This window comes from Leuciscus leuciscus (genome assembly GCF_965113295.1).
Source record: "Leuciscus leuciscus genome assembly, chromosome: 16".
Lineage (NCBI taxonomy): Eukaryota > Metazoa > Chordata > Actinopteri > Cypriniformes > Leuciscidae > Leuciscus > Leuciscus leuciscus.
Window position 1 is genome coordinate 23,637,517 of NC_138740.1, and position 144,179 is coordinate 23,781,695.

Consider the following 144,179-nt stretch of genomic DNA (forward strand, 5'->3'; position numbering starts at 1 on the left):
GAGGTGTGCGGCCACAGCTTCATCGAGGAGGGGCAGCTTCTCATAGGCTTTTTCTTCTGCGCCGTCAACACTGCTGAGAGCGGAAGAAGAGGAAGTTCGCAGACGGGCCGAGTAGGGGGCGCGCCATGACTTTGTGAGCTCGTCGTGGACTCGTCGCTGCTCACTGATGAGGGGCCTGATGGCGCCCCATTTGCATCAATGTCGCAATTTGCTCTTTTAGAAAAAAAAATAAGGCTCTTTTAGACTCGTCGGATGGCGGCAGGGGATCGCTGAATCAGCTGCATGCAGGCGCAGAGCGGCTCGCGAGCAGTTGGCGGGATCGGCGAAGAGCTGATGCCGGCACGCTGATTCAGCTGGATCCACTGCTTTGCTGCAATAGCGAGAAGGCTTGAATCCTCGGAGTATCAGTGAAGAGAAGTGTCGTCGCTGAAGGTGAATTGATCTGAGAATCCTATGCCAGATCGCCTGCTTTTATAGCCAGATGCCACGCTCATATTGCCAATGTCACGCACATATGCCACGCACATATGGCTTCTCTGCCATAGGCTCGTGCAGCTCCGCTGCCTCGCCATTGGTTCGTTTTATTACTCTGCACGAACCAACGGCCGTGCAGTTTCACTGCATGATTAAAAAGGCTTCAGAAGTATTCAGAAAAGGATTCAAAAGGAGTTTTCCCCATAACAGCGTCTAGCAACGCAGTACGAGTAAAGTATCGAATGGGAACTTTCTATGTAGGCCTAATTTAATGTCTCTGGATTCAGGGCTCACATTTGATTAATCTAAGCATGACTGAAAGGTTATTTAACTTTCATCTTCTAATAAATCTCACTTTCAAATACTTTATCCAGAACATAACTGTGAGATTACAAAGAGATTAATTTAAATCGTTTAATCAAAAATAGCTAAAACTGCAGTCTCGGTCATGCAATATTGAGTAGAGGCAAATTCATCTAAAAATACGAAATGCATTTGTTTGAGTAGCTCTACTGAAGCCGACTTCAGTATGACGTAGGAGATTTATTATGCCCGTAAAAATGCTTTGTAAAACAACTGTATAAAGAACTAAATTAAACAAAAATGAAGTTGCAAGGTCTGAGCATACCGAGCCTTCATTCATTCCCAGCATGATTGGAACAACAGCAAACAGATGTTGCAGTTTGATGAGCAGACACACAGCTCTTGTGGAGGGGGTCCGAGCCCTGTGTTTGTGTAATCAGCAATGAACAAGCGGCTGACTGCTGGAATGATGCTCTCCCAGGCTCACATCTCAGGAAAAAAACCTGAGCTTGGAACAGATGGACGCTTCAGAGAGGCAACTCAGATAGGAAAGTAACGAAGATGCAAGATACTGTAGTCTACATTCTTTTCATCTGAAATTTCATCTTTTGCACTAAATGAAGAGAGTGACACCAGTTATCAAAGTGTCATGTTGCTTTCAAACATCACAATGCCTGTGGAGAAAATGTGACATTGACAGCAACGATCTTTTATGAATGACAGTGTAACAAAACTGACAGCATTTTATGACGGTGCAGCAAAAGACCTTGGAAAAACAGCGAAGGCAAAATCGATCTGTTTCCTGCGGGTTCTTTCACTGTGCTCTAGTCAGGGATGGTTGATATTACCTAAAACACAGAGCCACATTGTACTCACAAGTATACAATACATATATATATATATATACAGACACACACACTCACACACACAAAAAATTAAGAGACCACTGCAAAATTAGCAGTTTCTCTGGATTTACTATTTATATCTATGTGTTTGAGTAAAATGAACATTTTTGTTTTATTCTATAAACTACTGACAACATTTCTTATAAAATATTGTCAATATGAACATATATTAGCAGAAAATGACAACTAGTCAAACTAACAAAACAAAAAAAGCCATGTTTTTAGACCTTGAATAACGCAAAGAAAGAAAATTATTTTATATTAATTTAACGATACAATACTAATGTTTTAACTTCAGAAGTGTTCAGAAATCAATATTTGGTGGTGCTCTCTATATCCATCAATCAATCAATCAATCAACATTTATTTGTTAAGCACATTTAAAAACAACACAAGTTGGCCAAAGTGCTGTACATGTCTAAAAATTACTCAATAAACACTCAACAAAAAAGTCGGTCACATTAATGTTGGGTGACTTTATGCCACTCCTGGTGCAAAAAATTCAAGCAGCTGAGCTTTGTTTGACGGCTTGTGACCTTCCATCTTCCTCTTGATCAAATTCCAGAGATTTTCAATGGGGTTCAGGTCTGGAGATTGGGCTGGCCATGATAGGGTCTTGATCTGGTGGTCCTCTATCCACACCTTGATTGGCCTGGCTGTGTGGCATGGAGCATTGTCCTGTGAAAAAAACATTGTCAGAGCAGAAGGAAGCAAGTTTTCTTCTAGGATAACCTTGCATGTGGCTTGAGTCACGTGTCCTTCACAGGCGGATCTGCACTATTATGATCTTTTTTTATGAGTCCAGCTTTCAGCTTTGCCCAACACATGGTCCTCTTAGACAGAGACCTGGAGAGACCTACAATACACAAGGTCTCGCTGTGAAATTTGGTGGAGGATTAGTGATGATCTGGGGGTTCTTCAGCAAGGCTGGAATCAAGCCGAATCATTTTCTGCAAATAACGTTCTAAATGACAATATTTTATTTGAAATTTGGAAGAAATGTTGTCAGTAGTTTTAGTTTATAGAATGAATACAAAAATTTTCATTTTACCCAAACACATACATAGTAAATTGTAAATCCAGAGAAACTGCAAATTTTGCAGTGGTCTCTTTTTCCAGAGCTATGTACTGTAAGTAGTCTACTTGTAATTTGATTATACATTTTAAAATACTGGTAATCAGACTACAGTTACTTTTTTTGATTACATGATTACAAGTTATGCTCACGTTGATAGTAAATTATTCATAGGTCATTGATTCTCCCTACTACTTTTTTATCTTTTAAATTAAATTTTCCTTTCTAAAAATGCCTATATACGCTCAGAAGTGTTCACTGTGGATGGATGGATGGATGGATATTTTCCATATCTATACGATTAAGACCAAAGATTCAAGTGCATAGAAATAAACATACAGTATAGAAAATATGAACAACAATTTTTAGCAAAGTTGCTCTCTATGTTAATGCATGGGTGAAGAAAAAAGTGAATATTTTCTTAATAGTTTTAGAATTTTCCTTTCTAAAAATGCCTATATACGCTCAGAAGTGTTCACTGTATTTTTAATCAAACAAATGCAGCCTTTCTGAGCATAAGAGCATGGATGGATGGATGGATGGATATTTTCCATATCTATACGATTAAGACCAAAGATTCAAGTGCATGGAAATAAACATACAGTATAGATTTAAAGTGGTTATATATATTTTCTACAATCTCTAAATATAGGTAACTTTCAAAAACAGTGTGATTACAGTCCTAAACTGTCCCAAAACGTTCCCATTACTGTCAGTCAAATAGGCCCAGCTGAGTGTGGGGAAAAACGAACTCTTAGTCTCCTGCCAGGTGAGGCAATACCTCAAACACACTGAGCAGATGGACCGATTACATGCCGACAGTGCTCACAAAGGGGGAACCGACAGATCAGGTGAGCCATCACAACTTACAGCCCAGAATTAAATCTCTACAGGGAGGTGCGAACTGTCCCGCCGAAAGATCCGGAATACTTAAAAATGTCTATCTCTCTCTGGAGGAGGCACCAGACTCACCGTGTAAGTCAGACCTTGATTACTCTGAGCTTAGTTGCACTTGCTGCTCTGCTCATGTTGTTGAGATAAAACAGCTGTGCCTCGGTGTCTCCCGAGACAACAAAACTGTTGGAAAGGTTTATACTGCCTCAAGGGGATGTACACTTCTGAGAAAACGACAATCCCAACCTCGTTAAAACCGTGGCAGTATGGGTAATGATTGAGTAACTGTAGCCTGGAGAAATCATCACTTCCACGGTCTGCAGATGCACGTAGGTTGAGCTGAACTCTCTGCACAGCTGTGGAGTTCATTAGAAAATATGAACAACAATTTTTAGCAAAGTTGCTCTCTATGTTAATGCATGGGTGAAGAAAAAAGTGAATATTTTCTTAATAGTCCTCTGTAGTGCTTCAATGATGGTCCAAGCTAAATAAATCTTGGGATTTAAAAGCAATATATTTAGAATGTAAGATCAGGATGAAAACCACAGCTGTGAGTTAGACCACAAAGCGTTTTGCCTTTATTTCTGAAGACATAGTTTCTTGATAGACACGTTTTTATCTGCAAGTTCCATAATCAATAATGTATATGCTATTCTAATACTTTACCTATACTGTAAAACCGGCAAATCAATTATTTATTGAAACGAAGCCTGTGCCTGAACCTGAATACCTTATTCAAAAAGACATGAATAATCACATCAAGACGGATAATGAATATCAAAAAATAAATGTCTTACAAAGAATAGGAGCGATTTCTTTCTAAAACAATTTGAAGTCACCCCTCAAAGAAAAAACATATACTATTATGCCATGAAGAAGCTTTCTTTGTCAGATTTTGTTTTCCAGATTTTTTTTATACAAGTCAAATTTGATGCAAATTATAAATGGAACAGAGATACATAAATAGGCTCTTCATTCTGTTTCAACACATGCTTTCTGAATACAGAAACAAATCATTTTGTTATTGCAACCAACACAAAAACAGATAGAGATAATGGACACTCCTTATTGAAACCATTCTTTTTCATAACAAAAGACAATCTATTTCAGACCGGAGACTAGTGGAGTTTTCAAAAATCTGCACTCACAATACATTAATCATAGAGTCAAATAACATGTATACCAATATATTTTAGAGATGAATTTCATGATTAAATGCAAGAAAATTAATTTGGCACATTTCATATCTCTATCGCTGGCTTGTTTTCTACAATGCTGGTTGTGATGGCGGTGGGGTTTGCTGTTGGCACCTCTGACTCAGCTAAAATGGATTGATTCAGGGTCTAACAGCCAGATGTTATAATGCCAAGTCAGATCCCTCAATAAGCCAGTGGCTGGAAGGATTAACTCATAATAAGAGAGCATGCAAATTATTTAGAGGGAGCATATTGTGTGATTTGTTTAAATCAGTTTCATCCATTTCAATGCACATTACCTCCTGGATTTAGTCAACCCACCTGGAAGGTTCCATTGTCACCTAATAATGTAGTGGGAATTGTTCCTTTTATAAGTGTGACCAAAGCATCCAATAATTTACTCTGAGTCATACGACCAGTGAGATTCATGAGAAATGTGCTATGTAACCTTTTGAAATGTTTTAAATTGTGAAATTGCAGTGGCATTTCATTCTAGCCAGCAACACTGATTACTCACTGATTCGCTTGAAATTATTATCAGCTTTTTCGTGACCTTATCAGTTTCTTGCACCAGGTTCCAGCTGCTGTGGAACACTATGGCTGGCAGGGCACACTTACTCTGGCTGGATTAATGCTGGTTTTCTAAGCTTGTTCACCACCGCAACTGAACTGATTTCATGGTAGCACACATTTTAAATTAAACATGGCTACTTCTAATTTGCTGTAGGCTTGCTTCTTTATCTGTTCCTTTTCTACCCAGTCTCTAGTACATTCATGGATTCACTTAAACATTCATCATGCCTAAACTGAGGGGATTCTGGCTGTCACTTAATTTGCGTGAGATAAGATCCATTATTCAGGAGCTGATTTAAGAATCATCTAAAGGTAAAGAGGGGAACCGGAATTCGAGGAAAACAATCCTCCTTTGTAGCCAGGTAATCATGGCAGGTTATAAACTGTATTCCTAAAACAGTGGTTTCTAACCCTGGCCATGAGTACCCTCTAGTACACATTTTTACTTTTAATATTGAAGTACACTAAAAATCTTTTTTTTTTTACTAAAAGTACTTTTGTACTTTTACTAAAATTGAATAGTAGTAGGCCCTACTTAATACTTTTATTGGAGTATTATTTTATTAGGGTATGATCTGTACTTTTACTCAAGTACTCAATTTGTGTCCACCGATGCAGATGGAAATATGCTTCCTGAACTACTCTGAGTCAGCGGCACGGCACATTTTTGGCACCTTCTACATGACACTACAGTGCGTACATTAAGCTGGGACCGAGATGGGTCTTGTGCATATTGCCCACTTAGGTCCCACCTAGTACCAAGTGCAATCCTACATGAAATCCATCTGGGCAATTAACATGGGGCCATTATGGAACCCGCGGACAATCCCATACAGAGCCCATTTTTCAGCCCATTTCAAACCCACATGGGCCCCACATATAAATGTCGACTGGGTTAAAGCTGGGACAGAGATGGGTCTTGTGCATTTTGCCCGCTTGGGTCCCGCCTAGTACCAAGTGCAATCCTACATGAAATCCATCTGGGCAGTTAACATGGGGCCATTATGGAACCCGCGGACAATCCTACATGGGGCCCATTTTTCAGCCCATTTCATACCCATATGGGTCCCACATACAAATGTTGGCTGGGGATTCACCTGCGCCCTTCCTCGCCTGAAATGTAGTCGAGAGTAGGCGGCTGCAGTGAGAGGAGGAGTGAAAAAAGTGCAGGCAAGTCGGACAGATCTCTCTTCTCGCAGTGGATCAGACACCTGTGAGATCAGGCAGATATCGCGAGATTCACGCTATCCACGCTCGTGCACAGTGTGGCTAATAAACTGGATGTAATTTAAGTTCTGTTGCTTTTATATGAAAATAAATATAATGAACAAGACACCCAAAGTAGGCTACTTGTTATTTAATTCCATTCCAAATACGCGTTTATCAATAATTTTTACTTTAATACAGACATTATGTTTACATACAGACATATGTTTACATATATATATATATTGGATTATATATATATAGCCTATATATATGTATGTATATATATATATGTGTGTGTGTGTGTGTGTGTGTGTGTGTATACTGTGACTGTGACTGTGAGAGAACTTTTCTCTCTTCTACCGAACGTTTACGAATATGAAGAATACAAAGTACATAAATGCATTTACACAACAACAAGAAAATATCTTGCTACACAACAACAAGAAAAACAACAAGAAAATATCTTGCTACATCAGTGCAAGTGAAAGTTGTGAAGTTAGTTTATATAGTTGGTAATATAGGTAGGATATACAATTTTAAATGTTATTTACAGTGCCCTCCACAATTATTGGCACCCCTGTTTAAGATGTGGTCGAGGACTTCTAAAAATTCTCCTTTTTTTTTTAAACAACATAGAACCCAAATGCAAAAAAAAGAGAAAAATCCAACCTTTTATTTAAGTACATTACTTTGGTGGTAAAAAAAAAAAAAAAAAAAAAAAAAAAAAAAACATTTAGAAAAAAATAAACATTTAGAAAAAAAAAAACTTGAAATCATGTGTCCCACAATTATTGGCACCCCTGACGTTAATACTTTGTACAACCCCCTTTTGCCAACAAGACAGCACTTAATCTCCTCCTATAACATTTTACAAGATTGGAGAACACAGAGAGAGGGATCTTTGACCATTCTTCTTTGCACAATCTTTCTAGATCATCCAGTGTCCTGGGTCCTCTCTTATGCACTCTCCTCTTTAGCTCGCCCCACAGGTAGTGGTGGGCAGATCGAGGCTTCGTGAAGCAATGAAACAGTTGAACCAAATGGGCCATATTGTTTCGAGGCTTCGAATCAATCCGACACCCGTCTCAACGGTGACACCTAGTGGTCACTTGCAGGTGTTGATCTGAAACAACCTTGACGAGCCATTAAAAAAATGTGTTGTTTTTTTATTATTGTATTTTTCTAATATGTGAAGCTTGTAACCTATAGGCTCCTCACTGTGCATAATGTTATTTTGGTCCTGCAAAATGAATATTAATAAAAGAAATCAAGCTACAATGTCTCACTTTTTTTGAGATTTTTATTAAAAAATATTAATTTCTCTGCTGTGGAAGGACTTAGCCTACTTCTTTTTTTACAGATAATTTCTCCAGCCTTTGAAAAAATCCTCTCACAAGGGACACTTGTTGCTGGCATGCAAATATATATTTTTAGCTAGGACATAGCCTACAAATGAGGAAAGATTACTGCTCTCTCTTTCCAGTAAGTTAGTGGATCATGAGTTCTGGGCAAATACGCAAATTTCAAATTCTCCTCAAATGGCGCATCATGGATGATGTATTGTTGCAGTAGGCTAGCTGCCGATCACAATACACACATCTCACTTTATTTGGGATTTCTAAACGGAAATGCTCCCACACCACAGATGTACGGCATCTCTTCTGGGGAGCCTCCATTTTATCTATCTATCCAAATCTATCTATCTATGTATCTATCTATATGAATCTATCTAGCCTATGTATTATGTATATACATATATATATATATATAATCTATCTACGTATTTATGTATCTATAATATATATATATACTGTATACATATATATATATTAATCTAGCTGTCTATATATATTTATGATCTATGTGTCACTATAATATGTATACTCTGTCTGTCTCTAGCCTATCAGTCAATGTGTTGTGTAAATTTAAATGTAAGCCTAAATAGCCTATAACTAATCAAATCGCACTATGTCACTATATCACCAAAAATCCGCTATCTCAAAATCAAACTCCTCTCACAAAAACCCACGAGGTCAATATGCGTTGATTTCACTTTTACACAGATGTGCGATTGTGTGGTCTGTTCCCGACCCTGTCAATCAAACGCTGATTCGGCGGACCACACCTGATGAAACACTAGTGAAACACTTCGAGGCTTCGTTTGGCCATAGTCACGTGACATGGGTGTTTTGAATCACGCTTTGGATCAGTGTTTCGAAACATCTGCGCTTCGGGATCTCGCAAAGCTTCGGAACGACTGTTTCGCCTCAGCCATCCCTACCCACAGGTTTTCAATTGGGTTGAGGTCTGGGGACTGAGATGGCCATGGGAGGACCTTGAGTTTGTGACTGCTGAACCATTTTTGTGTAGATTTTGCCACATGTTTTGGATCATTATCCTGCTGAAAGACCCAATGACGACCCATCTTCAGCTTTCTGGCAGAGGCCATCAGGTTTTTATTTAAAATGTCCTGGTAGTTCAAAGCGTTCATAATGCCATGCACCCTAACAAGGTTCCCAGGGCCTTTGGAAAAGAAACAGGCCCACAGCATCACAGATCCTCCACCATACTTCACGGTGGGCATGAGGTGCTTTTCGGCATACTCATCTTTTGTTTTACGCCAGACCCACTTAGAGTGTTTGTTGCCAAAAAGCTCAATCTTAGTCTCATCTGACCAAAGCACACGATCCCAGTTGAAGTCCCAGTGCCGCTTAGCAAACTCCAGACGTTTACGTTTGTGAGTGTTAGTGAGAAAAGGCTTTTTCCTTGCATGCCTCCCAAACAGTCTGATGGTTGTTTTGGAAACTATTGGCGCTTTTCCACTACACAGTACCAGCTCGGCTCGGCTCGGCTCGGCTCGACTCGACTCGGCTCTGTTTGGTTTTCCACTGTGTAAAAGTTGTACCTGTACCTGCTTCCATGTACTTTTTTTCGTACCACCTCCGGCGCGGTTCTGAGCGAGCTGAGGCGAGCTGAGGCGATACTAAAATGTGACGTGAAAACACAGCAGACTGCTGATTGGTCAGAGAGAATCGTCACTATTCACTGCGTCATCATTGCACGCGCCAGACGGAGTATCCTGAATAAAAAACAGCAAAAACAAAAACAAAAACATCCAAAAACAGCATACACTCGATTTCCTCCATTGTCCTGTGTGTGTGGGTAGCGGGTGTGTCTCGCGCGTCTCGCGTAAAAGATTAAGTCACGGCAGTTTCCTGCGGCGTCGCTATGACGACCAGGTACTATTGTGGAGGTACTATCTGCAATGGAAAACGGAGCGAAAAGCGAGCCGAGCCGAGCCGAGCTGAGTCGAGTCGAGTCGAGTTGAGCTGGTACTGGTAATGGAAAAGCGCCATTTGTGACCCCAAGATGCCACTCTTTGATGCAATTCTGTGACAGTGAGCTTAGGACTTTTATTTACTTCTCTTACCATCCTCCTCACTGTGCGTTGTGGCAAGATAACCTTGGGACCTCTTCCAGCCTTGTTTGTCACTGTTCCAGTTGTTTTAAACTTCTTAATGATTCCTCTGACTGTAGATACGGGCAAGTTAAGGCGAGTGGCTATTTTCTTGTAGCCATTGCCTGACTTATGAAGGTCGACACACATCTGCCTTACTTGAATGGTGTGTTCTCTTGTCTTTGCCATGTTGACAAATGGGTAAGAGAATTAGGCCTCTGTGTCACGTCATATTTATACCCCAGGGAAACAGGAAGTCATGAATTACTAATTAAAGGAGAACTCGGTAACTCTAGCGAACTCTCGTCACTTCTTCGCTGATTTTCCCTTTTGTTGTCGCATGTTTTCCCCACGAGCTCCCCCTACAGCTGTGGGGGGGTGTATATTTCACAACACAGTCGTAAAAAACTCATTTGCGGCGGCCTCCTCCCCCTCTCTACCGCTGCTCATGTGCGTTTGTTTTGATCGGAGCAAGCCAACTGTATCGTGTGGAGCTATGTCTACCGAGGTGGGTAATCTGGTAATACATCATACATGCGTGTGTGTTTATGTCGAATTGCCGTAAAGCAATTTGTGTTTCGCGCTCGTTCTCGTTCTAGTTCTCGCTTATCACGAGACTTCCAATTTCTAACTTGCCGGGACGGTAGTGTTGCAAGTTGCAAGGTTGGTTTTCCGCCTGGGAACGCTGGGGGGAGCGGGGAAAGTTACCAATATCACCAGAACAGGTTGTTTAACCATCCAAATGATTTCTAGACAGTTTTATTAAGTTAAAAAAGTTACCAAGTTCTCCTTTAAAAGTTCCTAGATACCCTGACCAACTTTAGCAACTACAGAAAAATATATTTAAAAAAAAAAAGTTTTATTGGCAATAATTTTTTTTCTTCTAAATGTGTGATTTTTATTTATTTTTTCACCAAAGTAATGTACTTAAATGAAAGGTTGGATTTTTCTCTTTTTTTGCATTTGGGTTCTATGTTGTTTTTAAAAAAAGGAGAATTTTTAGAAGTCCACGACCACATCTTAAACAGGGGTGCCAATAATTGTGGAGGGCACTGTATATTACATATTACCAGTATATATTTATGTTAATTTAAACTAAATGTTTAATAATAATTGTTAAACTAAAATTGCTCATGTTGATTAGGGGTATAATAATTATATAAATCCTATAAACTAATTATAATAAATAATCATTGCTAAAAGCCAGACAAAATCTTTAAAAATCTTTTACTAGTGACCTTTGTATTTGGAGCAAGAGAGACGGGGGGGAACTTTATTTCATCAGAGATGTGTCACTTTGCTCACAGCTGATTGGTCCAATTTCAGACAGAAACCTCTCAGCTTTCATAAAATATATCTAAATTTGTGTTTTGAAGATTAACCAAAGCCTTATGGGTTTGGGATGACGAGTTATGATGATGACAGATTGTTCATTTTCGGGTGAAATACCCCTTTATAAATTATTTTTGTTGCTGACTCGTTATATGACATGTGTAGCCTGTTAAAATACACGAGTTTTGTTAGAAGTATTTTATAAAAATAAATAAAAATAAATAATTACATTTTCTATTAAATATTTCCTTCTCAAATCAGATCATTACAATTATATTACAGCTCAAACCTGGCTGCAAGACTGTAAAATTGTCTTTGAGGGCAAACACGATGCCCTCTCATGCCTTTCAGTGCTACCCTCCTTTCTCTGCTTTGTTTCTGTGCTCTCCTCTCATAATGATCTCCCATGAGGCAGAGTATAAAAAAGAATCAGAACTTGAAGGAAAGAAGAATCAGTATGCAAAAGAGCCTGGTATTCTTGTCTGTTTGTGATTCAGCGAGAGCTTGTCAACAAAAGCCTGTTTGCTCCAGTAGAGGGAAATCAGAAGACAGTGAGGAGGTGCAAATGCGTGCCCAAACAGGTTAAACATGACCGACATTTCTGTTCCTGTTCAACCTGAACCCCTTAAAGAAAATATTTCATTAGTCGAGGATAATAAATTACACATTAGGCTCTTGGCAGTGCACATCAATTGAGACATTAACTCATTATTTTTCTTGCATCCTGATACTTGCGGCTTTTATTAGCCCCTTCAGACCTGAATTATGTTTTAAGTTTCTGAAAAATATAAAAGTACATTTTCCCAGCTCATGAGGCTTCTATAAATGAGACCAAAAAAAAAAAAAAAAAAAATGTTTGGCTTTAATTGTAATTTTTTTTGTCCATTTCAATGGACGTCAGGTCAAAACAGGTGTACTTCACAAAAATGTACCAACATAAAATTAAATAATAAACATAAAAATTGTTAGTATATACTTAAAGCTTTTTCTCAAGGTCAAAAACTTTTCAACAGTATATAATTTCAACTTTAATTTTGAGGCTTTTGTTTTACAGATTGCACATTGTTTGTAACAAACTAAATATCTTAGAATCAATCAATATGGTCATGTTAGAGTCATTTTCTTTGCGCATCTTTCTTTTTTTAGATCAAAAACTTGAACATTACAACATTTCAACTTTAATTGTAAGGTTTTTGCTTTATAGATCGCACATTTGTTTATTCATAACAAAATAAACCTAGGAATCAATCAACGCATTCACGTTAGAGTAATTTACTGTGTGCATCTTTGAAACAATTTCTCTGTTAACGATTTTCTTGTATTTCTACAGTACATTACTGGCAGCACGGTTGCCATGCATGATGCATGTATTTCGATTTCCAGTAACTGTACTGTAATTCACTTTACAGTACAAGATCAGTACTGTAAACTACCAAATAGTACTTTACTGTATTTGTACTGTATTTCGTCATTTGATCTGCTTTTGCTGTAATTAATTATACGGTATTGTACTGTAATATCTATATTGATACATTACTGATAAATATTATTATAATTTTCAAAATAATTACTAATAATTATAATATTATATCATAATAAATATAATATGTAGTTATTAGGAAATATAGGCTATAGTAGGAACAAATATGGAAATCAATGGCTATACTGTCAACTGTCTAGTTACCGACATTCTTCAAAATATCTTCTTTTGTGTTCAGCCGAATAAAGAAACTCATACAGATTTGGAACAACATAAGGATGAGTAAGTGATGACAAATATAATTTTGGGGTGTACTATACCTATAAAGGGATAGTTTTTGGATAGATAATTAAAAAAAAAATTTAATTGGCCCATGATTTACTCACCCTCAAGCCATCCTAGGTGTGTATGACATCGTTCTTCTTTCAGACGAATACAATCGGAGTTATATTAAAAAAATGTCCTGGCTTCCAAGCTTTATAATGGCAGTGAATGGTTGTTTCTGTTTTGAAAGTCCATAAAAGTGCATCCATCCATGATAAAAGTGCTCCATGCGGCTCTTGGGGGTAAATAAAGGCCTTCTGAAGCGAATCGATGCGTTTGTGTAAGAAAAATAATTCATTGTCAAGTTACGCTTTAGATTTATGTCAAATCTGTATGTTTCGTTTGGCCGGAAGCTAGTCATTTTACTTTATAAAGTTTATACGGATATTTTTCTTACATCTCCATCTTCCTCATCATCACTCCACATAAAGTCAACATCTGAGATACTTCCATCAGCTATATGTTCAAGCACTTCAAGAACTATATATTCTGCATATGAAAAAGTTTAAATCGGTACTGTGATATAGATTTTTTATATAAGAAATTTCAATCAGCATTACTGGACTTCAATTACTGGAATGTGATTTCAGTAACAGGCTTTTGAACCCACTGTCCATTCTAATGGACAGACACATTTGAAAAAATCCTGATTTAAAATTTGAAATTCTACAATCGATTTTTAACTTTAATTAATAAGTTCAATCTTTCTATTTTACATACAAACTATGAAATACTGACAAACATATAAAATTTTTTTTATAAAACCATAGAAAATGTTGCTTGCTTCTGTGTTTGGAGTGAAGTGCTGACATGCTTCTCTTCAAATTAGTGTTTTTTTTTATAATTACTACATGCAGAGCTTTACTGCCATTTGATTGGATGACAAGCGTCCAATCTAATGGACTGCAGGCTTTAAACTAGGTGAAATGCTCCAGAAGTAAAAAAAAGGGGGGTTGACATGTGATGTCCATTGTAATGGACGCAGGGTCTGAATCATAGACTGCGTCCCAATGTGCATACTATCCATCCTAAATAGTATGTGACATTAGTAATTGTCAATACTATTTAGGGCAGATAGGGTGGATAGTATGCACATTGGGACGCAGGGATAGTCTGAATGGGTTAGGGATGTCCCGATCCGATCACGTGATCGGAAATCGGGCCCGATCACGTGGTTTCAGACTCGATCGGAATCGGACGTTACCTCCCGATCAGGACTCGGATATATATTTATATATATTCTCATTTAACAAATTTTTTAACACATCTATAGTTATGCGGTGGCACAGAGTTACGCCGGTTTCACACTGCACGCGTTAGCAGAGCGTAAGCAGCGCAGGAGCAGTGCCTATGGTGAGCAGGAGCAGGACACGCGCGTTTTGCTTTCACACTGGCAGCGTTCGTCACGCGCGGCTGAACCGCGGGTTGTGTAGGCCTACAGACAGAGTAGCCTACTCTATAATGGATAAGTTGGCATTGCTTTATTTCGTTTTCAAATACATTTAAGAGAAAATACTTGTCAAGAAGCTTATTTTATTAATAATTTCATAAATATAACTTTTGGTTCATCTTTGTTTTTATTGTTCTGGCAACAAGTTTGTTTTTGGACATTTGTTTTCTTTTTAAATTGATGTTGGTCATTTGATCGACTGTTTAAAACAAAATAGATATCATCAATGCACTTTTTGGATAAAACTGCGGTGTATTTTGGCCATGATCAATGCATAGTCACTTTAATTCAGCATAAGCGGCGCAGCAAAAATAGACTCTGCGCCGAAACGATCGCGGCACTGCTGCTCTGCTCTACTACGCACTGCCGCGCCGCCTCTGCGTGCGGTGTGAATGCTCTAATCTGTTAAGGCCAATTTATACTTCTGCGTCGGGTGCGCGTAGAAGGTACGGCGTAGCATACGCATTGACGTGTACCATACGTCGTACCCTTCGCCGTACCCTGACGCGCACCTCCTCAAAAATGTAACTACGCGTCGCGGCGACGCGGACCGCAAGATCTGTGATTGGTCGGCTGGATAGCATCGCGTTTCCTCCTACGCATTTCCGGAATGATCTTCTGCACTCTGCACCCCCCGCCCGCCATTTTTAAATTCTGAAGATCAGTGAAGAGCCATGGAAATAGACCAAGTGACCGAGAGATTGCTTGAAGAAGTGCGGAAATACAGCCATCTGTATGACTCCTTCAGTCGCCATTGCTCGTAGAAACCTAAACTCAAAACAGCCGCGAGGAATGTAAACACAGTGGAACTGGAACATTAAAACCCACCCGCGCCAACTAGCGTTTCGGCGGTGTAACTGCAGAGCAACACAGACATTCGCAGGAGTATAAATGCTCACGACGGCGTCGCCAACATGCGTAGCCTACGACGTACACTACGGCGTACACTCGACGCAGAAGTATAAATTGGCCTTTAACATGGGCGGCGAAAATAATACGCGCTGCACGCTCTGCTAACGCGTGCAGTGTGAAACCGACGAGTGCAGTTCCTAAAAGCACATTACTGGCTTTGCAAACACTGTGGCACTTTATTTTTTTATTTGTTTACATGCCTGTTGGGTATTTTAAGTTGAGGTGCTATTTGTTTATATATTAGACTTTTTTTCTCTTTTTTCTCATTGAGCCAATGTTAACAGACTATTGCAACAAGAATTGCACTTGAGCCAATTTAAAAATTTAGATGTGACCAGTCACTAGAAAATTTTGACTTGGAGAGGTTAGACATTTTTTACAGTGTAGAACTGGTTACACTGTAGTCGCTTGCGAAAACCAAATGGCGACTCCATGGGTGGAAACGTGCAGATTAAGGGGTAGTAATATTATAATAAGATCCCCTTCCTACATCAGAGGGGAGCGAAATCTGAACGGCTTATTTTTGGACATGCTTGCAGAGAAAGGCATACCAAAACAAAGTTAATGGGCTGTCACTTTTCTGGGTTGGTAGATGCACCAGGGACCAGATCATAGCACTTAAACACTGAAAAATTCAGATTTTCACGATATGTCCCCTTTAACATGAACATACATTTTTTTAATGATGCTAGACTCATAAATTTGTTATGAATAATATTAATATTCTACATAAAATAACTTTATACACACATAATAATACTCATACCGTGCATGGTGTAAGATTTGGTTATACACCCACCCCTATATGGAGCTGAAATTTGATTTATCATTATGACCATGTCACCACATAAAAGCTCTATAGCCTATAGGTAACCTCACAGGGTTCATGTCATTCATTTAAATCATCCCCACTTTCCTAAAGGAGGTGTGGTGAAAAGATAGCCCATTGATATTCAAATGAGGGACAAAGAGGCTTCTGTTAGATTTGATGGGCCATCAAACAGCATCAGTGTCTTACAGAAATGTCATGTAAGGCTTTGAAGGAGCAGGCCTGAGCGACAGTTTCACAGCATGGCCGGTGGAAATGCACTGTGTGCCCTTTTGAAGACGCTGACACAGTCCCTGAGCAGTCCAGAGCTGTTTCCACCAACCTGTCATGCTTCTTCTGGATGTTCTCCTGATTAAAGGAGGGGAGTAAGTATAAAAGACATGGTGACTGCACATACAGTCATAAGCTGTTTTCTACAGCAGCCTAGATGGATCCCATAAGTCTCACATTCAGCTCCTTATTAATTTAATCACTGTACAATGTTTAGGCCCGTTTCACACCACATGTATATAGCCTGTAAGCGGCACTATAGTGTAACTGCAACATGTTTTCTCTCTAAGCGTTTCACCTTTTTCTGTGTTTTAAAGGAGTCATGACCGATTTTGAAAATTATTTCAACTCTTTCCCCGCCATTGACGAAAATTTCCGGCTTTCCATGTTTTCACTGTTCTACAGTAGGGAGCGCTATTACACATCTTCTGAAAGAGTATTGAATCTCCTGATCAAAACACATGCGAAGAAGAAGCAGAAACAAGAAATAGCATATGTAATTATGCATATGTAAAATGACGCGATCATAAACAGCATAAAATGAAAACTGCTTAATGTTACCGAATGAAATGTCGACCCAGGACGAGCTATAGGACTGTGTAAGCATTACAGTAGTTGTGTTGATGGACTCGATCGACTCCATCTATGTTTTGATCATCGTACTGAATCCGATCCAGATGTAGTCTTTTACAAAGACGTGATTTTCTCAGCTTTTTGCTCAAAATGTAACTTTTTTTATGATAACTTACCCACATTCAAGGACTTGCACTTTGCACTAGTGCATTGTGATTGGCCCGAATACCTTAAGCGTGTGAGGGAAATGTTACACCCCTTACCATATTTGGAACATTAGCTCCCAAAGCAATAATGACAGTTGATAAAGTCGGTACTACCTTATCAATTCGAGCCCGAATCTGATCCAGAAAATCCAGATGACCAAGCTGATCGATCAACTTTGCCAGCACGACTAGACCAGAACGTATCAGATTGTAAAGGTTTTATTTCATTGGGGACATAATTACTGATTATAATGACTTTGGAGTGGACTTTGAGCTTTGTAACCTTGCAGATCTTTTTTATGCTCAAACAGCAACAAAGTGAAAAAGCATAATTGACCCCTATAACTAAATCTGCTTGCAATCACATCATACTCTATAGGAGACAGCTGATTGGTTCCTGCCGTATCACATCAGTAGCCAATGAAATTGCAGCTCAACTTTCAAATACTTGGTCAACATCTGCTGGAGAATTTTGCAGCACTGAAACCCTCCATCTTCCCCAGCTCCACCTGTAAAGATCTGCTATGGGTAATTCATGTATCCTTAGTCTAGCAGCAGGATGTCGTGTGTGTATTGGCAGTAGCAAGTCCCGTACTTGCTCTGCAGCAGCAATAATCAACATCAGCAGCAGGGTAGCAGATCTATTCCACCAAGACCAAACATTGTCATATCCATGCCAAACACTCTGAGAGTTGTCATGACAGAAATGCTATGTCAATAAAACTGCATCACCTTTAAGCCCTCGAATATTAATCATTTTGCGAATCAATTGCTTCAGTTAATTCATATGACTTGCAAGAAAAATATGAAAAATATGCAAATTAACAGGTAACAACGAGTGAATATGCATGTGCGTGCTTGCAAATAAATAAACGCTATGTCAATAAAACTGCAGCACCTTTTAACCACAATCTGCCGCCTTTATTTTGCTGAGACTTCCAGGGGACACATGAGGATTTAGCACCTTACCGCAAGACTCGGATCCTGCTGAGAGCTCACCATTAGAGCACATCAGTAAAAACTCATGTGCAACTGAACCGCTCTGATTACTGAATGGGGATTGCCCAGTGTGACTGGCAGCTCACATGGTGGTTTGTTAAATAGGCGAGAATTATTTGAATAAAAAAGCATAGTGGGGGGTGAGGGGGATGTGTGGTTGTAAGAGTCAAAAGTAACACACGTGTGAGAGATAGAGAGAGAGGAGAGGGAAGGAGTAAGGACAGTAATAACCATGCAGGAAGCATGCAGGGCCCAAAGGATACAATTAGCAATCAGGACATAGTGCTGGAGGCCTGATTACAAATGCAAACCATGTCTTCCTACAAATCCGGGGGTTATCAAACACCAGGCAGCCTTTGGTGAAGCCAAAGATGAGCTGTGCCCTCTGCATTGGACACGCTACTAACCGTATTCCATTTTACAAACACAGCTCTTTATAGGGCTGGGTAGACAATAAACATTTTCATTGGTTTGTTGTTTGGAGCGGATTCACTTCAAAAGAACAGTCAAAGATGCATTTTGTCAAATGGAGTGATGCTCGAATTTTTATTTATGAAGGTTAAGTAATAAGCAAGCATATGGGACTAGTGTAAACATAATGCTTTATATACTGCGGATGTTATATGTCGAAATAAATGCTGTCAATTTATTGTGTTATTTTTGTGATTAATTAAATGTAATAATTAATAATAAAAAGGATAAAATGTAATTTATCATGCCCCCTGACATAATCTTTAAATGAAATGGAAATGTATTTACTAAATGCATCTTAATGATCTTATTGTGAACAAGACATCCTTGCATTTGTTTCATAAAAAAAAATAAATAAAAAAAAATAGACCTCATCATTTTTGATCAAAATACCTTAACCGGATCTTCCAGGCTTTTCCAATCACAAAATTCCAATTCCAAAAGTCTGTTTCACTTGGACGTGTCACAATATGGAAGAAATTATCTGTTGCTACTTCAATTACATGTCACCTTTAAAATGTAATATTATTAATTATTATGTTTGAAATTTCACCTTTTGAAACTTTATATTATACATTTATATAATATTTTTTAGACCAAGAACATTTAATTTCCCAGAATGCATTACATATGTGCAATTTTGTTGTATTTAAAGAATGACTTAGTTCTGTATTATTAATTGGACAAACCATAATTCGTCTTTTACAGTAAAATCAAATCCTTAAATGTATAGTATAGTATAGTCCTTTATTTTCATTGTAACCTGTACAACGAAATTTAAAAAGTGCCAGACAGTTAGTGCATCAATAAATCAATAAAAAAAACATTAATAATCAACATAGTGATCCCAGTATACTCTGTTCTGACTTGCAATCTTTTTTTTCAATTTTTTTTGCCTAATGGCAGATTCCCATAAATACCTCTGAGCATATCTCTATTGGCCGAGTTTCTGAAGCCAAGCACAGCTTAATTCCTTCAGTATCTCCCTGCCGAAGAGCCAGTATTTTGACTAATGTCCCTTGACACCTTGAACTCCATATTGTGTGTTCCAAACTCCCTCTTTAATTTGTGAGAGAGGAAAAAGAACGACAGCTCACTAAGAAACATCAAAGCTCTCTTCTGCCCTCTGAGAACCCGAAACTAATTTCTCCATACTTAAATTGCTTAAAGCGTAAAATGGACTGAACGTTTATTTCAAATTAGCCATAAGTTTGTTGAACATTCCCGAGACTCACCAGCACTGACCTAGGCAGAGTACTAGAAACTACGTGTGAAAAAAAGGCCTGAGTTTTCATGTTATTAGATTTTTAACAAAAATTTAATTTGTACCAAGGGGGCGTTATTGCCCCACAGATGGGGTAAAATGCCCCCTTTCTGAAAAAACAACATCAATTTGCTTTATACTTTTACAGCAAATTCATAATGCAAGCAGTTTTAGCTTAAAATTAAAAAGACAAGGCAAAATAACAGTATAGATAAATATTCATATTTATTAAAGGGGTCATCAGATGCAAAATTCACTTTTATATGTTATTTGCATTATATAAATGTGTCTTTGCAGTGTGTGAACACAACAACCATACAATAAAACAAATCCATTCACTCCTTTTTTTTAATCCTCAAAAAGTCTAAACTCAATAATCAGGCCGTTTGGATTTTCTGAGCACTATGATGTCATTATGCTCATGCTCCACCCACGACCACTGACGGACTGTCCCGTATTAGCATATTTCTGCCCTTAGCCATTCGACACCCCCCATGGAAGAGAGGGATGGGGTGAGCAGTTGCTCATTATCATTTAAAGAGACATGCACAAACAGGTCACTGAGAAAAAAGCTGTTTTTGAAGAGGTAAAAAGGGTGTTGTTTTACACAACCATTGAGGAATTTTAACCAAAGTATATTACAAACTTTACATGAACACCCTAAAGAATCATACCAACTTGTGGAAAATGGACATCCATGACCCTTTTAATGAACCATGCTGAAAATCAGCCTATTTGAAAAATATTGTTAGTTGCTAACTGGTTAGCCAACTTGAGGAAATTTTTTAATTTACAGTCCAAATATTTTTATTCAACAACCTAGTTAGATTACATTTGATGGAAAAACAAAGGATGTGATGTTCAGACCATACAGTAATTTTGATAGTGGGAAGCGATGCCCCCTGGGGCGTTTTACCCAACAGACTAGGTTTGGATTATTATTTTTTTTATGTCATTCTAAAAATATAATTATATTTTCCTTAAATAACATGTACTTCCTAACTACAGGCCTTATTCTAATATAACTGTGATGTTCTACAAAACAACACGCTTTAAAACACTTTTTTTCTGCTCAAAATTAGATCACTTACTGTGAAATCTGTTTCTCTCAGGTACGTCGCCAGTGTAAGCTTCACAGTCAATACTTCTACATCACTCTTGTCAACTTAGTCATAGCAACAAAGTATCTTGTCTTTATCTATTGGTTATTTTGGGAAAAACAGTAAGAGGTTACCCCTAGAAGGCGTTTTCCCCAACTCTACCTTATATTGCTAATACAGTTTTTTTCAGTCGCTTGACCAGTACATTTCTCAAAACAGCACCAAACAATAGATTACCTGCAAAGCCTGTAACTTGCTCAAAATCTCTCAACGGTAAGTATTTATGTCAAAGAACATATCAGTGCCATCAGAATGAAAAGTCCTTTTGTCATTGTTCACAAACAAGATAGTCAAAATGATTAGTCATGTTGTCAATATAACAGTGTACTCTGTCAGTATTTTCAGATGTAAACTATGGCTACTATTTTGATGACAATGATCGAAAATGCACAAGACTGCAATCTATCTATCTATCTATCTATCTATCTATCTATCTATCTATCTATCTATCTATCTATCTATCTATCATCCATCCATCCATCCATCCATCCATCCATCCATCCATCCATCCATCCATCCATCCATCCATCCATCCATCCATCTATAAATGTACACATTACTCTATGTTCAAGTTTCAAGTTTCACTTTATTTATCCTTAGAAAGGAAATTTAGTGTGCAGCAGGATATCTAAAACAAAAACAGAATAAGAGCACTACCAGATGCCAACAACATTATAAACACAACACAGGACACACATCAACACAACAATAGAGACACTCCTTCCCCAGAATCAATGACAGAAACCAATACAATACACGGTCAGTATATCATAATGAACAATGACAGAAATATAAAAATATACTATAAAAAATTTCATAAGATATTATCTAAGTGAATTCAGATGCCTAATAGCCACAGGAATAAAAGAATCCCTGGCACGTCTGGTTCTTAACATGGGTAGCCTAAAACGGCGACCTGAGGGGAGCAAATTAAACTCCCCAAAAAGTGGGTGATCAGAACAATTTAAAATGTGGTTAGCCTTACCCCGGACCCGTTTATCATATATATGTTGCAGCTGTGGTAGCTGTACCCCAACCACCTTAGAGGCAACATTTACCAGCCTAGCTAGCTTATGCTTGTTGATCATTGTAAGGCCACTGTACCACACCACAATACAAAATGTCAGGACTGATTGAATAAAACACTGATAAAACAAAGACATCAGAGTCCTACACACGCTAAATGATTTCATGTGGGAATGTGGGATATTGATTGCAAGAGACTGGACAGGATTCACAGTTACACTTTTACTGTTGGTCTGTTGACAGATGACAGTAAAATGTCATTGCGATATAAAGAAAAAGACAAGACTATATATATATATATACACACACACACTCTCTCTCATACACACTGTATATATACGTGTGTGTTTGTGTGTTACATTGATTTTGTCTCTATAAAGTATATTTACTGTATAATGTAAAATGCAAGAAATATAGCATTACAGTAAGAAGCCTACAGTATCACAGTATAGTGAACATTGTCTGACTACATACAGTACCTGTTCGGTCTATGCTTGAATGATTGAGTGATTGTTCTCCCAACATTCGACTGCACCTTTCGACCCGATATCTAGCCCTTTACATTTCCCTTCATTAGTGAAATTCAAAATTCACTTCTGCAATTCATCAATTCAGGACACATTACCAAAAAAAAGTCTCATAGAAATGTGTAGAAAATATGCTTGACAGTTTATGACAACTAGATCAACCATTTTGCATTTAATGACTTATGGACTAGATGTTTTGAGGTGTAAGACTATTGCACAGAGAACTATTTAATATATTTTGAGCAACACGGCATTAGCAACTGATAACGTAGGAAACCGCAGACAATTGTACATAATCAATTGCATGAATGTACCAACGCAATCGCAATTTGTTCAAAAGAATGAGAATTTGCTTGCTTTACAAAAACTGTATAGATTGCAAGAGACTGGACAGGATTCACAGTTACACTTTTACACTTTGGTCTGTCGACAAATTACAGTAAAATGTCATTGCGATATAAAGAAAAAGACAAGACTATATATATATATATACTGTACATATATATACATATATACACACACACTCTCTCACACACACACTGTATATGTGTGTGTTACATTGATTTTGTCTCTATAAAGTATATTTATAGAGAATGGGTCTCATTCACTAATAATTGCGTGGATTATATCGTATTTGTACGTACAGGAGAACTTCTCACGAAAAATCTCTGCCTAAATTCACAACACGTTTGTACACATTAATTTGTTCTTAAAATCATTAGTATGCACAAATTTGTGCATATTCACACGTGCTTAGTGAATGAGACCCAGTGTCTAAATGCAATGATAGATAGATAGATAGATAGATAGATAGATAGATAGATAGATAGATAGATTGATAGATTGATAGATTGATAATGTGATCCTTGAATGCAATATGAAAGTGTCAAATGCAAATATTTAGTAGGAGATTTAGAAACGAAAAAAATGATAACAGTAGTGATGATGATGATGATGATGCTATCTTGGTAAGAAATTAGAACACTTTCCTGTTAATAGACATCTCTATGATGGGATGCAGTTGTCAGATTATGTAAATCATGCACAAAAGCTCTTGGCTCCCTTGAACACTTCAAAGTAGCAGGGTTAGAGAGGGAATTAGTTTGCTGGCTAATCTCAGCTGAAGGAATGGAAGTTTCACTTTGTTAATATACCCGCATTTAATGGGAGAGAGAGAGAGAGAGAGAGAGAGAGAGAGAGAGAGAGAGAGAGAGAGAGAGAGAGAGACATCAAAGTGGAGCAATATTAATTCTTTTTCAGAGACCTTCCCTTTGATTTGTGAATGAGTTTGCACACGGGCAACACTTCTTATTCTATAACATTTATGCTGTTACTGTTAAATCTAGAAAAATATTATTTTATATACCGCATTTAATGAAGGATTTTAGTCACAGCTAATCTAATTGTTAATCTTACAAATTACTTGTGAAAAGGTCTGGAACGAGAGCCAAACTGATTTTTCCACTGTGTTCTAAATATTCATGCTACAAATGTAACCGTTTCCCAAAGTATGTGTGTCCTAGAGGGCCATTTCATTTTCTTCTGTGCAATATATAAAGAGCCCCTAACTGAAATTATATGAAGACCCTAACTGAAATTTAGTGAATCATAATTGCTGGAAGAATACAAACATACAGACCTTTTAGAAGTCGTTTCAATGTTCGTGAGCGTCGTTTTAAAGGGATAGTTCACTTTGAAATTAAATTTTGGTATGTTTTAGCTTACCTCAAGGGCATCCAAGATGTAGGTGTCTTTTTTTTCGCAGTAGTTTCAATTTTGATATTTTTAGGTCAAACCGTTCTTGTCTGTCAGTCATATAATGCAGGTCGATGGTCACCACCTCAAACAGCATGCACAGAGTCCAAATTAAAACAATTCCCCATCGTCCAAATGAAACAATTCCCCATCGTAAGTACACATTGATGGCCCAAGACACGAAACGAGCGGTTTGTGTGAGAAAACGAACAGTATTTATCGTTTTTACCTCTTGTACACAGCCACGTCCAAGTGATCTGAGGGCGCGGGTGGGTATAGATATACTAGATGTCGCCTTGGCTACGGTTTCGTTCCAATGAACTGCCGTAGCCAAGAAACTTCTATTGTATATGTCTATACCCACCCGCGCCCTCAGATCACTCGGACATGTCTGCGTATAAGAGGTAAAAACGATATAAATACTGTTCGTTTTCTCACACAAACCGCTCGTTTCGTGTCTTAGGCCATCAATGTGTACTTACGATGGGGAATTGTTTAATTTGGACGATGGGGAATTGTTTTAATTTGGACTCTGTGCTTGCTCTTTGAGACAGTGACCATCGACCTGCATTATATGACTGACAGACAAGAACGGTTTGACCTAAAAATATAAAAATTGAAACTACTGCGGAAAAAAAGACACCTACATCTTGGATGCCCTTGAGGTAAGCTAAAACATACCAAAATTTAATTTCAAAGTGAACTATCCCTTTAAGTCTCCAGCAGTGTGATTGACACTTGACATTATATTCTATGAAGAACATTTTCTGTACAGGTTTGAGGCAGTCCATTAGATAATCATGTGACCAGTTTTAATAAGTTTGACCCTTGAATTCTTGTTCTCTAAATTAGTTCTATGGCAAGGACAGCATATGGCACCTCAATGTGTCATTTCAGTATAATGAAAGTCCAATCTGACTGTGAAGAAATTACATTTTTAAACTACATAACATAAGGATGGATGCAACCCCATGCAAAATCCAAATGTAGAAATTTCAGCATTAGGCTACACGTTAGATGACCCAATTGAAGGAATAAGTGCTGTCCTGTTGATAGAGTTCTTACACAATTAAAGGGAACATATACTATTTTTTAATCATGTTATTTTTCCCCTTAGGTCAACATGCTTGTCAAGGGTTGTTTTCTGCATCAAAAATATATGCAATTTAGCTTTACATGACAACTTTAAGACCTCTTTTCCCTGTAGAATTGAAATGAAGACACTACAGGCAACACCATTGTTTTTTGTTTTTCATGCACTGGCAAATTGAGATTTTGGGCTTTGCTTCCATAACATGTTTTTCTTTCAGACTAGTGGAAAAACATCCAAAATACAAATTTAAGCCTTCATTTTATTGCACTTTATCTATTTGCATCTGTAGATTTCAGCTTCAATGCATATCTAACCAAAAAGGTTAGTTTGCCCAAAAAAAAATAAAAAAATGGGAAAAAAAATGCACTGATATATGTATAATTTTAAAAGTAATGCATTACTTTACTAGTAGCTAGTTAAAAAGTAATCTGATTACGTAACTGAAGTTACTTGTAATGAGTTACCCCATTGAGCGGTTTAGTCCAAATTTTCTGAAGAGACACAATCACTTTTTATTATGATAAACAGATTTAATTTAGGCTTTTATTCAAACATAAGCATTGATCAGCAAACATAAAAAGAAGCTTTGCAGTATTTATTATAAATGATTTATCCGGCACAAAAAAAGAATGTGCCTCGTAAATCTTTAAAATTAACTGATGACGTGTTTACTGGTGCAGGACAACCTGTCACTCACATGACATAACAGCAATAGCAAACCTGGGGTAAACATTGTTAGCCAACTGGACGCAAGTTCCATTGAAGTGTATTGGTAACAACAGAACTTGCGACAGTAGATAGCTTCGGGAAGCGCACCCCACAACAATCCAATCAATTCCTGGTGGACAAAACCAAGTCTGACCCTACATTTTTTTCTTGTTCGAGAAGCCGTTTCACTTGGATATGTCACAATAGGGAAGAAAAGACTTCCGTTTCATGCGGACTTTAACAACAGAAAGAAAAGAATGACTCATATGATCTAGTCTGAAAAGATCAATGAATATTTGATTATTTATGACATGAACCCAAATATGAAGAGACGTGGGAAGACTGAAAATGAGCAATAGAGACAGTCATCATGAGAGGACATGTCAGAACAACTTTGTTATTGTGTGTTGCATAAAAGTAAGTTTTCGGAGAACTTTGAACTGTAACCCAATCATCATTGTTTTGACATTTAACAAGTGCTGCAGGAAAAAAGCTCTGGAGTCAAAACTACAATATATGACAAACCATTCTGCTACATCATTTCATTGTCATAATTACAGCATGACTGACAGGAGGGATGTCTCTTTTCATTTGTGGCTGTGTGTGTGTGTGTGTGTGTGTGTGTGTGTGTGTGTGTGTGTGTGTGTGTGTGTGTGTGTGTGTGTGTGTGTGTGTGTGTGTGTGTGTGTGTGTGTGTGTGTGTGTGTGTGTGTGTGTGTGTGTGTGTGTGTGTGTGTGTGTGTGTGTGTGTGTGTGTGTGTGTGAACAAAAAGTCTCCCCATGAGTTCATCATCCAACATCATGTCAAAGCACATAGTGGCAATGACGCATTTCAAATCCATCCTGGTGTTTAAAAAAATCACATTTGTGACATTTGCATAAAATCTTTGTGTCTTTATTTTGGTTTTTATGAATTGTCATTTAAATGTCCTCATTTGCATCAGACTGTCCTTAGCATCAGATTTGAAGGGGACTTCCGAGTTTGAAAGCAAGGTCAGTTGTGCTCTCATTGTCATGACTCGAGGCACTTCAACCTTCACCACGGTATATCAGAAAGCCGTTGGCTCCATTTTTTTTCCTTCTTTTATGTCGGGCTCGGGCAGTATGTGGGAGATCCAGTCGCCATGGTTTCCCCCATCTGAAATAAAGGTAGACTAAAAACACAGGGAAATGTGACCATTAGCAGACACAGAAAGCTTAAAAGCCTGTCACATTGCATACTTGTCTATTATGTATAATTTTCCTCAGCAGTAAGGCAAAGTCAGAAACAAAGTGTCTGTAACCACATGCTTGTGCACTTTAGAGAAGTTTTAAACCAGTATATTTTCCCCAAAATGAATCTGTTTCAGTCCTTGGACCCAAAAACAACAGTGAGATTCATTTCAAATCTCTGTAATGTTCCCTTCTGTCTCCAGGGGGAATGTTTTTGTATTTGGTCCCTCCATAATGGCCTTGTGATGCATTAGATGACGCACATTAGAAAAAGGCTAATAATGCCGTGACCCATTTTCACTCTTTTTAGAAACTTAACTTGCTTTAACTCATACAATACAATTCCCCATAAGCTGCGCTCTGTCTTCTAAAGGATGTGGTTTTACCCTCATTTCACTGAACAATGTGAGAACCATGAATAATCTGCTTTAATAACAGATAAGACTGTTTGATTGCTATCATGAACACATCAAGGAAGCTAGCTAAAATTCCTGCAGAAAAAAGAAATGGGAGGTGTGCTAAGATTTGATTTAAATAAAACAATACAGCTTTATTAAAGAACATATTTAGTACTCATATAATTTGTATTCCCATAAATGAACGGTTTTATGAAACATACTGAGACAAAAAGTGAATTTAGAGAAGTTTATTTTTTATTTTTTAGCCATAATCAATTTAGTGACATTCATATTTGCTCCTTGACTTTTAAAGTTGCAGTGACATCTGCTGGATCATTCATAAAACACATTTTTCAGGCTAAACAGAGATCATCCAATAAAGGTTGGCTGATATTAATTCAGTAACTTATTTATCCTTAAAATCAAACAATACATTCAATGAATGATACATTATAAGTCTGTGTGTTTAGGTAGGATATGGGGACTTAAGTTTACTGGCAGCATGAATATGGTCTCTAAATATTTTACACCATATAATTTAGAAATTAAAGATAAAAATCTTTCTGACAATCCTGTACTTTGAATAACACTGCTTTTTTAGATGCTATAGACCTCAGTTGCAGACTAAAATTACTCTGGTAAATCTTCAGGCCAGCAGTTTTCCTGTACAAAATCTATTCTCCTAATTTTAAGACACCTTTTCTGGAAAGTGTAAAGCTCTAAAGCTCCTCCCCTTTGCCTCAATGTTGTATAAATGAAACATTGGCCCTGCCATCAACACAGCTGAAGAGGCTGAGACTGTAAAACTATGAAGAAACTTGCCATTATTCTGTTTGTTACATTGCTTGCACTCTTTGCAGGGAATGGTAGGATTTTTTTTTTTTTTTTTTTTGCTGTGTCTAGGATGTTTGCATGTGAATCTTTGTGGATTAAAGTGAAGGATGAGAAATTTGAATTTAGAATACAGAGAAGATTGATTTTATACATTTATTATAGTAATATTTCTTAATGAGTTTGTAAAAGTGTTGCTTATTAGACACACATTTTTTTTTTTTCTGGATAACTTCTGATTGGATTTTTAGTCATAACATTTGTTTGTTTTAACCAATAGCATTAAAATGTGTGTGCACAGATGATACTAACATTTTATACATGCACAACAATACATTTTGGATATGATTTTGTCTCAGTGCATAATGCTGAAGTGCAGATTCAGAATTGGACTTGTGGCTATGGAGGACTCTGCCGTCGGTTCTGTTTTGACCAAGAATACATTGTTGGTCACCATGGTTGTCCACGCAGATACAGGTATGTTGATATAAGATTACAATAAATTACTGAAAATATATTTAATATTTACATGAAATAGTATATAAATATGTAAAATGTATCTGTTTATAAATGGTCACCAAGGCTGCATTTAGTACATCAGAAACTCAGTAAAAACAGCAATATTGTAAAATATTACAATTTAAAATAAGTGTTTTCTATGTTAATGTAATTTAATTATATGATGACAAAGCTGAATTTCTGAAAAATAATAATTGGCATGCTCAAGAAACATTTCTCATTATCATTTTTTTTTGTGGAACCGTGATATATATTTTATTCTTTGATGAATAGAAAGTTCAAAAGTACAGCATTTATTTGAAATAGAAAGCTTTTGCAACATTACTGTCACTTTTGATCAGTTTAATGCATCATTGCTAAATTGAAGTATTAATTTCTTAATGTCTTTTTTTTTAACCCAAACAGTATTGTACATAATACTTTAGGATTCATTAAACAAATGTAAAGGTCATAATTCCTAACAATGATTTATCCATTTTTTTCAGATGCTGTGCTGTGCGGTTTTAGCAAAAATAACATAATCTTAGACCTCAACTGATGATTGATTTAAAAGCTACATCCTCAGAAGAAGAATATCATCACCAAAGAAATCTTTATTTATGTTTAAGTGCTGATATGTGGTGAAAGAAACTATTTCTTTATCATTCAAAGTAGTGAGTCTTTTGACATTTAACAAGGATTTTAAAGATATTAAAATAATGTTCCTGTAAAAAAAATTCTTGTTTGAAAAACAAAGAAATCATCTGAAAATTGTAAGACACAAAATAAAAAGCAGATGAAAGTAATGAGGTGTGGAACAGTGCAGTTTTAAACATCAAGTGAGTAAAGCTGATGGGAGAGCTAAAGCATGCCACCACTGTAAATCCTGGATTACAATTAATACATGGTTCTTTTTCAAGAGAGGCATGCCAAACATTTCCAACATTTAACTCTATTCAGACTGTGACTTATGAAAGTCAAAGGATGGTCTGGTTTAAGTGGCGCTGGCTTTGCTTTGCATTGTACAGCCACCATAGAGACAATAACACGTCCAATGAAGGGTCTAACCCAATAGCACTTGTGGAATGCTGCTTTTCTAAATGAAATGCCAACAGTTTTTACTCTTGTTTACTATCCCAAGCTTTTCTGTTTTATTTATCTACTTTGTTTCTTTATACGACACAATAAACCAGAATATATGGTTTACAACAATTGCCATTCCCTGTGTGCTCAAATCTGCTTTTATTGTTCAATAAACTATGCCTATATTTTCTTGGCCAATAGTAGGCTAGTGAACATATATAACAGCTTGTTATTGCCAAGATAGAGGTAGGTGCATTTTGTTTGACTTGTTGGAGATATTCAAGTTATATATATATATATATATATATATAAAAACTCTATTAAACAAATATAAATAAATGATTCTAGATATCAGCCATCTCTATCAAAACATAATTATGTTGATTTCCTGACAGGCTGAAGAGGCCCAAACCTATCAACTTATATCAGCCAATGAATGCCTATGAAATTACACCACAAAAGTTATTTTAAGCGAAAACAAAAGTAGAATGAATGATGATTATTTTGAACTTTATGTTGCTTAAAAATCATCTTTGTAGTGGACGTAAGGTCCTAAACGGAATGCGCGATATTAACCTCGTGCCGCCAGATGGCGACAAGGCAACACGGACTTTAAAAAACACATCAGGAGTACAGAAGAACATGTCCCGGAAATATTAACCTGTTTTTAAATATCTCCCGATGAATAAACTTAAGGAGGACTGAGAGATTTTTTCTATTATAATTATTATTACTTTGTTTCGGAAGTGAACACTCACTGAGCATGGACATATCCTCTGATGAAGCTGAGGACTGGTTTATGGAGTCTCTAAACACGTGAGTCTAACTTAACTGTTAGTCTAGACTTGCATTTAATTGCCTGTATAGTGGTTGTGTCTCAATATTCACTGTGTTCCCTGCCTAGACGGCATGTTTGGGCATCAGGGGCATCCGCTAACTCTGCGTCTTCTTGGTTTCAGATACAAAGACCTGCATGTGTTTCAACTGGAGCATCCGACAAAAGTAATAGAGTGGACGGGTGACAAAAGTAAAACATCTCTTAATCCCTGAAACATTGTTGACCGTTAAAATATCAAATCCGTTAAAGGCAGTTTTCTTTTTTATATTCCAGGTATTTGTGTTGCAGGATACACTGGAGCAAAAAGTGAAATCTTGGAGTTACTTCTGCCTCTTAAGTTATATGCAGGTGACAACCAGGTGAATGAAGACATCAGAAATGCAATTCTTGTATGTATTTTGAATGTGCAATTTATTTAACTGCCTATTGGTCACAACTTTAGGGTCTTTGTGCAGAAAGAGACTTCAAAGTACAGCGTGGTGGCTTTTCAGAGGAACCTGTTGAGTGTTTGATACATATCCCTGGAACGAGGTAAGAATTAGATATGCCCAGAACAGAAGTGGACATTAATGTCATCTGCTAAGGGATGGTTGATAATACTATCAAATAATTTATCAAATCTTATTTATTGTAACTATCTAGTTCAAACTATTTATTGAGGCAAAATACTGCTAATTGATTTGACTGTCTACAACAGCATGATATTGAGAAATGTTCAATTCTTCACAGGTTTCGAAATGTATAGGCCTATTTACTTTGCTATGTATGTGCACGATAATATGATTAGTTACATTTTTCTATTTGCATTTAGTATTGCCCCCCCACACCCCACTTCTCTTTTTCTTTCGTAATATTTATTTTATTTTATTTATTTATATCAGCTGTTCTTTACAGGTGTGTGGTGACTAGTGGAAGTTCAAGCTCAACCTTGCAGATTTGGGATATTGGAGGCGATGATAGTGGTAGGATATACCAGGATTACCAATAGGAAAATAATGATGTATATTTTGAGTCCTGTGTAATTGTCTACTTTTTAAAATTATTATAATAAAATATTCATATATTTTTGGATTCATGGAGCATGTTAGTATCTTACCATTTTTTCAATACAGATGTTATAAAAAGGACTGGAGTAATAAACCTCAAGAGCACATCAAAAGGCATTAAAATAGCACCTGGATTGACAGAGGATCCAACAGTTCTTCATGGTTCTTGTATAAGTGATGTTCAGCTGACAGAGATAGCAACAGGACGGGTTCTGTATACATTAGGTAATATCAAAACCTATTACCTTTAACCTTTTTCACTGTTGTTTTTAATGAGTTTTAGTTGAAATATAAGATATTTATGTATTTATTAAATATTAAAACCTGTTTTTTTTTTACATTAGTTAATGAGTTTAAATATTAGTACATGTAATATCATTTCATATGATTTTTTACAGGAAATAAGTCCTTAGATTCAGTGAGTGGCTTACAGTTTGTGAATGCTCATGCATTTCTCATTTGTGCGAGCAATGGCACTCTGATCATGGGTGACACAAGAGACCCCTCAACTGCTCATTATCCTCTGGAAGAAAGTAAGAGTGGTTTGCACTGGTCATTTGGGTTGAGGAGTGACAGCTCCCTGTCCGAACCTTCTGTTGTAGCAAGACTTTCATCCTCCGCTCACATTCTGCTGTCAGACATAAGAGATTTACAGAGTCCAATTTGTCAAACCCAACTAAATGTCCAACACAGTCCACCAAACAATGACTTTCTGAACGTTTCTTGGGCTCCTGTTCTCGACAGCTGTCTGTCTGTGTCTGGTAAGTAGAGCTTTTTTCTTTCTGAAATGAGCTAATATTTAGTCTTGTAAGGTTGAATTGATACAAATTGTTGTATACGTATTTCATAATGTGAACCTGTGTGAAGACCATTGATTGCTCGCCAATGACATGACAATTTTCTTTTTTGAAGGGTTTGATGGAACAGTACACATTTATAACACAACAGATTGGAGCACAGAGGCCCAGAGCCCTCAGCCAATTTTTTCACACAGAGGTCATGAAATGTCACATGATGCAAAATACAGTGGTTCCCCAGCTGTTATCACCACCCACTCTTGGCATCAGTCACGACCAAACACTCTTCTCTCAGCAGCTACCGATGGATCTCTACATGTATGGGACTGGGTGGACATAATCACTGACAGATGATGTTGCTGATCATTAGACAAAACTGTTCTGTGATGCATGCAATAAACCATATATATGTTTTTAAGAGTATATGAAGTAATATCAAACAATTAAAAAAGAATGTCTTTGAGCTTTTACAATGACTGTTAAGTCAATAAACTATATTATTACACGGCTCTCTGGACTTTATTCTGCTTCATAAAAACAGCTGGCGTCATCTTGCATCTCAATTATCGATTGTAGTGAAAATGACCTCAGAGGACGTCAGTGTTCATATTATGTAATATTGTTTCAGTGTTTGTCCAGTGACTCTTTTGACGTTGTTGTGTTGGCAATGGACTTCATTGTCAAGTATGCAAAACACATGAAAACCCATTATGTGTGATATTATTTATAAAGTTTAAAAATGAGGAAACCATGATTAGGTTACATTTGAATGTTTATTCATGTTACATTTGATTGTATATTAATTTCTCTGCCACAATTTGTTGCATTTAGAAGTCAGTTGCATTTTGCACTAATCAGAGATGAAACATGAAATATATGCTTTAAATTGTCCATTATTTGAGTTTAGTATGTAATAGATCAGTTCAAGAATTATACACAACACATAAGTTGCTGACAGTGACTATTATGTTGAATCTCTGGTTCCAAATAGATAGTTTCCAGAACATTATTAACAGAAGCAGTTTGCAGCAACACACTGAGGGGGAAAAAAGTATGTAAAGGATTTCTGTTGGGTTTTTTTTATTTTATTTTATTCATTTTTTTATGACATGAAGTATAGGAAATTATATTTTCTAGAAGTTTTTCAGCTTACATAATGTTATGAATTAGCAAATTAGGAGATACTGGCATTAAAGAAATTAACATTATAATAAAATACATATTTTGTAATAGCTCTATAAAGTAAGTAAGTAATGCTATAAAAAAAAAAGAAAAAAAAAAAGAAGAGGTTACATTAGATCAACAATTCATTTGAAAGTACTTGACTCCTGGGGATTCAATTAATACTAAATGTACACGTTCACAGTTTTTTCTCAGGGAGTTCGAACAGCAAAAAGGCTATTTCTTCATTCTCATGTTCCTTCCCACACTCCAAGAGACAAGCAAAGTGTCCAGGCTCATACTCAACCAGATCTGAATATGCACTGGGACCATGATGTAATATAAGTAAAGGTTCATCTAGCCACCCAGAGGAATCCAATGGGGATTTATTCAAGTAGAGACCAAGATCCACTCTCTTTTTTGGATTGGATGGATGAGAGTAGAGCAGCCATGTATTTGGAGGACTACTCTGTTCAAGAAAACTCAACACACTGCCTTGGCAACCGTTTTCAGTCTCTATTAGTTTATTTGAGGTTAAAACTTTGTCAAAATCCTCTCCAGAGTTGCAGCTTAGTGCCTCCGTTCTGTAGCCAAGGCGGGTTCTGGCATTGCAGTACAGAGTACTTGTACCTTTGTCATCTATGATCTCAGCCATCTCACACTCACATGACTCAACATTCATTTGTTTTCCCGCTTTCCATGTGCTTCCTTTATCATCGCTGTAGAACGCTAAAGCATAAGGTGTGAAACAGCAAAATGATAAGCAGCAACATGATGTGCAATCAGGTTTGCCAGTGTATCGATACGCATAGGCCGGGATAATCAGTCTCCCATTCTTCATTTGAACACCATGTCCTGGTCCAACAGCAAAGGGGGCCCAGTCCTTCACCTGCTCACCAATCACATCTGCTGTCAAGTCTGTAGTTTGGCTCCAGGTTTTGCCAGCATCCTTACTAGTTACATAACAAAGTCGTCCTTGGCTCTTATTTGTCCGTATTTGTTCGTATTCAGAGACCCCATTGGGAACACACACAAAAAACAGAAAGAGGGTCTTGGAATCTCTCTCATAGACCGGACATGGATTCATGCTGCGGTGGTTTGGTAGACAAGCTGAAGTGAGCAACTGATGACCACTGACCCACTGAAATAAAAAAGCATCATGACTGTTTTCATGCCAGGTTGTGTAAAGTATCTATGAAATAGCAAAGTTGCTAAAAAATTAATTTGTACCTCAACTTCTTTAATCTTCTTGCCATTATTCCACGTTCCTCTTCTCATCACAAGCACTTCTGCACTTGTGTCACTTAATGTTTTTCTCTTTTCAGCAAAGGCAAGGAAGGTTTGATCGTCATTGAGATACACGAGAGCTGGAATTCTGTATGTCACTTGTTTTTTACAACAGCAACACCAACTTTGAGGCTGTTCCTGTTTGTATATTGTTGTTGTGTTTATGTTTTTAAGACAATCTGAATTGCTTCTTGATGGTGTCTTATTACCCATTGTTAAAGTTGAGCTCTAGAAAAATAATAAACAGCATCAGAATCAGTAACAAGACAGTCAGAAAAGGGGTTGAATACTCATTGAAGTAGAAAATATATATTTTTTTATATATATCTTGTTTGTTTTATCATTTAATCAAATCTAACAATCATATCTTAAGAAATCATATAGTTTGTTGTGTTTATTCTTAATATTATTTTAAATGTATGTTTAATGCTCTTTTCATCTATTATCCTTGATGTCTCTCTGTAGTTGACTTGGTTGACCTTTTCTTTTAAGTAGACGTGTGCAGAAGTCTAACAGCTAGACCACAGTTGAAACAAATATCATGTTTGTATCATGTTTTCAGAAAAAAAAAAAAACATCTAGCAAGTAGAGGAAAGGTGCACAGCTGCAGTTTCTTTAGATACTAATGTGTAGTGAGACTAATTTCTGTATTTCTGTCGCATCTGGTCTAGAACAATATGACAAACTGTATAAGGGGCCAGATATCTAATACTGAAGCTGTGTCTGGTGAGGCTAACTTGCTTCAGGCAATTAAAAGAGGAACTTGGCTTTGCTCATCTTTAACTGTATAAAATATTTTAAACTTTTACTCATGATTATGAATTAAATATTATTATTTCTCATTTATTATTTGATCATCTGCTGCTAAGAAATACAAATAGATTTTATCATCGCATCACGCATAGTTTTTTTAGTAATTTTTTTTTTTGATTTGCAAAAATGTCACGATTCTTGTTTTTGCTTTGTCATTATGAGGTGAATATATACATAGCTAATATAGTATATATCTTCTGCTGCCAAATTTTCCTTGCTCCTTCCAAAATGCACAATACTCAATAACAAAAACAGTCAAGAGAGACTCAGCCTGAATGAAAACGGCATGCCTTCCTTCACAGGTAGGACAAAGTAGGAATCATATATCACTGTCTCAAGTCCAAAACAAAACAATGAATCCAATCACTGTACAGACAAAAGTTACACAACTTCAACCTTGCACTTCAACCTGCAAATTCAATGATGATCTTTTTTTACAGAGGTGCTTTACTATTATTTTGATCTAATTTATACTTAAAATTCAATAAATGACAACATTTTAGTTTACCATAACCTATATGGGGAACTTCCATGGTTTCTGTCCTTGTTGATAATTCTCCAATAGACTATTAGAAAAAATACTCACAGAAAGCAGCAAATGATTCTCACAGCAGGTTTGTCACCACAGACACTACGTCTCTGTGGTGTAGAGGAGCCTCTTATCAGGTCTAACCAAAACATGCTGAGCATCCTGTATTTATCATATCCTATATCAACAAATTGCAGAAGCTAGGTTAAACATTAAACATCAGGATAGGTAACAGTTAGCATGTGGTTTTATATATTTATAATTATTGATTAGGCTAACTACACTCATAAAACAAAGGTTCTTTATGAACAACCATTAACATCCATGGATCCTTTCCTTTGCACAACAATATTTTTTCTTTTTCATAATTTTTTTCTTTTTCTCTTTATATTTCTCACCACACTGGGACAAGGTGATTCACAGTCAACAACAAACATGGAAAACCTAGAAAAGTGTGTACATATTTGAAGTACATTCTTGACATTTTTTTCTCAACTAATTTTTTGCTTAATCTTTTTAACTTTCACTCAGTATTTTCGAGGAAATATCTCACCTTTCAATGCTGATAAAGGGGGAAAGTTTCTTTGAACCCTGTTAAGAGATTAGGATTTTGCAAAAGACACCCAACACATGTTTATCTCTCTCTCTCTCTGAAGGGTGTGATGTTCTTGCGTTTTAACATCAGGGCATTAGTCTTTTGAGACATACTCTCCTGGAATGTGAAGTATACAGTATGTTTTATTTCTGGAAATGGTAGGAAAAAGACTGCAATGCAAAATAGAGATAAATTGCATTAGTTCTCCTGTTTGACACAATCTTAAATGGGTGTGTTGGATAAAAATATGGTTTTGATATGGTATGGATGAGAGATCCATATGGTTTTGATATGGTATGGATCAGAGAGTTGCTCTCTCTTCCAGTTCTTCCAGTTTCTCCAGTCTTACAGTACTCTCAGACGGATCCATCATGTTTACCGACCTGGGTAGGCAAATCATCGACAGATGAGAATCTCTTTTATCACTAAGAACTCAAGGAGTTTAAGACTTCATTTTTCACTACAACCTGTGTAATGAGCTTGTAATGGCAACATTTGGTGTGGGAGAATTACTAAATAAATTAAGAGCCTAATACTTGTCAAATGCATGTTTTATGCATGTACTATGAATGCTGGGCTAACTTAGTTCATTAACTTTATCTCTCATGTCAAAAAGGATTTATGGTCTCTCCACCCCTTATGTTGACAGCCACACCTCTGCACAAATGTATCAAAACACTAGGCCCTTATCTTACCTGAGCACTCAAATAAAAGTAACAGTAAGTGAAAAGTATAAGGTGTGATACAGCAGAAGCAACAAAATGTGCAACACAATACTAATACCCTGTAGGGTTTCTAAGATATTCAGTGATTTCAAGAGTTACAGAAAAACTACAGCTTGCACATTTTACATTGGGATCATAATGGATTCTCAATTATGACAACCTGAGGCATTGAAGGGTTGCATTCACTTTAATATTTTTTAGAAGTTTGCATGTTCACATAATTAATGCTGTCCAAGATAGAGGGCTCGAGATACAACTTATGCACTAAAGGACTACTTAAATAAGTTTGTAACAAATGAACAGAAAAAAGCATAAGAGCAGTGGAGGGTTGGAAGAAGAACTGTTGCGGTAGTGAGGAAAGTTGCTGGCTATATACTTTGGTAATCGAAAAAAAACTGACATTAACAACAAAAATGGAATAATAGCACAAAACTGATTTGCATTATTATTAATGGATATTTTTAGCATCATTACGCCAGTCTTTAGTGACACATGATCTTTCAGAAATCATTCTAATATGCAGATTTGGTGCTCAAGTAATATTTCTTATTATTATCAAGGTTGAAGACAGCTGTGCTGCTTACATTTTGTGAAAATATGATATTAAGAGTTTCTTTGATGAATAGGGAACAGCAAGATTCGTTATTCATTTAATGCATCTTTTCTGAATAAAAGTATTAATTTCTAAAATCAAAAATCTTACTGAACCCAAACTTTTGAACAGTTTTGTACAAGATCTTCATATTTTGAAGATCTAAAAATCTCTAATTTCAGTTTTGTGAGTACATGTCCATTATTTTAGCAGTATTTTAATCATTTACTATCTAAACTTGATTTGCTGTCTCATTCAGCGCCTTTGGCCTGGATGACATCACTGAGTTTAAAAAGGGCAAACGCTATGCCTTCAACATAACTTATCTCTCCACATTCCATGAGACAGGCAACGTGTTTTCCATCCCCACACTGAGCCAGATCTGAGTATCCACTTGGACCAAAATGGATGATCAATTTATGATCCTCCCATCCAGAGGCATTCAAAGGGGTTTTATTCAAGTAGACGCCAAGGCACGTTCTCTTGCTTGGATTGGTTGGATGGCAGTAAAGTAGCCATGTGTTTTCAGGAGCTTTATCAGGAGCAAAACTCAACACACTTCCTTGGCAACCATGTCCAGTCTCTGTCAGCTTATGTTCAGATGAAAGTTTGTCAAAATTTTCTCCATCACTCTTACTTAAAGCCTCGACTCTATGGCCGGATGTACTTCGAGCATTGCAGTACAGTGTACTGTTACCTTTGTCGTCTATGATCTCAGTCATCTGACACTCACAAGACTCACCATCCATACGTTTTCCAACATGCCAAGTGCTTCCTTTATTATCACTGTAGAATGCAAATGCATACGCTGTGTGCTTACAGTTGAGTGGTTGGCAAGGATACACATAGGCCGGGATAATCAGTCTCCCGTTCTTCATTTGAACACCATGTCCTGGTCCAACAGCAAAGGTGGCCCAGTCCTTCACCTGCTCTCCAATCACATCTGCTGTCAAGTCTGTAATATGGCTCCAGGTCTTGCCAGTGTCCTTACTGGTTATGTAACAAAGTTGTGACTGATTCTCATTTTTATGTATTTGTTTGTGTTCAGAGAGCCCAACAGGAACAGTGATGAAAAACAGAAAGAGGGTCTTGGAATCTCTCTCATAGACCGGACATGGATTCATGCTGCGGCGGTTTGGTTGACAAGCGGAAGTGAGCAACTCATGGCAACTATTCCACAAAAAAATAAAAAAAATAAGATTTTATTTTTTATCAAATAATAAACATTTTGATATTATTCATGTATTATTAAAAATCTTGTATTAAAATAGAAAGTTTATGCTTATTATATGCTACTCACCGAATAAATAAATGGACATGAAATACTGATTCGAGTTGAAATGATTTGATAATTTTACTTTTAGGCTACAGGCCTAATATTGAATGAATGAATATGAATGAGGCATTTATATAGCGCTTTCATATGTACTACTGTACACCCAAAGTGCTTTACAATGATATCAGGGAATCTCTCAACCACCACCAGTGTGCAGCATCCACTTGGATGATTCGACGGCAGCCACAGTACAACGGCGCCAGTACGCTCACCACACACCAGCTATAGGTGGAGAGAGGAGAGAGAGGGATAGAGCCAATTCAATGTAAGGGGATTATTAGGAGGCCATGATTGGTAAGGGCCAATGGTTGAAATGTGGCCAGGGCACCGGGGTTAAGCCCCTACTCTTTACGAGAAATGCCATGGGATTTTTAATGACCACAGAGAGTCAGGACCTCGGTTTTACGTCTCATCCGAAGGACGAGGAATATTACTTCTGAAATTCCAGAGAACTGTGTAATAATGTACAAGACTGACTAAATATTAATGTAAAGTCTCACCTCAACTCTTTCATCTTTCCATATTCCTTTTCTCATCACAAGGACATCTGCATCCGTGTCGTCAGCAGTTTTTCTCTTTTCAGCAAAAGCAAGGAAGGTTTGATTGTCACTGATATAGATGAGAGCTGGAATTCTGTACGTCACCTGCTTTCTTTCAGAGTTTTGACTCTCTTGTTTGAATAATGTTGTTAGTGGAAAGGGTCTAGATTTGCTTCCTGGTTGTGTTTTGTCCATTATTAAATTTAAGTCCTAGAAATAGAATAAGCAGTTGTATATTAGCATTCACGTGGTGAAGTCTTATAGAGGGCTTGTTTAAGCTATATTTATGAAAGAGTACTGCATATACTATTTTTGCTGTACCCTGTCCTTCCTTCTTTTGTCAATCTCCCCGTACACTATTCATAGAGAGAATGCATTGTGCAGTGTGTGGGTTTGTTGGAGTTGGAGAGTGTGTATTTCCCTTACTTCGATCAAATTACAAGCAGTCATAAAACTAACTATACCACGAAGCACGTGCACGACAAATAATGCAAGTAAATAATAACAACAACATGAAAGCAAAAGTGACGGTTCGACGCTTGCCGCCTTGAGTTACTTTTAGCCAAACTTGTTCTCGTTGTTTTTCAGTGACTAGCTGTAGCTGCCTTTTAAAGCGTACAGCATAGGCTACTAAAGCGTACTAAATAGCAACAAGTTGATATGATACCGCAACCGCATGAACGACATACTCACAGAAATGTTCTTGTCTTTTCTGCTACAAAAACGAAAATGAGCTGCAGACTAACGTAGGCTACTTGACCACAGACTTCTTCCAGAAACCAAACTTGATCTTACACGCGCTGGGCAGCTAGACGAGTAGGCCAATAGATTTCGTCTTTCCTATCCATGTGCTTACGTGTTCAGGGGTTAAAGCTAAATAAATTTCAATGTTTACAATCTAATGTTTTTTTCAAGACTTGACTCGTGATGTAGTCATACAAATAATTAACCATTTGCATAACTTTAACACAAGTTTTGATTTCTCAAATAATAAAAGCCAACAGAGCATTTGCCGAAAAGTGAGCTAATATCACAAACTATACACAATATAATATCTGTTTTTAACCTAGCCATTATAAATAAATAATATAATGTTATTTTTAAATGTTATCTATGTTGATTAGCCTATATGAAAAGTGAACAGCATGAGAATGGGCCGTACGCAGGATTCTATAAATACGAGGTCCTTGCTATATGATCCTGCTATGGGGGCACGATATCCCGTGGGAATGGAAAACCCGGAGTGGACTCAGAGCAGAGTGATTACAGAACGCTTAGAGTGCAGAGAGGAACGTGCTCCACTTCAGGCTTTGATCACATCCCCCTCAGCAGGGTTAATAATATACACCTGACCTAATCTTTCCTTAATTTAAGAGTAAGACCTATTCAAACTGAAATTAAAACATTTATTACACTATTTGAGAAATGTAAGCATATTTACGGCCTATGATTTTAAAAAAATATTCAGTTTTCAGTTTACTATACAACATCATGGGAACAGGGCTGACAACTTACTGTAAGATCGCCCCCTACAGACATGACAAAATATAATTTAATTGTAAAATGAGACACTGTCTTGATGAGTTCACATCCTGAAATGATACTGAATAACGCACAAGTTGGGAGAAAACTTACAATCGTTTTAATGTTATATATTAATACAATATAATGTCCACCTTATATAATTGTACTATTTGGCTGCAGATTATATCTAACACAATCAGTCAATTTTGATTAAAATGATGACCACACTAAAATGTCCATATCATCCCAAAAGTTTCAGTGACATCAGTCTAAAACAGTGAAGTACTTTAAGTGAAAACACTAATTTACTTGAACTAAGCCAGATGGTTGAAATGAATCTGTGTGGCAATTACAGACGCAACACAGCTATTAGACTACAATGAAATGAAGAGAAAAAAGTAAACTTTACACCAAAGTTAGTACATGTTAAATTGACGAGCTGGTGGTATTGAGAAATATCTTAATTTTTGAAAATGTATTTTTTTTTTTATTCAACCAACCAAGTGAATCAATTAAAAAAGGTCTACAGACACAGTATAACATACAAGCAGACTAAAATGGCATCATTCGTTTTAGATTCAGTAAAAAAAAAAAAGTGCTTTAAGGAGCTACCAGGCAATAAAAAAAAAAAAAAGTATTTATGTATATGCAAGTATATAAATAACCTATGTTTTTATTTTCCAAGCATAATCAGTATTTTAGCATGCACAGTTTGACACTTCATTTCAGTGAATGCCCTCAAAGAGATTTGACATACAAATGAGCAGTAACCACCATTCACTCCTACAGCTAAAGTCAATGTATATAAGAGGCATTTGTCTTACAATAAATAAATACAAGGTAAAGCATGCTTTACATTATTAAGCCAGCACCAATAAAGGCATAATTAAATGATCACAATAACAGCTTAGTTTTTTTATATCATGACAGTTTCATGATTTCAAGAGCTGCTAGGATTTACCTTAGATAAATCTATCTGAATTCAAAATGCTATTTTGTTTTTATCCTGCCGAAATATGTAAATCTAACCCAGAAGCAAATGTTAAAAGATCCCACAGGAAGTCCTAATGAATTTAATTTGCTCTTTTATCATTTCAAGTGCACAATACATCGCTGAGCTTGAATTCCACAAAGGCTATCTCCTCAATCTCACTTTTCTCTCCACACTCCATGAGGCAGGCAAATCGCTCCTCACACTGCGTCAAGTCTGAGTATCCACTGGGACCATTACAGATGATCCATGGACGGCCCCAACCAGAAGAATTCAAGGGTGATTTATTCAAGTAAACTCCAAGATCCTTCCTTTTCTTTTTATTAGTTGGATGGGAGTAGAGTAACCAAGTTTTTGTGTCTGACTGTGTCAAGCAATCACTTGGTTTCTGCTCCCCTTCCTCCGATTGCTCGGGCACGGGGAAGCTCAACACGCTACCCTGGCAGCCGTGATGGGGCTCCACTAGTTTCTTTGCAAAGTGAGGGTTGTCAAAATCTGCTCCGCTGCTTTTACTTAAAGCCTCTACTCTGTGGCCATATGTACTACGGGCATTGCAGTACAAATGACTCCGATCAGCATAGTCTATTATCTCAGCCATCTCACATTCACAGGATTTCATTTGGATTTTCTCCCCCATCTGCCAGGTGACACCACAATCATCACTATAGAATGATAAAGCATGAGGCCTGACTTTTAGTGGAATATGAAAACACCTACAGTGTATGTAATAAACATAAGCTGGAATGATTAGTCTTCCGCTTTTCATCTGAATCCCATGTCCTGGTCCTACTGCAAAAGTAGCCCAGTTGCAAATCTCATCTCCAATAACGCTATTTGATAAATCTGTTAACTTGCTCCAGCTCTGGCCATAGTCTGTACTAGTGATGTAACACAGCCGGGCTTTGTTCCTACCCGTAGCAATCTGGTGATGCTCTGTGGTATTGCCCAATATGCAGACAAAAAACAGATAGATGGTTTTGGATTTCCTCTCATAGACTGGACAAGGATTCATAGTGCGATGATCCGGCAAACAGGCAGAAGAGAGTGTTTGAACAGGAGACCACTGCAAACAATGACAATTCATTAAATTGCATACAAATATTGAATTATGAAATCATACATTATTGTTCAAAAGCTTGGGGTTGGTAAGATTTTTATTAAATGTTTTTAAAAGAAGTCTCTGATGCTTTATTTGATCAAAATGCATTAAGAGAAATATTGTGAAATATTTCTACACTATAAAATTACTTCTATTTGATTACATTTGAACATTTAAAATGTAATTTATTCCAGTGATGGCAAAGCTGAATTTTCAACAGTCACATTATCCTCATCCACGTTATCCACGTGCTCAAGAAACATTTCTTATTATTATTAATGTTGAAAGTTATTATTTTTATGAAAACCATTTTTTTTCCCCAAAGGTTTAATAGAACAATGTATTTTGAAATAAAATCTCTTTAACAATGTAAAAGCCGTTACTGTCACTTTTGATCAAATATGTGTCCTTGCTGACTAAAAGTAATTTGTTATTTACCACCCCCCAACAACAACAAAAATCGTATTGACCCCAAACTTTTTAACAGAGGAGTAAATTATTAAATATAAATACATTAAAATATATTGTACAGGACATATTTTAATTACTTGAAGAGATCCATTTAGCAGTAATCCCCTCCTCATGACCAACACTTTTGCATCACTGTCACGTGGAGAGCTGCGCTCTTCAGCAAAAGCAAGGGAAATCTGCCCATCACTGATGTAGATCAGAGCAGGAATTCTGTATGTTTTACCATCCCTCTGCTGGAATAATGCTGTTCGTGCAGGTAGAGCTTGCTGGGGTTCTTCTGGGTAGCTTTTTGACGCCATGCTGTCAATCATTCCTAGAAAAACAAGTAGGCAAACTTATAGGTATACAGTATGACACGTTGTAATGCAGTAGACTTTGAACTTTGGAGTGTTCATGCACATATCTAGACACTTCTTCGTTTTGAGACGTCTTGAGAAAATAGCGGTCCTGCTTAATTAATATTTAAACATAACAATCATTTAAGTCGACTTAAACGTCCTGAACGGGACACATTTAGTCAAGATTCAGTGTTCGCTTACATGTGCATTGTTCAATCAAACGATACGACCACAAACCTTTTTTAATGAAAATATTAAATACATATAACGTTACATATAAATACATAAGAACTGTCTGTACAGTTAACCTTTCGTGCATTGCATCTCATTAGCAAACCGTTTGTGAGGCAGCTCTCCGTCTCTCCAGCTTCCTCCAGCTGGGCAAGACGAAAGAGGAAACTAATAAATACACTCTGTGCATTGTGGGAAATGTAGTTCCAAACCTACAAGCACGGTGTATCTTTTTTTCATTCAGTTGTGTGAATTCAGTGGGATCTTGAGTAAATTTTTGTTCTATTAATGTACGATTTTCAAACTGTATTCATAGAGTTAAAATCGCAACGATGTCAGTAAACGCTGCAAAAGTACTACATTTCCCATATCGCTTAACTACGGTTGGTAAGAAACAGACTTTGTGTATTGTTTATTCCTAGAGACATGCTTGAAGGGTCTCAGTGGTTTCGAGTTAATGTAAATTACGTTTCCAGAGTTACTAAATAGAGCTTAACGTATCTGGTTAACGGCTTGGTTGGTCTTTATTTTGCTGTGTAACGTTAATAGTTCACAATCACATTATTGTTATCTAGGTCTAGGAGATAACAGCTCACTAAGGAGATGACAGGACTGGGGATTTACAAATTTGAAAATGGAGAAAGTTACCCATCAAATTGCTTCCCAACAAGATCATATTTTCATCCAAGAAACGAAGGTGATTATTATTCCTGTGATGGTAAAGCTGAATTTTCAGCATTGTTACTCAAATAATCCTTCAGAAATCATTATAATGCTGATTTGCTGCTCAAGAAACATTTCTTATTGTTATCAATGTCGAAGACAGTTAATACTTTTGCTTTATAATAGCTTTAATTTTTATATGATTTTATATGATTATAGAAATTATTTTAACAATGTGAAAGTATTTATTGTCATTTTTAATCCATTTAATGCAACCTTGCTACATAAAAGTATTAATTTCTTTCTTTTTTTTATATTACAGACTATGATGCAAACATGCCTTTGAATTTTTCACATCTAAAATAAATAGTTGCATCTATTAAACAGTGCACTGTGGTATTATAATTTTTTTTTTTAAAGGGGCAGGACACTGGCTCGTAGCACACAGAAATACACTGGAAGAGGGAATATCAAAAAGGAAAAACGTTTCAGGATCATGTTTCGAAGTGCACTCTGGGAAACATGAAAAGGGAAGACCAGAGAGTGAAAGCAGCACTTTAGATGCTCAACTTTTAGTAAGAATGCTTTCACATTAGTAATTGGGTCTGCTATTAATTATTTCATTCATTGGTTTCACATGTGACTCTGAGGTTCAATATCTCTTACTAACAAACACTTCCACTATACTTCAGATTACACTGCATTGTGTGGATAAACCCTCCGACCTCTGTTCTGTTAACATCAGTGGCAAGCATTTGCAAATGGTAAGCCCTGTGTAAAACACATTATTTAAAGTTAATTTGTTAGTTTAGTGGTTCTTTACCAGGGGGTCTCAGGAAACAAGCTTTAATTTAAGCTAAAACAACTTAAATTTTAGATAATGACTTATGGAGATTGTTATCTATTATTGTGGACAGTGGGGGGCCTTGGAGACTGTCAAAATGTTTAAGAAGCAGTGGTTTAAGCCATCTGCCATTACATCACAAAAGGATTTTTCTTTCTTTTTTAAACAGGTCAAACTTGAGGGTTTGGAAACATTTGATCACATTACTTACATAAATGCCTCTGATAACCATTTACCTTTAGGTAATCAAATATTTTTGATATATTTCTTTGTGTTTCTAGTGTGACAAGTGTAAAATGTGTGTATATATTATTATTATTATATTTTTTTTATTATTATTATTTTTTTTTCTAGAGCCTTTTGACAGGTTTCCTGCACTAAGGGAATTGGAACTATCACTGAACAGTCTCCATAATTTTGAGATTCATGCTGAAGAATTCCAGAGATTGGAGGTCAGTTTGCTTAAATACTGGGTTGTGATCGTATTCTGCTCTTGAACGATTAAAGCAGATGTGAGTATTGTGATGATCTAAAAAGCTTGACATTATTACTTTGTTTCAGGTTTTGGATTTATCTTTCAATAACATATCAGGAGAAAGTATATTAAATCTAGGCCTGTTAGCACGTCTGAAGGTGCTCCATCTAACTGGAAACCAACTGCAGATGCTTCCACTCAATATGGCTGGACCTTGTACCTGCCCTGGAGAAAAGTAAAAGAGACTTTACTTTATCTAAGTAGAATATGTGCTTAGAAATGCTATGCTTACCCTTTATTTTACAAGTATGGAACAATGAGTGACTTTTTGCCTAAAGTTTTGTAAAAGAACTACACAAGAAGATTCAGTGCAGTTTTGAATGTTTGAAATTATCTTAGAACAGTTTTCCCTTTTCTTAGGAGCACACAACAGGGTTCCTTGCTATTTCAAAAACTTGAAGTATTGATGCTTGATGAGAACAAATTATCATCTCCAGGAGTGTTTATGAGTCTTGCTAACTTACAAAGGTTTGTAAGCTTTTTCTAGAGAAATATGTGACATAAATGACGTTTCTGAACATTTGAGTTTTAACTCAAGAACATTTGAGTTTATAATCTACATTTATCTTTGTAATAATAATTAGCCAAAAATAGCAATATTATTTAGCACAAAATCTCTCTTACAAGAATAAAAATTGAAATAATTCTAATTTTCTAAACAAAATGTGCACTCATTACAATCAGTTATTAGTAACATTAGGTAGCCTATCAAATCAGTCTCAGTTTATTTCATTCTTCTTGGTGGAGACTGACCCCTTGAGGCACAGCCTTTTAGAATTTTAAACCAAACAATGCTGTAGGCCAAGGAAATGACCCGGGTTGTCAACATGAATGTGTCCAAGTGATTAGAGGGCTCTGTTTTGTTTTTAAATTTATAATTTATAAACATATTCACTAATAAATAAGGAAACTGCAAAAGTATGATGCTTACATTTGACATTTTATTATTTAGGAACCATTTAAGTGATTCTCACATTCTCTCTTAAATTCGTTTTCTCTTACTTTTTGTGCATTTAGGCTTTGTCATCTAAACTTACAAGGAAATTGTATCTCAGGAGTCCCATTCTTGGAACAAATGGCAACATTACAAGATGACCTGACAGGCATTATGCCACAGAGCATCGGACAGAGCGCAAGCCTGACGAATGACAAGAGGATAAAGTGTAAGTATATTTAATAATAATAATAATGAATACTTTTAGGTTGGAAAACAATTTGTTTATCTGTTCATTTTTTCCCCTTTCTTTGCCAAATAGCCTCTGAAATCACCATGAGCCAGCAAAAACCAGAAAAAACATTGGAAGTAGGATCGGAAGTCTATATAAGTCATATCCATTTTTTTCTCAATATTATCATTGATATTCATCAGCATTTTATAATGTAACTTGTATATGCAATAGGAGGACAAAGCATGTCTTCATTCTGGTCCCTTAAAATACTGTGATGATCACAGAAAGGAAGATGGATGCTCTATGGATCTCTGTCTACCTTTTCAGGAACTTCGTCATCTGAATTTGGCCAACAATGAGGTCTGTGTATTTGTATCTGTGTCTTTGATTTTTTACAAACATAGACAGCTGAATTAAGTCATTGACAGCAGAGCTTTTTGCCAATTTTTCCCTCTAGATAGCTGAGGAAGAGGCATTGTTGCCTGTGGCATTGTTTCCAAAGCTCAATGAGCTTGTTATTCACTCAAACCCCTTGACAACACAGAGAAGTGGTAAGCTCACACATCCTCGGGCAGGCTCATTGCTAGGGCATTAAATGAACTAAATCTAAAAAAAAAAATTGTTTTAAGTTCATCTTCTTTCTGTGTTTTTCAATACAGGCGACCCACCAATGCTGACCTGTTTTCTTCAAGACAAGCTGGGTATTAAGATAACGCGCAAAAAGACAACGGATCGCATTAAGCGACATATTAAACTCCCTGTCAATCCTAAAAGAAAGGTGTCACAAATTTAGAAGTTTGGATTTAGCACTTAATGTTTTCGAAGTCCTTTCAGAAGCAGTTTACCTTCAACTTACATTTTCAGGTGAGAACAACAATTCCAAACATACCAAAATTTCCTTCGATCATGGAAAATCAACATGCTACAGAATCACTCTGCCCAAAGAAATACACTGGAGAAGATAGTCCTCACACCTCAGAGTTTGGCTTATCTTCTCAAACGAGCATTGAAGACGAGGAAGACATTGCCATGGGCCAGGAGCATTTAGACTTGGCAAGTGCAGACATATCCTTTGAGGCGAATCAAAATGCAGAGCCGTTCTTTGTGACAGAGGTAATTTTTTGCACCTAAATCTACATAGCAAGACTTGTATGTTATGCATGTTAGAAAACTTTTTTGTTTTATTTTATTTTCCAGATTAATGGCCTACATCAATCTGAATACCAAGAAGAGCTGGATGATCCAAAGCAAACCAGCCTGGAAATGAAAGCCAGTAAAGCATGTCCAGAAAAACTGATTGGTTACGAAATCTTACTTGATGACACATCTGAGCCAGAAATGCCTAAGATTTCTGGTAAGAATTTCCCTGAACTCTTTGTTTGACCCGTTGCTTTGTTTGACTCAGTGCCGTTTTGTTTGTTCGTGTGGTCATTGATTTCTCTCGACGCAGGAATTCAACATGCCGTAAGGGTTTTGGAGCACACGCTCAAGAACCTGCTTGTGTATAGAGATTCTAAAGCAAATCTGGACCTTCCTCAGAAGCCGTACGCCGAAAGAGAGAAAAGGGTCTGTGGTGTCGTCTACACCGAATAATATATTAATGCCATTATTGAATCCTGGGTCATCTGTTATGAATAACACAGCAGGAACATTCTTTTCACAGATTAGAAATCTGCCACCTTTGAGACCAAAGAAGTCAAAGGGAGAAAAAGTTGAAGAACTTCTCGGCCAAATAAAGGAGACGAAAACAATAAGCAAAGTTCCCTTAGGTAACCGATGCTTCCTTTGTCATTTTATGGCAGGCTTTGAAATGTCACTTATTTATTAAAATGACAAAACCGAGATGGAAACCTGTGTAATTAAGCAAGTCAAGATGCTATTTCAGCAGGAGCAGCATTTAAATGTTATCATCAACTTGCAGGTCAACTATCAGGAACACTACTGAGATGTTATAGTGATTGTGCGGCACTGTTTACTTTGAAATGCTCTATTTGGCTCTGCAGCTGTTCCTCTATTATTTCAACACTTAACAGATTGCTAGTGTGTTGGACTGTGCTGCATAAATGAACTTCAGTGCAGTGATTGTGGATAGGCCATAGGGAACCTCGAGACTACTGTTAATATGAAAAAAATGACATTCAATGCAACATTGCTCATAGAACGATATTAAATGCAACTTCATATATTCTCTATGCAGATAATGTACTCAAAGGAGGGAATATTTGTAAGAGAGAATATGAAGAAGCACTAACTCTGCTGAAGGACATGAAAAGGAAGTACAGGACGGCCCATTTGAAAAGAGTGGAACAAGCAGCACAGATTGAGACTGAGAAGACGTGTAATCCAAATTAACAGGTGCTTTACTTTCTGCTTTTACTAGAGACTGCAACAAATCACCATTACGATATTGGAGAGATGGCGACAAAATGTGATCTTTTGTATTGAATACAAATAAACAGTATATGTCATTGCTGTCAGAAATATAAAGTTTAGGTTACATCACGTTATTTTCATCATGTATTTGTTTTATCTCATATTTTTCTCTGACATAAACAGTATATTCCCTTCGAGGGATTGCCTCAAAGAATCCTTTTTCACATCAAGATTTGGTCACCCTTTTTTAACTTTAACTTTTTTTTTTTATATGGTAAGAGTTGGGCTGTTAGGTCTTTTGATTGTTTTAACACAATACAATAAATGATTGGTAATTTGCAGAAAGTAAAATTATACTAAAATCACATCATACTAAAAAAAAATCTCTTATTTTTACCTGAAATAGTTTATCATTTGTCATTATGGAATGTTAATGTTTTGAAAGGTGAAGAAAAGAAATAGGAACAAAATGTATTGTAACTCAGTGAGTAGTTTTTTATTTATTATACCATTGTCAATTTTAATGTTAATATATGTAGAACAGGACCAACAATAAAGCATTTATATAACATATAGTATATATAATATACACTATGTATAACATATATCATAGCATATATCAGGATAATAACAGATTTCATGTGATTAACTCCAAATATGCATTATATTGATAGTGTGCAACTGTTTGCATTTTTTTTTTTTAAGGGAAAAAGGAATAGGAACTCAATGAGTAGTTTTTACTGAGATTACTGTCACACTTTTCATTTTAATATATTTACAAGGGTAAGCTGCTCCAGAAAATAATTACATAATTTAAAAAAATGTCCATGCTTGTTTTTTTAATTATATAAAAGTTTTTATTATTTTGTATATTAAATATATATTTTAAAATATCTGATTTCATGCGCGTATATCCTGATAATATCCAGGAGTTCGCATTTTTTCATAACTAAACATTCATTGTAAAGTTTTTAAAATAATGTTTGTACAAGACAGTGAACAAGTCGGTTTTCCTGTAGGAGGCGCTTTTGATAAAACCTAGAGGCGCTTCAGAAACTCCCACAGACCATCGTAGTTATAAAGTGCGGAGAAGTTTGAGAAGACAAATCCTGCATGTCCACGGTTTTCTGGAATATGAAGAAAAGAATGACCTACTTTAGACATCTTTTCATTTTGGTCACAATGCGATGCGTCGTTCAGGGTGAAACAGATGCAATACGACCAGGAAAAGGTAAGTGACTCCATCAAAGAATATTTTATTAGTAAATGGGCATCACCCTTCGATGCATCATTCTGGCAGCGATGAGACTGTATTGAAAATGCCGTGATTAAGTTATATAATAAAAGTTCCTCTTTAACGGTCCTTTCAGTGTTTTAAAGTAATGCAAATTATAGGTCATTCCGTTAAACCGTGACATTGTATCCTATTAGCATGTGTAAACAACGAGATTATTATTGACTTTTTTTTTTAATGAAACAACAAAAATCCAGTAACCAGTGAAACGTCGTTTTGGTCTCCCCATCCATGTTTGCTAATTATGTATTTGTAGGTTTAAGTGAACATTTCATTTCAGTAAAAAGACTTTCCAGGTTATGCGTCAAATCAGTTATGATCATAACTCCCCCTTGATGTACAATTTAATTAAAATAAAACTGTCATAATGACATGATCATCCTATCAGGAGATTTTCCATTGTCTTACTTTTTTATCACTATCTTATATTTTGTAAGGTTTGTTTGTATGGGGAAAATCTTAAATCGAGTTTACTTAGTTTTCTTTACAAAAACCAACTGATTTTTATTCTCTATAATTGTCTTTTAATAAATATCTATTAGTGTCTTGACCTAAAGCTATAACTTTACAGAATACATTTCTGAAATTAAAACATTTATAATTGATAACATTGTTGATGTAATCAAATGATCACGTGTTTGTGTTGTATGCAGTGTCAGGTGTGTTTTGCACTTTTAAAGAGAAGTCATACAGGCCAGGTGATAGCTGGCATCCCTATTTGGAGCCCTTTGGATTCATGTTCTGCATGCGCTGTACGTGCACAGAAGTATGTATCCACCTTTCAGGCCTAATTTACTGTTTTAAGTTTTAAAATGCCATAGCTTTTTAGCTGATCATTCATGAATTACCCATTACTTTTAATGTTGTAATTGTGTGCAAGCACTTGTCAGATGCACATACTACTGTATGTGTAATGTGCCAGTGTTTCTGTCTACTCTCATGTGTGTGTATGTATAGTCTGGTCATGTGAAATGCAACAGCATCAAATGCCCTGTTCTGCGATGTGAAAATCCAGTGACTAACTCACAGCAGTGTTGTCCTCGTTGTGCAGGTATTACACCACTTTTTTTTTTTTTTACGTGGGAGTTCGATGAATTTAATTTATATGCATGATTCTGGTAAATTTTTATTTGAACTGTCTGACTTATGCATATTATTGTTATTGTCATAATCAGATGAGCACAGAACTCCTGCTGGTCTGCGGGCACCCATTAAAACCTGTAGTTATAATGGAAGCATTTATCAAACAGGGGAAACATTTGCCAACCATGAGCTCTTCCCATCCCGTCAGTCGAACCAGTGTGTCATGTGTACTTGCTCTGTAAGTATATATTTTTTGCATTCATTGTTGTTGCATTCACCATAATACATCTCTCACGAATAACTGACTGGCACCTGCAAACATGGGAATCTAACTTCAAACAGTTTAATAGTTTTTATAGTGTCCTGAAAGATAGTGTGAGAGAGCAGGTAAAAATGCAGAATTTCTGTAGCTCAAACAGTGGAGCATAACACTCTTTTGGATAAAATGATCTGCTTTTAAAATGAAATGATAATACAATGCTCAATAAACCATAATGCTTTCACCATTGTCATAACTGCAGATGAATTTCTTAGTTATTCCCCAAATAACTACATAGTTTCAGTAACAGACACACAGACATTTAAAACAACAACAAAGCAATTCAAGTAATAATGTCTTCATTAAGAAAGTTTGGGATTATGGTTGTGATTTTATGTACAATAAATGAAATCATGCATCATAATTAATATTCTTTTAAATGTTTTATTCTTTTTCATTAAAGAATGGAAATATATTCTGTGCATTGAAAACCTGTCAGCCCATTACATGCTCCTCACCAGTGTCAATCCCGGATACCTGCTGCTTGGTGTGCAAAGGTAACAATATATATGCAATTTCTTTTTTCCAATTTAGAGTATTGTAGCCGATTTCTGTTATATTATAGGCTGCTAAAATTGATTTATTTTAGACGAAATTGGATGTTAGAGGCTGTGTTCATATTTTAAGCCCTTTATTGTGGTAAAAAAATTAATAAATGCCATTGTCTCCTTTGAATAAACAGAAAGTGCAATTGATATCAATTCTGCATCATTTGAGGATGGAGGACAACAATTGAACAGAGGAGTTGTATGTATTTTCTTTTTCAAGAGACTCTTTAAAATGTGTTTTATTGTTTCATTCATGCTACTCTTTAATAGGATGATATTTAAACAAGTGCAGTTACAACGTTTGATTTTATATGTCTTGAAACACAAGAGGCATTCTGTGGATCAGTGTGGTGCAGAACATGTCAGGGGTCGCTCAGTTAGGGCCACGCCATCGACTCTCCGGGGGTCTCCCAGAGGCCTCAACCTGCAGACACTACACATCAAAGGAGCTGCTGAAACTACTGTTAAAATTCTTCTGCAGCGCAAACATCAGAGAGGTAAACAATATGGCTTTTCACACTTGAACTAGTTAACCCTGGGTCTTTCTACACCCTGTGTATACTGAAGACGGAATATAGTTGTTAACCCATAGGTAAAAAGAATGCTGCAGGCGTGATGTCAAAACTCAGAGGACTAGTTCGCTAGTGGTTCCCTTAAGATTTCCCTATGGGTTTTTACACTGTAAACCTGAATAAGTTGGCGAAACTCAAAAAAATTGAGGTAATCAGTAAAAAAAAAAGTAAGATAAGAAATTCAAAGTTTAGGTAAACATAATTGGCAGATTTTTGTTTTGTACTCATACATTTGAATTTCTCTTTACTTGAAATATTTGATTAAAGGTGCATTAAGCAACTTTTTCATGTTAAAAATACCCGTTTTCTACCCATACATGCTTAAACAATTGCCTGATGGGCTGAATGAGCCCTTCTCTGATCACTGAGATTGTCTCTATAATCCTGTAAAGTAAAATAAATAAGAGGGATTCGGGCCGGAATTTTAGACTGGGCGTGACGTCATGCGCGTTCACGGCACGCTCACCTGGCTGTCTGGCAGGTTTGTGTATTCGCCGCCATTCTCCGTAGAAGATGGATTCTAAGAGACCGGCTTGTAGTTCATTTCAAACACCAACGCAAACTCCACGTAAGATTAAAAAAAAGAAAACTTTTGTCCGTGAGCGTGCACACTTCTGGCTGCAGTTTCGCTTGCCGCCAGAGGGGGCATAGTTCTGCAAAAACTCAGAGACTTGCGCAATGCACCTTTAAGCTAAATCATACATTTAACAAAAAATTATCATGTAATCTCAAATGAAATATTTTTTGTAGTGGAACTTGGCTAGCTTGAACTAGATAATTCAGTAATGCTATCTTGCTAATTAGTAACACAATGCTTTAATAGCATAGCATAGTAATTTCTGAATGAGTACACTGTAAACCCGAATAAGTTGGCAATTTATTTTGTACTCATACATTTTACTTGTTCTTAACTACAAATGCTTGAGTACACTAATCCATACATTTAACTTACATTTTCTTGTAACCTCATTGAACATTTTTATTAGCATAAACTTAGCTAGCTATAACAAGCTAGTTCAATAAATGCTAACTTGCTAATTTACTATCATGTTAACAATAGCATGGTATAGCACTTGCTTTATGGGTACAACAATATAAAGCTTTTAACATACTTGCTCTCAAACCAAGCCACATGCAACACTTTTCACATGATGGTAAGTCTCCTAAAACCAACATTCATTTCCAACAGAAATTCTTCAAAATTAGCATAACAAAACATTAATCACTACTAAATCTCCCACTTAACATTAATCTTGCACAAAAAAAAACATTTTATTATACACTTAATTTGAGCATTTACTCTCCCTTTCGAGTGCCACAGGTAAAGCATTTTAGTTTGTCTAAATTAAGAGTTCATAAAACTCAAAACAATGTGTCAGTTTTGAAACTCGATAGAAAAAGAAAGTTCTAAAGTTAATTTGATTAAACTAATTTGGTTCGAGTAGGGTAAACTTATTTTATTAAATGAAACAGTTAATTATTTTGAGCAATAGTGTTTACTATAATGGGTTTTTGGGATTTATAAGTAAAATAAGGTCTATGGTAAACATAACTTGAATACATTTTGCTCTCCAACTTAAATTACACACACCCATATCGAAAGCGTGGATTTTAAAGCTGGTATGTTAATTTCATAAAAAACGACAGACCTTATTATGACCGCCGCTAGCGTAGCTAGCGAAAGCGGTCATATAGGGATTGTCAAAGTTTTTTTTTCTGTTTTTTTTCGTCATCTACTGAATTTTTCGTCAACGATACCAGGGACACCGAAACACCGGGGAACATGAAATTTGGTGGGCATGTAGCCCCACTAGACTTTTACGGAAAAATTTCGTTTGGTCCCCGGGGGCCACTCCCCCCCCGCGCTGGGCCCCCCCAAACCCCAAAAATTCAGTTTTTCCTAAATAACTACCTGAACCGTGGCACCGAGGATGAAGACATTTTTATGGTATGTTGGTCTTAAGGGCCCACATCAACCTAGCCCATAATCACTCATTTGTGATTTGTGCCCCTCCCATAAAAAATGAAAATGCAATATTATTCTGCTTTAACCGCCCCTATCTTCAGTTGAGATGTTCAGAACTGCACCATATTTCATGTGTATGATTAACTTGACATCCTCTGGGGGTATCCTCTGCTAAGTGTCGTCGAATTTCATTCATGGGGGGGTATAAAATAAATTCATTTATGTGCACATTTAGTGACTGTACACTCATCGGCCTGTAGATGGTGGTGTTGAGCGAAGGGTTGCTGGTTTAGGATGATACTGTCACACACACACATGCAGGAATACAAACAAACGCAAGCATGCACACGCACAGACACACACCCATACACACACATACAAATCCACATGCACAGACACACACACACACAAACACACACGCGCACACACATGTACGCACGCATACATACACGCACAGACACACACACACACACACACACACACACACACACACACACACACACACACACACACACACACACACACACACACACACAGACACACACATACACAAACACACACACATACACACACACACAGACAGACATGCACATACTACTACTTTTTTGAGGTATATACATAAACACGCAATACAGCCAAATTGCTCCACGTCATTTATTTTTGTGGAAAGCCAATGCAGGCCTGAGCGGCGGTCATATTTTGTACTGCCATGCGGTACATCTAGTTTTACTCATAAATTGAAAAACCCCATTATAAAATCCCATAGAAAAATTTTAAGGGAACCACTGGTGAATTTGTCTTCCGGGTTTTGACGTCATGCACTTTATTAACCCGGGTTAACAACTAATCCTGATTATTTATAAGCTGCTGTTTCACACTGTACATTCTTAAACCCTAGGTTAACGTTCTTATATGCATATTTGCGGTGTCAGTGTCTTTGATTGGACGAGCACATCATGCGATCTGTTTACATAAAGGCTTTAGCATTGAGCATCCTCATATTTTGCATAATGTACTATCAAGTTTATACTGAATGGACTTTTTGATCTAAAGGTAAGAATAAAATGGCCTCCTCTTCACTCCAATTGTTACGCTTCATGTCACCGTTTCACATTTTCCACCTTAAATGCTGAAACATAGCCAACTTTTATATAACACGTAGTGTTTCTGTGATGCACAAAGCATGTGAATATGAGGCATGCGATTGGCTGTCTGTTGTTAAGCATCTAGCTGTAACCGCATCACCATTTTACAGGTTTGGCACCGCAATGTGGAGTGAACACCGCAAAAGCGATGCTAACTCTGCATATAACCCCGGGTAAAAAGCAGTGCTAACTCCACTTCTACATTTCAAGTGTGAAACGTTCCTTTACCCAGGGTTAAAAGCGAGGTTTAGAACAACGATAACCCACCCGGGGTTAAGCACAGTATGAAAAGCCCTTTCAATGCACCACTGATTGGAAATGTGAGGAATTGCTTATCAAAATCCAATAAAGTCATATCCTGTCAAAGTAATGTAGGGTTTCTGACTTTGTCTAAGCTTGTGTGTACAGTGGCAAGACCTATTCTCATGGTGACGTGTGGCACCCGGCGCTAGGGAAGGTCTTGGAGTGCATTCTGTGCACCTGCAGGGACGGCTTTCAAGAATGCAGGCGCATCACGTGTCCCAACCAGTATCCATGCCAACATCCCATAAAGATAGAGGGGAAATGCTGTAAGATTTGTCCAGGTAGGCATATCAGTGTTATCATATTTGCAATGATTTTACTTTAATGTCTTATCAGTGTGTGTTGTTTTTTCTAACTTGCATTTCCAGAGCTCAAAGCAGAGAGCAACAGGACTGAGTGCTATCTTGCTCAGGACAATAACAGTCTCCTGGTTTATAAAGTTGAACCCTCATCCGCTGCTCAGTCGGAAGATAAAGTACGGATGATTGCCATCGAGAGACAAGGAGCCACTGAAGTTGAGGTGCAAGTCTGGAAAACTGTCGAAGGTGATGTTGGTGATTTAAACAAGTTATAATATAGCTAATCATGAGGTTGTTACATTTGTTTGGTAATTCAAGACTATTATAGTGTTAAGCACATAATTTCAATCAGCCCTGGAACAAACTATTGTTGGAGAGCAAAAATAGAGATTCTTTCACTTTTCTAGATTTCATCCAAATTCTTAGTCACTGACCTAGATATGCAATTTTATAAATCTTTGCCAGCTCTCAGCTGCAAGATAAGGTTGCTTATTTTAACTCTATGGCACTAGAATTAGGGCCCGAGGAGCCTATTGGAATCGCTCCGAAATATGATGTTTATTATTGTAGTGTTATTTCTTTAAAATTGTCTTCTTATCTTTGCAGGTGTTTTGCATCTGATGGAGACAGGTGATGTTCAGAAGAAAGACCTCATAGAGCATCCAGAAAATTACATCTTGCTGACCACATTAGATGAGGGTTTGTTTAATTTTGTGCATTTCACCAAATTAGTTCCGCATTAGTTTGCAAAATGTGACATTTAAACATTCAACTGTGTATTTTGATAGTTCAAATTGAGTTTGAATTGACCACACTGAACATTTTAGGTGAATAAAAGGTAAACTTATTCCTCTCCTAATATGTGTTTTAAACAGCCATGAAAAGAGACTACGGACAACATTAAATATTTGAGCTAGGAGTATTTTCAGCTGCCAGGAAATATAATAAGGTAGAGGAGACCAGAGGAAATTGAACGTCTAACATGTAGATTTTTGGTTTCCTTTTTATAAATTTTTCCGTCTAACTATTTCAGTAAGTCACTCTTGATACATTTTCTGTGCATTGGCTGTTTCAGCTTAAATTCTGTGCCAGACAGACAGAGAGACAGGCCTGATTCACACTGTACGCTAAAGCAATCTGTATTAAACTGTCCTTCTTCTGTTTGCATAGACACTTGGAGAAAGTTCAAAGAAGAAGAGGACAAGCAGAAGGACTTCAGTAAGATTAGGAGCTGTGAAGACGGGATCAAGGAAGTGGTGAAGTACTTAAACCCTGAACAGCTGGACAGTCTTTGCACTTCTTAGTCTCCTCCCCGCTCTAACACTGTGCCATCCCAGTCTGACACTCATTTTATTACAAGAAGAACACACACACCCACACTCACACAATGTGCATGTAGTACAAAACCAGATGCTGGCAGCAGGTAGTCTAAAGATCTTGTTTATTACCATGAGTCGGTATATCGCAAGTCTTTATGAGTTTGACATCCCAGAATTCTTTCTTTTTTTCGGAAGCCTTGAGGTCAGGTTGCTTTGATAAATGCACGTTTGGTAAGAAAAAAGTGGGTGAATATATGCTATTTGGGCTGGAAATATGAGGAAGAAAAGGTTTAAAGCGATCCTCATCATTAATAAAGGAAATGATGTATGTAATTTTAGCAGGCATCCACTGTATGTACATAAGAGGAAAAACAAAGGATGATATAGACAGCTTATTGGCCGGAATGCTTTTATAAAGTTGATGTAGGCCACATTTTCCCCCCCACTGTACTTAGTTATTCACTACTCATTTATGTAACATGGGTAAACTAAAAATACACTATTTATTGTAAAGTCAAAGCAGCCAACATCGTCATTATTCCAATAGATCTTTTTTTTTCTGTCTATCTTCTATGCAGAAAATGTTTTGCATTGTAATGTATGTAGCTTGTATATTGATCTGGTTATGTATAACTCGTATGCACTTAAAATGATGACAAATATATTGGGCCGATGACCCTGACTAAACAATATAAAATCGTATTTAGGAGCTGAACGATTTCTTTTTCTATTCGTTTGTAGACTCTTGTTTTCAAAAATAATTATGGCCATGCAATATCTATAAAAGGGGATCATAGGGTTTTTTACATGTAGTTTTTACAGGCTTTTAGGTGTCAAAACAACCATGTACTAAAGCAGGTCATTAGTTCACATGATCATTGATACTGATGAGACTCTTTTCATAATGTTGTAAATCTTTACTTTGAGCTGAAACCAACAATCCGTTGCGGCATAAATGAGTAGAAACCTGTTGCGGCCGGTCAACATGACAAGCTCCTGACATCGTTTGTTCTTCGGTCGTGCTAATCACAATGAACCGAGACGGGCCGCCGAACCCAGATTGGGGCAGTTCAGGGAGTTGTGACTAATATCCCTTCTCTCCAGATCCCAAAAGCCCACTTTCCTCTTCTGTCACAATGAGTCATTGTGCTGGCCGCACACAAAGTGCCAGACGGTGCTGCTCATCTCTCACTGAAGGCCTGACAAAATATTTTGAAACAGAAGCCCCTCAGTTGCAGACCTTAATAGTCACACAATGAAGCTGTGAATTATTTCCGCTGGCTGTTGGATCTAACAGTTTCTGGCAATTTGTTCTCTTTGAACGGCTTTGGAGGGAGGACAAAGGGGATTTTACTGTGCGCTCCTATTTCATTTTCTCTCTTTGTGTATGTTAGTTTAAGGAGATGGTCGGGCATCCCGTTTGATCAATACGCTGGCCGTCGTTTCACAAAAAGAGCCTATTGTTACGTCGAGAACCTTTCAATTCGTTATGTCCGTGTTGATTTGATGGAGTCTGAAATGGCTTTAGCTCCCCGGGGTTCAACACTTGCGAATTTGATTTTAAACATAGCCCTATTGGCACCTTCGCTTTTGGCTAATGGTTGTGAATTCCCAATAAATAGCATTCAGCTATGCATGCTTAGTCTTGGCTCTGGCAATCTGAACAGCTGGGGGCAGTCACTGGGTATAAATCAGGTGAATGGGTCAGTTCTCTGTGTGAGTTTTCCTGCTCAGCTTTGCTTCCCATTGTTGCACATAAAAGTGTAAATGGGAGTTGCATTTTATATTGCTGTGATGTTCTGCAGCTATTTGAAAGGCATCTAGTGCTATTTGCTGTATTACTCTTGAATTTTTACTCTTGTCTGAGTAAGCCATGTTGTAGCACATCCTGAGTGAAGGCAGGTGATAAAACGACGATGTACACTTGAGTAAAAGTACAGATACCCTAATAAAATATTACTCCAGTAAAAGTACAAGTACTCCTTTTTAATTTTACCTATTTTAATTAAATTGTATTACACGTAGAAAGTACTAATAGATGAACCATGTTTATATACTTTGCCCATTTATATATTCCATCTTACAAAAAGGAAAATTAGTGGATGAAGAAATTGATTCATGTATTGGATGTGGTAATGACTCATTTGTATTGATCTGCAAATAACATTTAATTTAATTACCAAAACATACACTTATCAAAACATTAAACTTCAAAATATGAAGTTATTAATGTTTTAAACATTAAAATATCAAAATATACTAAAATATTCAATTCAAGTTACAGAAAATGTAAGTATGACAACAAGTGAAAATAACAAAATATGAAAATATATAGTATTTAAAAAAGATGAAAAACAAAATGCATGTAAATGCGTTGTAAGAAATAGTATAAACATCCAAAATTAAAACAGACAAATTAACAAACAAAAGGAAAGGCTGCTGCAAGAAAATGGTAGAACCCCCATAGCAGATCTCTACAGGTGGTGTTGGGGAGGAGGAATGATAACAGAAGCTTTTATAATCGCGCAATGTGCCAATCTCAGGCTAGTGTATAATATACAGTATATGGTTACGTGGATTTGGAAGTACTTCTGATTGGCTGGTGCCACGGCGTTAGAAGAACCAATCAGTGTTCGGTTAGAGGTTCATGCCTGAACTATGTATATGTCACGCAGTACAAAATATGGTTCCATGCTATGGTTAAAATATGGTTTAAGAACGGTATGCAAACATACCAATTTTATAGATGCATTAATTAATGTTATTTTTTGTTTTTACATGTTGTTACACATTTTGAGTCAGGAATGAACAATTAAGTCCATTTTGACTTGCTCTGACCAGATCATGGAATGTTTAATGAACAGCTGCAATCAGATCAGTCCATTTTGCAATTGTTCAGTGCGATTTGCGAAAATGATTCAACAGGTATTAAAAGAATCAGCTTGTTTGCGAACCAGACATCGCTATTTCGTCTCAGAGAGGGTGACGATTTCCTCAGATCGAACTAAATGTTTTTTTTATCAAATGTAGTGGAGTAAAATATGAAATAACGAAGTAAACGTTTTCTGAAAGAAAAACACTAGACTGAAGTTCAGTAATGAAGTAAAAATGCTTAGTTAATGTCCACCACTGCGAATACGTAATGTTTCTGCCTCTGAACTGCTGCTCTGCACGGCGCCTGCAGATTCACAGTCTCTAAGCAACTGAAACAAGATTCAAAGGGAGCTAAACTGGGTTAAGGTAATTAACTCTGATGGATTGGTTAGCTTTCGCAGCTGATTAAGGTGTTCATGTAAACTGTGAATTAGTGCGCCATCCAAATACTTCAGAAATATGCACTTTTTTTGTTTTGTACACCCTCCTCCCTCTCTCCTTTCTTGGGTTGGCCCTGATCATTTCAGCCAATGATCTGAATCATGTTAAGCAAGCACTGAGCGGCCTGCCATGAACAATCCATGGATCTGCTTTTCCTGATGCCTACTGCTTAAAGTGCAAGGAAACATCATACGATATTAAAAGCACAGTGTTGTTCCAAACCCGTATGATTTCTTTCTTCCGCAGATCAGAAATATTTTGAAGAATGTCCATGCTGTGCTTTTCCATACACTAAAAGTGAATCGGGACCAGGGGCTCTCGAGCTCCAAAAAGTCACACCATGATAAAAGTGCACTAAAATCCAAAATCTCTGATATTTTTGTGTGAGGAACAGACTGAAATTTACTAAAAGATTGTTATGCCTTATGACTGCATGGTCATCATTTACTTTCATTGTATGGAAAAGAGCTGCTTGGATTCTCAATAAATAATTCCTTTTCATGTTTCACAGAAGAAAGGAAGTCATATGCATTTCAAAAAGTACATGATGACAGAATTTTCATTTGTGGGTGAACTATCCCTTTACGATTAATGCTTTACTGAAACTTTAAGGGTATTAGATGCTTACAGTTCTGCAAAAATGAAAGTATTTTGAATATAACTTAAATGTATACTTCTAAAAGGCACTAAATGGAGTGAGAACAGACTGCATAGCCTTTGCCACGGAAAACAGTAATTAAGCCGCATCAAACAATGATGGATGGGTGTCATATGGCCACTTAACTAATGTGACACAATGATGAATGATGAGGTGAAGTGTTTTAGAGATAATCAGGGCTTGGATTCATGCCAACTGTAGCACATGGGAAGTGTTTCGATGCATTTAATGACATTTGCAAAGAGAGCACAGGTTCCATTTGGTAATCTGCAGAAAACATTTTTTAGCTTGATTTCAACAAGACAAATCCAGATGTGAGGCACCTCACACCCTAAAAATAACCCAAAGACATCATGTCCCAAAAAAAGGTGATGCATGCTCTGCCTTTTCCAATCATGTTCTGCATATTTTCCTGTTTTGACAAAGAACAGTGGTCCTTCAGCCAAATGCACTTATATCATCCAGTCAGGCGAGCGTGTGTAAAAATCTGCTTTCAATTAATGCACAATGATTTATTCTTTAAGAGCTCTGCATGAGAACAGTGAGGGGGATTTGATAAATAAATCACTGCTGAATGTTTGAGTTATTGCTGTTTGATGTGTTTTGTTGGCGTTGATCTACAAAGCAAGACTCTCTCGTGCCCGCAAGGTCTGCCCGCACTTAAAAGGCATCTTCAGAGATGCAGATTCTCTGTATTAATTGTTTTACACATAATAAACTTTTATGAGGGTCTGTAAAAAATTCAAAAGAATCTTAAAAAATGACAAAACATCTTGAGTGTATGTTATTCAGAGGAATATGCTTAGTGGATTATTGCAACCACAGTCAGGGTCAGTGTGCAAAAGGAAAGAGGGAGGGGTCACATGGGTAAATATGTAACTAATTAAGATTTAAATGTTCGGTATTGAGCGGATAGTGTTCGTCAAATACCTGAGTTAGGATAGAAAAACAGTAAACCTCCAAAAGCACTGTTGAAAGCACAGATTTTGTCAGATGTTTATTTTTATGAGCAGAAAAGACAGTGGAGCAAAGAATGAAGCACTCAAACAATATTTAATGGCTTTGCAGAGTGCCCAAGGCCATTTTAAATGTAATAATGTGGGTTCACTTGATATATTTTGAAAATGTCTATTGATTTATTCCACCTGGGCTGAAAAATGCATTCTTCTGAGCAGCTATGCAAGAGGAATCTAATTGAAATCGTACGGTGGCCAAGACCGTTAAATCACATGGATGGACAGAACAAGATAGGGAGATGTGAAAAACTGAGGTGTTACACAAATGGATGTGGTAAATAATGACATATGGAATAACGACTTATTTTATGGAAAATAAACCGTTCTTATATTTTATAAAAGCATCTCACCAGATGACGGAGCCTTAAACTCGCCCTTAAAGGGATAGTTCACCCAAAAATTATATTTTTTATTTTTGAGCGAACTAAACTGAAAATTCTGTCATGATTTACTCACCCTTATGTTGGTCCAAACCTGTATGACTTCTGTTGAACATAAAAGATATGTCTATTTTCAGAAAAAATAAAGTCATTAAAAATGACATGAGGGTGAGTAAATCATGACAGAATTATCTTACTAATTCAGCCTGTATTCTCACTGGCAATCAGGCTGGAAATTGGACTTAATTGAATCAAATGTTCCATTATTGCTGTGTATTAGTGATTTAAATGGAAACCAAAAGGATCCAAACAGGTAGCTGAACAAGTGTACCTTTGAAGACTGAAGGTGAACCTGGAAACAGTTACCCGCACTCTCCTGAAGCATCGACGAGCCAAAAGCATTGGCGCATTTTTCCAACACCAGCTATGCAATCGAGCAAAGGATTTTCTCAGACAACGAGGCACCTAACATTTTAAACGGCTGTTTGATAAGGTATCCAGAATGGGCACCTTACCCCACTCTACATAAATGAGAGGCCTGCACGGGTTGAGCTAAGGGAATGAGCAAACACCTAACTGCACAAAACAAACACAACCAAATTGTTTTCCTTCACAGAATGCAGCTGGATAAGGTAATTTAGTGTAAAAACACTTCTTTTTTTTTCATATCAAAAGATCACAGTGACAAAATCTGAATATTTAATACATAAAACAGCCAGAAATTCTCACTTTGCTGGTCTTCATGTTTGAAAGCACAATTACAAATGTTTTACAACAATATAAAGAACACTGTTCTTGTGTTCCGTTGCACACACCCGCTCAGGTCTAAGTTTAGGAGCCTTTCCTCAGGAAAAAAAAAAGTGAGTTTATGGGGAATGATGTCTTGGCACAAAACGCTCAATTTCATGTCTGTGGCACTGGATCAGAAGAGCTTGGACTGATTTTGATGTGCATTTCCAGAGGCATGCCATTCCACACAGTAAGTTTAGTTTTGATAAATGGAAATGTCCAAGATCAACACAACTACGGTGCCAGAAACTGATGTCATTTAGAAATATGAAGCTTGGAGGAGAAAACAACTCGACTCACAGGAACCAAACAAGACAGCAAGTGAAAAATATTGTCTTGACCATTGAGCAGCTTTTTAATGGACTTAATAACTCCTTAATGTCAGAGTAATTTCTGGCTAAAGCACTAATATTTCTTTTACAAGAATATGAATACAAACAAAAAGAAAAATGATTTCAAACTTTTATTTATTATCCAGCAACATTCTAAAAAATGTCCAGACAATGACAAAATAAACTTGTGTAACATGAATTTGCAAAGAAATAGTCAAGTAATGGAGGTTGGCCATGCTTTCGGTAAGGACATCCAGCATGTAAAGTTAAGTGATAGTCAGCAAATAAATGTTGTTCTTGTAGAAGCAGAAATCTACTCCATGTCAATGTCTATGAGGGGCCTTTCATTGACAAACAAGATATACTTCCTCCTTATAGCATCATATGTGGTTCATAGGAAAGTCACTGCTGAAAATGAAGTGCTTAAAAGGAATATAGTTCACCCAAAAATGAAAATTGTCATTATTTCTTCACCCTTGTTATTTTTGTCCCTTCTTTAGAGAGAAATATTATATTTATGTGTGTGTGTGTTTAGGAACAACATGAAGGTGAGTAGTTAACAACGATTTTCATTTACAGGTGAACTATTCCTTTAAAAGTCCATGAAAGAATAAGAAGAATAAATCATTTCTTCTGGAAAAATCCCATAATGGATGGCTGTTTTGTAGATTTGTTAGAGGCAGAGGTCTTCTTCTGACTCTTTTCTTTTTTCTCTTCCTCCCTTTTTCCAAATGACTGCTTGAGTGAGCTTGAGTCCTTGGCTTGACTTTTGGGTTCAGGCTCCTCTTCACTCTCAGAGTAAGACTCGCTCACATAACCCTTCTCGGTCACTAGGAAAACAGATACATTTGATATTTATTGTCAGAGAGACACTGTCAAGAAGCATGTGGTGAACTATATCTTGAATTTATTTTTTCACAAGAGATGTTGCCATACATTTTAGCCTAAAGAAAGTTCCTTAGGTGGCATAATTAATATTAACAGCCTTCTCATTGTTACTGTTCTTATGTATTTAAATACTGCATCTGTAGACAGCACCATACCATTCAGAACCATACACATTTCTGACCTTCATCTGGTCAACCATGTATGCACCAGCAAATAAATAATAAAACAAACAAACATATGCAACGAGTTTTTACCACCATACAATAAAAATGTCCACTTCAAAGAGTTATTGTTCTGAACAGAAAACTGGCATTAAGGAATGTGTAATATTAGACACTGTGCTAAGTACAAAAATAATACCAGAGCCTCGAAGTTCTAGGAATCAAACACAAACATTCATGCTTTTGGTCTTCAAATACAAAGATTTCCTTCGCATGAACAAAGACAAAAATAATCTGGAATAAATAGTTTCAGTTTCTGTATTTATTTCATATAACTTATGATTTACTCAATGATTCAAGAGTTTCTGTCAGGACGCATAAAATGATGTGCTTGTAAAAGGAGAGAGTTCAGTACATTCACGGCTATTTAAAGGGATCTTCCTGGTTAAATAGGAAAGAAAGGGTAAGCATTAAAGGTGTCCCCGACAAAGGATTTACATAGTCGAATCAGAATCGTCAAGTTTTGCCTATAGTCGACTAATAGTCGAATCATGTGCATGTGGGGAAGAGAGGGGCGGGGCTTAACATTTTAAAGACATGATGTACAGAACATCACACAAAGAATAGAAGAAAATGTATAAAAATATTTTGGATCAATAAAACTAAGAAATAAAATAACTGCAAAAAGGCCACACTGCAGACAGGATTTGCATTTCACATGTTGGCAAATCAAATTAAATCGGCTAAATTGTACAGCGCAACATCGATGCACCGAAACTAACAGACTTACAGAATTAAATCAGAACAGAATATACCTTTCTAATAGTAAAAAATAAAAATAAATCAGAATCGATTCACAACTGTGCAGAACAAATGTGTGCAAAATGCCTAAAGTGCAGGCCAGGGGAACATATATTCAAAACACATGCCAAAAATAGTTAAATTAGATAACCCTGAGTGATCAATAAATAAAATTTAAATAAAGAAATGATTAAAAATAACGAAAATATAGCAAGAATTGTCAACTTTGTCTTTTTAACTGTAGAGACAGTGGAGTTCTTTTTTGCTAAACATTTTCACAGCATCCAAAAATCAAATTAGAACGGGCAGAAATGTTCTGAAATCACTTTTATGCTACCCTACCTGAAAAAAATCCAGTCTTTCACTCTGCCTGTGTCCGTTTGAGTCTTTTCAAATTGTGGAAAAAGGACATTCTAAAACACTTAAAAGTGAAAAACGCTTAATGTCTTAATGTAGGTCATGTTAAAAGATCAAATTCTGTACACATCTTTTTGATAAAGCATACTATATAGCCTACAGAAAAGCAGATGAGCGCAGAATATGAACGCAACACGTTTAATAATCTTCCTCCCATAGAAAACCAACTTGTTAACGTTGGCCGGCAGAAGTGCGATCATGGTTTTCCTGATGCTAAATCCTGCCTTGGAGAATATCCTTTCTGATGGTGTGCATCCACACTTTAGATTTTCTTATCCCAGACATGGTTAAAGATTTAAATCCCTGCTGCAAAGATGCTCCTCTGTCGGTCACGGATCATGGAAAGTGAAACTTAAATCTCTCAAAGAATTTATTCACGCTCACGCACGTTAAAAATATTTATTAAAAGCCTCTTTCTTTTTACAATTTTATTTATAACATTATAATGATAGGCTGTATATTAACTTTCTGGCAGAAAACCGGTTGTTCTATGTGAAATCAGACATTGAGCACCTCCATATAGCCAAAATGGCATGATCCTTGTTTAACACCACTGCGAAGATTCGACTGTGAGACTGGTAATCAATCAGGCTCCTCCTATCAAAGCATCGAATCTTCGAATATTCGGGGTCACTCCTAGTAAGCATAATGCCAAATTACACAGTTTATGCCTTAAATGGGCGTAAATAGCTGCCTGCACACTGCATTTACAAATATTTTTTAAATATTTGTTTTGTTCAAACATTGCCGTTTCTTTTGCTATAGATATTTATTTTAAATTTCAGAATATAAAGAAATTTTATTTGTTATTAATTTGTTTATTTTTTTTATAAAAAAAGATAGCAAAAAAAAAAAAGAGATAAGAATACCGTTAAAGTATCGGATTGATAAGCAGAATCGTAAGAGTAGTAATACCATTAAAACCTTAATGATACCCATCCCTACTATACAGATGATGATGATGTCTTACTCTTATCTGTATGACCATAAATTATGGATTATTTTAAGTTGTTTCTGCTGTTATAAGGAAAAAATTCAAATGGTCACACAGTAAATAAATATAAAACGAAATGTATATTGCAGCACAGGGTGAAGTCCGTATATACATTAACTACGATTTGAGACACATAAATGTAAATTTAATATAAAACTATGTAAATGGCGCTCTGTGGCACAGCAGGATTTTGAACACGGTCCTGAGCCGCCGCGGACAGACGCCGCCGGTGTGTGTACTCTCATAGAGAATAATGTGTTCGAATTTAAAAGACGTGGCGCGGCACTGCGCGGCGCTGAGCTGCGCCTCCGGTGTGCGACCCCCTTCACACTCTCGCAAACACACACAACGCATCAGCTCTAGCATTGCTAACTTGTCATCACAGCCTGTTCATTATCAAACTAAAATACAATTACCGGTATACTTTTTTTTTTTTTTTTTTTACCATGCAGCAAACGTTTGAAAACATCTTGTAAAATTACCTTAAGCTTGACTTAAATGACTTTTTCAACCATTTAACTGATAGTATTAATCTGTCAAAATTCTTACTGTTGTTTAACGGTTACCCGATTAATTATGAGTATCCTCACTTTAAACCCTTGATGTCTGTGTCCAGCACAAACTTACCAGTTTACTGAGTGCACTGTTGGCTAGAGTTTACTTCCTTCATTAATGTTTTTAACTATTTTGGTATTTGTGAAAAATACTATAATAGGATTACAGAATCAGAATCATCATATATATCAGCCATTGGACACAATGCTAAGATATAGGCATCTGCCATTAAAAAAAAATCCATACAGGTTACCACTAATCAAGACAATGGATAATGTCAACTGAAATTATACTTACCAAAGGAACCATCTTCATCAACAAATGTGTGAGACTTCAAAACACGCCTCCTTTTCCTCCTCTTCACCTCTGAGCTCTCCTGAACATAATTAAATGACAATATTGCTTTATGTAAAATACAAGTGAGATGTTTGTGTTGTAAATTAATGTGACCTGTATTTCAATACAGGTTAGTCACAAAGGAAATAGCACACATTAAGTTTTTTCTTTCCTTGCAAAAAAATACATTTTGTTCAATGGCAAACTTGGAATGACCATCAGTGAGTTTGGTTATCTATCAGCAGGAGCTTAATACCCATGCTAACCAGGCAAACCTTGACCCTCTTGTTTGAGTGGCTTGGCATGTCTTGGTCAACAAATACCAAAATAAAATAAATAAAAGTGTTGGTGATGCTTACTTGGTGTGAAACAGGCTCTCTCTTCACTTGTTTTTTGGGGCTGGGAATCTGTTTGGTTGGCACAGGTGGAGAATCTGGCACAACTGGAAGAGGAAAAGAAGAAAAGACAGATCACATACATACATCAGATATATATACAGACAGAGGAAAAGAGAGAATGAGAGAAGAAACACAATGAATGTTATCAATTAGCTTTTGTTTGTCAGAGAACAATTTTGATATTTTATTCAGCACTCTGCCCAGAGGGAGAACCTATTTCTTTGTTTTTCTTCATTTTGGGTCACAGAACGCCTCATCTGGATTGATTCAAATCCACCAAGCATGACGTGAGCCTGTTTTTTTTTCTTTCTTGTTTTCCCCCTATCTCTTTCATACCTTCATCATCACTGCTGTCTGGTTGGGGCTTCTTTATACGCCGTCTCTTCTTCTGCTGGTTATCCATTTTCTCATCATCACTGTCCACAACCTCAGGACGCTTTGATTTACTTAGAGAAAACAAACATATTTTAGCTCACATTTTTGAGGACAAATATAACACAGGCCATAAAATCCAGACTCTTTAAGGAAATTGATTAAACCTTTAAATGTAGCATTATTTGCAAAATAATGGCTGTGTTTATACTGTATATTTATTTTGTATATATAGCCTACTACACACAGACACACACACACACACACATATTTACACACACATACAGCTCTGAAAAAAATTTAGACCACTGTAAAATTAGCAGTTTCTTTGGATTTACCATTTATATGTATGCGTTTGAGTACATTTTTTATTTTATTTTATTCTATAAACTACTGACAAACGGAAAAAAAACATTGTCATTTAGAGCATTTATTTGCAGAAAATGACAACTGGAAAAAAAAAAAAGAAAAAAAAAAAGATGCCATGTTTTGAGACCTTGAAGAATATTGCAAAACAACACAATACTGATGCTTTAACTTCAGAAGTGTTAAGAAATCAATATTTGGTGGAATAACCCTGATTTCCAATCACAGCTTTCATGTGTCTTGGCATGCTCTCTATCAGTCGGTCACATTGCTTTTGGGTGACTTTATGCCACTCCTGGTGCAAACATTTAAGCAGCTTGGTTTTGTTTGACAGCTTGTGACCTTCAATCTTCCTCTTGATCACATTCCAGAGGTTTTCAATGGGGTTCAGGTCTGGAGATTGGGCTAGCCATGATAGGGTCTTGATCTGGTGGTCTTCTAGCCACACCTTGATTGGCCTGGCTGTGTGGATTGCAGAGAATATAAGCAAAGTGGTGTGACACTCCACTCAATATTCGGCTCTATGCCAGAGCTCACTGCCCGAGTGAACGCTCCACTCATCCACCTGCTCACGCTCACCGGTAAAACGACATTCGTTCAAATCCTCGCTCATTAAATTTCTCTGTACTATGTCTTTCTGTTTGTAACACTTGAGCAGTTATGATATTTGTGGCTTTAAAGCAATATTTTATAATGTAGTAGGCTATAAATAAATGTGACAATTTGAACTATCCGACATATCCACATCACTATGATCAGATGATTTTTTAACTGCTGTTTTCTCACCGCTGTTATTTTTGTTGTATGTTTATTTTGCTATTGAGAGGAAAGCGTGCAGCACATATTTACATATTCGTTTAAACGGCGCTCTCATCAGTGTGGCTGCGGGATGTTCGTTAACAGTGTATCACTGCAAAGGTATTTCAAACTTCTTTTTATCCACAATCAAAAAACGAAAAAAAAAAAAAATTTGCTGTTAGTATATTTACAAAATGAATCTTTGCAATCTCAGTTTCTCCACACTCCTTCTTTGCTCTTAACTGTGATGTTTACTGTGCATTTAGGCTATGTACAAGGTTTGCAACTTCATTAAAACAATATTTGAACTCCAGAACCTTAGACCTATTGCTTATTTCACATATTCTCTAACCAGCATATCACAAAGAGCATTCTGGGTTGAGACTGCGGACTGAGCGAGTGGAGCAGAATCTTCAGAAAGTCGTGCTCAGCTCTGGAGGAAATTTTACTACTTCACACACATGCCCTGATGGCATGGAACAATGTCTTGCACGATAAAACATTGTCAAAGCAGAAGTAAGCAAGTTTTTTCCAGGAATATAGAAACAAAAATTTTAACTTTACTCAAACCCATACATATAAATAGTAAATCCAGACACTACTAATTTTGCAGTGGTCTCTTAATTTTTTTCCAGTGCTGTGTGTGTGTGTGTCTGTATGCATGTATATTTTAGGGGAAAAAAACTTGTAAAGCTTACTTCCGAGTGTCTTTTGATTCAGCTTTCAAAGCACTGGACACCTTAGATCGTTCCTCTTTAATGGCAAACTCAGATTTGGGAGACGGCTGTGACAGTTTCACACTTGCAGCAGTCGATGCTGCAGGGTCGCCGTCGGTCTCCTCTTTGATGCTTTTGTTGGGTTTTTCATCTACCTTTTCTAAATTTTAAAGGAAAACTTTTTGTTTATTGCTGTACGTTATGGTTTTTTAGGTCTTTTGATAGTTGAAGACAAAAAAACAGCACAAAAAAAAAAAAACACTCACTTTGGGCAGGCTTCCCAAAGAAGTTACTCATAGGGTTCGCTTTGGAGGCCGGTTTGGTTTTTGAGGTTTCAACCTACGACATATGAAACCATTATACATTTTTACACACAATCTTGTGTCTTCAACCTTAAACTATAGAGTTCAACACTTACCAGGGAAGAATCATCTTTCTGCTCTGTTTTCACTTCCTTGCTGGATTCTTGACTCTTAGAAGCATTTTTGCTTGCAAACATTCCCATGATGCCTGTTGGCTGCTTAGCACTAGGTTTTGAGGTAGCAGAAGTGTTTTCATTCAAGCGAGGTTTATTGATTTCCTTCTCCACTGGAGGGACCAAAGCCACCTCCTGAGTTTTCTGCAGCTCGACAGATGCCATGGGGACCGCCGCAGCACAACGTATAGCGCTGTACCTGACAAAAGAGGAGAAATATCGGACGTGTCAGTACTTTAGTGGAGGGATCGCTCATATGATGCATGCATACAGGTTATATGAGGATCACTTACTTGTTGGAGTTCTTTAGGTTCTCCTTAACAGCATCGTAATCTGTACTGTAAAGTGGAGAACTATCCTTCAGCTCCGCTCTCTGCACACTGTAGACATGCACGCTGATTGTCACATCCATCTTTGCTTTAACAGCTGTGAAAGAAAAAAAAAAAGAAAAAAAGATTCTCAACTGAAAAATTTAAATAGAAAATTACATGAAAACACTTATGGCCTGAAATTTCCCTTGGGTTACCGCTAACACAGATTTACATAATATTTGAAAATATATATATAAAATCACCCCCACAAACAATTAAAATATATGTAAGCTACCACAGAACGACATTTCTGAGCTAAGAATTATTGAATTTATAAAATGCTATTTGTTGTAATTTACAGATACAAATATGATAATCTTACCGTCAAGCTTGTCCTCACGTACTACTGACACTTTATGGCACTGAAAGGAAAGGGAAATATTCATGGCAGATCTTAAAATAATGTTAATTCATTTGAAGCAATGATCAAATCTCAGTCCTTACCGTACTGCCATTCTCAACAAACTTGCCAGATACAAGGTAGGTGGCATGAAGGGGAGTCCCTGAACTTTCCCTGCGTTTCTGCTCCAAGTAATGATACAACATTCTGCAACAAAGTGACATGAACACTAGTGACTCCAACATTTTATTAAGAAGCAAATGTATGCTTAAATACATTGAAAGTGGCATGAATGGAAAGGACAGGACTTACTGTTTTGCTGTGTTCACGTGGACTCCAAGAGTTAAACTGAGCCATTTGTAGGTGACCTGCAAAAAACAAAATATAAATGCTGATTTGTAGTTAGTCGTATGCTTCTCATGCTACCTAAATGCAAAATAACGTAGTAACGTTACGAGTTCTTGGTTCGATAAAAGAACCGAATCATAACTACAATTCTGTCGGAAATCAGACTGCACTGAAGACAACCCGTTAACGGAACCGAAGGTCATAAAATCAGTCGGTCATTTGTATTGGTTCCCAACTCTGGCCAGTCAAGTAAACAAGCACTCAACCACAGCATCCACATGTAACGTTACGTCATGCATATTGGTATCTCAACTGAAATTTCACATTTACAAATGACAATAGCGATCTCGTTGTGAAGAATGACTTACGATCTTATTTTGATCATTCACAAATTCATCAATATTGTCTAAATACAGGTCATCCATATCCATATCCATATCCGGAATGACTTGGTTGCTGCTAGTACAAGTTGTGATTGAAAGAGCTGCCAAAAGCGGGAACTGCTGCTGGACCGTATTTACTTCCGGTCATGTGGGCTAGAGCGTCCAATAGCAGCCAGAGGTACTACTGTACTACACACTTTACAACAAAACATGTGCATTAGCTTTTTATCATCCTTACGCGACATATTTAATCATTTAATGTTCGCGCGAGTACGTTTGCACCGATTTAATTTGCTTTCAGTTTCTTGTATGTTTGTGCGACTTTTGTTTATAAAATATTGCAGGAGCTCTTGTAACACTTACAACATTTTCGGATGTCTGTCATATCCATAGGGTCATATCTGACAGATGTCAGATCGTATGTCTGTCATGCCTATGAATAGCTTACTATTATAAACAATGCAACACGCAGTGTTCTATAAGTATGACAGTGGTGCCTATTATAAGTTTCAACATTTTATTGTAGCTTATCTTATTAAATTATCTTTAATTTATTGAGAGGTATTTATACTTTTATTTTATTTAATTATATTTAATAATTTATTTTAAGTTATAACTTTATTTAAGAATTTATTATTATTATTAGGCTATTCATGTTAATTATTTAAAGTTATTGGTATTTTGGCAAAAACTGTGGTTACCGTGGTATAGATTTTTTCTATGGCATTGTTTAAAATAGTTTAATTTGCTGTTTCAGCAAAAGTCTGTCAGAAACATAAAATATTTTTCTCGAAATAGTTAACTGAACTCATTAGTGTAGTTTCTCAAATGAATGATATTACCTGTGCACACACATAGGCCCAAGTATCCACCTTTGGTTTCAGTTCAAGTTGACAGTTGACAACCACAGACTTATTTATTTATTTTATTATTATTATAGTAATAATTGTCTTCAAGGACTATTACAAAGAAGAAGAAAAATTCACAGAAAGTTAAACAGTAGTTTATTAGTTGTATTATTCCATCAGTGCTGTTAAATATGCAGACAAGATAACAGTTTATTAAGTTCTTCTTAACATGATGATTTGAAATCCTTGATCATCTGATGTTATTTGATGACAATCAGTGTTATATACACAACCGTTTAATATGTCAATCCTTAAGGCATCTCTGACACATCTCTTCATGTACATTATTACAAATTAAATATGTAGGCGTGTGATGAGTTAAAACACAGAGAATTATCATAGGTAAGACTGGATTCACATGGTGGACTTTTGAGGAACTTCTGCCACATCATTTTCAATTATCAAAGAAAATGTGATACACAGCATCTGAAAAGAAGAAAAAAAATATTTTAAAATAGGTTATAACTGAAGTAACAGACACTATGAAATAGTTAGAAGAAATGGTTATACAGGGTTCTGTCAGTCATAGGGTTCCCATCATGGGACCCATCAAATTTGATAAATGAAAAAGCTTGTAAACATACTACAACATACAAATCAAAATAATATTAAAATTTTAAGTATTATGCAGTCATTTAAGACATTTCTTCCTATATATAACCTGTTTGGCATAAAGTGTTCTTTAAAATTGAGTCAAGAATCCATAGGGTAAATAGAGAACCCCATTGGGCCTTTTTTCTAAGAGTCTATTGCTATATAAATGTAACAGTACTTACAAGAATCCCTTGCCACAGCCTAAGGGTCCAAAGTAAAGCTCTGAAGGCAGACACACTCCTTGTCTGCAAACTCCACTGAGACTTGCACAGCTCCAGGGAAATGATGCAGCCTCGTTCTCTTTGCCTTAGACAGAAATGAAATGTTTTAGCACTGCAATTCTATGATAAAAAAAAAAGAAGCCATGTATCCATGAGTTTTAGCCATGAGTTTTGCTGTTCTACCGTTCAAGTTTTTCCCACTCAAGTTCACAAAAGCACAAATGCCTTAAATAAAAAGTAAAAGTCAGTTTAAACACTTCTAGCACCACATGCGAACATACAAAACTTACAGTGCAATGCTAAGACGGCAAGGACAAGCAAGACAAGTATACTCTGAGGTTTCATGTTGGTTTCTTCGGATGATGGCACTCCTGAGACGTTTGCTCAGTACTCTGGTCAGGCTGGGTCTTATTTTCCATGTGTCTCTAGAAGGAGGAGTAACTCATCTGAAACCACTCCAATCAGACTTTTAGTTAAAAATTGAATTATGCAGCAGAATGAATAGACGTACTGTTCTTAATCTTATTTGGTGTAATCAGAAAATACCAAAACGCAAGAGGCATTCACACCATCACGTGTTTGAGGCTGCAGCAAATTATCAACTTAAAAAAATCATCACCTGATCCGAAACACATGCTTATCCAGATGGCTTTAATTTTTACGTGTCTTAATTTTGAGTATCCTGACATTGCTGAGACCCTCTGTATTTGACTCTTGCATATGCCAGTATGGTTTTATTGTGTTCACTTCTGTAGACAACGCTAACTTGGGATTTTAGTTTGGAGGAAAGAATTCACAAAAATAGATGTTTGAAACAGATAGATGTTTTTTTTTATTTTTTTTTTACTCAAACCTTATAGTTATGGCCCTTGTATTAGTTGCTTTTTTACAGGACACTAGACTCAATTTCTACAGTAAATAATATTTCATTTCCAATAATGTCCAGTAAATTCCTTAATGTATTTCATTTAAAATGTAGGCTCTTGTTGCAAAATTTTTAAAGTTACTTGGCAAACAGTACAGCACAGTTGTCTTATGTAACAGAAATTTAGAAGAAGGAGAAAATTCAGAAAAGTGTAATCAAATTGAACTAAAGTGAAATAATGTAAACTTTAAATTATAAATATATTTTAAAAGTATATCATCAATTTACAGTTATAATTAGAAATTAAATATATAACTATTATATATATATATATATATATATATATATATATATATATATATATATATATATATATATATATATATATATATATATATATATATATATATATATATATATATATATATATATATATATGTAAGGGATAATGTAGAGTGAGGCGATTGTTGTAGTGAATACAACCCTGACAGGCTGATCGGGACCTTCAGGTCTACATTATCCCGCTTATTACATGGCTACCTACCAAATAAATCAATAATTTGACACAAAATATTGATTTAAAACTGCATTCTACATTAGAATTCAACCAAGCCATGTAATATATATATAAAATAGTTATATATTTAATTATATTATATTATAATTATATTATTCATATTGGATTGTGAAAAGTGAATGTTTTTATCAGTTACATTGGGACATTGCATTATTTGTTTAGGATGTCTTTCATGCAATACCCATATATTATTTAAAGTATGATTTGGAGCGTCATCTTCTTGCACTATAGCATTTTTCAGATTCAGTTTAATCATTGATGGGTGTCTGCAAATAACAATATAATAATGGAACAACAGAATGATATTCAAACCTTTGGATTTTGGCTTGCCAGTATTTTTGCAAAAATCATATACATGTAGGTTTTTAGCCAGAAGATGGCACCAAAGTGTTACTTTGACACTTTAGATAGTTTCAGTGTTATCATTGATCACGACAATCTATTTTGAGCAACTATATTTATGAAAACTAACCACTGTTTTCATGTGGTACAGGCCTGCTTTATTGGGTTTAATACCACAAAAGATAGCCAGTGTCAAATGCTAAGACACACACACTTTGACAGTATCTGTCAAAAGTTTGGAAACATTATTTTTTTTTAGTCTCGTATGCTCAACCAAGGCTGCATTTATTTAATCAAAAATACAGTAAAAACTGAATTTTTTAAACTTGAGAATTTTTTGTATTACAATTTAAAATAATTGTTTTCTATTTAAATACATTTACATTTTTTTATTTATTCCTCTGATGGCAAAGCTGAATTTTCAGCATCATTGCAGTCTTCAGTGTCACATGATCCTTCAGAAATGCTGATTTGATATACTCAAGAAACATTTATTATTATTATTATTATTATCATTGTTGAAAACCGTTTTTGCAGCTTAACATTTTTGTGGAAATGGTGATACTTTTCCCAGGATTCTTTGATGAATAGAAAGTTCATTGAACAGCAATTATTAAATTTATTTATTAAATTTATTAAAGCATTTATTAAATAAGAAATCTTTTGTAGCAGTATAAATGTCTTCATTGTCACTTTTGATCAATTTAATGCATCCTTTTTTCTCTCTCTTTTTTCTTACCATATTTGACCGTATCGTTGTTTCCACAAATAAATTTTAAGCAGCAAAAACTGTTTTAAACATTGATAATAATAATAACAACAATAATAATAAATGTTTCTTGAGCAGCAAATCAGCATAGTAGAATGTGACACTGAAGACTGGAGTAATGCTGCTGGAAATTCAGCTTTGCTATCACAGGAATGATAGCTATTTTTTTTAATAAAAAAATAAATTGTAATACTATTTCATAAAATTAATGTTTTTTCTGCATTTCTGCTTAAATAAACGCCGCCTTGGCGAGCAAAGATACTTATTTCAAAAACATTAAAAAATAGTAAAAGTTTTGTAAATATAAATTTGAATGTTTGCGCCATCTTTTGTTAGATTTACACTCACCTAAAGGATTATTAGGAACACCATACTAAAACTGTGTTTGACCCCCTTTTGCCTTCAGAACTGCCTTAATTCTACGTGGCATTGATTCAACAAGGTGCTGAAAGCATTCTTTAGAAATGTTGGCCCATATTGATAGGATAGCATCTTGCAGTTGATGGAGATTTGTGGGATGCACATCCAGGGCACGAAGCTCCCGTTCCACCACATCCCAAAGATGCTCTATTGGGTTGAGATCTGGTGACTGTGGGGGCCATTTTAGTTCAGTGAACTCATTGTCATATTCAAGAAACCAATTTGAAATGATTCGACCTTTGTGACATGGTGCATTATCCTGCTGGAAGTAGCCATCAGAGGATGCGTACATGGTGGTCATAAAGGCATTTAAACGATGCCCAATTGGCACTAAGGGGCCTAAAGTGTGCCAAGAAAACATCACCCACACCATTACACCACCACCACCAGCCTGCACAGTGGTAACAAGGGATGATGGATCCATGTTCTCATTCTGTTTACGCCAAATTCTGACTCTACCATCTGAATGTCTCAACAGAAATCGAGACTCATCAGACCAGGCAACATTTTTCCAGTCTTCAACTGTCCAATTTTGGTGAGCTTGTTCAAATTGTAGCCTCTTTTTCCTATTTGTAGTGGTACCCGGTGGGGTCTTCTGCTGTTAGCCCAACCCTAGAAATGGTTGTGCGTGAAAATCCCAGTAACTGAGCAGATTGTGAAATACTCAGACTGGCCCTTCTGGCACCAACAACCATGCCACGCTCAAAATTGCTTAAATCACCTTTCTTTCCCATTCTGACATTCAGTTTGGAGTTCAGGAGATTGTCTTGACCAGGACCACACCCCTAAATGCATTGAAGCAACTGCCATGTGATTGGTTGATTAGATAATTGCATTAATGAGAAATTGAACAGGTGTTCCTAATAATCCTTTAGGTGAGTGTATGTTATTGTCCCCCCCCTTGTGTTAAGGTTGGGACATTGTGCTCTAAATAAAACATTAAAAATGATAGGGAAACATCAGACTGGTCTATGTGAGGATTGCCAGGAAGAGGAATCTGTGGAGCATGCCATTCTATATTGTAGAAAATATAAGACGCAGAGAGAGTTGATAGAAAATAAACTGAAGGAGCTATAGGGGTGCAGGAACTCACTTAAACAACCCTAAGTATGAGACAAAGAGAACCGGTGAGAGAACTAATAGTTTATTTAAGGGAAACTGGACTTTGTTATAGGGTATGATGGGTACGATATATATATATTTTATTTATTTTTTATTTTTTTCTATTATTATTATTATTTCCTCTCCCGGCCCTCTATCCCAACTAATTGTAGAATTAGATACTTATTGATTGATCCACACTCTGGAACAGATGGAGGCGATAATGCACCAAAAAGATGGATGCCAACCGCCGTAAAAAAAAAAGTTTATTTTACTGTCTATGGTCCTGTCTTGTCCGTAAAGTGGATGTATTCCCTGTGTTTATACCCCATCTCCTGTGAATTATGGAATTAAAGACTATTTCGTTGTACTCTTCGTTTTCATGAGCTACTAATATCCAGCCACTTGTGACATCTATCAGTTATTGTGAACATTTATGCAGAAATACCATCAGGCAAATACTTGCTGAAGCCTTTCTTTGAATCTTTGTTCTTGAGAATTTTTGCAATTGTGCTTTGCTGAAACGCTTAAGAAATATTTTTTAAATTGCCCTGTATTCATTGTATGCAAGCTACCCATATATAATATATATATATTTTTTATATATATCTTCTTGAAACCTAACTTTTTCAGATTAGGTTTCATTATTGATAGTGAGATATTAACAAATAAGAATAATGGATCAACTAGAACTATATTCAAAACTTTGGATAAGCCACAATTTTTTACTTCATAGGTTGCATTAACATCTTTACATTTGGCTAGTTGTGTTTTGGTTGGAGGCAGTGAAATGGAGCTAGTGTGAAAACATGAGGAAAGAATATGGCTTGCCAATAAACAAATATCCTGTGTGGCATATAGGTTTTTACCAGAAGATGGCATTAAAGTGTTACATTGATATCCGTTTTCTTGTCTGAGATTCAGCTGTTTTCATTGTTCATAACATCCAATACAGATCCAGATAAAACATCCAACTGCTGTGTTAAAGCATGTGATACAGGCCTGATTCATTTTTATTTACTTTAATAGCATTAAAGATGTGTTATATGCAGTGTCAATTGCCAATCCATAAGCAAGGCATATATACATATATTTCTTAGATATTAAATCATGTAGCCTACATTTAGTACTGCTCAAAGAATACATTATCATGTTTAAATAACATTATTTGAGCACACTTGCTTCTGCAGTTCAAAATAAAACTTTTAAAGGGATAATTCACCCAAAAGTAAAAAAATCTGTAATCATTTACTCACCCTCAAATTGTTCTAAACCTGAGTTTATTTCTCCTTTTGAACACAAAATAAAATATTTTAGGTAACCAAACAGTTGCTGGTCCCCACTGACTTCCATATGAAAAAATAAATACTATGGAATTCAATGGAGACCAGAAACTGTTTGGTTAACCATAACCGCAAAATGCTACATGTTTTTAATCCTTGAACTTGAGAAAATACAGTATTTTTGCCCTGATTGGAGCTAATTTTTTACCATATATACAATAGGGGGAACAGTCAGGAATATGACAGACAAAGAAGTATATAACGAGACAATGTTTCTATTTTAAAAACAGTGCAGAGAGAATAAAAAAAGACTACAGGTTGTGTTCAGAAAGGAAATCAAGTGTGGCATACAACTTCTCTTGATTTACTTTAGATTTTCTACAAGTTAGAATTATTTTTAAATAGGAAACCAGAACAAAAACAAAAAAGACAGACATGCTGATATAGATAAATCTATTATAGATCCTTTGAAAAATATCTTGTTTGCATCCAAGATTCAACAAAGAAATGCTTTCACAGAAAAGTTTATTTGTGTCATGTCTGAAAATGGGTGTTTCAAAGTCAATGAAACTGCCATTACACATACAAAAACAAGGACTATCCAAGTAAAAGTCACCAGGCTCAGCACAGTGAAAGGTGACATAATACTATGATAATCTAAAGGTTGACATTTTGCTATGTACCTATAAACTGCCATGACACTTACATTTTTTAATTGAAGTGCAACTTCAATTCACCAACTGCATAGACGACAATGACAAGACCTTGTACAATGCATTCCTCAAGTGAATTTCTATTTGTTTCTGTGAGTAAATATGCAAAAGCCCTGGGATAAAACCCTGTTGTTCCACACAGATCATTAACACAGAGGTTACACAAGAAAATGTACATTGGCATCGATATCATGCAGAACTTTTTCAAAAGCAATAATCATAATCAAGGTGGCATTCAGAACATTAGTCAGAAAGTAACCTGGAAGTGCAAAAGAAAAAACTATGATCCTGCTGGTCCAGTCCCACTTATTCAGAGCCGTGACAGTGAGAATGAGGGTTAGCCATTCCTTCTCAAATATCTGGCTCCAGATCAAACAAGGGCGACACAAACAACCTAGAATTTCTCTTGTTTTCAGTATTGTGTTTCTTGTGTTATACTGTTGGAAGACTTAAAATCATTTAAAATAGATGTATAAGCCATTTAAAAAAAAAAAAAAAAAAACATCAACAAAAGGTCTTGGCTTAAAGGGCTGTCATTTCGGGGTCATCCCTATGTTCCCACATTTCTACGAATTTTTTTTTTTACTGAAAATGTAGGCCCTATGTTCCCACAGCCCTATGTTCCCACAACCATATGTTCCCACAGTCCTATGTTCTCACAATATTTTTCTGAAAATGAAACCCTAAGTCAAGTGGATAGCCCAATTACATCCCAGACAAGTCTTCCTCCTGTGAGGGGTAAGTTTAGGTATGTTAACTAACTAAGCCCAAGTCCCCTATGAAGGGTAGGGTTAGGGTTAGGGTTAGGGTAGGCTTAGGGTTAGAGTTAGGGTTAGGGTTAGAAATGGGGACATGATGGAACATAGGGCTGTGGGAACATAGGGCTGTGGGAACATAGGCATGCTCCTGTGATTTCGAGAAGGCCACCGAACTCCTCTTTAAGAGAGTCACCGTTCGATTTTATCCTTCTGTAATTCTGTAAACTCTGATTTCAGGAAAATGGAGGTCCAGCAGAAACTCTTTAACTCATTAGCTAAAATTAAGTCTCATCATAAACACCAAAGGCTTAGTAAAGCAAACAATAAATTGTGAATGAATTGAAAGGCCAGCTGTTCATTCTAAGGGATACAGTTCCTCATGTTTTCCAAGAAACAGTTTAAAGGGATTGTTCACACAAAAATTTTAATTCTGTCATAACTTGCTCACCCTCAAGTTGTTCCAATCCTATATGAATTTCTTTCTTCTGCTGAGACACAAAAGAAGATATTTTGAAGAATGTCAGTAACCAAATGGACTTGGGCCCATCAATTGTTTGGTTACCAATATTCTTCAGAATTTTCATTTTTGGATGAACTATACCTTTAAGGCATCCGTATGAAGTAAATTCTATTTTTAATTAATAATCTCATAGTTCATTTGAGCATAAACAGAGGCAATGGACAACACTACCATTTTACAGCTTACATAACAACTATAGTATGGCTGTTTCCTAAAATATTTACATAGATTAAAAAAGCATTCACAACCCTATTGTTAACTCTTTTCAAGCCAAGATTATATTTTTATTGTTATTATAGTAGCCCTTTTTTGTCATTTTCAAAATTGATAAAACTTTGCCATGTACAGTGCCAGACATGAATGCAGAAATGGACACTTATTTAGAAATCTCTTTTATGATTTGCTTTTTGTTTATATAAAATAAATGTTCCAAAAGTGAATGTAGATTATTAACTTGATTAATGATCTATTCTAGGGAAGGACAAGTGGATCAGTGTTCTAATGATTAAAGGGCCCCTATTATGCTATTTTAAAGTTTACTAATGTTGTTGTGGACTCTCCTACAACATGTTTATCTTGGGACCTTAGCCGTTTCTCAATATGCGTTCTTGTCTGTACTTGTGTTCTTATGGACTTGTGAAACATCATCAGTTGCTGCCCAAGTACTGTCCCAATTCATAGATGCCACCTACGTCACTACATATAGAATGCCGCCATATGTACAACCAATCTCGCCTGGTATGGCCGCCCAAACTGCCCATTTGAATGAGAGAGAGAGATACCTGGAGAAAATTTATATTTTAGGCTCCAATCCTTATTTGTTACCCCCAGTTTTCTTTTGTCCATTATTATCTGCCCCAGACTTGCCCCAATTGGCCTTCCATTATATATATATCTTGTGCATAACCCCTCCCATACAGTGGGGATCGCTTGAAGGCTTTCAAGAGTACTGATGCATATCAATATTCTGTGGCTGGATGGGTGAAAGACGTTAAATTGCGGCACCTGGCCACCAAGGATTTATATTTAATCATGGGAAATGTAGGTATTATATATATAAAAAAAAATGGTGGTAGTTTGCTCTGACTAGGTAGTGAGTTGTTAGCTAGCTAAGTGGCTAACAGCTGGTAGCTTGACAGCTGTTAGTCACGGCTCACGGCTAGCTGTTAGTCACGGCTCACGGCTAGCTGTCAGTCACGGCTCACGGCTAGCTGTCATTAATCTGGATAATGTTCTTTAATGTCAGATGTGTTTATACTCATTGAAAGAACATGAAGGGAAGGAATATAATGAATATCATTAATAAACATGATATTTATCAGAATAAATATGATTGAAGTTCAAAATCAGTTTACTGTACAAATGTATGGCAGTTCATGATTAGATATTGTAAAGATAACTGGATGTGTAGTGTATATGTGACTAAAATGAGAATTAGGCACAGCAACCATTAATGTAATCTGAAAGACCGCAGAAAGCTCTAATGTCCTTATTTGTACTTGGGTATGAAATTTAACAAAGTCCTAAAGTGTCACAACAGACATTTAAATGCCAATAAACATAGAAGCAATGTGCAGTGCTGCATTGTATTGCGGATTTTTGTGGAGTGTCAATGGCCATGCTAACAGTAATATGGTTGCAGTCATTTAGGCAAAACATGAACACTGAAATCCATTCCCATTAACATCTCCCTCACTTTTCCTGATCCATTTTTGATTAACTGAAACCACAAACATCAGATAATCTCGATCAAACACTTGAGCTAATAAACACACGGCAGTATAAAGCCTCCATAGAGAACATACCACAAGTATACAATTCATTCATTCATTCAGAAACATACAACATCGTCCCTTTATGATAGTACAGGAATATGAAATAATAATATTTATTATTTAACAGTTTGTTCTTCACTTAACAGGTCCATCATTCACAGGCTCTAAATACTAAGCCAACATGGCCATGGGTAGTGGTGCAGGAGGCAGGGACTGTCGTTACGGCACACTGCACTTGTATGGCAGGACTGGGAGAGGTGTGCTCCCACGCCACGCCACAGCACTAATGTTCTCACTCCTAGCTGCTGTTGAGCGCAGAGAGGGACCGGCATGCACAGATAAAGCATGTGCATGGGAAGAGCCAAGGCAAAAACTCGTGAAATACTATCAAACATCTTTCAAAATAAGGAGAAAGATAAAAAACAAGACAAGCACCATCACTTGAAAGCATCCACTGATGAGCTCAAGCTGTTTTTTGAACAGCTCCACCACAGTGAAAACCAGGAGGCCATCCCTAAGAAAAGTGCCATTTTGTCAGTTGTAGAAGGCCATTCTATCAGATACATGCCCAAGACTGTACAGTTGGACATGCCACCACCTCTTCCTACTCTGTACTCAAGCACCAGGCTAGAATTTGATTTGCCCGCACTGCTGGAGGAGGCTGCTAGGATTTTTGAGGAGCTGCATCTCACTCCTGAGCAGGTAAGATATGAAAAAGATTTCTTTAACAGTGGTTCTCAAACTTTTTCTTGTCATTCCCCACCATGAAGGGTGTTGTCAAGCTCCACTTGTACAACATCATGCTTTTTATAATAATTACCATTACAACCATTTTGATGATTGGGTTATTTTTGGAGTGTTTGTTAGTTGAGGAGAAGACAAGAGAGCAGAGAAAGTCCAGGGTATGGTTTGATCAGAGAGCAGGGAGAGTTACCGCATCAGCATTTCATATGAGGCAGCCAGGACAAAGAATTCTTCATCGCTGATATAGAGAGTTTGCTATCCCCAATCTTCTCGCTTTTCAACAGCAGCAACCAGGTATACGGTTTAGAAAGTTAGACATATTAACCATGCCTTTTTCTTGCAATTCCATCATGAATACACTCCAGGAATTATATTACCGTGCCATAGTATTACCAGAGCTGCCAACTCTTGTGCATTGGCGGTGAGACATACGCATTTGATTGGTTTCACACGCTCACACGCCACACCCCCGATTTCTCAGGCTGCAGTGTCAACCCGGTCGGTCAAATGCCTGAAAGATGAGTTTATCTATAGCTCTACCTGTTGAGCCACTCGTAATCGACTAGTTTTGCCGCAAATTAGTTAAAATCTCCCGGAATATAGAGCGAGCGCGCATGCGAGACAGAGACTGTGCTCCAAACCGCGTAGCGCGCGCACGGCAGAGAGAGAAAGCGAGCGAGAGACCTTGCGTGTGCAGAGAGCATCCTGATCTAGAAACACCCCCGTCCCCCTCCCCGTTGGAGAAGTCTCACTCCAAGCTAAACTCAAAAGTTGACAGCTATGTATTTGGGACAATGAAGGCTAGTTGATTTTACATAAAGTTTGAAATATCATTGCTGACAGACTTACATGTTTTTGTCAGATGGGGTCTGCAAAATGAAGACACTGCCAGGAAGTTGTACCTGAAGGCCATGCAAGATCTCCATGTTAACTTCAGCATTACAGCATCAGGGCTCATTATCAACCCGGACCTACCATGGCTAGGAGCATCGCCAGATGGTGTGGTGACCTGTGATTGCCATGGAAGTGGTGTGCTTTAAATAAAATGTCCTTTTAATGCTAATGGCCGTGCTCTCAAGGAATGTGTCAGCGACCCACATTTCTGCCTTACTGTGACTGCGGAAGGTATGACCCTTAAGCAAGATCATAGTTACATGTACCAACTGCAGGCCCAAATGCGTGTAGCTGAGGTAATGTACAGAAATTTTGTTGTGTGGACACCACAATAAGTTTTTATGCAATGAGTCCAATTTGATCAATACTTTTTTGATGAGGCCTACACTAGGGTGGAAGAATTCATTAGAACAGGGGTATTACCTGAGCTGTTGGGTAAATGGTTTACTGTGCCACACCTCTCCTCAAGTGCTAACTTTGAGAAGGTACCTGAGGGATGTTACTGTGGAAACCCTGTTGATGACACAGACATCCTCTCTTGCACATCCGAGCAATGCAAACGAAATCGCTTCCACAAGTCATTTCTGAAGCCGAGCAGGGTGCCAAAGAGTTGGAAGTGTTTAGAATGCAAAAAGCAAACAAAGAAGAAATTAAATTGGCAAAGCAAGGTAGCTTTATTTGTATAGCACATATCAGCAACATTAAAGAGTGGTTAAAAAATTACAACAGATAAAATACAAGAAGTTACAGTGCAGTATAAGAAATTAAACATTAAAGAGCAGTTAAAAAATTATAAAAGCAGATATTACATTCTTTTTTTGTAATTGTATATATTGTATGTTGTATTGTGTGCATGTGTTTGTAGTCATGTAACAAATACATTTGATCCAACGCAAATACTAAAGAGATACTATATACAGTAAAATTTACAAGGAAAGCAATTGTATCACCTCTCTACTCTGTAGGGACGACAGATGGGCAAATGTTACAAAGAGCACAGCAAACTGTTACCATTTTGTCAATGGAGGGCTGTCCTTGCGCGCCGGCTTGGCAGAGGGACAGAGGGATGGTGGTCTGAAGAATAGTGTACTTATTCCTCACCAGGCCAATGACTCGCTCCACGTGAATCCTGATGGCTGCGAGTCCCCTTGTTGCCTCTATCTCTAGTGGATGCATCTGTTGCTTGCCTTTGGTAAACGCTGGTATTTTCAATTGAGCAAAATACAGACCCACTGTCTCTTTCACACTGAAGCCTCTATCAGCTAGAATGACATCTCCTGGTGACAATTTATCAAGAAAGTCACAATTTGTGCGACTCAGTCAGGTCACTTGTGCGACCACCCCATCCTTTAGACACATAAGATATAACACCTTGTGGTGTTATTGAGATCAGGTATTTTGCAGTGTGTACTGTGTCCTGTACTTGTACTGTGAGTATGTCTGTGCACGGCATCTCAGGTTACTTGGCTTTTCTATAAATATTTCGAAACAATCAATGATGGAGGTGCAGTTCAGAAAGTTATTTCTGAAACACATTGGGAGACTATTTTGAATTTGTTCTTTTGGTGGCCATAAGATTAGATCTGATAATCTGAAATACATTAAAGCAGCACTCAGTAGCTTCGGTATTTCTTCGCTGTATTCTCGCTTTTTGCTCGCAGGTTTCTCTCTAGAGCTCCCCCCACAGCTTCGGAATAGATATTTGACAACACTGTTGTAAAAACTCGTTGGCGATTCTCAGACACCAGAGGCTAGTAGATCAATGACATCAAAGCAGATGGGACATTCTTTAAAACGTCTTCTTCATTCGGGTTCGGACAGCGTGAGGGAACGCAATAATGACAGCATTTTAGCAGATTTCTTTTGGCCGTAAAGCAATTGTTTACATCGTGAGACCTGATATCACGCGAGACTTCCTGACGCAGCGGCCGGCGGCCCGCCGGCTCAAAGTTGCAAGTGCGTATTTTCCGCTCACGGGCACAGGGGGGTGCGAAACGACCACCATTCAACCCAAAATAAGTAATATAACCATTCCAATGACTCCGAAGCTGTTCAGTTAAGGTAAAAAAAGTTACTTAGTTCACCTTTAAATCTAATGTGCTATTGAACACTCTGACGACAGTTGACTTAGATATTCCAAAAAAGTACGCAAAAAAGTAAAGCGGCACATTAAGCCTCAGTCTCATTAATGTTAGGATCAAACATTGGAATGGGGTGATTGATTGTCCAACTTTAAGAAATTCTGGTAGAAAATTAAACAAAACAATTAATTTGGCAAAGGACGGAAGACCTGTGAGTTCCAGCACCATGGTGTCATTATCCCTGAATGCCTCCTCATTCAAGGACCGCTCCTCTGCCCTGGCCCTTAACTCACGGACCTCGTCTCGGAGCCGTGCACACTCACTTCCCAGTGCTGACATCGAGAGGTGATTGTATGGTGCCTTATAGACGTACAACATTTGGACTATATGTATTGTCAAGTAAGGGGTCAGAGATCTGGAATAAGTTACCGGCTGCTGTGAGAGAATGTCTGACTTACCCAAGCTTTAAGAACCAGCTCAAACAATGGCTTAAGACACATCAAATTTGTGCCCACTAACGGTATTTGTTGTAAATGAATATGGTAATATGGCACTTTACTGCATTTGATAGCACTTTAACACAATTAAAATGTACTTAATGTTCATAGAATAGCACTTTTGTGTGTATGTGTATGCCCGCCGTTTTAGATGCCCTGTCTGCTAACTGTGGTATCTCTTATAATATGTTGTTGAAAATTGTGGTATCTTTTAAATTGGGTTGTATCATATTTAATTTCAATGTTTAGTTGTGTTACTTGGTACTGTGATGACCTGACGGGTGACAGCAGATGTAAAATAGCCTTGGGGCTAACTCTGGCATATTTACATTGCTGAAAAGCTAAGATGTTCATTAATATGCACTGTCCCTTTTAAATAAATAAATACAAATAAAAAATCGTGGCCCACAACTGATTAGCATAAGTATTTCAGTAAGACAGTAATAACGTGAGTTAGCCAGATAGCAGGAGACCTACACAATATAAAACTCAAAACTAAGTATTTTGAACACCATCTTACAAGAGCCAAGCGGTTTGCGAATCCTGCATTGAACTCTGAGATTTCAGAAGCAGTTGTCAGAGAAATAAAGGGAACACAGCAAAAGTTTACGATTATACTGCTGTGATATCGTGGTAAAGATTAACTTTAACCACTGATTCTTCACATGCTTGTCCTTGGGCAGTAAAAAAAAAAAAAAAAAAAAAACTGGCTTTACCTTCACATTAGAGCACAGCGCCATCTTCTCATCATGATGCTATCCAGTATCCACAGGAATCAGCTACTGGTTTGAGGTTCAAGTTTTCCCTGGTGTCTGCGCGAAAACAATTCATTTCATTGACTCAGAGTCGACTCTTAGTTTTGAAAGACAATAACTTTATATACGATGCACTTTCAGATTTAAAACTTTGCAGGATGTTTTCATTCACTCAGAGCTATGTTACATACTACATGAAAGGTCATTTTCAAAAATCCATAATAGGGGCCCTTTAAATAAGTTGCATTGCAATCTTTTTATTGATATTTATGTATTTATTGTATTCATATTCAATATCATACAGTTTTACCACAAACTCGCATGGTTTTTATTTTGATATTTATCATAACAGTCATGAATCATCAGGGAGCACGCAAACCCTACTTGCGAGCCATGTTATTTTTCCAGGTCTGATGTGTTATGAATCAAAAAGCAGTGCTCAGTTTTTGGAATATACACTTTGCTTTGGTCCTAATAGGAGTTAATACAATTCCATATATTATAGGATTAACCAGAGGTGGAACAATCACAAAGGAAACTGACAACAAGTTTTTAAAACCCTGAGGCAGACTGCTAGTTCCAAACAGCTCATATAGGGCATTAAAAAGTGACCACACCACATAATTCAAAAAAGCTACCAAATGTGGCAGACATGTGGTTATGAACTTCTTGTGGTTTTGGACAGAGTGTTTACAAGCGATCACTATTTTAATATATGACAAAAACACAAACCATACCAGAGCATTAACAGCAAACGTTAATATTCCATTGATCACAAACTGAGCAGTGTCCACCCTGCAGGCAAGTCTCTCCAAGACCCAGGTTTCGCAGTACAGTTTATTTATCTGATTCATGCAGATCGGAAACCTGAGCGTCATCAGTATGATCAGTATTGCAGTGCAGCAGGGAAACATCCATATGAAAGTCAGCAGCTTCCAAACTGTGATAGTTGTCATGACAGTCTGGTAGTATAGCGGTCTGCAGATTGCTAAGTACCTATCGAATGCCATTACGCTCAGATTAGTAAACTCCCCTATTGCATAGGTAAAAATGGCAAAACTTTGTATGGCACATTCTTCCAGAGAGATTACATTGGTTTCATTAAGTAAATAATACAGTAGGGGTGGATAAAATCCTGTGGCTCCGTATAATCCATTTATACATAAATTGCACACAAAAATGTACATAGGCTGGTGGAGGACTTTCTCAAGAACAATTATGAAAATCAAGACTGCGTTGACAAAAATGGTCAGAAAATATCCTGGGAGGGCAAAAGAGAATATAGTGATCCTGCTGGTGTTATTCAGAGCTGTGAGAGAGAACAAGGAGAAGGAGGAGACGTTGTCCATTCCACTTGACAAACTAATGCAGACCAGACAAAAATGCATAAACAAAAGCATCTTAGGAAAATTACAATCATAATCAATGCTTATTTTACACTTCCTCACATGCATTTTCTTTTTGTACACACACATTTTGGTCATACACATAATTATTTACAGTCAAATACTTCATGTAGCAGAGAAAATCCTTTGAGAAAACTAATAAACTGAATTGTGTTTGTACCTGGAAAAAAAAGAGAGTGTTAATCTTGAGGTTTTCTCGAAAGTTCTTCCTATACCGTTCTGTGCTCTGAGGGAGAGTGCTCGTGGCTGAATCACCTGCAAAGTTTATATAACAGTGGGTCAGAGGATGGGATGGGTTATCAGCCCTTTGATAATTAGGCCGTTCATGCTTTTAGACTGCAAATAATATACAAAAGGTGATGTCACTCCATTATTGTTGTCTATAGCTTTTTGTTGAATTGCTGATATTCCTTATGTATAAGTCACTTTCACGAGTTCACACTAACATACAATTAGAGGGAGTAAAGTTTAATGCGTATTTGGTGTGCTGTCCGGGGGGAGGGCTCCGAGCCAAAAATCTGCCCCAATGGCTCTCTATGAGAGCTCACTGCAGTTCCATTTGTCACCACAGATTTACATTGGAAATTTATGGGGCACTGTAGAGCTAGGGAAGGCTCCAAGATTGGCTGCCCCGTTTAGAATCAGGAAACATCATGCACTACTATATTCTGCTCACTTTACAACTTAAACTAGAAAATCCCTGAAATATATTTGTTTTCAGAATGCTAAACACATTTATAATTAATCATCAGAATATATTTTCTCCTGTCTCTGAAAATTTCCGGATTTTGAAATCATCCTGCGGATGCTCGTTTTAAGAGGCGTTTATTCAACTAGGTGATTAAAACGCATTGCAAATATACATAACCTAAAGAATCATATGGAGCGAATTATGTGCCATAATTAAACAAACAAATCCAGCATTTTGCAAACAATCTCGATCTACTTCGCAAAGGAAAACTCGACTCGCAAAAAAACTTGATCTGCTTTGCAAAGGAAAACTCGACTCGCAAACAAACAGAAAGCAATGTGCAAGTACAAAGGTCAGTTTGAGTGAAAATGCAGTGGAGTAACAAATATGTATTGTGTTTTACAAATATAAATAAATGAGCCAAGATAATACTTCACGAATAAATACAAACCATCCTACAAATTGCATGTAACCTTTGAACAAATACCAAATCTAGTGCATACAAATGCATATCTGTCTGTTATGATTGTGTGACACTTGGCTTTTTATGAGATCTCTCCAGGGGGGTAATCGAGCTCTCGAATTCCGTACCACCCCTGGGGGCCGCCATTGGCTAACAAGCCATCACCTGCAGTTAGCATTCCATTGACTCCCATTCATTTTGGTGTCACTTTGACAGTGAATAACTTTACATCTGAGGCGTTTAAAGACTCCATTTGTCCATTGTTTATTTCTAAAGAAACATGACAATGTATAAAAGGCTCCCCTGTATCTTACGTTATGGCCCAGTAGAAGCAGTTTTTGTAAAAAATAGGCTAACGATTGCGTCATAACCACGCGACTCCCTGGAAATTACCGTATAGACAGGAGGAGAAGCTCGCAGTCAATCGGGGGGACGTGGCGGCATAAAGTCCAATAAAGTCAAGGGAGAAGCCCATAGAGAGTCATAAAGTTGCTCCTGCTCCTAGCTCATGGACAGCTCCTACTCACGCTCTCCCTCTCTGCAAGATTCGGAAGGGAATGATTCAGATTTCGCTTGGCACAGCTACTAGAAGACTTACAACTGTCAAACAGGTTGCTCACGTCACATCTACGTCGTCAAGCTCAGTTTGAGTCTGCGCAGTACGCAGATATTTTAAAGAACATGAGTAACCAAACAGTTACTGGTCCCCATTGACATTCATGTGTTATTTTTTTTTAATCTATTATAGAAGTCCATGGGGACCAACAACTATTTCATTACCAACATTCTTCAAAATATCTTATTTTATGTTTAGAAGAAAGAACTTCATGCAGGTTTATAACACCTTGTGGGCGAGTAAATGATGCCATGCATAATTTTCTGTTTAAGGTGTACTATCCCTTTAACTTAGTTTTACTCAGTATTTGCGTTGTACATCTGCCAAACTAGTTAAGTTGTGAAAGAGGAGACAGAACATACCAAAGTTATTATGCTTCTCTGTTTAATAAGTTTACTTCGGCTAATTTAGGTGAAGTTAACCTAATGTTACCAGTTGATGTTATCACTATTATTCATAATGACGGCAATGAAAAGGCTCCAACACACACCTCCATCGTTGCAGATTTCAGATGACATTATCCAGATCACAAACTTGAAAATAAATCAAAGCATATAGCCCACGTGAAAATATTTAAATTAAAACCGCACTTAAACAAGGCTTTCGTCTATCTCACTTTACCTCAGTAGGCTATTTCACGTTAATTCGCTGCGGTTAACGTTAAAGGGATACTCCACCTCTTCCCACTATTGACAGAAGTGAGAGGAAGAGGATCAGGCGTGACTTTTTACTGCGCCGAGTCGAAGTATTCCCAAAAGTGCTATTCCGCCATACATTATAGTTATCCTTTTTAACCCGCTTAGAAAAGCGCCACATTTTATTTTGTGTCACCCTACTTGGTCGTATAACTACTCGTGTAACTGTTTTTAAATAGGGAAAACGTTGATGTGTTTGGTCACTTCTAAATTCATTGCTGTTAGATACCATTGAATATATACTGGGCTAAGCTAAGTGCTATCAAAGAGTGTCGCCGCGCGCCAGAGCGATTAAGTGCACGCACTGAGATGAGAGAGGTATGTATCAACTCGTCTTAGTTAAGGGAATAACATAGTTTAATATGAAAAAACGGTAGAGTAACGTTATCCCTTTAAGTTACCGACGACTCCGCCCGCCTGATGAGCTAACTTGCTTTAAAGAGGCAAAGGAACACACAAACATTATTTTTTTTATCGTTTTAACTAAAGAATATTTCGGCTAATATAGGTGAACTTAACTTACTCACCAGTTAATATTATCACCGTGACAGCGACCCGGCCGACAGTCAGGAAAAAAGGCAGTAAAACCGTTCAGACGAAAACAAAACGATAAATCATGTTAGTTTGCTGTTAACATAAGTAAAAACATTTGAAAATGTTTCTTTTACATAAAATAGAAATAATATACTAACCTTTTTGGTGAGTTACATGATCTTTTGTCCGTGCATTAACTGCCACTTCAACCCGTCAAAAAACACTTGAAAAGAAATCTCTTTGCCATTGGTCAGTTTTTCACGGGCAAGTTCACTACTGTAAATTGATTTACAGTAGGGAAGAATTACAGTAGTGACCATATATTTTCCCATAATCCTTTGCAGTTTTCTTACGGTACATATTACAGTAAAATACTGTTCAAATTACAGAAACCCGTTACAGTGCTCTCCAAACTTTTAGGATACCGGGTATCAGATTTGCACAATCCATACGCACAACGCTTCTGCATGTTTCCCTCGCTCGAAAGCTTGCCAGACCTCCCGAGCCTAATTACCTAATTAGTTGCTAAGCCACGATTGGCCTGTGGTGGTTTTCGGGCGTGGCTTAGCAAAGGGTCAATTTGGCGAGAGTTACCCTTTAAATGCTAGACTCCCCAATGTATGTAATTAAAAAATATATTTGTTGAAACATGTATTGTTTTATACAAATAAACGATCTGAATTTGAAAACATTTTGAATTTGAATTTATTTCATGAGTTCACACGTACCTGAAATCTAATGTAGTATTTATGCGTATTTGGCTTGCTGTCCAGGGGAGGGCTCCGAGCTCGGAATTTTGACCGAACCCAGAGTACTCCCCCTATACTGGGGTAGACCCAGCTGAGTGTGAGGTGATGGGGTGGTGGAGGGATGCTGAGAAACTTGTCATGAGACAGAAGGTGAGGAAAAGCTTTATTTATACCGGCTTCCTCTTGAGCTGATTGGTTGATTACCTGAACGTGCTCCTCCCGAACTTTGTTACATAAAACTTAATTTATTAAAATTAAACTGTTGGGTTATTTTAACCCAACTGCCGTTTAACCCAATGCATTGGGTTAAAATAACCCACAGTTGGGTTATTTTTAATTAGTAATTCATTAAATAACTTGCTTTGCCACTAATTTAAGGTTCTCTTACGAGAGGTCTCTCGTACTGCGTAAGATATCTTACGCTAGGGGAAAATCCTTTTCCGTGAGATATTGAAGCCAAAAATTATCCTTAATTTTGTAATAATGCAAAACGCGTTGCAGCAGCAATGCAGACATAGGCGAGACAGCTCGGGCGCCTATTGGCTGCTCTGCGGCAACTGCAGCAGCCTATCGAGAGAGGCCTGGCGTGACGTCAGACCCAATCAGGGCACTTCGCGCCCGCTGCGTCACGTCCCGCCGAAATGGGCGTGGTCTAGGCCTATAAATATCGCTCGCAGGCAGCTATTATCTGATTTTTCATCCTTCAAGCGAAGCACACGCATCGCTGGAGCTGGATAAGAAGCCGCGCCGTCTGAAAGAGAGCACCTTTAGCGGGACGAGTCACTGAAGTCGCTGGCCGCGCCGCCTTCCTTGCCTTCCTGCTGCGCTTTCCGGCATTATATCCTTTCTCTGCTACTGTGTTTATGTATGTGTGTGTGCTCGCCGCCGCGACACACACTCCCATTGCACTAAAAGAGCTGGGCGTCTTTTTCAAGACGCCCCTTTTCCTGATCACGCAGCTCTCGCACTCGCTGACGGCGACTGCCCTCACTGCGAGTTAGTTACTGCCTATGGTGACTCTGAGGACTCACCTGGCATCCTTCTCCGAGACTGCTCCTCCGCCCCCCCCCCAGCCCCCCCACAACCCGCAAAGCTTGCCGGTTCGCCCGCTTGCCTTGCCTGCTTGGGGGACGATACCTGTTCTCCCTCTGTTCGAGCCGCGCACACCGCGCCGCTCACAGAGGATGTCAGGAGCGGGCGGTCACGTGGAAGCGGACGGTCGGGGTTAGTTTTTCTTTACGTTATAAGAAAGCTACCCTGCCTTCTGCGCCCCATTCATGCGTCACTCACCGGCGAAAGGAGAAAGGTGTGTTTTTAGTCCCTCCGAGGATGGACTGACCTTCAATTTCTCATACATATTCCCAGTTCCCTGATCATGCGACTGGAAATATCAATATTGCAGCAGGCGAGCCTGTTTTAATACAAGCGCGCCTGCAAGCATACGCCGAAGAAAGCATGTGACGCTCTTATATGCTCGTGCATCCAAAAACCTTTGCGTTCCCCCCCTGTGGCTCAGTGGCGGAATCATTGGTTTTTCTCACGAGAGACCGGAGTTCGAATCCCGGTCTAGCGGCAGTTAAAATTATGCCGCCAATGCTTCGCTCTGTCAGTTCCCTGAAAAGCGACTGCAGACGTGCATTTTGCAGCCAACGAGCGCGTTGCACAACCCGCTCGCCTGCACCCAAACACCGTTTCTATGGTTTCCGTGCGTCACTGGCGAAAGGAGAAAAGAGCGTTTTCTGGTCCCCCCGCGGACGGACCGACCTCCTCTTTCTCGTACATTTCTCATTCCCCTCTGAAGTTCGGGCGACTGGAAATGTCAGTATTGCAGTGAGCAAGCCTGTTGTAATACACGCATGCCTGCAAACAAACGCCAGCACGTTGACGCTCTCTTATAATACTCGCGCTAACTGAGTTACAATGTGTCTCCCCCTGTGGCCCAGTGGCAGACTCACAGGTTTTTGCACGCGAGAGACCCGCGTTCGATCCCCGGGTCTACCGGCAGATAAAATTATGCCGTCAATGCTCGCTCTGTCAGTTCCCTGAAAAGGCGACTGCAGATGTGTATTTTGCAGCCAACGAGCGCGTTGTACAACCCGCTCGCCTGCACCCAAACACCGTTTCTATGGTGTTCCGTGCGTCACTGGCGTAAGGAAAAAAGGGAGTTTTTCTGGTCCCGCTGCGGACGGACCAACCTCCTTTTTCCTATACATTTCCCATTCCCCTCTGGAATTCAGGCGACTGGAAATGTCAATATTGCAGTGAACAAGCCTGTTGTAATGCACGCAGGCCTGCAATAAACGCCAGCATGTTGACGCTCTCTGTTTCTATGGCAACTTCTCGCTCGTTCAGTTCCAGTAAATGTGACTGTTCCAGTGTATCCTGCAGTAAACAAGTCGGTTCTGTCACCCGCTTGCCTGCACACAAACGCCGTTTTTACGGCTACCCAGATAAATCCCATAAGTGTGAATTTTTCTGGTGTCCCGGCCACGGCCGATGGTGCTTTATGTGTAAGAAGAATGCCCACTGCCCAGTGCCCATCTCTACACACAAGCACAGCCCGTCACACAGGGCTCGCGCACATGAATCGACTCAGACCGATTGCGCTTCAAACATGGTGAATGTGCCCACTAACACGACGTTATGCATGTCTCACGGTTTCTGTAAAAACGAAACCAACGTGCACTCGCTTCACGCAAGCGAACGATGCTTTCGGTGTGATAAATGTGCCCGCTGTCCCGCGCCCACATCCACACATAGACATGACAGTTCCCACGGGAACCGCCCAGCCCTCCCCCTCGCGGTTAACCACCGCAGAGGAGTCGAGCGCGGGCAATCTGCCCGCTGTCATTAGCGCGCCCCATGCCTCAAATGTCACGAGCGCCACGCTTGTGTTACAGCACACCGAAGCTTCTCCATCGCTGAGCGAGCGGAGCGCGCTTCGTATTCAACCCCTAGCTATCCATGCAGACGCATGGGCAAAGCTACCCGGGGTTTCGAAGTGGGTGCTGAACATTATAGAAAGAGGCTATTCGCTGCAGTTTTCGCCGACGCCCTCGCCGCTATGTGGCGCGCGTCGAGACCACGGTAAAAACAGAAGTAGCACATCTACTTCGAGCCGAAGTGACGAAACTATTGAGCAAAGGGGCCATAGAGCCTCTCTCTCAAGTTCAGAGCGAAGGAGGGCTATACAGCAGATACTTCCTGGTACCGAAAAAAGACGGGGGTCTCAGACCCATACTAGATCTAAGGCAACTGAACAAAGTGCTTGTGAAGCGACAGTTCAGGATGCTCACGACCAGGCAAATCCTTGTGCAGATTCGCCAAGGAGATTGGTTTGTGTCAATAGATCTGAAAGACGCGTATTTTCAAATACAGATAGCGTCACGTCACAGGCGATATTTGAGATTCGCCTTCGAGGGCCAGGCATATCAGTACACAGTCCTGCCGTTCGGTTTGTCCCTAGCACCCCGTACATTTACGAAGTGCATGGATGCGGCGCTCGCACCCCTCAGAATGAGAGGCATGCGAGTGCTGAACTATTTGGACGATTGGCTGATTCTAGCGCAATCTCGCGCAGTGCTCATAGAACACACGACCATTTTACTCGATCACCTCGAGGATTTGGGTCTGAGTGTCAATTGAGCGAAGAGCTCCCTGTCACCCAGTCAGAAAATATCTTTCCTGGGCACAGAACTGGACTCACTATCCATGATAGCGCGACTATCACAACAGCGCGTGGTAGACATTCGACGCACAGCGAACTCTTTTCGCTGCAGCGCGTCTGTCCCGCTCAAGAGATTTCAGAAGATGCTAGGTCTCATGGCCTCAGCATCGTCAGTGCTCCAGCTGGGTCTGCTCCGCATGCGCCCGCTGCAGTTTTTGGCTGAAAGCGCGAGTCCCACGCGAAGCGTGGGCACCCGGTTTGCTTCGCCTCAGGGTCAATCAGAAGTGCGTTACAGCTCTGAAACCCTGGAAAGCGAACGACTGGTACCAATCAGGTGTAAGCCTGGGGACTTCCTCGAGGGTGAAAGTGGTGTCCACGGACGCGTCCACCTCGGGATGGGGAGCGCTGCTCGAGGGCAGACCGTTCTTCGGCCAGTGGTCAGAATGGGAGAAGCTCCTGCACATAAACTGCCTCGAAATGCTGGCAGTAGACAACGCGCTGACGCGTTTTTGTCCCCAAATAAAAGGTCACCACGTCTTGGTCCGTTCGGACAACATGTCTGTGGTGTCCTACATAAATCGCCAGGGCGGCATCAGATCCGAGAAACTGTACAGGCTGGCAGAACGCCTCCTGGTATGGGCTCAGTGCAACCTGCGCTCGCTCAGAGCAGCGCACGTGCCAGGGATCTTGAATATAGGACCAGACAGACTGTCCAGGAACAATGTTCCGGCAGGCGAGTGGTCTCTACACCCACAGACAGTCCATCTGCTGTGGAAGAAATTTGGCAGAGCGGAAGTGGACCTGTTTGCGTCTCAAGAAAACGCTCACTGTCAAGAATTTTTCTCCAAGAGCAGGAGCGCGCTGGCCCATGTGTGGCCCCGCCGCCCGCTCTATGCTTTTCCCCCCGTGTCTCTCCTGCCTCAGGTGATGGAACGGATCAGGGAAGAAGGATGCTCAGTACTGCTGGTAGCACCGTTCTGGAAAAACCAACCTTGGTTCCCAGTCGTGATGCAGTTAGCAAGTACTGCCCCGTGGCCAGTACCAATGGGGAGAGATCTCCTCTCACAGGCCCGCGGCTCGATCTGACATCCTCACCCGGAACTATGGTCCCTTCATGTCTGGGCCATCAACGGGTACATGTTGGACTCCCTAAAGGAGTATTAAACACGATCACGCAGGCTAGAGCTCCGTCTACAAGACGACTCTATTCTTCGAAATGGTCGGTGTTTTCGGGCTGGTGCACAGCCCGTGGTGTGTCACCCACAAACTGTGGTGTGACGGAGGTGCTTTCCTTCCTACAAGAGCTGTTGGATGGGGGCAGGGCCCCCTCCACGCTCAAAGTTTATGTGGCGGCTATAGCAGCGTTCTCAGAAACAACGCTTGGTCAGTCAATAGGAAGGAACGATTTAGTCATCCGCTTCCTTAGAGGAGCTAAGAGACTGAATCCTCCCAGACCTCCCTCAGTCCCCGTATGGGACCTTTCTACGGTTCTGGAAGCCATGAAAGGTGCGCCATTTGAGCCTTTACAGTCAATCGATTTGAAACACCTGTCTTTCAAGTCGGTGTTTTTGCTGGCTCTCGCTTCAGTGAAGCGCATAGGGGATCTGCACGCGCTCTCTGTGAGCGCGGCGTGCATGGAGTTTGGGCCCAATGACTCAAAAGTTATACTCAAACCTAAGCACGGTTATGTTCCAAAATCCCTCAACACACCGTTTAGGGCGCAGGTTATCTCCCTGTCAGCCCTACCGGTCCCTGATGAGGAAAGAGACGCGAGCCTCCTTTGCCCAGTCAGGGCATTACGAGCTTATGTGTCTCGCTCGTCTGTTTTCAGACAGACGGAGCAGCTTTTTGTTTCGTTTAGCGGACGTTCTAAGGGACTAGCCGCGTCGAAACAGAGCCTATCCAGATGGATAGTTGATGCTATAGCGCTGGCATACGCCTCCAAGGGCATGCAGTGCCCATTGGGTGTCAGAGCGCACTCCACGAGAGGCATGGCCTCTTCGTGGGCCTGGTCAAGTGGGATTGCCTTGCAAGATATTTGTATGGCGGCAGGCTGGGCCTCCCCGTCTACATTTTTAAGGTTTTATAACCTAGAGGTTCCCGCCCTGCAGGCCAGGCTGCTGTCGGTCTAAATTTACCAGTATTATCTGACCTGATGCGATCAGCTCAGAATGCTGCGTCTGCTGAGCACAGCTCAATGTTCGACAGTATAAAGCTGGGCAAACTGTGTAAGACCCACATATTCCCCATCAGTTCAGGCCGTACCCCGCCCTGTCTGTATGATGAAATTCGCGTCCCATCGACGCTACTATATGTGGGAAAGTGAGGCTGCACCCCTCCCTCTTCCCGGACTCCCTGTGAGTTCCCTGAGTGATTGTGCACTATATGTACCCCGGGCTTTCGCCCTTGGGTCTTTGGTGTCAGATCTCAGCATGCACGGCGTTTTACATTGGGTCCCCTAGCGTAAGATATCTTACGCAGTACGAGAGACCTCTCGTAAGAGAACGTACTCGGTTACTAACGTAACCTCGGTTCTCTCTAGAAGAGGGAACGAGTACTGCGTATCTTGCCGTGCATGCACACGCTCTGGTTGCTTCGATGATGAAAAACCAGATAATAGCTGCCTGCGAGCGATATTTATAGGCCTAGACCACGCCCATTTCGGCGGGACGTGACGCAGCGGGCGCGAAGTGCCCTGATTGGGTCTGACGTCACGCCAGGCCTCGCTCGATAGGCTGCTGCAGTTGCCGCAGAGCAGCCAATAGGCGCGCGAGCTGTCTCGCCTATGTCTGCATTGCTGCTGCAACGCGTTTTGCATTATTACAAAATTAAGGATAATTTTTGGCTTCAATATCTCGCGGAAAAGGATTTTCCCCTAGCGTAAGATATCTTACGCAGTACTCGTTCCCTCTTCTAGAGAGAACCGAGGTTACGTTAGTAACCGAGTACGTTCTTCTGAGATGTGTAGTAGTTTGGTAATCTTAAGTATTTAAGTTAGGTGATTCAATGGAGTCAAATCTTAATTCTCATAATTCTTTATGGGATCGATTGACTCCTTTGTGTTTAATGGAAGTCATTCCAAAGAAAGAAGTTGCTGTCATCAGTTTGAAATAACTTGCTCTGCCTCTGAAGTTTTGGAGATGTCACTACAGTCATACATTTTTAACCAACAGCAAAACAGTCATTTAGACAATAGGCAGTGCTTTGGGTTATTGTTGCAGGCATGGAGCTCAGTTGTAGCTAATGCAGCCTCAATAGACCCGCATTCTGTGAAGACTAAAATGAATTTTGAGGCAACTGTCGTAGCAAAATTCTTGCACATGTGCATTATTACTTTTGGGTTGCTTAAAGGGATAGCTCACAAAAAAAAAAAAAAAAAAAAAGTATTATGTCCTCATTCACTTCATGTTACAAACCTGAATGCATTTTATTTTTTCTGTGGAACATAAAAATATATTTTGAAGAATGTTGGTAACCATTCCATTCTATACACAAAAAAAATACAGTGTTGTAATATGATCTTACAACTTGATGTATTTAAATCAAATCCAATTGACAGGATGCTTAGGCTGGGTGGATTCAAAACGGTTTTATTAAATTTTTTACAGTTTGTACATACATCACACCAGAAGTATGCGTGTTAAAAACAAACATGTGTTTTGTTTTGCCTGTATCAGTTTTTGTACACAATTAAGTTGTGGACCTTTTGTGAAACATTTTCTTTTGCTGCAACACATGAAGTAAAAACTCTTTTGCGCACTGCTCTAATATTTAATCCATAAATTAGAGGACTAAAAATAGGTGGAACTATAACCAGTTCTAAGGCCCAAAAATTACGCAGACTCTCTGGAATGTCATTTGAACCATATCTGTTATACATTAAATCAAAAAGGAAAGCAAAAGTGAAATTTATCAGCGATAATATATGTGGCAGACACGTTTGCCAGAATTTCCTTCTGTTTTCTAAAGATGCTTTACATGCAGAGATCAGTTTTACATAGGACACTATGATGAAAACTATAAAGCTAAAAAATGTGACTGTAATGGCATATCCATATACATTATTTACAACAGATGATACACAAGACAGCTTTACAATTGACCAGTTGTCACAATATAATTTGTCAATGTGATATTTACAAATAGATCTCAAGTTTGCTAACAGGGCGGCTATAACACCACAGATGTTGGGTACAATCCAAGAAAACAGAATTAATTTGACACAGGTGTTTTTAGTTAATTTGGAATGATAGTCTAAAGGTTTGCATATGGCTACATATCTATCATAAGACATCACTGTTAGTATTGTGATCTCAGAAAGTAAAGAGCTGTAGATAACATAGGTTTGCAGAGCACACATATGGAAGGAGATCACATATGAATCCAATATTAAATCAGACAGAATTTTAGGGTAGAATCCTGTGGCTCCATAAACCCCATTTACACACAGATGAGACAAGAATATGTACATTGGTTCATGAAGTGCTTTCTCTATGATAATGACCACAACAACAACAATATTTATAAACAATATAAAGAGATATAAGGCAAGAAAACAAATAAAATATAAATGCCTATATGATTTAGTATCTTTCGGCACCATAAGAGTCAGTATCAAAGGATAAGACATGTTATCCATCATGGTAGTCAAGGTATGTTATGGATAGTCCTTTAAATCACATGAAACAAACAAATATCATGCAAAACAACCTAATACAAGACAATATTAGTCAATGGTCAGTAAATGAATAACTAAAGCAGACATTTAATTAAGCTTCAATTACCATTGTTGCCTAAGGAAATAAAAGAAATAAAGCAGTCAAAAAAAAAAAAAAAAAAGGAAAGTTAACAGTTTCCACAAATGTGTTTGCAACTGAAAGTGATGAGGTCTCTAGCTTAGTTTTATACTTAGTGATTTCTCATTAGGGAAATCTCTGAGAGATATTCTAACATTTCTTGGGACTAATTATGGGTTCAAGCACAACACTTTGCAAATTAATGTTAAAATAAATGTCAAAATAAATTAAATGTCAATTTTAGTAACAATACCTGCGAAAACAGCCCCACATTTAATAAGTTTGTAACACCCCATATTTAAAGGATTTTGTTGTAATCTTACTAAATGAAACCATATAATTTATAGCTCTCAAAATGTCATGTAAGGGGTGTGCGATATTGACAAAAAAGTATATCTCAATATTTTCTGGAATTTTGTTGATAATGATAATTGGACGATATTTTGCTGAGTGCTTTTATTGTGTTGGTACCTTTGCAGGTTTAGGACTGTCGTGGACAGCTGAATCCAAAAATGTTGGATATTCTTCATATTCTATATCAGTTTGCAGCAGTGACAGAAATCATCTTTTACAATAAGATTAAATTGATTTGTACCTTTTATGGTCATTTTTTCCTTTAAAAATAAACTTAAATTAAATGTAATTAAATGCATGCAATTTTATTTGTCAAATTCTTAAATTAAATTAAATTCTATTGGAATAATAAGACTAATTGGACAAGACAAATAGGGCTGTTAACAATCAAATTAAATCAGTATCAACTAAATTGATCTTGCATTTGCAGCTCAGAGGGACATGAATGCATTTAACATGCAGAAAATGCAGAAATAAAATGTGATGTTTTAAACATAAAACGTTGAATATCGAGATTAGAAATTATTTTAAAAAATGAAAAGATACTTTAATTGTGAAATTAAAACCGCCAGTGGGTGGCAGCAAGTCACTGTTGATGAATGAGTCTTTGGGCGCTATTTTAACGATCTAAGCGCTTGGGCGAGCATACACTGTGCGATTTTCATCCGATTTTGAGCCGAATTCTGACTCGTGCTACTTTTTTTCGGGTCGGGCCGATTTTCAGCCAGTAGGGGTTCAGCGAAAAATCGGCAGCTGGCAGCAGGAAGTAGCTGCCACTGGCAGCTGACGTCAGCTGCCGCTAATAACCGGAAGTCGGAGGTGGATGCCGCTTTTAGCAAGGCAAATAAATTATTATATCAATGTATATATATCATTTTAGTACTTATTTAAATAAATTACTTAAATTTGTAATTATTTTGTAATTGGTTTAAAAAGGTTTATCAAATATAAATTAAGTAACGAAGATCATAGACAGTACAAAAAAACAAACATTAAGCTACACTTGAAATTATGAATTTGTACGTGTATAAATATAATTTGTGTATGTTTGTCAAAAAATGAAATGTATACATAAATGAATGCCTATATAATAATATTGTATATTTATTAAACGTACATAAACATTCATTAAACAAATAATGAAAGTCATGTCTAAAAAAAAAATAAAATAAAAAATTCTCTATGACCTTTATTTAAAAAACATATTTTGCTATCATTTAAGTTCAGTTTTACATTTGTAGTATTTCAATACATTCTTGTCTTTGTTTTATAAAACAGCTGTAACTTTGAAAACAGGCTTGATATTTGTTGTTCTGAAATCAGAATGAACAATTCTGAACTAGATGTTAAAGTTCATAAAAAACTAAGTTGGCTTGAAAAAGAAAGTTTGAAAACGTTTTAATGTTCTAGCATGGTTTAACATGATTTACAATGTTTCTAGTGTTAGGGGATAACAGCTTAAAGACCCAGGACCAGATATGATGAAAGAAGACCAGGAGTCGTGAGGTTCAATCAAATAAGTAAAAATTTACTGAAGAATAGTTTCATCGGTAGAGCCAGGCGTCTCACGGGGTCGCAGGCCAGAGACTCTACTGTACACAAAATCTCACACCAGTTATACCATTTCCAAGGGCATGATTGACATCAGTAAATACAGGTTGGCTACTTCTCATTGGCAAAAGAACAAAGTTAAAACAATTCTACACTTATGGATAGATAGGAGGGTAAGTCGACATTGTCATCCGAGTCCAAGATGGTCCGGTGATGACCTCGGAGGTCGTAGAAAGGCGTCTTGGGGTCAGCTGCTGCATATCACAAGACCTGCACAGAGCATTCAACACACACACACAAAAACACAATGGAATCGCAGTTCCTCCAAAAGTAGTACAGATAATGTTCACTTTAAAGAAATACACATAAAAGTACAATTCTGTGAATCAGATCACATAGTGTTTAACCCCTGTAACCTTAAGATTAGTAAGAAAGACAGATGTTAGAAAAAGATAGATAAGTTAGAAAGAAAGAAAAGAAATAAAAGAAATACAGACAGACGTTAGAAAAAGAAAGAAAATAAAGAAAGACAGATGTTAGAAAAAGAAAGAAAGAAACTTTAGAGTAATGTTGCTGTCAGAGCATAAACAATATCTGCAATATGAATAAGTTACGACGATAAAAGTTCAAAGCAAAGGGAGACTTTTTTTTATTTATTTTTTACAGAAATCACTTTAAGGACTACAACAAACAACTGGTGGGGACTACACAAGCTTCCTCCTGGGCTAGTGACATCACTAACCTTAACACACACACACACACACACACACACACACACACACACACACCTGAAAAACAAAATTCATTGGGATCAGCCTGATGTCTTTTGATAATTATTATGGATGTTGGGTTATCCGTAAAATAAATGTTATGGGGAAACAAAACCACCGTAATAACTTACCATTAGCATGAATACACTGCAGTCCACAGATCCCAACTGAGCTGGAACATCCTGGAAAAAAAAAATCTAAATGGAAAAACTAACATTTTATTTATACACTAAAGATAGTAAAGAAATCAAAATTGTTGTAACATGAAATCAATACCTTATTTTTAACAAGCTTCCAAGATCCATCTTTATTGCAATTGAGCTTAAAAAGAAGGGGGAAAAAGTTAGTTATTTTATACACACGAGAGAAAGAGAGAGATGAACTCTGTGTTGAACCACTTAGCCATGTTGCAGCAGTAGACAGTAGCATACCTGAACTAGGGAGCAGGTGTAATTTATTTTTTAAATGCCACTGTCTATGCCTATCTAAAGCCAGAGAACAAAGCGTTGAACTGAACCACTGGACTAATATGTAAACTTTGAAGCCCGGTTTCACAGATAGGGTTTAGATTATGCCAGGATTAGGCCTTAGTGCAATTAGGACTTTTATAAATATGCCTTAGAAAAAACATTACTGTTGTGAATCTTAAAAGAAACAATGGCACTGATATTTTAAGAGACACAAGTGTAATTTGCTTTCAGTTAAACATGCATTTTAGTCTGGGACTAGTTTGAGCCTTGTCTGTGAAACTGGGGGTGAAAGTTATATGGAAAAAGTGAACAGTTCCAGTATATTTTGAATAGATATATATAAAATAATTTAAATAATATATATATTCTGGTCTCATCTGGTGATTGGGTCCCATCCAAAACATGATCAAACTAAGAAAATAAACAGACACTGAAATGTCAAATTTTCGATACAATCTAGAATTTGTATTAAAAAAAATAAAAAGATAAAAAACAGAATGCCTTTTGCCTGCTTTGATCAAGACAGGATATAATACATTTGAACATTATGTTCATTATGTGAAAACATACCAGTGAGTTTGGTTGGTTTTGCAACTGGAAATCTGGGGTTTCCTTCCTGGCACATATGTTTGTCCATCCCCAGCAATCTGTGACAGGCTGTGGTGAACTTGGTGAAACTACAAAAAAACAGAAGTTTAGAATATGGTGAAGTAACGTTAATGTTGATTAAAATGGTGTTTTGTATTAAAACATAAGTTAGATAATTTGGGATATGTTTTGTTAGCGTTGCACGTGTATCATCAAGGCTGAGCTTGTCAATTCCAATAAATCAGCATGAGCTTTATTCTAATCAATAGATTAAGTTAACATGTTAACAAACGCTAATATTTAATGATAATGGTAACGTAAGTTAGTATTTGAAGTTAATGATAGCCCCTCACAAACCAGGAGCACACGGTGCACAAGCTGCGTTTCTACAAATGATTAAATTAACCAATTCAACTTAAGTAGTCACAGATACACTGTCTCTAACATAAAAGGTAAACTCCAACGTACAGAGCAACAATTATTTATTAATCTGATAATATACGAACTTACCGAGCCAAATACCGCCGCCATTACTGAAGATTCGCCGGCGCCACCATTGCCTGCTCTCGCTTGACTTCCAGGTAAATGTGATTGGTTGCTACTATGTTGGACGATACTGATTGGCTGCCACGAAATGGCAGGTCCCTCCTAATATGGCAGGGCTTCCGGCTGTCAACGGCAGCTACTTCCTGCTGCCAGTGGCAGCTACTTCCTGCTGCCAGCTGCCGATTTTTCGCTGAACCCCCTCTCTTTTCAGCTTTGTCGTGCAGTATTCGTGCAGTGTACAGGGGTAAACGAGAGGCGATTAACCTTTCCCAACCGACAATCGGATGGTCGGATGAATTTCTGGCATGTCAGAAATTTTGGTCGCTCCTCGTGACTATATCGCACAGTTGAAGCATAGCTACGAATCGATTGCCTTAAACTCAGTGTTTTTTCCCTCACTGCGCTGCGCGAAAACAGAAGTTTAAACATTTCATCTGCAGCAAAAAAAAAAAAAAAAAAAAAAAACGAAGAGGGAGATCTTTAAGTTCTGTAGTTCAAACTAGCAACAAATTACTGTTGCTTATTTCCAGTTCGTGTTGCAATACGTCTTCCAAGCCACCTTCGATGTATCTACACCGTGCCTCTTTTATTAATTTGTTAAACAATGTTTTTGAAATAAAGTTTTTTTATGAATTTTTAATTTTCATTGATGACTAATTATTGCAGTGTTCAGACATATAATAGACTGTTAATAATTAATTATATGGATATGATTCATTGTAATCGACCTAAATGTTTTAGACAATTTTCAATAAGGAGGAAGCCTCTATGGAATATTTTATCATCCTCACAGCGCGTTGGTTATGCGGTTATGCGCTATGAAATTATTGCGTGGCAAATAAATTATAATAGCCCATCAGTTTAATAATAAAAGTAGCCCAGGCCTTCCCTGATAATAAATACTACTACTAATAATAATACAAAAATACTACTAATAATTTAATACATAAATTGGAAATGCTAAATCATTTTGATACTGATAGCTGATGCTTGTTTTGACATTGACAATATCTCTGGATAGCCTACATGATATCGTCTATTGCTCGATGATCGGACCGTATAGTGTGAGCACATAAATCGTCTCCGGTTACTTTCGTAACCTCGGTTCCCTGAAAGGCAAGGAACGAGACATTACGGATGTCGTATATGGGAACTCCTCTCCTCCTTCACTTCTGCTTTCTTATAGGCTAACGCCAGCAGAGCTGGCCAATTGACGCAAAATATGCAAATACTGAAACCCCGTTGCAGTAATATGCAATTGCAGCGCCAATTCCCTTCAGAATCGAACAAACGCTAAAACAATAGCGAACACGGCGGCAAGCGTAATGTCTCATTCCTTGCCTTTCAGGGAACCGAGGTTACGAAAGTAACCGGAGACGTTCCCTATCAAGGCTACGGAACTTCGACATTACGGATGTCGTATATGGGAACTGTATAGAATCCCGCCGTAGCAGCATAACAAACCACTGACAACAGACCCAATACCAAGACCGCCCCTCCCCCAGCATGCAAGCATCTGATAGGCCGAGATTGGCCAATAGCAAACCCCTAACCTCTGATAGGTCCAAGGAGACCAATCACACGCTCACAAAACACTTCCAGAATTTGCATATCCCGAGCAGTATGACCGGGGGGAGTTTGCACTGCCGAGCAACAGGGCAACAACAGTAAGAGAAGGCCAACGCATAGCGGTGACAACAGTAAAAATGTACACAAGCACATAGAACAACTCATGAGCCAAGCGCAGAGCAGCTCCCTTAATGCTATGCTATTGCAATGCAATCAACTCACCGAAAGCACCCGAGACGCTACAGAGGGTATATCCAACTTGTAAAACCTGGCAAACGTGTTCTGAGAAGACCAGCCAGCCGCAAGACATAAATCCTGAATTGACATACCCTTAGTCCAGGCTCTTAGAAGGCGATCGCCCTAGTCGAATGGGCCCTGACGTTGAGGGGGCACTCCTGCCCCCGGCAATCATAAGCCAAAACAATAGCGTACACAATCCAGTGAGCAAGCCTCTGTTTATAGACCCCCCGTCCCTTGTTGCACCCACCAAAGCACACAAACAGCTAGTCCGATTGTCGAAAAGCGGCAGAGCGAAAAATATATTCCCGGAGCGCTCTGACTGGGCAAACAGCACTATGAGCATCCGAACCCTGAGAGGTTGATGGCTCAGTGGACAGGGCAGGCAGAGAAACAATCTGCACTCTAAACGGGGTATTGAGCGACTTAGGGACATAACCCGACCTCGGTCTGAGAGTCACATTACAGTTTCCCGGTCCAAAGCGAATACAATCTTCACTTACAGAGAAAGCCTGTATATCCCCAACCCGCTTCGCCGAAGCAAGAGCGAGAAGTAGAGCCGTTTTAATCGAAAGCTCCTTAATGGCAATCGAAGCCAAGGGCTCGAAAGGCGGTCGTGACAAAGCCTCCAAGACCAAAGTTAGATCCCACGGCGGCACGGAAGGCGGCCGTGCAGGGCATTATCTCCTGGCTCCCCTGAGGAACCGGGTCACCGACGCATGTCTACCGATAGACTGCCCGTCAACAGAGGGATGAAACGCAGCGATAGCGGCCACATATACCTTCAGCGTGGATGGTAGGCTCCCTTCGTCCATCCTGTACTGAAGGAAGCGCAGAATATCCGACACAGAACAACTCCCTGGGTCGATGCCGACATCCTGACACCATTTTGAGAAAACTCCCCACTTCAGGGCATACAGACGCCTGGTGGACGGGGCTCGCGCTTCCGCGATGGTTCTCAAGGCTCGCGAATGTAGCGTATCTAGCCCGCTCAGCGACCCTGCAACGGCCACACATGGAGGCTCCACAGCCCGGGGCTGGGATGCCAGATCGATCCGCTCGCCTGAGACAGTAGGTCCTTCCTGAGCGTAATCTCCCATGGCCGTCCTGCCAGTAACTCCACCAAGTCCGCAAACCATGGCTGGTTCGGCCAGTTCGGAGCTACCAGAGTCACCGCCGCCTTCTCCTCCCTGATTTTGCACAACACCATGGGCAAAATTTTCACCGTAGGAAAAGCATAGAGGCAAACTTTCGGCCATCACGCGGTCAGCGCGTCCCCCTCCCGGGGGGAACGAGACAGCGAGAAGAACATCCGACAATGCGTGTTCTCGCTCGTTGCAAAGAGGTCGACCTCCGCTCTGCCGAAATGCTTCCATATCAGCTGTACCGTCCTGGGGTGAAGCCTCCATTCCCCTTGAGGAATCCCGCTCCTCGAGAGCATGTCCGCTCCGCGGTTCAGAACACCGGGGATGTGAGCCGCTCTCACCGAGAGGAAAAACCGGTCCGCCCACAGCAGAAGGGATTCCGCTTGCCTGAATAGGGCTCTGGAATGTACACCGCCTTGGCGATTTATGTACTCAGTGTTCCAGCTGAGACCGAAAGACTTCGAGAGCTAGAGAGACCGCTTTTAGTTCCAAGCGATTTATGTGCCACTCTGTCTGCTTTTCTGACCACCGTCCCGAAGCGGGCTTGCCCAAGCATACCGCTCCCCATCCGGTGGACGAAGCGTCTGTCAGGACCTCCACGCGCCGTGTCACTATGCCCTCCGAGGAATAACATGGCTCATTGCCTTAGCCTTTTTCTGGGTCTCGGAGTAGCGCTCGGTGACCTTCTCGACGGCGTCTCCGAACAGGCCTGCTGGGAAGATCGGTGCATTCAGCAGCGTCTTCCTGTCAGCCTCCTGCACGTCCGTCAGGGTGAGCCACAGGTGTCTGTGGAGGACCACCAAAAACCCCATCGAACGGCCAATCGCCTGGGCTGAACGAAGATCCCGAATGGCGTCAGCATCAATAGAGGCGGCGCCATCCAGAGACTTCAGCTGCTTAGCCTGCAGCACTTGGAGAACGGCCATGGCGTGCAGCGCAGATACCGCCTCCCCCGCCGCACCGTAGGCCTTGTTAGCCTGGTGGGCCGTGAATCTGCAGGCTCTGGACGGCAGGTTGCGGTCCGAGCCGAGGGCGGGAGCCGACGGTCTCCTGGACGGGGGGGATGCGGAGGTAGCCGTGGTCCCCCGCCTCGTCCACGGGGGCAAACATGGCCTGGGTGGAAGTGAGGGTGCGCGCCGAATTCTTTCGGCTTTAATTCGTTGCCCTAACATGTAAACCATGTGAGTCTAATGACAAAGAAAGGCATCAATTATAACATTTAAGCAAACCGTGTCCCTACCTGGACGGTGGTTTGAGCGCAATGAGAAATCACTGAAGAAATCACCCAATCGCAAAGCAGACTGGCTCCGTCTCCACAGCAACGGATGCTGAGGTTCATGGGTAATGCTGGTGTCAATTAATACATTAAATTAAATTTCTTTTATTTTATTTATTTTATTAATATCCAAAACATATCCCCCATTCTCACAATCGAAGGAGAAACAAATTAAACTGATGGTTATATCAGTCGATAAGGCTCTGTAGATTACCGTTAGATGACACACCAAACCAATGGAAAAACAGTATTTCTCAAAAAATAAACAGCAACGTTTAGAAACGATAGCCGTAGTAGCAGAACTCTGCAATCTCGTTAATTGATATAGGCTATATCAATTAACGAGACTATATAGGCCTACTATATTTTGACTGGAAGGAAGGAAGGAACCACGGACGATGGTTTACAATGGCGAGAAGCCTATCAGAATATAAAGCAAGAAAAACAAGAAAAAAAAAAGAAAAAAAAAGTCTGATTAAATGTTGAGTAATGTAGCGCTTAAAGTAAAAAAAAAAAAAAAAAGATAAATGAGAAAAAACGATGCTCCAGATTGGCAGAAAGAAAAACGTGGTGCAGACACGAAATGTACTTCCCAATGAAATACATTAGATTGAAACTCGTGCTGAGTGACACGTAAAAACGGGAAATTTGTGTTCACGAAACGAATCAATAGATTAAATTTCGTGACTATGTCACGAACTGCCGTGAGACTAGTTTGGCATGGAACAAAGGCTTGGAATTAAAAGGGCGTGGTCTTTCCTGGTGTCCTTTATTCATGGGTTTCATCAGGTCCATTTCCACAGGTGTATAAAATCAAGCACCTAGATTATGAATGGAGATTGCATTGTGCTTGATTAATACACCTGTGGAAAGGGACCTGATGAAATCCATGAATACATTCGGTTGGGAATTATGGGAAATGTAGTTTTTGGGACAATTTGTGTTGGGGTGGTGTGTTAATTCGATTGTGTTTAAAGGATGTCTTTCGAGTGTGTGTGTGTGTGTGTGTGTGTGTGTGTGTGTGTTTAAGTCACGTGAGAGGAGGCAATGGCTCCATTGCGCAATGATTGGATATGATTGGTTGATCGTACATGATTGGTTCGTGCAATAAATCCCGCCTCTTGTTTTTGTGCGAGTTCAGGATCAGCCTGAATTAAGATAATTATGGCGTTAATGAAAAATGGGAGGGGGGTCTTTTTTTTATTAAAAAGAAAAGATGAACATTACACAAATAATATATATTGTTTAAATTGTTACTGCCTTTGTTATTATTTTGGAATAAATGTAAAAATACTAACTTGATGAATTGTATACTTGGTTTTAATACATAGAAAATTACTTAGTGTAAAAATAAAAAACAGAACTGGAGACCAGGTAAATTTATTTATTAAGTGTCGACTGTAGATGCTTGGGTGTCGATGCCCCAGGTAATTAGGTCCAGGTACGTAAGAAAAATCACATGTAGACTATGTGTGCATTAAAAATACCATTTCGGCAACGAGAACGATGCTGAGCCAAAAGAAGATAAAGATGTGTTCTGGCGACTGGCGTGTTTATTGAACCAATCAGATGAGAGTAAATTGAGAGTCAGCGAGAAGATCATTTGATTGGCTACATGAAGAAGGTGGACCTTATGTTCACAACAATTCATTTAGACATTTGCAACAGTTTATTTTTTTACACAAAGGTTGATTTTAAGCGATCAATCTGTTTCATAGTTCCTGGCTCTGTTGTTTTCGATTGCTGTGTAAGCGTGGAAAAATGGAAGTCAGAAGAATACAGATAATATTTATTTTGCTTAAGCATGAAGCTGCAGTTTCACAATACATCCATTACACTTACGAATAACGTAAAATGCTGCAAATATTTTTTTCTTGCACTTGAAAGGCGATTTACACCTTTACAAATCTTCTCTTGCATGCAAATTTTATTTAGGCTTGCAATCTTATGTACACTTTCACAAATCTTAACCTGCGCATGTGATTCTTTATGGCATCATATTACCTTCATAGGAAGGCCAAATACCAGGGAACCGGTGAAAAGGTTCATGTACACTGTAAGGGCTTGAAGGCGGCATATTTTTTTAAACAAAAATGTAAAATAAAAATACACAACTAAACCAATGGTTTAATCATTTATTTTATCATCAGAATAATGGAGGTTCAGAATGAAGGTTTTACGTGAGATTCTATTAAGATTCTATTAAGTCTGATTATTGGCAAAAATCACATTATTGGTGTACATGTAAAATAGCAGTATAATTTGAAGTAAAATAATTAAAAAGTAAAATATTTAAAGTAAAATATAAGTAAAATGGGTTCCACTTTATTTTGATAGTCCACATTCTACTAACTATAAGTAACTTTTCAACTAACTATCATTAGAGTATTAGTAGACTGTAGTAGACTGGTAGGTTATGGTTAGGTGTTAGGGTTTGGGTTAGTAGAATAAGTTGACTTGTAGTTGCCTAGTAACTTATAGTCAGTAGAATGTCTGTTGGGGGACCAACAAAATAAAGTGTTAGCAGATATTAAGCAGACAGTCTATTAATACTCTGATGACAGTTAGTTGACATGTAGTTGCAAAGTTACTTATCGTTAGTAGAATGTCTAAAGTGGACTATCAAAATAAAGTGTTCCCGTAAAATGTAAACACATTATACATATCTCAGGAAATTCCCAGGACTTTTCTAATATATTTTTGGTAATTTAGACAAACATCAGCAAATAAATCAACAAAGGATGTAAAATGTTATACAATAAATGTTATAAGTGGATATGGGAGCAGTGAAAGCATAAAATAAATAAATAATAGGCCTCATTTTCTTTTGAATGTTTTATGAAAATATTCAATGATGTACATAAAAATAATGTTGACAGCACATCCTTGTTTTTCTTACTTTTTGTTGTAATTCATTTACTTTTAAAAAATATACTATTTTGCACTGTTTGCAAGTACATCAATTGTCAAGGATTTAAGCCTTTTTTAGCTTCTAAAACATTCACTCTTGCTGAAATACATGAGACAAAAACTCTGCGGACTGCTCTAATATTTAATCCATAGATTAGGGGATTAAAAACAGGTGGAACTATAACTAATTCTAAAGCCAAAAAATTACGCAGACTCTCGGGAATGTCATTTGAGCCATACCTGCTATACGTAACGTCAAAAAGCAAAGCAAAAGTGAAATTTATCAGCGATAATATGTGTGGCAGACACGTTTGCCAGAATTTCCTTCTGTTTTCTAAAGATGCTTTACATACAGAGATCAGTTTAATATAGGACACAATGATGAAAACTGCACAGCTAAGATATATAATTGCAAAAGTATATCCATAGACATTATTCACAAAAGATGATGTACAAGAAAGTTTTACAATTGACCAATTGTCACAATAGAATTTATCAATGTAATACTTACAAAATGGCCTCAGATTTGATATCAGAATTGCTGGAATCACAGAGAAGTTGGGAACAATCCATGAAAACAGAATTAATTTCACACAGGTGAATTTAGTTAACTTGGAATGATAGTCTAAAGGTTTGCATATGGCTACATATCTATCATAAGACATCACTGTTAATATTGTAAACTCACACAGTAAAGAGCTGTAAATAACAAAGGATTGCAGAGCACACATGTGAGAGGAGATCACATATGAATCCAATATTAAATCAGACAGAAATTTAGGGTAGAATCCTGAGGCTCCATAAACCCCATTTACACACAAATGAGACACGAATATGTACATTGGTTCATGAAGTGCTTTTGTCTTGATAATGACCATAACGAGACGAATATTAATTGACAAGATAAGCAGATAAAGGAAAAGAAAACAAGTGAAATAGATATGCCTATATGACTTAGATAATTTGGGCACCATAAGAGTCAGTATCACAGGATAAGACATGTTATCCATCAAGTTATGGATATTGCTTCAAATCACACAAAACAATGATATTCTGCAATAATAAAAAATAAAAAATATATAAGAATAAAAAATATATGGTAAAATGGCTACATTCATTTACTATCTACTCAATCAGACAATCAAAGATGGAGCTTAGAAAAAAAGGCAAACAATCAGATCAACAAATCTTGAGCTGTGTATCTGTGTGTGAAGAGCTGAACGTCTTATAAGAAAAAAATTCAGTTGGGAAATTATTTGAAGATGTTATAAAGCGTCTTGGGATTAATTATAAGTATGGTCCTTGCAAACTTTGCAATCCTTATTTTTCTTATTTTATTCAAACCAAATAACATGTCAAATTAGTATAGGATTTAGTTTGAATCATTTAGTTTCACTCATCAATGAAGGAACTACCAACGTCACCCAGTCATAGCAGAAAAACACTAGATAGCTGACCTTCACTCTGGACCACATCAACCAAGAGATGTTTGGCAACTAAGAGGATGGTTTTCACTGCTATGCTGATGATACTCTGATGTTTCTTAGTGCTCTGACGAAACTCACAAATTTACTAAATTAACGGAATGCATAGCTGATATAAAAAATGGGATGACTAGTAATTTCCTACTACTTAATTCTGAAAAAACAGAGATTCTAATTATTGGACCAAAAACCTCTGCGCATAATAACCTAGAATACTGTCTAACATTTGACTTTCTAGTCTTCGTCGTCGGTTAGGAACCTGGGTGTGCTCTTTGATACCAATCTTTCATTTCAAAGTCACGTTTCTAGTATCTGTAAAACCACATTCTTCCATTGTAAAAATATATCTAAATTATGACATATGCTCTCAATGACAAATGGTGAACAGTTAGTTCATGCATTCATGACATCAAGGCTAGATTATTGCAATGCTCTTATGGGTGGTTGCCCTGCACTCATAATAAACAAACTATAGCTGGTCCAAAACACAGCAGCTATAGTTCTTAGCAAAACCAGGAAGTATGACCATATTAGTCCTGTTCTGTCAACACTGTATTGGCTCCTTATTAAACATCGTATACATTTTTTAATATTGCTGATTACTTACAAAGCACTAAATGGTTTAGCTCCGCAGTACTTGAGCGAGTTCTTAACACATTATAGTCCTTCACGTCTACTGCGATCTCAAAATTCTGGCCAGTTGATAATACCTAGAATATCAAAATCGACTGTTGGCGGTAGATCCTTTTCCTTTTTAGCACCTAAACTTTGGAACAGTCTTCCTAACATTGTCCGGGAAGCAGACACACTGTCAGTTTAAATCTAGACTAAAAACATATTTTTAACCTAGCATACACACAACACATTATCAACTTCTATAATTCAATGTTAGGCTGCATAAACTAGGTCAGCCGGAACCGGGAAGACTTCCCATAACACTTGATGTTAGAATGGCCAATGTCTAATGGTTAGAACACCATAAGAAGAATGGCGTTTACGCTAAATATTAGTCTCTCTGTTTATCCCGAGGTTTACCGTAGTCTGCCGGATCCAGGCCGTATCCAGATCTGCTGAAGGACCTGTGCCTGGACAGGATGACATCGCAGCCCTGAAGTGTCAACTAGTCTCTTGTGAAGGCCTCCTTCCTTTCCCTTTACCTCTGTACAGATAAAACGTTATCAAAATGATTCCAGTTCGCATGGATACGCAGAAGCAACTAAAGATACTGTATTATGAGGGCCAGACAGGTAATTTGGTGAGGTCATTTGGTAAAGAAAGACTACGCACCTGCGCACATATATATTTAAATGTATAGACTGAGCACGTAATATGCATGTGCAAGCCGTCATCGTTTTCACAGATTCACGTTTTTGAGGTTTGCACAGAGATAACGATTTCAAAATTGTTCAAAACTTGCACCTTGGAACCTATTTCAAAGTTTTCCTATTATTTCCTATTATCACTGTAACACTGCTTTGAAACAATCTATATTGTTAAAAGCCCTAAATAAATGAAGGTGACTTGACTTCACTTGACTTGACATGTCAACTGCGCTTCATTGCTTTATCATGGACAGAACATCCGTCATTTAAGATGAACAACAAAATCTGATCTCAGGCTTCGCATTTTCCACATTGGAAAATCTCTTCTCATGAGCAAGACTGCTAAATGAAACTAGGATCCACTTGATCTTCATCATCACATTCTTAGCACAGCAGAAGTCTTCTCTTGCAAATGTTTTAACACTTTTTAATTTGTTTCACACATTTTTCACACCCTATGTCAAAACAGTTACCACAGATCTCATTGAAAGACCCCAAACTCTATTGGATTCACTGTGTTGAACAAAAGGAGTTTTCAAATGAAACTTGAGCAACAATTATTGACCGTGTCATCAATCATGACTTGTCCTAGAGAGGATGGACAAAGGGTCTCATTCTGAGTCGGAGCACTGTGGCATCTATTGTCAGGCTTTTCGGAATGAGAACAGGAAAGTCACAGTGTTACTGTCTACCACTGTGTATTTCAGCTTTACTGTTGCCCTGTTAGCAGAACAAACTGTCTACAGTAATGCAGATGTTTCATCAATACCATTTATGTGACTGTCAGAATGTCAATTTTAACATGCTTTTTGCTTTTACTTTAAAGAATCCACACACTACCACACACTGGTGGCAGAGGAAAGATCTTTAGTGTTGAGGAGGAGTCTGCCATAGACCTTTTACGCACTTCCGCATTTTTCGACCGGAAATACGTCAATGAAGTGTATTAGAACTTCCTGTTATTGTAGCGGCAGATACGAAAAATGGTAGAGTCGAAGAGTCGCAGTTTCTGTTGTGTTCCAGGCTGTTCGTCTTCCAACCAAAAACAGCCCTACCTTTTATTTCATTCTTTTCATGTGGATCCAAACCTGAAACCCAAATGGATACAGGCGATCCGAAGAGAGGAAGGGAATAGTTTTAATATAAAAACAGGTAGCACCTATTTGGATGCACTTCGCTTTGGATGATTACAGTGGTGGCTGCGTCGTTCGTCGCCTGAAGAGTGGTGTTGTCCCGAGCCTATTCCCTTGGAACAACTTTACTGCTCCTTTGAGAATGGAGTCAGTATATGACAGAACCTTCAAACGTCGGTCTATACAGCTGTGAAGATAGCGACATGGTGGCTAAGGCAGTAAGGATGGATCACGACTACGTGACACACCCACCTGCAGGTAAGATTGTTCATAATGTGTTTAATTAACGCTAGTCAACTACGGTGCCTTGCGAAAGTATTCGGCCCCCTTGAACTTTTCGACCTTTTGCCACATTTCAGGCTTCAAACATAAAGATATAAAACTGTAATTTTTTGTGAAGAATCAACAACAAGTGGGACACAATCATGAAGTGGAACGAAATTTATTGGATATTTCAAACTTTTTTAACAAATAAAAAACTGAAAAATTGGGCGTGCAAAATTATTCAGCCTCTTTACTTTCAGTGCAGCAAACTCTCTCCAGAAGTTCAGTGAGGATCTCTGAATGATCCAATGTTGACCTAAATGACTAATGATGATAAATAGAATTCACCTGTGTGTAATCAAGTCTCCGTATAAATGCACCTGCTCTGTGATAGTCTCAGAGGTCCGTTTAAAGCACAGAGAGCATCATGAAGAACAAGGAACACACCAGGCAGGTCCGAGATACTGTTGTGGAGAAGTTTAAAGCCGGATTTGGATACAGAAAGATTTCCCAAGCTTTAAACATCCCAAGGAGCACTGTGCAAGCGATAATATTGAAATGGAAGGAGTATCAGACCACTGCAAATCTACCAAGACCCGGCCGTCCCTCTAAACTTTCAGCTCATACAAGGAGAAGACTGATCAGAGATGCAGCCAAGAGGCCCATGATCACTCTGGATGAACTGCAGAGATCTACAGCTGAGGTGGGAGACTCTGTCCATAGGACAACAATCAGTCGTATACAGCACAAATCTGGCCTTTATGGAAGAGTGGCAAGAAGAAAGCAATTTCTTAAAGATATCCATAAAAAGTGTTGTTTAAAGTTTGCCACAAGCCACCTGGGAGACACACCAAACATGTGGAAGAAGGTGCTCTGGTCAGATGAAACCAAAATCGAACTTTTTGGCAACAATGCAAAACGTTATGTTTGGCGTAAAAGCAACATAGCTCATCACCCTGAACACATCATCCCCACTGTCAAACATGGTGGTGGCAGCATCATGGTTTGGGCCTGCTTTTCTTCAGCAGGGACAGGGAAGATGGTTACAATTGATGGGAAGATGGATGGAGCCAAATACAGGACCATTCTGGAAGAAAACCTGATGGAGTCTGCAAAAGACCTGAGACTGGGACGGAGATTTGTCTTCCAACAAGACAATGATCCAAAACATAAAGCAAAATCTACAATGGAATGGTTCACAAATAAACATATCCAGGTGTTAGAATGGCCAAGTCAAAGTCCAGACCTGAATCCAATCGAGAATCTGTGGAAAGAACTGAAAACTGCTGTTCACAAACGCTCTCCATCCAACCTCACTGAGCTCGAGCTGTTTTGCAAGGAGGAATGGGCAAAAAATTTCAGTCTCTCGATGTGCAAAACTGATAGAGACATACCCCAAGCGGCTTACAGCTGTAATCGCAGCAAAAGGTGGCGCTACAAAGTATTAACTTAAGGGGGCTGAATAATTTTGCACGCCCAATTTTTCAGTTTTTTATTTGTTAAAAAAGTTTGAAATATCCAATAAATTTCGTTCCACTTCATGATTGTGTCCCACTTGTTGTTGATTCTTCACAAAAAATTACAGTTTTATATCTTTATGTTTGAAGCCTGAAATGTGGCAAAAGGTCGAAAAGTTCAAGGGGGCCGAATACTTTCGCAAGGCACTGTATGTGTACCGTTATTGGATAAATGCATTTTACCTGAACAACTTAATGTTTATAATATAAGCTGTTCACGAAATTCAACTAGCGTTAACCTACATCTGTAACTCTGTAATAGTCTCATGCTGTCTAGCTGTAAGGGGCCAGAGATGGGCAGTAGGGGAGAGCGGGGCACAACCTAACGCTTTTGTAAACCTACTTTGGGTTCAGAGTATTTATTTTTTCCAAAATTAATTTTATAACACGACCATATAACAGTTTAGAATGTAATCTGATCTAATAAAAAAAATATACAAGAAATCTTAAAATATTTTCTCAATAAAATACAATTATTAAGTGTTCATATAAAATGATGTAATTTAAAAAAAATAATTAAACAATTTATTGATGTGGCAGCTAGTAAATACACTAAGTTTCATCATCCTAGCATTTGTGGAAGTATTTAAAGCAAGTGTGTTACAACTGGCCCTGTGTTAGGTTGTGCCCCGCTCTCCCCTATTGTAATTACATGTATTTAATTACTTTTGAGTATTTTGTAATTTGTATTTTCCTTAACAAAAATAAATGAAATGTAATTTGTAATTAAATACTTAAAATACTTTTTTAAACATGATTACTTTGTTGTGTTGAAAGGTAGCATAAATATGTTAAAGGATTAGTTCACCCAAAAATGAAAATTATGTCATTATTAATGACTCACCCTCATGTCGTTCCAAGCCCGTAAGACCTCGTTTCATCTTCGGAACACAGTTTAAGATATTTTAGATTTAGTCCGAGAGCTTTCTGTCCCTCCACTGAAAATGTATACACGGTATACTGTCCTTGTCCAGAAAGGTAATAAAGATATCATCAAAGTAGTCCATGTGACATCAGTGGGTTAGTTAGAATTTTTTGAAGCATAGAAAATACATTTTGGTCCAAAAATAACAAAAACTACGACTTTATTCAGCATTGAATTCTCTTCCGGGTCTGTTGTCAATCCGCGTTCAAGACTCCGCAGTGACGCTGCTGACGTAAGACGCTGCTGACATGTTATCACTTACGCACCATTTAAAAAAATATAGCAATACCAAAATACCAAAATACAAACAATGTAGAATAGCTTGAATACAGTTATATACTACAGTATAACCGCATGCAACAAGAAAACATTACGTGTTATCTCACATAGAAATACACAACTTTACAAGACAATGTCAGTAACATTTCACATTTACCTAGTACAGCTTCACCAAATTACTGGTTGTTATGTTAATCTCATGCCATCTCACTTAAACATACACACGACATATTCACTGCGATGTGTTATACCTTATATTACAAATTCACAACACCTAAGATTTACAGTTAACGTAAACAGAGATATAACCGGTGATACGGCTATGGCTAAAGCTAAAGCTAGCTAAAGCAATTTCTTCTTTACTTACCTTGGTAATTGTGGATAAACTCTTCGTGGAAGAATTTATATCCCTTGTCCAGTTTGTTCCCTTTAGTGGACGAATGTATCTCCACACTCTTCACCACATCGGCGCTGGTAACCTTGGGAAGACAACTCAGGCTAGTCGAAAACACTCTAGCATTTCTCCACCAACAAAGCTTACACCAGAACTGGGTTTACGCTTCGTTGACGTATTTCCGTTTTTTGCGTAAATGGTGTATTGTAGATATGGTTGTGGCAAACAATGATATCAGACTGCGTGAAATCCAGGCAGCAGTAATTGCAGATCAGGGAGCATTAAGAAATATAAACCGTGAGAGTTTGGCAACTATTGATAGAGTCATTTAACGAAACCATGTCAGAAAGAAGCAGCTGTACAGAGTTCCATTCCAAAGAAACGACACTCGGTTACTAATGTAACCTCGGTTCTCTCTAGAGAGGGAACGAGTGTTGCGTAAGTTTAGCTTACGCTACGGGAAAACTCCTTTTCTCGAGAATACTGAAGCGAAAAAACTATCCTTAATTTTTAGAATGTAAAATGCATTTGCTGCAGCAAGCAGACCTAGGCGAGACAGCTTGCGCGCCTATTGGCTGCTCTGCGGCAACTGCTGCAATCTATCAGCGCCAATGAGAAGCTCGCCTCACGCTACGTCATGGCCCGCCAAGATGGGTGTGGCCTTAGCCTATAAATACCCATCGCTCAGGTTGCACTATGATTTCAGTCGACTGGATCCGAAACCATAACACAGCACAAGCACGGCAGGCTACGCAACACTCGTTCCCTCTCTAGAGAGAACCGAGGTTACGTTAGTAACCGAGTGTCGTTCTCTTACGAGAGTACTCTCGTGTTGGGGCAGTTAAGGCAGTATATCAACCTTGAAACTGCATAAGCCCACAGGACGTTGCAGCATATCAACAGTCTAATCAAACTGAGTTGGGTAGACAATGTTAATATAGCATAATCAGACTGAGAACAGCCTAGCCTGTAGGGCGGGTACTTCTAGGTTATAAAACCTTACAAATGTAGACAGTGAGGCCCAGCCTGCTGCCATACAAATGTCTTGAAGTGAGACCCCACTTGTCCAGGCCCACGACGAGGCCATGCCTCTAGTCGAGTGGGCCCTAACACCCAAGGGGCAATCCAAGCCCCTGGATGCATAAACCGACGCAATAGCGTCTACTATCCATCGGGACAGGGTCTGTTTCGAGATGGCTAGCCCTTTAACGCGGCCACCGAACGAAACGAAAAACTGCTCCGTCTGCCTAAAGGCAGCTGAATGCTCCACATAAATCCTCAAAGCCCTTACTGGGCAAAGGAAATTAACCCCAACCTCACTGTCGCACGCAGGGAGGGCTGAAAGGGAAATAACTTGCGCTCTAAACGGAGTCGCAAGCACCTTCGGGACGTAACCATGCCTTGGTTTGAGGATGACCTTAGAGTCATTAGGCCTAAATTCCAGACACGTAGCGCTCACCGAGAGCGCGTGTAGGTCGCCCACCCATTTTACTGATTCTAGTGCCAGCAGAAAAACGGTTTTGAAGGAAAGGTACTTTAGCTCCACTGCGTGTAATGGTTCAAATGGTCCACCTTTCATGGCCTCTAAGACCGTAGAAAGGTCCCAAGCTGGAACCGAGGGGGGCCGAGGAGGGTTCAGCCTCCTAGCTCCCCTGAGGAAACGGATTATGAGGTCATTCTTTCCCAGCGACTGGCCATTCACAGGCTTCGTAAAAGCTGCTATAGCCGCCACATACAGCTTGAGCATGGATGGGGTTCTCCCGCTGTCCAACAGCTCTTGCAAGAAAGAAAGCACCACCGTTACCTCACAATCTAGCGGGTTTAAGTCATGAGCTGAACACCATTCAGCGAACACTGACCATTTAGACGCATAGAGCCGTCTAGTAGGCAGAGCTCTAGCCTGTGTGATCATGTTCAGCACTCCCTCCGGGAGGTGAAATGATGATAGTTGATCGCCCACACATGTAGGGCCCACAGCTCGGGGTATGGGTGCCAAACTGCGCCCTGGGCCTGGGACAACAGGTCCTTCCTCAGCGGAATCGGCCATGGAGCTGTGCTCCCCAGTTCTATCAACTCTGGGAACCAAACTCGATTCTCCCAGAGCGGGGCTACCAGGAGTATCGAGCATTTGCTCTCCCTGACTCGCTTGATTACCTGTGGTAACAAGCGTGGGGCTTCCCCAGGTAGACAACACACTCACCGTGACCGTCGTCATCATGCAGAGAGGCTCTGCATGTGCCACAAGTGTGGCGTGACATTACAACGCCGTTTGCTCTTTTATTGTGAAAGCTTATAATGAAAAAAGGATGTTTTTACGCCGGTGTTTAGCCGGAGAGCGCAGGGGAGACAGTGCGACAGCTCGCAGGATCGCTGGCGATTGAGCGCGCTGATCAGTCAGGCCGCTGGCTCGCTACTGGATCAGGCCGGCTGCTGGCTCACTGCTGTTCCGGTGCAGGCTCCACTTCACTTGGCGAGAAGGCGTAGGCTTCGATGTAGAGAGGATCAGCAAGGTCCGAAGATCGTCACTGAAGGAGAAATCTGAATCCATGGCAATTCAAGCGTCTTTTATAGGCATATCATTTGGAATAATCCCCTGGAATTTCCCTGGGGATTCCCCTGCGCTCAGTGTGGCGGGCTTCGCACCGATTGGTTCGCGCAGTTATGCCGCTCTCCCATCGGTTCGTGCAGTTCCCACTGACCAGCCAATAGCGTGCGAGTAAGCCTCAGCACTGTATGGCTGTGCAGTAGTACTGCGTTGTTTTATAAAGGCTTCAGTATTTCGGAGAAAGGAGTTTTCCCCTAGCGTCTTAAGCTAAGACGCAGTACGACTGACCGTTCGAAAGGGAACACATGTATATTCTGCTTATTAAACACACAGGGATGCGCAGCAGCACACAAACATGCCAAATATTACAAATAAAAGGATTACAATGTAAAATATTATTCTTGTGTACATAAAGATACGGTGGAATCCGGCTTGTCCCTTAGATGGTCTGCTCGCGCAAGAGCAGATCCATTTACGCTCTGGAGACGTGTTCGGTCTTTCCATTATCAAATTCCATTATGTAAATTAGTGAATCCGCCATGGCGTGAGCGGAACTGGCATTTAAAGGGAATGGGAGATGAGACTCTGATTGGTTTATTGCACGTAAATCCCAAAACACACCCATTACTGATTAAGAGAATAGGGACAACCCTTTTAGACCATGCCACCATGCAACCCGCCGACCATTTTTCCCGTCGTTAAACTAGCAAAAGTGGATTCGGACACGCCCTAACTGCACTTGCGCCCTGCGCTTTAGACAAAGCGCTTAGATCTTTAAAATTGGGCCCGATATGTTGACCCAGGAACGCGTCTAACTTGGAAAAATCATCTGCACAGTGCACATGACTAAATACAGTTTCAGCATTAGCAGTAAAATTACTGCATGTAACATCACTTGATGGAAAATGGCAATAACATTTACATTTAAGCATTTGGCAGACTCTATCCAAAGTGACTTTTTTGCATTCTAGGGTATACATTTAATCAGTTCATGCATTCCATGGGAATTGAACCCAAGACTTATTGTTTTGTGGTTTGTGTATGTGTGAGTCACTCAAATCACTATGCACACAATCAAATGAAAGAGATAGTCCTACAATATATTGCATACATAACGCTTATCCCATACGTTTTATCGCTGTGGAAATTGTAAAGTTTATATACAGTCATACGTTTATCTAGCAAAAGTCAAGAGACATACAGTACAGGCCAAAAGTTTGGACACATTACTATTATTAATGTTATTGAAAGAAGTTTCTTCTGCTCATCAAGCCTGCATTTATTTGATCAAAAATACAGGATTTTTTTTTTAATATTGTGATATTTTATTTCAATTTAAAATAATTGGTTTTCAATTTACTATACTTTAAATTATCCTTTAGAAATCATTCTAATTATGATGATTCATTATCAAAGTTGGAAACGGTTCTGCTGCTTAATATTTTTTCATAACCTGTGATACTTTTTTAGGATACTTTGATGAATAAAAAAAAAAAAAGAAAAAAAAAGAAGCAAATGTTTTAAAAATAGAAATCTTTTGTAACAACAATACTGGTCAGTAATTTGGGGTCAGTAATTTTTTTCTTTCTTTTTTTTTAAAATAAATCAATACTTTTATTCAGCAAGGATGTGTTAAATTGATAAAAAGAAAATATTATTAGAAAATATTTTTTTTTATTTTGAATAAATGCAGTTCTTTTTAACCTTTTATTCATCAAATATATTAGGCAGCAGAACTGTTTCCAACACTCATAATAAATCAGAATATTAGAATGATTTCTAAAGGATCATGTGATAGACTGGATGTCACATGTGACACTGAAGACTGGAGTAATGATCCTGAAAATTCAGCTTTGCATCACAGAAATAAATGATAATTTAAAGTATAATAAATTGAAAACCAATATATCACAATATTACTTTTTTTTTTCTGTATTTTTGATCAAATAAATGCAGGCTTGATGAGCAGAAGAAACTTCTTTCAAAAACATTAAAAATAGTAATGTTTCCAAACTTTTGACCTGTACTGTAAATCAAAAACTTAATTTGGGAGCACATTCAAGACAGGATTTAAAAGAATATTAATATTCAATAATATTCAGAAATATTACCCATTTGACTGCACCGACAGATGAGAACAAAATGTTAACTTACAGCGATAGAAGACAAAGGTGGAAACAACAAATATGAATATGCGAGGAAGTCACTGCCAAAAAGTTTGGCAAACTCTTTTTATTTATCTCACCATTTTAAGACACTATTGAGGGGCTAAAATAGGCTTACAGGAGAATAAAGAGCAAATGCAATAACCTCTCTTAGACCCAGAGGTCATTATCAATCTGAGTTGGATAATTGTCTCCTGAGACATATTCTCTGTCTGGCTGTTCATGGTGATGCCTGTCAGGCCAGTATTTTTGAATATTATGATTTTAAAATATAAATATAGGCAATAACATTATGTAGTATGACTCATATTCATGTGTATACATACAGCATACATTAAAAAAACCAAATTATTTAAAATGTCTAGGGACCTTTAAAGAACTCTGGGCTGAAAGCAAAACAACTTTGTATCACATAATACAGTTACACCTTATTCATTAAAACATATTTGAACTTATAAAGGCACTTACATACAAGGTATCTGCAGTATTCCAGTATTCATTGCCAAAAAGATTGACAACTTTCCAAAATTGACAAAAAAGCCGATATGAGAATAAAGAAAGGTGCAATAACTTTGCTTAGAGGCCGAGGTAATTAATCTTACGTTAATTGAATATAATTTAATATATCAAACAATATCATCTTTAGGATATGATGGATGATAACCGAAATTGCATTTCATTATTGACTTCAGGTTGTATGCACAAGTTCAATAAATGACATGACACACGAGTGAGAAGCTTTGCTTTGTTTACATTATTATCAACTGATCGATGATGCTTAACAGAGAAAACATCATATCACTGAAAATGAACTGAGCATATTTCAGAGTAATGGAAATTTTAACTATGAACATTTTAGTGTACGTTTTTCAGCATAGTGAAATGAAGCATTCATGCCTTAGTTGTTTACTATAAGGGTTCAATATTATATAAAGACTTTTATTTGTTTTTTGTTGAGATAATACAATACAGTAAACACACACAAAAAAAAACTTTATCTTGATTTTTTCAAGACATTTATGCATGATTTCAAGACTCTATTGCGGACTTCTTTGAGTTTTAAGCCATAGATTACAGGATTAAAAAGAGGCGGCACAATAATTATTTCTAAAGCCAAAAAATTACGCAGGTCATCTGGGAAATTGGTTGAGCCATATCTGTTGTACATTGTGTCAAAAAGTATTGCAACACTGAAATTTACTAATGAAAGTATATGAGGCACACATGTCTGCCAAAATTTCTTTCTGCACTCTAATGATGATTTACATGCAATGACAAGCTTTATATAGGATACAATAATTACAGCAAAAATGCAACAATAAAATGAAATGCTTATTAGTCCATACACATTATTGGTGACTGTTGATTCACACGAGAGCTTTACCATTGACCAGTTGTCACAGTACAATTTATCAATGTGATTTTTACATAATACCAGCTTATTTGATAGGAGCAGGGCAATGAGTGTTGAAATTAATGGCACAGTCCAACAGAAGAAAAGTAACATGACACAAGAAAATGTGTTCATCTTTGAGTGATAGTCTAAAGGTCGACATATGGCCACATGTCTGTCATATGCCATCACTGCTAATGTTGAATATTCACATTTAACTGAACTGTATATAACAAAAGATTGAAGAGCACACATGTAAGAAGGAATTACATATGAATCCAGCATTAAATCATGTAGGAATTTAGGATAAAATCCAGTGGCTCCATATATTCCATTTAAACACAGATTACACAAAAAAATGTACATTGGTTCATGAAGGGCTCTCTCCAAGACAATAACCACACAAAGGCAAATGTTCAAAAACAATATTAGACAATAAAGAAAGAACAAGCATGTGAAATATATATGTCTATATGATTTAGAGCCTTTTGGTTCCATCAGGGTGTAGGTTACAAAATCAGTTATATTATCCATTATCTCTGTATGTTACCGCAAAATATAAATTTGTCCCTATAAAAAATTAATTGACATTTAATTATTTATAATCACAAGTATGTTGCAATTAAAAAGAACAATTATATCTCAAGTCAATTGATGTCTTTCATCAGGCCTAAAAATATAGCACAAAGCTGCTAATACTAGTCAACTAACACCATATCATATTGCATGTTCACAACCATAAAGAGGCTCTGAAGGCAACTGACATGCTTATAAATACCCTTTTTTCCCCACAGAAGATTCTCAGAGAGACTCAAGCATATACACCTCGGGGATTAATTTATAAACTGTTTGTCATAAAGATGTGATTTTCAATATAAATGAGTATTTTTCATTTCTTTCTGTATATAGTAAGAAATGTAGAAGTGAACAGTCCGAAAATGTACAATGAAGACTTTGACAAAAGGAATACACATTCAACAAACTGTTTGATGAAAATGCATGTATCTGTCATTCAATCCATTTGTAGTTAATAAATTGAAAAAGAAACAGTGTATCTTTTCATTTAGTGATATTGGCTATTATTATTATTATTATTAGTAGTAGTAGTAGTATTAGTTGTAGTTTTAATTCAATTGATTCTAATTCTAATTATAAAATTTCATTTTATTTAGGGTTAATTATATTATATATTTTTGTCTTTGGGTATCTACAATTTTTTAAAACACAATCAAGATTGAGTCTGGTTTTCATCCTCCATGCTGAAATCTCTCCGCTGTATGTGTTAGAAATCTCCCTAGGTGGTGTAACTGTTTTTAATGCCTGATCAATTACCTAATACTACTACTACTACTACTACTACTACTACTACTACTACTACTACTAACAACAACAGAACACATTAAAAACATCTGGACATTTAACACTTATTTAATAACATCACAGATTGATCTGAATTAGGGCTGGGATAAACGATTATTTTTTAAACGATTAATCTAGCGATAATTTTTTCGGTGCATCGATTAATCTAACGATTCATTTTTCCAGTCCGATTCGATTTCGATTCGATTATCTCCCAAATCCCCATTAATTGACTAATAGCAATTTATACATGTTAATTTACATATCTGAATGAAAAAAACATGAATTCCTTAACATTGCAATATATGTTTATTGCTCTTAAAATTCCAAAATGAAAGACTATACAAGTGCATAGTAATGCATTCTTAGTCAGAGGTAGCATTCAATAAAACCTTAAAGCCTTGATAACGCATAGCTTACTGAAACAAGCTTACTGAACACATAGGGCCTATAGCTTACTGAGAAAAAGTTCTTCTTTCAGATGAAAATAACAACAACTTGATGTCTAGCATTCAATAAAAAAATAAAAAGGTCACCCAAAATACTTGTTCAGAGCAATTGAAAGAATACAGTAACCAATGTAAACTTGAGGGCTTTAAGCTAATACAGAGTGCTTTTCCAACAAAAAAATAAATAAAAATTAACAGTGGGAGCCAGCAGCCTGTCATGGCGTCCTTCCTGAACCAACAGAATTGAACATTTATGTTGAAAAAACATAGTCCTAGCTTACTGAAAAAAGTGCATCTTTTAATTCTTCATTCACATAAAAATAACAACAACGTATAGTAATACACTCTGCCACTCACCTTTTTCTTAAAAAAAAAAAATACTAATAAAAAAAAGTACTTAACTAGTTTTTTTTATAAATTTAATAAATGGAACATTATTGTAAAGTGTTGCCGATTTGTTATACACAGATTCAGACGTCTCGTGAGTTCAGTGTTGGACAGATCAGTTGTTTTAACCATTCATTAAAGTGAATCGGTTCAAATGAGTCATTAGTTCGCGAATCGGACGTGTCATTAGTGGACGTGTAGCCTACGGCAAGCGTTGTGTGATTATCCTGGCAGTTTATTTTTTACCACAATTTACACTCCGCGGTAATTCAAGAGAAAAAGATCTCCGAATGCTCCACGTGAAACTTTGGTCTTCCGCCCTTTTTCTATCGGTGTCTAATGATTTTGATTAAAGGAACACGCCGACTTTTTGGGACTTTAGCTTATTCACCGTATCCCCCAGAGTTAGATAAGTCCATACACACCCACCGCTAGCCTAGCTTAACACAAAGACTGGAGGGAAACGGCTCCAGCTAGCATACTGCTCCCAATAAGTGACAAACTAACGCCAACATTTTCCTATTTACATGTTGTGATTTGTATAGTCACAGCGTGTACGAATAACAAGGTCACATGAGACACAACCATCTTCTAACCGTGCAGTTCTACGTGCAGATCGCAGGCTACTGTATGAAATATTGTTATATTTATAATATTATAAATATGCAACGCAATATGCGATTACACGAGTAACGCGACGCACGTGCAATGCATTAGGTGACAGTTGACCATGCAGAGCATCAGGGAGAAGTTGGAGCATGGGGAGTTACTAAAAGTTCCCAATACTTAAAGAAAAGCTGCATTTTGAAAGAATTTTGATTTGATTACCACAACAAACAATGAGCCTGAAGCCTTCAGCAATGGATGCTATTTTTCTTCACAACACTCGCGAATAAACAGTGAACGAGCCTACTCAGTTCAACGTTTTTTAATTAATTTATTATATTTTTTATTATTATTTAATGTTAGCCAGTTGGCGAAGAGTTCTTTGAAACGTTGTTCTTCAGTAAAGTTACTTAACATCAAAAAAAGGTAGGCCGTAAATCTTTATTTACTGCTGGATATATAATATTCTCTACTGCATGCTTGTTCTCTGTAATGGACAGTCTGAATTAATATTTGTGGGCATAATTGTCAGTGGTGGTAGACGTAGTTATGTTTGAGGCCTATAATCAAATTGTACCTAGTAGCGTGTGTGTGTATGTGTGTGCGTCTAGCAGAGACAGCGCACATTAGAGAGCGCGCGTCAGAGAGAGCTTAAAGTGATATTGATGTTGGTCTCGGGTCGGGTTCGGGCTGAAAAATTGCAGACATTTTCGGGCTGGGGCCGGATTAGGGCTTGAACACCACGGGCCAGGTCTCGGTTAGGGCTGGATTTTTTGCCCCGTGCAGGGCTCTAAGCAGTATGCTGGCTGGAGCCGTTTACCTCCAGTCTTTGTTTTAAGCTAGGCTAGCGATGGATCAGACAGAGTTACAGCACGCACGGAGATGAAAAGGGTATGTATGGACTTATCTAACTCTGGAGAATTCGGTGAATAAGCTAAAGTCCCAAAAAGTCGGCGTGTTCCTTTAACCTGTCAGAAGGTCTCAAAAATACTGCACACAAATTCAAAGCAGTCCACGAACGTGTGATGATTTGCAAATGCAGATTCAGTGATCCACAAATACATGTAACATCATTCATAAATGTGTGATGGAAATTAATTCACGACCTTGATATATATCTGTGTAAACATTTTAAATGTATTTAGGTAAGATGCATTTGTGTGAGCATTTGGGGAAATATTTATGTTTTTACTTGTGTATTTATGAATTGTGTTTTGAATTTACGAATCGGATTTTGTAAATGTGAATTGTGCTGTGCATTTATGAATTTTGTTTTGTAAATGTATTCTTTAGGCTGATCTGGCTCCATAACCTTCTGTTCCTTTTTGCCTGTGTGACCTAGTTTCCTAGGGTACGTTTACACAAAAACAATAATATGCTTAAAACGAGACGTTTTCCTTTGAGTTTTCCGCGTACAGACGACACCATTGTCAAAACAATCCCGATTCACACGGATCCGAAAAACTACTAAAAACCCTGTATTCTGCTGCCAGCCCATTAGATGGCGATGAAACACTATAGACTGAACAATTAATACGCATATGCATATTCGTCTTCAGAGATTCGCGTTTTTGTTGTTTACACAGAGAACCTTTGCACTTTGAAACTCGTTTTCAGGCACCAAAAACGCCATTGTTGTGTAAATGAATTGCCAAAGCACCTAAAAAGTTGTACGTTTCTAGTTGAAAATGGTGTCGTGTAAACAGCTGTTTATTCCCTTATAACTTTGTTTTTAAGGAACTTTGTCATAAGGGAACCAAGTTTGTTCCCTTGATTAATTATCCCATTCCCCTATTGTGCAAATAATTAACTCATTAGTTCCTCCTGTCATCAGTTCATTCAGTTCATGGTTCAGTGTCATCAATGTTAAATGTTTGTGATATCTGTTTGCCTGAGTGTTCCTGTGGATTTTTGGATTAAAGACATTTTGTATTATATTCTCCTGAGTCGTGTACTTCCTTGTGAAAGAACACCGAACCACAACAGTAGAATTTTTTGCTGCTTTTTTTGGAGCAGTCCTCGTGACAACTTTGCCACACTCGTGGAGTGGGTGCTGGTGAACAATGATTCGCCATTCACTATCTATTCAAATCAGTGTGTTATTCTATTCAAATCAATGTGATAAACAAGTTAGGTCTAAAGTCATCTGAAAGTAGGCTAATCAAAAAGTAGTCAGATTATATTACCTTAAATGTGTAATGTAATGGATTATGTTGCTAACTAAAATTTTTGACATGTAATTTGATATCAGTAACCGACTACAATTTGTCAGTAATCTACCCAGCACTGCATTTAAGAAATAACTTGTTTTAGGAAATCCCTTATATTGACAAAGGCATCCTGCTGTCACATCTGTGTTTAATTTTCATGTCTTTTATTTATTCTCACAGTCATTGCCCTCATGTGATCATGTCTTGTGTCATGACTCTCCTTGTGCCATTTTTTGGAGCCGAGCGTTTTTCACAAAGATTCTGCCCCGCAATCACCTTTCTTGGGTAAAGAGAACCAGGAAGAAGTTCAGCACGAGTTTTGGTGTGATGGTGCGTCAGCAGTAGTCGCCTTCCTCAGAGAACTTGCATGCTAGAGTATTTTCTGCACACTGCAGGTGACCTTTCTCCTGTGCACTTTAGCACTGAAAGAGCTTCTTTCCCTAAAAGAGTAAACTTTTTGAATGCATTCGTCACCTGGCCCTAGCTGACAGTTACAATCACTGACTACGCGTACATGTGATTGTGCACCAATAATGCAATTATTTCTAATAATCAGAGTAAGTTCATAAGCAAGATGTTCAGCTACAAGACACGAGCAGAACATTTAACTCCAGTTTACATGCAATTTCATTATTCGCTAGTAAGTATGGTTATACCTTGAAGTTCAGACAGGACCACTTTGGCAAGTTACTTGAGTTTATTAAACACAATTTATCTTTGGCGGTATGGTTCCTTATGGGGGTTATTGCTCCATGATTAATGGCATACAGAGCTTAAGCATTAACCCCCCATAGAACCATCCAATTGAGTGATATACAGATGATTAAAACACTTTAGTAATGTCTTGAAAGCAAAACAATGTTAACGTGTAGACGTGGCAGTAAATCCCTGGACGTCTATACTGTAGCTTGGCTATGAGGATGAGTGTCTCTCAGCACTCATGTCTGTGACAGCTAAGACTTGAAAGCCTTGTTGATAATCTGAAACACGACAGCCAGAAGGTGCACGGTAATATGCTTGATACTTATAGTGGTGTGGGCGGGAGGGTTGCAAGCAGTTTGAGCATGCTTACCGAGCAGTAATGACACGTGTGTATATATATATATATATATATATATATATATATATATCCTCTCGGTCAAATAGGAGAATGGTAGTGGTTGTAACGCTGCACTCGATTTGTGTGAACAACAGATGACATTCGTGTATGTCCGAGCACATGCAATTAAATTCATGTACACCACACAGCTTAATGCGAATATGGTTTCTACGATTATAATCTACGATTAATTACCGCTGCCTCATTCGACCTCAAACAAGTATCTACTGCGGCTACTCACAAATCAGGTAACAAATTGGACCTTATTTAGACACGCTACTGCTCCACTGACCATACACTGGTCACTCCACTGCACACCTCAGATCACTTCCTCCTCACTCTCAACCTCAACCTGCCTCAGAACACAACACACACTCCTCCACAGGTCACCTTTCGGTGAAACCTACGCTCACTCGCACCCTCTCGCCTATCCTCTCTGGTCTCATCCACACTTCCTCCACCTGATCAGCTTTCAACACTAGATACTAACAGTGCAACTGATAATCTTTTCTCCACTTTAACATCCTGCTTGGACAACTTCTGCCCCTTTTCCTCCAAGCCAGCCCGCGCCACACCCTCTTCCCCCTGGTTATCTGATGTCCTCCGAGAACATCGTTCTAAACTCAGGGGTGCAGAGAGGAAGTGGCGCAAATCGAAAGATCCTACTGACCTTGGTCTTTATCAATACCTCCTCTCTTCCTTCTCTGCTAATATCTCTACTGCTAAAATGACTTACTATCACAACAAAATGAACAATTCTTCAGACTCTCGCATGCTTTTCAAAACCTTCTCCTCTCTTCTCAACCCTCCTCCTCCTCCTCCTCCTTCATCAACCCTAACAGCTGACGATTTTGGCTGAGGCTGAGTCATTTCGGGAAGATGACCATCGCGAGCATGAGATCAAGACTGGAGTGACTCGAAAGAGGTGGAGTGCCCTCTGCTATCGCCCAATCTAGTTCTTCTGCCCAGCAGAGGGCTACTTTGGTTGATACACAAGGGTGATCTGAGGGTTAAAGTTGGGTTACAGTTACTTTTTGAGTAATAGGCATGCAAACTTTTAGGTCATTTAGTCATTTTGACATCCCTCCACAAATTAGTGGATAACTCAGCACATATTTATCCATGGCATTTAATATTTTGGCTTTTATCACTATTTTTGTTAGTCTTTCTTCAGAAAAAAATATTAACAAAATTAAAAAGTTTAGCGGGGGGCCTCTGATTGAGTTGACATAATTACACAATAGTTTATTTTATTTTTTTATACATACCATCACTCACTAGCATCGTCACATTCATGGTTTTAAGTCCTTTGATAGTGGACCAAATTATATAAAAAAGCAACAACAAAAAATAAAAATAAATAAATTAAGAATGGTTAAAGACTTCATTGAGAACATATTATCCAAGAAAATAAAGGCTTTATGATTAAAAACTACTACAGTAAGTGACCATGGATTGCAGTTATTATTACTCTTTGAAAGCGTTTACAGGGCTTTGACCTGCATTCTTTTAGAAAAATAACATAATATGCTCTTTTGATATAAGATATACGAGACATGATATAAGATGATTTATGAACATAAATTGACCATCATTTTTCACTCATTTACTGTACAAGTCTGTCTGTAGTTTTTCCTAAAGCATGACTGTTTCTCAGCAATGTAAACAAATCCTTTGCTTTAACATTGCACATGCATAGAACAATAGAATGAGAACGAAACAATAATATGAATGTGTATTATTTATTGTTTTCTGATACTAACAAAAGATTTCAAGATTCTTTTGCGTACTTCTTGGAGTTTTAATCCATAGATTATTGGATTGATAAGAGGTGGCACAATCAGCATCTCTAGAGCCAGAACATTTCGCAGATACTCTGAGACATCACTTGAGCCATATCTGCCGTACATGGAATCAAAAAACACAGCAACAACATAATTTAACACTGTAAACATATGAGGCACACATGTCTGCCAGAATTTCTTTCTGCATTCTAATGATGCTTTACATGCAATGAGAAGTTTAATGTAGGAAAAAATTATAAAAACACACAAGCAAGAATAAAATGAAATTACAATAAATCCATAAATATTATTGATGAGAGTTGATTCACATGAAAGTTTTACTATAGACCAGTTGTCACAGTACAATTTATTAATGTGATATTTACACAATTTCAGCCTATTTGATAACACAACACAAAAGATCATGTAAACTAAGGGTAGGATCCAACAGAAGGCAAGTAATATGCAGCATGAAAATCTGTTCAGTTTTATATGATAGTTTAAAGGTTGACATATGGCCACATATCTGTCATATGCCATCACTGTTACTGTAGTACAGTCACACATAACTGAACTGTAGATCACAAAAGCTTGAAATGCACACATGTAAGAAGGAATCACATATGAATCCAGCATTAAATCATGTAGGAATTTAGGATAAAATCCTGAAGCTCCATATATATCATTTACACACAGATTACACAGAAAAATGTACATTGGTTCATGAAGGGCTCTCTCCAAAACAATAACAACACTGACCCAAGTGTTCACAAAAAGTATCATAATATAGAGCACCAAAAAGCATGTGAAATATATATGTCTGAATGATTTAGAGTCTTTTGGTTCCATCAGGGTGTATGTTGCAAAAAAGGTCATATTATCCATGTTCTATTGATGTAACACAATTTTAAAATGAATTGTGATTTGATTCTTTACATTCACCAACTGACAACAACAACGACAACAAAAAAACAGTTACATAAAATAATTCACACAAAAGACAAAAAAATAAATAAAATATTTTAAAGACAATTGTTTCTAAAACCATTCAACCATCACCTTATGTCAGACTTCAAATCTTGCAGTATATGGTCTCAGTCAAGATTTGGAGGCTGTAATGACCACTGACATGCCTATAAATAACGTTTGCTAATGGCAACATGTCTGTGAGTATCTAGCAAATGAACCCTAGGGGTTATTCTAAGAATTTAGTTGGTCTTTCACATGTTTCTTTACAATTGCAAGTGTTTTAAATCTCAAAATTGTGTCTTTTTTCTCTCACAATTCTGAGTTTATTATTTATACTATGTAAGCTTGTTTCTGCCATGGAATAAAAAATAATAATAAACTCGAGATTTGGACTCATTTGCGATTCTGACTTTATATTTCACAGTTCTGAGTTTATATCTCAGAATTCTGAGAATGGGTAATTTTTTTTCTCAGAATCTAAGATATAAACTCACAATTGCGTGTTATAAAGTTTAAATTGCAAGATAAAACCTTTTTTAATTTTTATTCCATGGCAGAAACAAGCTTCCTGTCACGATTCTAGTCTTGTGGTCCCTTGTTGTGTAAAGAACTTTTATGCTGAAGTGTTTTTTCTGTTCCTATTGTTTCTGTGTTCACTTCTTGTGTTTAGTTCCTAGCTGTTTTCCCTTGGATGCTTCTCAAGACTCAAATTGATGCTTCCTCGTTTCTGCGCTCCTCCAGAGATTGTCTTATTAGGGAGATGAGAGGGTCTGTATCTCTTACTATTGGAGAAAGCGTAACGGCTTACTTGGATCAGAGGCACCTCAGCCTATTGTGTAATGGCAATGACTTCAGTGCCCGCCGTTCAAAGTTTTATGACAGTCAGTTAGCTTACCTTGTGGATTATTAGTGGATTACCAGCTGTGCTCGCGCCATGGCAGATTCGCTATTTACAAGGCGGTTTGGGCACATTGCTATTTACATGGAATTTGCAAACGGAAAGACTGAACACTTCTCCAGAGGAAACGGATCTGCTCGAGCTTGTGTGCACAAGCAGACCATCTACGGGACAAGCCGGATTCGACCATTTCTTTATGTTCACAATAATAATATTTTATTTTTATTTTTAATATTTGGTACATTTGTGTGCTGTTGCGTGTCCCTGTGTGTGTAATAAGCAGTGTACCCGCGTTGTGCACCCGCCTATAGGCTCATATTACAAATGCGCCCTTTAACAGTAACAAAAATATATATATACTACATTGACTTTAGACCAGGTTTTTGGTGGTCAATGGCGCAGTCTATTTCAGTTGCATTAAAATAGCAACGCGCCAAAATGTGCCTGAACACACCTCGTTTTCAGACCAGCATGCCCATGGTGTCACGCGTAAGGAAAACAGAAGATGCAAGTGCAAGTAAAAGGTTTATTGAATGCACACGGAGACGGAGATATGAAGCACACAGTTCGAAGGTCCCTGGTAGCGCAGGAATGGCAGATGGGCAACCCGGATCCGTGGTGTGAACAGGTGAAATGAATTCCTGAATGACAAGTAGACGGCAACACCAACTGGGTTCGCAGAGTGAAGAGACGAAACAGGATCCTCGAAGACGACAGGCAGAACGAACTCAACAGGAACACCACACCGGGAATCAGGAACACCAACGAAGACTCACTACACGAGGGAAAATCCCACAACGATCTGACAAACACAAGACGAAAGACAATGAGCTTATAAAGAGATTGCTGATCAGAATCAGCTGGCGCTGATGATAATCAGTGGCTGATCAGCGACCACGCCCACACACACACACACACACACAACACAAACACAGCGCGAGAAAGAGTCAGTGAATTCATGAACCGTGACATTACCCCTCCCCCTAGGAGCGCCTCCTGGCGCTCCCAGGAGGACCTACCTGTTGATTGTAATCATCAATAAGGGACTGATCCAGAATGTCTCTGGCAGGAACCCAACTTCTCTCCTCCGGACCGTAACCTTCCCAGTCCACCAGATACTGAAATCCGCGTCCCCTCCGTCTTGAGTCCAGAATACGATTTACCGAATACGTAGGTTCCCCATCTACGAGTCGCGGCGGTGGGGGAACCGGGACTGGCGGATTAAGATGAGAACGAAAAACAGGCTTTAATTTGGAGACATGAAAGGCGGGATGAATTCTCCTGTACGCTGGAGGAAGTTTGAGGCGGACTGTCACCGGACTAATGATCTTGGTGACAGTGAATGGGCCAATAAATTTGGGAGCAAGTTTATTAGACACGGAGCGGAGCGGAATATTTCTAGTAGAAAGCCACACTTTTTGACCAACGACGTATACGGGGGGCTTAGACCGGTGGCGATCGGCTTTAGCCTTGGTGCGTGCCCTCACCTGGAGCAGAGTCTCACGGGCTCTGGTCCATGTGCGACAGCACCTCTGGACGAAGGCGTGAGCGGAGGGGACCGTGACTTCGGATTCCAGGCTAGAAAAAACTGGTGGCTGGTACCCTAAGCTACACTGAAACGGAGATAGGCCCGTAGATGACACTGGTAACGAGTTATGGGCGTACTCCACCAATGAAAGTTGCTGACTCCAGGAGGAAGGATTCTTGGACACCAAACATCGCAACATTCTCTCAAGATCTTGGTTGGCCCTCTCGGTTTGCCCATTGCTCTGGGGATGGTAACCCGAAGACAGACTGACAGTCGCGCCCAGTAATCTACAAAACTCCTGCCAAAATTTGGACACAAATTGGGACCCTCTGTCAGAAACCACATCAGTCGGGAGGCCATGTAACCGAAAGACGTGATCTATGACAGCCACCGCTGTCTCCTTGGCTGAAGGTAATTTGGGCAAGGGAATAAAATGAGCCGCCTTCGAGAACCGGTCCACTACGGTCAAAACAACCGTCTTACCCTGGGAGGGTGGGAGGGCGGTTATAAAATCTAGCGCTATATGGGACCAGGGTCTCGAAGGGACAGACAGCGGTTGGAGTAACCCCTCTGGGGGTCGATTGGAAGTCTTACCAGTGGCACAAACCGAGCAGGCCAAAACAAAACTCCGAATGTCGCGAGCCATTAATGGCCACCAGAATCGTTGCTTGACCAAAAAATTGGTGCGATTGACACCTGGATGACATGCTACACTGGAACAGTGACCCCATCGAATAACGTCGGACCGAACCCCCTCTGGCACAAACAAACGACTCGGTGGGCAACCGGGCGGAGGCATTACCCCTTCTAAGGCCGTCTTGACCTTCGATTCGACCTCCCATGTGAGTGTGGAGATAACTACTTTCTCAGGTAAAATGCACTCGGGAGTCACCGGGCGTTCGGATGGATCAAAAATACGAGATAAAGAGTCGGGTTTGATGTTTTTGGAACCCGGGCGGTACGAGAGAACAAAGTCAAAACGTCCGGAAAAAAGTGCCCATCGAGCCTGCCTGGAGTTGAGTCTTTTGGCAGATCTAATATATTCCAGGTTCTTATGATCGGTCCAAACGATAAAGGGTACCCCCGACCCCTCTAACCAATGACGCCACTCCTCCAGTGCTAACTTGACTGCCAACAACTCTCTGTTACCAATGTCATAGTTACGTTCGGCAGGAGATAAACGATGGGACAAAAACGCGCAAGGGTGCATCTTGTCATCTGAGGAAGAACGCTGGGACAGAACTGCACCTACCCCCACCTCTGACGCGTCGACCTCCACCACGAACTGACGTGAAGGATCAGGGGCAATCAGAATGGGAGCAGAACTGAAGCGGCTCTTGAGGTTAGCGAATACAGCCTCGGCTGTATCGGACCACCTGAACGTCGTTCTGGGGGAGGTCAAGGCAGTCAGAGGTGCGGCTAGTTGGCTGAAATTGCGAATAAAACGCCGATAGAAATTGGCAAACCCCAGAAACCTCTGTAGGGCCTTACGGGAATCTGGACTTGGCCAATCCATCACAGCCTTAACCTTGTCAGGGTCCATGCGTATTCCCTCCGATGAGATGATGTAGCCTAAAAAAGGAACAGACTGTGCATGAAAAGCGCATTTCTCCGCCTTGACAAAAAGCCCATTCTCTAACAACCTCTGAAGCACTCGTCTGACGTGCTGAACGTGTTCCTGGAGAGAAGATGAAAAAATCAATATGTCATCCAGGTAAACATATATGAACTGGTCAACCATATCTCTCAGCACGTCATTGACGAGTGCCTGGAAAACCGCTGGGGAGTTGGACAGCCCGAAGGGCATGACCAAATATTCAAAATGGCCCCTGGGGGTATTGAAAGCAGTTTTCCATTCATCCCCCTTCCTGATGCGAACCAAATGATATGCATTACGTAAGTCCAATTTTGTGAAGACGGTGGCTCCCTGCAACCGCTCGAAGGCTGAAGACATCAACGGCAAAGGATAAGTATTCTTTACCGTGATGTTGTTCAACCCTCGGTAATCAATACACGGTCGCAGAGATCCATCCTTCTTACCAACAAAAAAGAACCCCGCCCCCGCCGGAGAAGAGGAAGGACGAATGAATTCAGAGGCTAGAGAATCAGAAATGTATTTCTCCATGGCCTCCCTCTCGAATAGAAAGAGAGTATAACTTGCCCTTAGGCGGAGACGTACCTGGCATAAGATCTATCGCACAGTCATAGGGACGATGCGGAGGAAGAGAAGCAGCCCGAGACTTACTGAACACTTCCTTCAGGTCGAGGTACTCCGCGGGCACGTTAGACAAATTCACCGACTCCTCCTGCAAAACAGAACTGGACAACGAAGAACAAGCAGACATTAAACAAGACGCATAACACTTGGTGCTCCACGCAGACACTGAATTGTGGCCCCAGTCAACCCTGGGATTGTGCTGGGTAAGCCAGGGATGACCGAGGACCACCGGAGCATGAGGAGAGTCCAGGAGTAGAAATGAAAGTTCTTCAGTGTGGTTGCCTGAGGTTATAAGTGTCAGTGAATCAGTGGTGAATGAAATGACAGGTAGTTCTTGTCCGTTGAGTGCATTGACAGAAATCGGGTTAGTGAGTGGTATGATGGGAATTTGCAGCTTACGTGCAAATGACAAGTCCATAAAATTTCCCTCGGCCCCAGAATCCAGAAGTGCATGACCGTTAAAGTGCCGGGTTGCCCATTGCAGTCTCACCGGGAGGAGGGTGGAGGAGGTCTTGCTGGTGGAGATCCCGCCCGACAGTAGCCTCCTACTTACTGCCGAGCTCGATCTTTTACGGGGCAGGCGTTGATGAAATGGCCAGTTCCACCGCAGTATAGGCACAAACCCCGGGATCTCCGTCGTTCTCTCTCCTCCCGGGAGAGCCGAGCTCTACCCACCTGCATGGGCTCGTGATCGCAGGTGGGGCTGACCGTATCGCTGCCACTGGCTCGAGGTGTAGGGAAGGTCTCTGGAACCAAGGTCCTGCGGGAATGTTGTTCCACTCGCTGTAGTCGAGCATCCACCCGCAGAGCCAACTCGATCAGTCCATTAAGATCCTTGGGAAGATCCAGGGCGTAAATTTCTCCCTGGATACGGTCAGCCAGCCCATGCAGGAATCTATCCCACTGCGCCTCCTCGTTCCAGTTACACTCCGCGGCGAGGGTACGGAACTCGATCGAGTAATCGGTAACCGATCGGCTTCCCTGGCGAAGATCAGCTAGTTGACGTGCAGCTTCTCTTCCGGCCACCGCTCGATCAAACACCCTCTTCATCTCAGCCGCGAGTGACTGGAACGAGGAACAGCATGGATCCTTATTTTCCCACACCGCCGTTCCCCACTGTGATGCACGTCCAGATAGTAGAGTGAGAACCAGAGCCACCTTGGATTCCTCTGAAGCGAAAGTCTGCGGTTGCAGAGCAAAAAACATGGAACACTTGGTTAGAAATGCTCTACACAGTTGTGGTTCCCCATTGTACCTCTCAGGCGCTGGTAATCTGGGTTCCGGTGGATGGTTCTCCTGCGGCGGCGGGGGTGGCGTTGGCGGTGTGGGTGGCGCAGTGGGAGGCGTTAGATCTTGAATCC

General features: G+C 38.4%; 12 protein-coding genes, 2 long non-coding RNA genes and 1 pseudogene across 19 annotated transcripts; 5 read left to right on the plus strand and 10 right to left on the minus strand.

Moving 5' to 3' along the window:
* The first annotated feature begins 28,860 nt into the window (after window positions 1–28,860).
* On the plus strand, window positions 28,861–30,753 carry defbl2 (defensin, beta-like 2). The gene is made up of 3 exons (XM_082140100.1): window positions 28,861–28,941; window positions 29,266–29,383; window positions 29,911–30,753. Exons 1-3 carry the CDS (start codon window positions 28,884–28,886, stop codon window positions 29,930–29,932), a joined length of 198 nt encoding a protein of 65 aa, XP_081996226.1. The 5' UTR covers window positions 28,861–28,883; the 3' UTR covers window positions 29,933–30,753.
* A 188-nt stretch (window positions 30,754–30,941) lies between these two features.
* On the plus strand, window positions 30,942–33,674 carry wdr73 (WD repeat domain 73). The gene is made up of 8 exons (XM_082142113.1): window positions 30,942–31,303; window positions 31,447–31,514; window positions 31,599–31,684; window positions 31,768–31,856; window positions 32,220–32,287; window positions 32,438–32,596; window positions 32,770–33,132; window positions 33,284–33,674. Exons 1-8 carry the CDS (start codon window positions 31,251–31,253, stop codon window positions 33,520–33,522), a joined length of 1,125 nt encoding a protein of 374 aa, XP_081998239.1. The 5' UTR covers window positions 30,942–31,250; the 3' UTR covers window positions 33,523–33,674.
* A 248-nt stretch (window positions 33,675–33,922) lies between these two features.
* Window positions 33,923–37,056, minus strand: LOC309478508 (sialidase-3-like). The gene is made up of 3 exons (XM_082142112.1): window positions 37,016–37,056; window positions 35,560–35,844; window positions 33,923–35,470 (listed from the first exon to the last, which is right to left on the minus strand). Exons 2-3 carry the CDS (start codon window positions 35,827–35,829, stop codon window positions 34,529–34,531), a joined length of 1,212 nt encoding a protein of 403 aa, XP_081998238.1. The 5' UTR covers window positions 35,830–35,844; window positions 37,016–37,056; the 3' UTR covers window positions 33,923–34,528.
* Window positions 37,057–37,206: 150 nt separating this feature from the next.
* LOC309478515 (sialidase-3-like) lies at window positions 37,207–41,531 on the minus strand. Of its 2 annotated transcripts, none has more exons than XM_082142118.1 (2): window positions 40,707–40,843; window positions 37,207–40,040 (listed from the first exon to the last, which is right to left on the minus strand). In XM_082142118.1, the coding sequence occupies exons 1-2, from the start codon at window positions 40,718–40,720 to the stop codon at window positions 39,122–39,124; spliced, it is 933 nt and encodes a 310-aa protein (XP_081998244.1). In that variant the 5' UTR covers window positions 40,721–40,843; the 3' UTR covers window positions 37,207–39,121. The 2 variants fall into 2 exon arrangements, with proteins under 2 accessions (XP_081998244.1, XP_081998245.1); XM_082142119.1 differs by having other exon boundaries at window positions 37,208–40,048; window positions 40,707–41,531.
* On the plus strand, window positions 40,739–42,757 carry LOC309478519. Its single transcript, XR_014199021.1, has 2 exons — window positions 40,739–40,879; window positions 41,441–42,757. It is a non-coding gene; the product is annotated as an uncharacterized lncRNA (long non-coding RNA).
* Window positions 42,758–42,897: 140 nt separating this feature from the next.
* Window positions 42,898–45,550, minus strand: neu3.1 (sialidase 3 (membrane sialidase), tandem duplicate 1). 3 transcript variants are annotated; one of them, XM_082142104.1, is made up of 3 exons: window positions 45,506–45,550; window positions 44,908–45,143; window positions 42,898–44,323 (listed from the first exon to the last, which is right to left on the minus strand). In XM_082142104.1, the coding sequence occupies exons 2-3, from the start codon at window positions 45,139–45,141 to the stop codon at window positions 43,364–43,366; spliced, it is 1,194 nt and encodes a 397-aa protein (XP_081998230.1). In that variant the 5' UTR covers window positions 45,142–45,143; window positions 45,506–45,550; the 3' UTR covers window positions 42,898–43,363. The 3 variants fall into 3 exon arrangements, with proteins under 3 accessions (XP_081998230.1, XP_081998228.1, XP_081998229.1); XM_082142102.1 differs by having other exon boundaries at window positions 45,477–45,549; XM_082142103.1 differs by having other exon boundaries at window positions 45,370–45,535.
* Window positions 45,551–45,632: 82 nt separating this feature from the next.
* On the plus strand, window positions 45,633–51,556 carry xrra1 (X-ray radiation resistance associated 1). Of its 2 annotated transcripts, none has more exons than XM_082142098.1 (18): window positions 45,633–45,782; window positions 45,975–46,096; window positions 46,483–46,637; window positions 46,755–46,826; window positions 47,076–47,148; window positions 47,261–47,358; window positions 47,468–47,616; window positions 47,802–47,909; window positions 48,459–48,604; window positions 48,698–48,744; window positions 48,842–48,970; window positions 49,068–49,161; window positions 49,270–49,388; window positions 49,475–49,723; window positions 49,808–49,964; window positions 50,061–50,176; window positions 50,274–50,379; window positions 50,808–51,556. In XM_082142098.1, the coding sequence occupies exons 2-18, from the start codon at window positions 46,003–46,005 to the stop codon at window positions 50,960–50,962; spliced, it is 2,067 nt and encodes a 688-aa protein (XP_081998224.1). In that variant the 5' UTR covers window positions 45,633–45,782; window positions 45,975–46,002; the 3' UTR covers window positions 50,963–51,556. The 2 variants fall into 2 exon arrangements, with proteins under 2 accessions (XP_081998224.1, XP_081998223.1); XM_082142097.1 differs by having other exon boundaries at window positions 45,638–45,786.
* A 308-nt stretch (window positions 51,557–51,864) lies between these two features.
* Window positions 51,865–61,801, plus strand: chrdl2 (chordin-like 2). The gene is made up of 11 exons (XM_082141185.1): window positions 51,865–52,214; window positions 52,931–53,043; window positions 53,235–53,328; window positions 53,453–53,598; window positions 54,083–54,176; window positions 54,362–54,426; window positions 54,556–54,724; window positions 58,306–58,494; window positions 58,582–58,758; window positions 59,119–59,211; window positions 59,683–61,801. The coding sequence occupies exons 1-11, from the start codon at window positions 52,097–52,099 to the stop codon at window positions 59,814–59,816; spliced, it is 1,392 nt and encodes a 463-aa protein (XP_081997311.1). The 5' UTR covers window positions 51,865–52,096; the 3' UTR covers window positions 59,817–61,801.
* A 4,638-nt stretch (window positions 61,802–66,439) lies between these two features.
* pold3 (polymerase (DNA-directed), delta 3, accessory subunit) lies at window positions 66,440–75,172 on the minus strand. The gene is made up of 12 exons (XM_082142101.1): window positions 75,026–75,172; window positions 74,622–74,677; window positions 74,414–74,516; window positions 74,292–74,331; window positions 73,892–74,024; window positions 73,542–73,797; window positions 73,390–73,462; window positions 73,106–73,283; window positions 71,208–71,317; window positions 70,833–70,915; window positions 70,435–70,513; window positions 66,440–67,151 (listed from the first exon to the last, which is right to left on the minus strand). Exons 1-12 carry the CDS (start codon window positions 75,092–75,094, stop codon window positions 66,946–66,948), a joined length of 1,386 nt encoding a protein of 461 aa, XP_081998227.1. The 5' UTR covers window positions 75,095–75,172; the 3' UTR covers window positions 66,440–66,945.
* A 7,144-nt stretch (window positions 75,173–82,316) lies between these two features.
* LOC309478436 (olfactory receptor 1M1-like) lies at window positions 82,317–89,944 on the minus strand (annotated as a pseudogene). Its single transcript has 3 exons — window positions 89,815–89,944; window positions 88,536–88,801; window positions 82,317–83,192 (listed from the first exon to the last, which is right to left on the minus strand). The product of its transcript is annotated as an olfactory receptor 1M1-like (transcript).
* Window positions 89,945–91,282: 1,338 nt separating this feature from the next.
* Window positions 91,283–92,206, minus strand: LOC309478437 (olfactory receptor 2K2-like; the record flags this gene model as incomplete). The annotated part of the gene is made up of 1 exon (XM_082142033.1): window positions 91,283–92,206. The coding sequence occupies one exon, from the start codon at window positions 92,204–92,206 to the stop codon at window positions 91,283–91,285; it is 924 nt and encodes a 307-aa protein (XP_081998159.1).
* Window positions 92,207–103,351: 11,145 nt separating this feature from the next.
* Window positions 103,352–104,317, minus strand: or62a3 (odorant receptor, family 62, subfamily A, member 3; the record flags this gene model as incomplete). Its single annotated transcript, XM_082142034.1, has 1 exon — window positions 103,352–104,317. The coding sequence occupies one exon, from the start codon at window positions 104,315–104,317 to the stop codon at window positions 103,352–103,354; it is 966 nt and encodes a 321-aa protein (XP_081998160.1).
* A 1,920-nt stretch (window positions 104,318–106,237) lies between these two features.
* On the minus strand, window positions 106,238–108,297 carry LOC309478520. Its single transcript, XR_014199022.1, has 3 exons — window positions 108,190–108,297; window positions 107,281–107,331; window positions 106,238–106,649 (listed from the first exon to the last, which is right to left on the minus strand). It is a non-coding gene; the product is annotated as an uncharacterized lncRNA (long non-coding RNA).
* Window positions 108,298–115,946: 7,649 nt separating this feature from the next.
* LOC309478439 (olfactory receptor 1G1-like) lies at window positions 115,947–116,900 on the minus strand (the record flags this gene model as incomplete). Its single annotated transcript, XM_082142035.1, has 1 exon — window positions 115,947–116,900. One exon carries the CDS (start codon window positions 116,898–116,900, stop codon window positions 115,947–115,949), a length of 954 nt encoding a protein of 317 aa, XP_081998161.1.
* Window positions 116,901–128,912: 12,012 nt separating this feature from the next.
* On the minus strand, window positions 128,913–138,090 carry or62b5 (odorant receptor, family 62, subfamily B, member 5; the record flags this gene model as incomplete). The annotated part of the gene is made up of 2 exons (XM_082142036.1): window positions 128,913–129,529; window positions 137,769–138,090. 2 exons carry the CDS (start codon window positions 138,088–138,090, stop codon window positions 128,913–128,915), a joined length of 939 nt encoding a protein of 312 aa, XP_081998162.1.
* Window positions 138,091–144,179: the final 6,089 nt, after the last annotated feature.

Bases quoted from the DNA above. Each gene is read 5' to 3' on its own strand.
- LOC309478508 (XM_082142112.1), bottom strand. From the start codon at position 35,829: ATGGGTAATAAGACACCATCAAGAAGCAATTCAGATTGTCTTAAAAAC. The intron at 35,471-35,559 runs GTACAAATTAAT...TTTTTATTTCAG, and splicing joins AGAAGATTAAAGAAGTTGAG to TGGGTCAGTGGTCATCAGTT.
- chrdl2 (XM_082141185.1), top strand. From the start codon at position 52,097: ATGTCCACGGTTTTCTGGAATATGAAGAAAAGAATGACCTACTTTAGA. The intron at 53,044-53,234 runs GTATGTATCCAC...GTGTATGTATAG, and splicing joins TGCGCTGTACGTGCACAGAA to TCTGGTCATGTGAAATGCAA. The intron at 53,599-54,082 runs GTAAGTATATAT...TTTTCATTAAAG, and splicing joins GTGTCATGTGTACTTGCTCT to AATGGAAATATATTCTGTGC.
- neu3.1 (XM_082142102.1), bottom strand. The intron at 44,324-44,907 runs GTAATTAAAATA...CATTGTTTGCAG, and splicing joins TGCTAAATGGATCTCTTCAA to TGGTCTCCTGTTCAAACACT.
- wdr73 (XM_082142113.1), top strand. From the start codon at position 31,251: ATGGACATATCCTCTGATGAAGCTGAGGACTGGTTTATGGAGTCTCTA. The intron at 31,685-31,767 runs GTGAATGAAGAC...TCACAACTTTAG, and splicing joins TATATGCAGGTGACAACCAG to GGTCTTTGTGCAGAAAGAGA. The intron at 32,288-32,437 runs GTAGGATATACC...TTTTCAATACAG, and splicing joins TATTGGAGGCGATGATAGTG to ATGTTATAAAAAGGACTGGA.
- pold3 (XM_082142101.1), bottom strand. From the start codon at position 75,094: ATGGATATGGATATGGATGACCTGTATTTAGACAATATTGATGAATTT. The intron at 74,517-74,621 runs GTAAGTCCTGTC...ACTTTGTTGCAG, and splicing joins CACGTGAACACAGCAAAACA to AATGTTGTATCATTACTTGG. The intron at 70,916-71,207 runs GTATGAAAGAGA...TTCCTCTTCCAG, and splicing joins AGACAGCAGTGATGATGAAG to TTGTGCCAGATTCTCCACCT.
- LOC309478515 (XM_082142119.1), bottom strand. From the start codon at position 40,940: ATGGACAAAACACAACCAGGAAGCAAATCTAGACCCTTTCCACTAACA. The intron at 40,049-40,706 runs GTGAGACTTTAC...TTTATTTTTTTG, and splicing joins GGAAAGATGAAAGAGTTGAG to TGGAATAGTTGCCATGAGTT.
- xrra1 (XM_082142098.1), top strand. From the start codon at position 46,003: ATGACAGGACTGGGGATTTACAAATTTGAAAATGGAGAAAGTTACCCA. The intron at 47,359-47,467 runs GTCAGTTTGCTT...ACTTTGTTTCAG, and splicing joins AAGAATTCCAGAGATTGGAG to GTTTTGGATTTATCTTTCAA. The intron at 47,617-47,801 runs GTAAAAGAGACT...CCCTTTTCTTAG, and splicing joins TGTACCTGCCCTGGAGAAAA to GAGCACACAACAGGGTTCCT.
- defbl2 (XM_082140100.1), top strand. From the start codon at position 28,884: ATGAAGAAACTTGCCATTATTCTGTTTGTTACATTGCTTGCACTCTTT. The intron at 28,942-29,265 runs GTAGGATTTTTT...ATTTTGTCTCAG, and splicing joins TGCACTCTTTGCAGGGAATG to TGCATAATGCTGAAGTGCAG. The intron at 29,384-29,910 runs GTATGTTGATAT...CATTTTTTTCAG, and splicing joins GGTTGTCCACGCAGATACAG to ATGCTGTGCTGTGCGGTTTT.